This window comes from Amblyomma americanum, chromosome 1, assembly GCF_052857255.1.
Source record: "Amblyomma americanum isolate KBUSLIRL-KWMA chromosome 1, ASM5285725v1, whole genome shotgun sequence".
NCBI lineage: Eukaryota > Metazoa > Arthropoda > Arachnida > Ixodida > Ixodidae > Amblyomma > Amblyomma americanum.
In genome coordinates, this window is record NC_135497.1 from 368,626,336 (window position 1) to 368,770,514 (window position 144,179).

At 47.2% G+C, this 144,179-nt stretch overlaps 1 protein-coding gene, 1 non-coding gene and 1 pseudogene across 2 annotated transcripts; 2 read left to right on the forward strand and 1 right to left on the reverse strand.

The window, feature by feature from the left end:
* The first annotated feature begins 40,607 nt into the window (after positions 1 to 40,607).
* On the forward strand, positions 40,608 to 94,224 carry LOC144122014 (carboxy-terminal kinesin 2-like). The gene is made up of 11 exons (XM_077655528.1): positions 40,608 to 40,631; positions 57,566 to 57,708; positions 66,578 to 66,734; positions 68,891 to 69,058; positions 73,839 to 73,958; positions 77,307 to 77,567; positions 77,707 to 77,877; positions 79,661 to 79,799; positions 80,509 to 80,663; positions 90,814 to 90,963; positions 93,600 to 94,224. The coding sequence occupies exons 1-11, from the start codon at positions 40,608 to 40,610 to the stop codon at positions 93,639 to 93,641; spliced, it is 1,530 nt and encodes a 509-aa protein (XP_077511654.1). The 3' UTR covers positions 93,642 to 94,224.
* On the reverse strand, positions 56,787 to 56,860 carry TRNAP-CGG (transfer RNA proline (anticodon CGG)). Its single transcript has one exon. It is a non-coding gene; the product is annotated as a tRNA-Pro (tRNA).
* Positions 80,801 to 85,537, forward strand: LOC144116479 (uncharacterized; annotated as a pseudogene).
* Positions 94,225 to 144,179: the final 49,955 nt, after the last annotated feature.

Below are 144,179 nucleotides of genomic sequence, written 5' to 3' on the forward strand. Positions count from 1 at the left end.
ATGGGGGCATGCGTCCCAGACTTGCCTCCTGGTGCGTGCGCCTGACATTTCATGTCAAGCATCGCGAACCTAGCTGAAGCCATCTCGCCTCGTTTCGTCGCGTTGATGTTCACATAGTGTGCGATTGCAGTCAGGATGACCATACCACGAAAAAGAGCATTGAGGGGAGCGCGATCGAAGTGCCTTGGCACCTGCGTTCCCCCACGCAGGCCCAGAATACTGAGTCTGCTTTTCCCGAGTCCGGACACAGAGAGAGAGAGACAGAGAGAGACAGAGACAGAGAGAGACAGAGACAGAAAGAGACAGAGACAGAGAGACAGAGACAGAGAGACAGAGACAGAGACAGAGAGAGAGAGAGAGACAGAGAGAAAGAGAGACAGAGAGAGACAGAGACAGAGAGAGACAGAGACAGAGAGAGACAGAGACAGAGAGAGACAGAGACAGGGAGAGACAGAGACAGAGAGACAGAGAGACAGAGAGAGAGAGAGACAGAGACAGAGAGACAGAGACAGAGACAGAGAGAGACAGACAGAGACAGACAGAGACAGACAAATGGATGGATGGATGGATGCGGTTGAACCCTATAAATCGGGCGGTAGCTAAAGCCAACTAGCCATGACTTATGAGAATTTTACTCGTGTCTTGATTTTAGCCACCAATCAGATAACCTTCGCTCGGTTACTTCTACCCGCTTAAAATCTACTTTCCCTTCACTGTCCTTAAACCCCAAGTCCTTGGATTAATCAGCCCCGCTGCTTTCCACTGTAGGGTGAAGCCCTTTACATAAAAGTATCATGTGTTCAGCCATTTCCCCCTCCTCTCCGCAGCAACACACAACGTGTCTATCTTCTGGTACCTGACTCGATATGTCTTAGTCCGCAAAACTTCCGTCCTGGCCTCAAGCAACAAAGAGCTTCCCCTACAGTTATCATAGATATCTTTGGCAATTTCCTGGTTAAAAATCCTGTATGTCCCCAGTGATGAATTCTTCAGCATCCCTGTTTTCCACAGAGCTCCCTCTGTTTCTTTAGCCTTTTTCTTAACCGATAATTGCTGATTTGCCCTCCCCCTCTCCTCTACAGCTGTCTAGACATTTGCTTGTCAATTTTCTAGTTCGCTTTCTCCATTTCGTGTCAACATTCTTTATATGCAGGTATTTGAAAACTCTCCTAGCCCACTAATTTTCCCCCATTTTTCTCAATCGCTCCTTAAATGCTATCTTACTGCTAGGTTCTCTGCTCTCGAAGGACGCCCATCCCATAGTACCCTGTACCCCCTGATTGATTTGGTTTAGTTGAGTTTAATGGCGCATAAGCAACTAAGGCTATCATGCACCAAGCTCAAGGTATAAGAAATTCATTTCTGTAGATTTTTACAAAGGTATAAAAATATGGCGGTGTAGAAAGCCTAAAGGTTATACCCTTCTGCCCAGTAGTGAGAGAAAAACAAGATTCACAAATGGCAAATATTAAAGGCTTCAAAGGCGGCTGGGTACCCTCACAAGCCGTCCTTGGCTGGGAGAGGACTGGAGGCCCTCAACCAATCAAAATAAAAAACCTCAGCGCTTTTTTTCTGGAATGCGAAAGTGGCTGAGGTACATCAGGCAAAGTGCTAGGTCATCTTTTACATATTTTTAAGAACACCATCTTCTGCTAAAAATCTACAAACGCATGACATGACCACAATTGCATTTTAAGCTAAGAGCAGTCATGGATGAAAAGGAATGCGTTGGTTATAAAACGGAGAGAAGCACTTTTTCCGCAGCTTTTCCAGTTTTTATCATGCAATTAAAATGTGACTGACTATAAGTTCATCTCCACATATACAAACTGGTTTGTCTTCCTTTGTTAGCAGGAAGTTGTGAGTAATGTTTGTGTGGCCTATACGGAGGCGGCAGATAATGACTTCGTTGAAACGTTTCTGATGCACACATGACTTCCATTGACCGAGCACTGGTTTTATTAAGTGTAGCTTGTTATTTACTTCGCTGTCCCAAGTGGACTGCCAAATTTTCCTTGGCTTACATTGTATTAATTTCATGCAATTTTTATAGGGCACATTTGCATTCTTTAGTTGCTTGCCACGAGCTTGAGCAGCACACAAATCTGCTCTTTCATTGCCCTTTATGTCGACGTGACTTGGTAAACAGCAGAGTCATGTTTTGTCCTTGAACTAGGGCTGTTGTAATGTTCTGTATGAGGTCACCAAGCAGCGGGGTTATCGCATTTCTAGATTGAACGGCTGTGAGCAGATTTAGCGAGTCTGTGTAAATAATACTGTTGGCGAGGTTCGCATTTACTATTTCTTTTCTATGGCTACACAGATTGCGTAACATTCCGCAGTGAAGATTGAAGCACACTGTGGAAGTCTTACTATTTTATTCCAATTCCCGTGCACCGCTGCACTTCCAACGTAAGCGTCTGTTTTTGAACCGTCTGTATAAAAAGCTGCGTAATTACTGCATTTTTCTTCAAGTGTGAGGAATTCTTCTTTGATATGTTCTTGCGGAATTTTCTTACAGTAGTCTGTAAGAATGAGATCACAGATTTCCGGAAAGTTGTATCATGGCGGAAGTGGACCTCCCCTTCGAGAAATGCTCGGCAATATGTCTCGTACACCAAGGTTCTGGCACATGTCTTCGAATCGTAAGAGCAGTGGACGGGTACTTTGCGGTTTATTGTTAAAGAGTACTCTAGATGAGCACTCTGTAGCGATGAGGTAACAAATATGTTTGTGCAATGAACGAATTTTTAGAATGTACGAGCATGTGAGCATGGCTCTTCTGTCTAAGTGACGGTTTGTTGTTTTCAACATAAAGACTGTTTATAGGTGACGTCCTGTAAGCACCAGTTGAAAGGCGTAAAACCTAAATTGTGCACCTGGTCGAGTCATTTCAAACACGATGGCCTTGCTGAACCATATACTATACTGCCATATCGTACCGAATAGCGTACCGCATGGGATCGTACCGCATAGCGGTAAATTTTTAGAAGGCTTGGCCTGTCAGAACCCCAGTGTTTATGTGAAAGGACTTTCACTATTTTCAGTGATCGGGAAGTTTTCTTTTTAAAGCATTAATATGAGGCAGGAAAGTGCGTTTTTTGTCAAATGTTGTACCTAAAAATTTTTGCTCATTTTTTAAGGGCAACTCGGTATCGTTCAGATGTAGGGTCGGATCTGCCTGTAATCCTCGTTTTAATGAGAGGATAATTGCCACTGATTTCAGTGGGGAAAACCGGATACCATTTTTATCCGCCCATGCTGCTAGTTTGTTTATAGTTAATTGTATTTGTTTTTCACATGTTCATAACTTGAAGGATGTACAAGATATTTGAAGGTCGTCTACATAGACGGAGTGCATAACGGACATCGGGATTATTTTACAACAAAGAGGATAGTGCTTAAAATACAACCCTGAGGTACCCCATTTTCTTGAATAAAATTTCTCGAAAGCAATGAGCTCAGGCGGACATTAAATGAACGGTTACACAAAAAAACTTTAAGTTCAGCATTCTGCCACGGATGCCGAGCTCCGCTAAGTCCTGGAGAATGCCGAACCTCCATGTTGTATCATAAGCTTTTTTCAAAATCGAAAAAGACTGCAAGACAGTATTTTTTGTGGATAAAAGCTTCTCTGACAGTATTTTCTAGACGCACTATGTGATCTGTTGTGGAGCATCCCTTTTTAAAACCGCATTGATGGATGTCTAAAAGGCCGCAGGATTGAAGGACAAAAGTTAATCTTATATTCAGGACACTTTCAAAGGATTTGGCGAGGCAACTGGTAAGGGCTATGGATCTGTAACTGCTAGGAGATGTTGGAGGTTTATTAGGTTTAAGTAGCGGTACGATAATATATTTTTTCCAGGCTTCAGGTATTTTCCCCGAAACCCTTACTTTGTTAAATAATCTTAAAAGTGCTTCTACGGCAGGCTCAGAAAGATGGGCGAGCATTTCATAGTGTATTTGGTCGACTCCTGGAGCAGTTTTCTTTCCGGCATACAGTACTGTATTTGATTCTTGGAGAGTGATTAAATTGTTGCATTCTTCTTTTTCACCTCCACTTGTTGGAAGTCTTCGTTTTTTGGATACATTGTGTTTTATAAATGACTGCGTATATTGCGACTAACTGGAAACTGCAGCGAAGTGTTCACCCAAAATGTCTGTGTTTCCTTATGCTTGTTTCTCTGCCAGGTGTTGTAAGAAGAGGAAGTGTGGATGGTGTGAAGTTGTTTAATTTTCGAACCTGTTCCCACATTTTTAGATGTGATTTGACTGTTTATAGATGAAACATAACTCTGCCATAAAGTTTTCTCGGCAATGCGACGGATGTACCGAGTTTTAGCTCTTGCCTTTTACAAATTTACGAGATTTTTATGTGTCGGATACGTGCGAAATTTGCCCCAAGTTCTATTTTATTGTTTTTTTGCTTCCTTGCATTCCTTTGTCCACCACACTTTGTATTTTGGCCGTATCACTCCTGAAGACTGAGGAATAGCTAAGTGTGCGACATTAATTATACAATTTGTGAACATTTCGTTTATCTCGTCGATGCCGAGGTTTTCTAAAACTATATCTTCTAAATTGGCTTGTGCTCTAAAAATTTCCCAATCTGCTAAATGCAGCTTCCAACATCGCGGTTTAGTTGGGATGAATTCTATCGCAGATGTCAAACTGATTAATACAGGAAGGTGATCGCTGCCATATGTGTTGTCGATAACGTCCGATTTAAAATCGTTAAAAACAGATGGAGAAATAAAAGACAAATTTAAACAGCTCATATCACCCAAGGTTGGAGAGCAGTATGTGGCCTTTTCCGTGTTTAGAAGACATATATTGTTTGTAAGAATAAAATCTTCGATTGTTTGCCCCCTAGAGTTGCAGCGCTCGCTTCCCCCTAAAGGGGAGTGAGCGTTAAAATCCCCAACTACCAGATATGGCTCCGGAAGTTCATTATCAGTTCTTGTAGGTCATGTACTCTTAGGTTAAGTGTGGAGGAATGTACACGGAACAGATTGATGGTGTTTTGTAGCTGACAATGCTGACTGCTACAGCCTCAAGTTTTGTTTTCAGCTTGATTTCTTGAGCAGGGATGCCACGTTGGACAACAATGGCGACGCCTCCCGAGAGTCGATTCGCCTGCTCTCGATCACGTCTAAATGTTTTGTAATGTTTAAGGATATGCACATGTTGTGGACCAAGATTGGACTCCTGTAGGTAACAGTGACCCTAAAATATGCGTTATGGCACTGTAATTCCGCATAACTGCTCAACAATTCAACTGAATTAAAAAAGCCATGTTTATGTTTTTGAGAGGAAATGAAGCGGGGTTTGCTTATGTGGTGGGCCCGGTATGAGGGGCCTGTCTTTTTTTAGCTCAAGAGAGCTGTTCCGCCTCTGTAATGGAGGCGGAGTGGGTGTTGTATCCATCACCTCAATCGAGGTGCTGGAGGACCGTGGAGGGGCCGCGGTTGTGTTAGTTTCAGGCCTCTCCAGACGGGGGAGGTCCTGCGGGATGCCGACCCATGGACCGGCACTCCCTCCTTTGAGGGTCGCAGAGCAGCCTTCACTGTCCCTGCCTTGGGCGTGGATGGCCCTGCCGTAGGCTCTGTGAAAGGAGCCTCGGCAGGTGCCGTAGTGTGTTGTGTTGTGTTGGGTTTAATGGCACATAAGCAGCTAAGGCTATCATGCGCCAGGCTCAAGGTATATGAACACGTTTCTGTAGGTGGGAGGAAACATGGTTGTGTAGAGGACTTAAATTGCTATTTCATTCTGGTAGTAATAAGAGAAAGAAGAAATTTTTATAAATGGCTAAAAATAAACGCTTTCAAGAAGGTCAGATAACCTCAGTAGCCATCCTTGGCTGGGCAAGGATCCTGAAGCTCCCAACCATTCAAATAACTACCTCAGCCCTCTTCTCATGGAATGAGAAAATGGCTGAAAGGCATCTTATTTTAAAGCAAAGCTGTGGATCAAAGTGTACAGTTTCTGAAGAACATCTGCTTCTTTTAAAAAGCTAAAAACGGAAGATATGTTAACAATGGCATTTTCGCCTAAAAGCAGCGCTGGGTGTAAAGGAATGTATTCATTATAACACTTCGTAAAGTGCTTATTTCTTAGTTTTTCGAGTTTTGCTAAAGAGAATAAAATATGGTTTATTGTTAGTTCGTCTCCACATCTTTCACAACGAGGTTTGTCTTGTTTCATTAGTAAGAAATTATGTGTTATGTATGTCCAATGCGGAGACGACATAAAATTACTTCAATAAATCGTTCCTGGTGCCTACAGGTCTTCCATTCACCCAGGACAGGTTTTACAAAGTGCAGCTTGTTGTTAACCTCGTTGTCCCAAGAGGCCTGCCATTTTTCTCTCAATTTATTCTTGACTGACTTGATGCAGTCCTTATGCGGTATGTTTACTGGTTTTATTTTTGCGTTAAGGGCAAGTGCGGCGCTTGCATCAGCCCTCTCATTTCCGCTGATGCCCACGTGACTGGGAACCCAGCAAAACCGTATTGTAAGTCCTTGTGAATCAGCTCGTATTACATTATGTACTATGTTTCCTATTAAGGGTTCAGTTGCATTTCTGGGGTTTATTGCTGTAATTACGCTGAGGGAGTCACTGTAGATAACACTGTTCTGTATGTTTTTCTTCGATATTTGTTCTACAGCTAGAGCAATGGCGTAGCATTCTGCTGTAAAGATTGAAGCGCACTGAGGCAGCCTGACTACTTTTTTCCCATTTCCCTTGCACTATCGCGCTCCCTACATAGAGTGCTGTCTTGGATCCATCTGTGTAGAAATCTGTGCAATTCTTGTATTTTTCACTTACTCCAAGAAACTCTTGCTGTATATATTCCAGTGGGGTATGTCTTTTTTGAATGTGTGTCAGTGCGAAATCGCATACACCAGGAAACAAGTACCAAGGTGGCAACCTATCGGGTCTCTGAGCAACATCAGGAAGTGCATCTAGTATGTTTATTTCTTGGCATATTTCTTCAAAGCGGAGGAGCAATGATTTTACAGCTTGAGGTTTGTTGGTGAACAGTGTTCTGGATGGGCATTTTGTAACTATGGTGTAACAAAGATGTTTCGGTAGCGACCTTATTTTCAGTACGTATGCACAGGTAAGCATTGTTATCCTGTTGGTGAGGGTCGGTTCATTTGCTTCTACGTGAAGGCTATTTATGGGTGATGTTCTGTAAGCACCAGTTGAAAGGCGCAACCCGAGGTTTTGTACTGGATCTAGCTTTTTAAGGTATGATGGCCTTGCAGACCCATACACTATGGATCCATAGTCTAACGAAGAGCGTACTAGAGAGCGATAGATGTGCAATAGGCACCTCCTATCGGATCCCCAACGCTTCCGAGAGAGTACTTTGAGTATATTCAGGGATTGGGTGGCTTTCTTTTTTAGGGTGTTTATATGTGGTAGAAACGTTAACTTTTTGTCAAAAGTTAAGCCTAAAAATTTGTGTTCTTGTTTTACTGGAAGTGTGGTGTCGTTCAAGTGGAGGGTGGGATCAATCTGCAGTCCTCTCTGCAGCGAGAAAAGAACCGCAAAAGTTTTCTGTGGAGAAAACCGAAATCCATTTCTGTCTGCCCAAAGTGCTAATTTGTTTATTGTGAGTTGTAGTTGTCTCTCACAAGTTGCCAGGCTAGAAGATGTGCACGCAATTTGAAGGTCATCAACGTAGACCGAGTACATAATGGACTGTGGAATTATACTGGTTAAAGAATTCATTTTTACTATGAACAATGTAGTACCTAAAATGCATCCCTGAGGAACGCCGTTTTCCTGAGTAAAATTGTTTGAGAGGGTTGCGCCGACACGAACTTGGAAAGAACGGTTGGATAAAAAGTCGCTCAAATATTTCAGCATCCTCCCTCGATACCAAGCTCTGCCAGGTCGCGAAGAATCCCGAACCTCCAGGTCGTGTCATATGCCTTTTCCATATCGAAAAAAACTGAAAGGCAGTGTGTCTGTGTATAAAGGCCTCTCGGATTGTGTTTTCCAGGCGGACTAAATGGTCGACTGTGGAACATGTTTTTTTAAAACCACATTGGTGGACATCAAGAAGCTCTCGGGATTCTAGAATAAACATTAACCTAATATTTATAACACTCTCAAAAGATTTGGCAAGACAGCTTGTAAGGGTTATAGGCCTGTAACTGTTAGGGGAGGTTGGTGGCTTTCCTTGTTTTAGAAATGGAACAATAATGGCTTTTTTCCAAGCAGCTGGTATTTTCCCTACGACCCATATTTTGTTAAAAAATTTTAACAGAACTTCTACAGATTGCTCAGATAGATGGGACAGCATTTCATAATGAATTTCGTCGGGCCTGGTTCAGTTTGTTTACCTATAGACAGTACTCTCTGTATTTCTTGAAGTGTAATCAAATTATTGTAAGGCTCGTTTGTGCTGCCTGCCGTAGGGAGTCTTTGTTTTTCGGTTGTGTTTTTGTATTTTATGAATGACTGTGTATAGTGGGAAGAACTAGAAACTATAAAAAAATGTTGCCCCAAAATGTCTGCTTGTTCTTTAATACTTGTCTGAATACCAGGATCCGTCAGCATAGGAAGGGTGAATGGGGAATAGCTGCCATTTACTTTTCTGACCTGCTCCCACAGTTTTTTTTTTATTTTACCGAGCTGTTTATGGACGACACATAATTTTGCCAAGACATTTTTTCCGCGTTCCGCCGTATATATCGGGCTTTAGCTTTTGCCTTTTTGAAAGCTATTAGATTTTCGTGAGTAGGATACCTAAAAAATACACCCCAGGCCTTATTTTGTTGTTTTCTGGCTTCCCAACATTCTCGCGTCCACCATACCTTGTGGTTCTGGCGCACCACGCCTGTGGACATGGGAATAGCTAGCCGTGCAGCATCGATGATACACTTTGTGAGAATTTCATTGATTTCATCTATGCTAAGTGTTTCTGAGTAAATGTCCTCTAATCTGGCCTTTTCTCTAAACAACGCCCAATCAGCTAGATGTAGCTTCCATCGCCGTGGTTTGGTTGGGATGACTGCAGGTGAGGATGATAGGCCTATAAAAACTGGTAGGTGATCACTCCCAAACGGGTTGTCTAAAACGTCCCACTTAAAATCACTAAAAGCAGAAGGTGAACAAAAAGACAGGTCTAAACTGCTCATTTTCCCAGATGTTGGGGAACAGTATGTGGCTTTTTTCGTATTTAAAAGACATACATTATTCGTCAGGATAAAATCTTCGATTATTTGACCTCTAGCGTCACAGCGTTCGCTTCCCCACAGGGAGGAGTGAGCATTAAAATCCCCAAGAACAGATATGGCTCCGGAAGTTCTCTGATCAGTTGCTGTAGATCATGGAGTGTTAACGTAAAATGTGGAGGAATGAATACGGAACAGATTGTTAGTGTTTTGTAGCTTACGATACTGACTGCAACCGCCTCAAGTTTTGTTTTGATATTAATTTCTTGAGCAGGGACACCGCTTTGAACGACTATCGCGACGCCTCCCGATAGCCGATTTGCCTGCTCTCGATCGCGTCTAAAAGTTTTATAATGTTTCAGGATATGTACATGTTGTGGACCAAGATTGGTCTCCTGAAGACATAAAGCTGTGGGTAACATTGACCCTAAAATATGTGTTATGTCGCTGTAATTCCGCATAAGTCCTCTACAATTCCAATGCATTAAAAAAGCCATGTTTATGTTTTTGAGAGGAAATGAAAGGGGATTTACTTAAGTAGTGGGCCCGTTATTAGGGGCCTGTCTTTTTTCCGCTCAAGAGAGCTGTTCCGCCTCTGTAGTGGAGGCGGAGTGGCAGTTATATCCATCGCCTCACGAGAGGCGCTGGAGGACCGCGGGGAAGCCGCGGGTTTGTGGGTTTCAGTCCTCCCCCGGTAGGGGGAAGTCCTGCGGGATGCCGACGCATGGACCGGCGCTCCCTGCTTTGACACTGGCAGGGCAGCTTTCGCTGACCCTGCCTGGGGCGTGAATGGTCCTGCCATTGGCACGATGGAAGTGGCCTCGGCAGCGACCGGGGTGCTGTGTGGTGCACCGCCCCTGCGCACCACATCAGCAAAGCTGGATTTTGCTGTGAAGGAGAACTGGTTGGTAACGGCAAATCGCCTACTTGCTTCTCTAAATGAAATGTTTTCTTTGGTTTTTATCGTGATAATCTCTTTTTCCTTCTTCCAGGACGGACAGGCCCTGGAGTATGCAGCATGTTCTCCTTCGCAGTTAGCGCAGCGCAGGGCTGCGTCACATTCCTCAGAAACGTGATCCTTGGAAGCACATTTTGCGCACGTTTTGCGGCCGCGGCAGCTCTGTGAGCCGTGGCCAAACATTTGACAGTTGAAGCATCTTCGTGGGTTTGGAATGTAGTGCTTGACATTTACTTTCAAGTATCCTACATCGATGATTTCTGGTAATGTACTTGTATTGAATGTTAGGACCAAGTGTTTTGTCTCGATTTCTTTATTGTCTTTCCGGATTTTGATTCTGTACACATCTGTGACATTTTGGTCAGACAGGCCTTCCATCAATTCTTTCTCGGTTAGGTGTATGAAGTCGTTTTCAGAGATGACACCACGGACTGAGTTTAGGGATCGGTGCGCTGTTATGGAAACTGGGATTTCTCCGATGGATGCAATGTTTGCGATTTTCGAGTTCTGGGTGTTGTCAAGGAATTCTAACAATAAGTCTCCGCTGGCCATTTTAGAAACCTTGTAGCCAGGGCCTAGGGTATCTGTTAGGCATTTAGACACAAGGAACGGAGAAATTATTCTTGCTTGTTTTTCGTTACTTTCTCTGTGGATAACATTAAACTTGGTGAATGTCAATGTCGGTTTCTTTTCTGAAAAAAGTCTGCTGCTTCGTTCCGCCCTCTCTTGAGAGAGCGATCGGGTTTTGAAAGGAGGGAGCCATAAAAAATGAAGTTTTTCAGTCATGGTGCCAGCCACCCACCATGGAGCCCAACAAGGGGGCGGGCCAGGAACTTGAACGCAAGTCCTGCCCACACCAGCTGTACACCTCAACTATAACCAAATCCGACACAACTCAGGGTGGTTGGCCACACAAGGTTAACCCTCGCCGCCTATGAAAAGTGAAAAAACTAAGAAGTGAGTAGGAGATAGGAGAGTTGTGAGAAAGAGATAGGAATGTGAAAGACAGAGTGGAGGATAGGAAAAGGCGACTGCCGATTTCCCCCGGTCGGGTCAGGCCGGAGGTGCCGTCTACGTGAAGCTGGGGCCAAAGTGGTGTGTTGCTTCCGCCGAGGGGCCTTAAAGGTCCAAACGCTCGGCATCGGCTCAACCACCAGGATCCCCTTTTCCCCGGACACGGCGATGCCACGCACGGCGAAGCGTGGGTGCTCGGGTCCGTGGTGATGCACAGTTCACCATCATCCCCTTGCGGGGATGTCCCTGCGGATGCTCGGGAACCCGCGGTGTCGCCAATCACCGTCGCGACGCCTGCAAGCTGCAGGCGCCCCCCTGCGGGGAGCAGGTGCCGTAGTGCTGTGTGCTGCTACGCCCCCGCATACCACCTCAGCGAAGTTGGGTTTTGCTGTGAAAGAGATTGTGTTCGTAAGCGCAAGACGCCTCCTTGCTTCTTTGAATGAAATGTTTTGTTTTGTCTTTGTGGTAATTATTTCTTTTCTCCAGGACGGGCATGCCCTGGAGTACGCAGCATGGTCTCCTTCGCAGTTTGCGCAGCGCAGTGCTGAGTCACATTCCTCAGATCGGTGGTCTTTCGAAGCGCATTTCGCGCAGTTTTTGCGGCCGCAGCAACTTTCTGAGCCGTGGCCAAGCTTTTTGCAGTGGAAACATCGGCGGGGATAGGGTATATAATGTCTGACGTTGACTTTCAAGTATCCAACTTCGATCGTTTCGGGCAAGGTACTGGTGTTAAATGTGAGGATCATGTGTTTGGTATCTATTTCTTCAATCGGTGAACATCGATTACATTCTGGTCGGTAAGCCCTTCAAGCATTTCGGCTTCTGTGAGATGGATAAAGTAAGATTCAGAGATTACACCTCGGGCTGTGTTCAGAGATCGGTGGGCGGTTACAGAGACAGATGTTCCCTATAGACGCAATGTTTGAGAGCTTAGAACACTGGATGCTGTTGCGCAGTTCAAGAAGCAAGTCGCTGCTGGACATTTTTGAGACCTTGTCGCCAGAGCCCAAGGTTTCGGTTAAGCATTTTGACACAAGGAATGGGTATATTATTCTTGCGTGTATGCTGTCACTCTCACTGTGGATTATGTGGAATTTTGAAAATGTTTCTCTTTTTTGAGAAAAAATCAGCTGCTTCCTTCCGCAATCTTTTTAGACAGCGATACGGTTTGGATAAGGGTGGAGCCATAAAAAGTTTTGTTTTTCGGTCATGGTGCCAGCCACCCACCACGGTGTCCAACAAGGGGACAGGACAGGAACTTGAAAGCAAGTCCTGCACACGCCAACTGTACACCTCAACTATAACCAAATATGACACAACTCAGGGTAGTTGGTCACAAAAGGTTAACCCTCACCGCCAGGAAAAAGGAAAAGCCAAGAAGTAGTAGGATATAGGAGAGTTGTGAGGCAGAGATAGGAAAGTGAAAGATGGAGGGGAGAATAGGAAAAGGCGACTGCCGATTCCCCCCGGTCGGGTCAGGCCGGAGGTGCCGTCTGCAGGCAGCTGGGGCCAAAGTGGTGTGTTGCCTCCGCCGAGAGGCCTTAAGGATCCAAACGCTCGGCATCGGCTCAACCACCAGGATCCCCTTTTCCCCGGACACGGCGATGCCACGCACGGCTAGGCGCGGGTGCTCGAGTCCGTGGTGAAGCACTGTTCACCATCATCTCCTTGCGGGGATGTCGCTGCGGATGCTCGGGAACCCGTGGTGTCGCCACTCACGAATGCCTGCAAGTTGCAGACGCCCCCTGCGGGGACCCTGATTTGGTTTGATTTGATTTGATTTAGGGTGGTTTAACGTCCCAAAGCGACTCAGGCTATGAGAGACGCCGTAGTGAAGGGCTCCAGAAATTTCGACCACCTGGGGTTCTTTAACGTGCACTGACATCGCACAGCACACGGGCCTCTAGAATTTCGCCTCCATCGAAATTCGACCGCCGCGGCCCCTGATTTGGTGTATTGTCATGTGCTCCCAAAGCTAGCCTCCCGACGCCACGTTGTTTAATATCTAACCTTGCATGAACATCTGGTGTCATGCACAGGAACGCATTACCGAAAGTCAGGTTAGGAACCATCACCCCTTTCCAGGTCCCTCTTACTACTTCATACCAATTGTAATTACACAGTGCCCTATTTTTCATGACAGCTGCATTCCTACTAGCTTTATTCATTACATATTTTTCATGCTCTGCCAGATACTCAGCACCGTTATTTATCCACAACGTCAAGATACTTGTACTCATCCACTACTTCTAGCGTGAACTCCTGTATTCTATGCACGCCGACCTCATCATTATATATTACTGCAGATTTTTCCTTACTAAACTTGAAACCTAATCTATCTTTCTCTGTACCACATATGTCTATCAACTTCTGTAAATCTTCCTCGGTGACACCGATTAGCACAGTATCATCGGCGTATATTAGTCGCGGTATTGACTGTTTAATTCATTCTCCTTGCTCGAAAAAAGAAAGGTTGAAGCCTATTCCCCTCCTCTCTAGCTTGGTCTCCAACCCTTGCAGGTACAACATGAACAACAACGGAGGCAGAGGACATCCTTTCCTATGCCCACGCTGTATCTCTACAGGCTCTGATACATTTTCCCCATTTTATAAGCATTATGTCACCTTGATATATATATCTTAAAAGATTAATTACTCCATCTTCCACGTCCAATGTGCCTAGTATGTCCCACGGATACTCTTGAATAAAGTTTCGTAGGCTCCCTTAATATCCAGAAATGCTAGCCATAGGGGCCTGTGTTCCTTTTCAGCAATCTCTATGCACTGCGCCAATGAAAACAGTCATCCAACCTCCTTTGTTTCCGGAAACCATTATGTAGCTCCCCTAGCACTCCCTCGTTCTCCACCCAAGCCTGCAATCTGTTCTTTATAATCTGCATCACCATCCTGTAAACCACAGATGTCACTGTTAAGGGACGGTAGTTACGTCAGCTTTGTCCCCCTTTTCCTTATATATCATGTTCATTCTACTTAATCGCCATTAATCGGGGACTTTCCCATCCACTATCATTTTCTTCACTACCTGTATTCTTTGCTTGGATTTCGGTCCTAGCTTCATTAACATAATCGGAATACCATCTGGTGCTGTTGATGTGCCACTAGGAACCTTCTCTCCCTTTTCACACTCTTTGCTCAATGAAACTATTGCAGTGGCCGGTCTATCCTCCTTCGATAAATTATGTGCAACTTTTCTTTCTTTAAATATTTGTGTCATCCTTGTTCCTATGTCTTTTATTGCGGCATCCCCCTCTAGTCGAATACCCTGATCTATAACAACAAACCTTTGTTCTAGCCTAGTCTTATTACCCATTGCATTTAGACGTTTGAGGAATTTTTGAGCTGCTTTTCTATCCTTTTTATTTACTTTTGACATCCAGTGGGCACCCTTTTTTCTAAAATTTCTCATTAATCAAATAGGATGCTTCACTTCTGCACTTTATGAACATATCCCATTTTCTGTCTACTTCAACTTCTGGTTCCGTCCTCTCAGAATATCTGTGTTCCCTGGACGCTTCCTGACGTTTCTCTATCGCCCTCTTGACCTCCTCATCTCACCAACTCTTGGGTTTGCGTCTTTTCCCTTTTAGCTTTACTCGCACCTTAGCTAGCTCTAACTCCAGTAATCGAGTTAATTTGGCCAAGTCCATTCTGTTTTGCTATTCTCAAAAATTACTTTCTCAATTTGTCTGGTTGCTGCTTTCAATTGCTTTTCTAAGTAAAAACATTCCCCTCTGATTGTTCAGTCCTACATTGGTTTCGCTTCTGAAACTCAACTTGATATGCTTGTGGTCACTACCTAAACTTCTGGAACCATGTTCATCTATGCTCATCACCCCTAATCTATTATACATCCTGTACGACATTAGTGCATAATCTATCGTCGAGTGCAGACTCCCTGCCTCCCATGTTATGAGCCCTTCACACTTCTCGGTACAGTTGCATACAATTAAATCATGCCTGTCACACATGCCCTGCATCATGCTTAATGTTAAATCTGTGTACCGATCCAGGCCTTCTATGTGTGCGTTCATGTCGCCTAATAAAATTATCTTGCCCTGTCCTCTTAGCTCATCAGTGTCGCTTGCAATACATTCGAACAATTTCCTGTTTTCCTCTTCGGCATTAGCTCATGTCCACAGGCATGCAAAGCCAAGGAGTGTTTGCTCCCCTGCCACTTTTCCTTTTAGCCATAAATGTTCCTTGCATCCCAGTTTAGCCCTTCGAAAATTCTTACTTTTATGTATGAATGCCCCAATTCCACCACCCTCTCTGCTGCCCTCTGTTCTACTGCAATCCGTTCTACTGCAATCTGTTCTACTGCCGGTATCCTTAAAGGGACAGCGCCATCCGAAGGAGCCCAGTGGGGCGGAGGCGGCCATGGCATCACATGGCGGGGATCTGGCAGTAATCAGGGACGTCCAGCAGTGCAGTGCGTCATCATCGCTCAGTGGGGACGACTCAACTATCGTCGCCTCTTACTAGAAAGTGGCTGACATGGCGGAAATGGACAACGATGGCTTCAAAGTGGTGAGTCATCGGAAGCACCGGACAGTCGGCATCCCAGTGATAGTTCAGCCAAAAGAGAAAGGTGCTGACTTCAGAGAGTGGAACCCTATCAGGCTGTTCGATGATATTAAAGTACTACTGGGATCTGCTCCGATTCGCAGTCGCTTCACTACGCAAGGGGCTCTTCATCTAGATATCTCAACGGAAGAGCAAGTAGACATGCTTCTGCGGTGCTCTCAGATTGGTGGCATACGAGTTCAAGCCCGGTTGCCACACTCCTACATGGCTAACACATGTGTTATAAGGGGAGTACCAGTGTGGTATTCGGAAAGTGCCCTTCTTGACTACTTGAAACCACAAGGAGTTCTGCACGTGCGACGATTAATGCGCCGGGTGGAGCCTGGAGATCAACAATGGGCAGCGAAGCCTACAAACTCTACTGTGCTAACGTTTGCTCCCAACACCGAGCGCCCTGGAATAATTGAAGTTGGTTTCACCAAACATGCAGTCCACGAGTTCGTTGAAACTCCTACCCGGTGCTTCAGGTGCCAACGCTTTGGACATGTAGCGAGAGTTTGCAACAAAGATCAACGTTGCAAGCGGTGTGGTGGTGGCCATGATTACAAAGAGTGCAAGGCAGATTTTGCTTGCGCTAATTGTGGAGGTGACCATCCAGCGAGTTTCAGTGGCTGCACATTCCGTGTAAGCGCCTTACACCGTCGCAATACCTTCATTAGTGGCCCCAAACCACAGCCTACTGAGAAGCCGATACATGGAAGTGAAGAGTTCCCTGCGCTCGAGTCGGAAGCTGGGGAAGTGGTAGCAAGCGACGTCGCTGCACGACCTGATCCGAGCAAGTCGGCAACGGCCTCCGAGGGTGAGCTGGCTGTTCGATCTGCTTCTGCAAAAAGTGTCCATGTTCCTCAGCGACCAGATCACAGCCAGACTCGACAACATGGAGGACATCCCCTTGCCTTAAAAGAGATGCAGACACCAGCTACCGTGGCCAAGAGTGGGTCCCAGTCCCCGCCTTTTGTCGAAGTGGTGCTCCAGTGTGTGCAGCAAAATAAGGAGCTCAAAAGCCGGAATCTCTCCGACCTTCTACGCGTTTTGTTTGATGTCCTGCGTTCATATAGCCAAGCGATGCAGCCTGGCACTTTGAAGAACTTTATACAGCTGGTGCTTTCCTTTGAGACCTTGATCACCGCCTTCGCAGAGAACTTAAACTCCTAGATGGCTAGTTTTCTTCAACCTATTGCAACTAAAAACCCTAGAAAAGTGCCGTTTATCATACAATGGAACTGCGCTGGGATTATAAGTCGATTAGCAGAACTAAAATTGTTCTTGAAAGAGACCTGTGTTCCGGTACTGGCCCTGTCGGAGGCTGGCTTGCCAAGCGGGAGGTCTTTCCCGGGATACGTCGCCCACAAGAATTGCAGCATAAAGTCTTTTCCCGCAGGAAGTGCCGCCCTTTACATACGAAGGGAGATTCCTCATGTGGCTTTGAACGTCACCGATCTTTGCACCGACAGTATTGAGGTAGTGGCTGTGAGGATTCGGCTCGCCTTCCGAACTCTGTCCATTGCATCAGTATACGTGTCCCCGCGGAAGAAGGTCGATATGGCTTTGTTCCTCCAGCAACTTTGTGACCGCTGCCCAGCACCCAGAATCATCTGCGGTGACTTCAATGCCCACCGCCCTGCCTGGGGTGACAGGAACACTGATCCTCGCGGACGCCAACTTGTAGAAGTCATCGACAGTTTGGACCTGTGCGTGGCCAATGCCGGAAGTCCCACTTTCTTTCGGCCTCCAACCTCACCCACATCTATAGACCTAACCTTACATTCACCTGACGTCCGTGTGCAGTGGTCAACTAGAGCTGACCGAATGGGAAGTAATCACTGCCCGATATTTGTGTTTACTGCCGACTTCCATCTACGTGGTCCTAAAATTTGCCATGTTGTTAATTGGGACAAATACAGGGAGCACTTAGCCTGTGTTTCCGGCGATGTGACAAAATGATTTATGCTAAGATGGCTGCTACCACGGCGCTCAACATACCTGATCATTTTCCGACTCCGGATTTAAAACTCAGGAACCTCTGCGCAGCGCGCAGAAGGGCGGAGCGACAACTGTTGCGGAAGAAGGACGACAGAGCCTTGAAGACAACTTTCAACAGGCTCAACTCTGCCTTAGACGTCATGCGAACAAGCTCTGTAGGTCCCAGTGGGCATCTTTTTGCACTAGTTTGACTGTTTTCTCACCGATAACGAGAATTTGGCGTGTCGTTGGCAGTCTTGCTGGTGGCTCTCGTCCGAGTAAACCTTTCGAGGCGCTTGCATTGCGCACACAGAAACATCTCGTGTGCTTGGCAGAGGAATTTGCGGATGCATTTGTAAATTCCAGACCAGGCATTCATCCCTGCGCTCTGCCTGCTACGTCTCCGTCTGTTATGGACGCCCCGTTCACAGTTCGAGAACTACAGACAGCGCTCCGCAGCCTGCGGCGTCGCTGTGCACCAGGTCCTGACGGCATTACCAATCAAATGTTGCAGAACCTGCCTCTGGAACACCGGAAGATGCTCCCAACCTATCTCAATCGAGTGTGGGAGTCTGGTGACGTTCCCCCTTCATGGAAGGTGGCTTGTGTAGTCCCACTGCTGAAGGCCAGCAAAGAGATGACAGACGCGGCCTCGTATCGTCCTGTATCGCTGACGTCGTGTGTGGCTAAGCTCATGGAGGAGATGGCAAGTAAGCGTTTGTCTTGGTGGCTTGAGGATAGAAGGGCACTACCAACATGCATGACTGGATTCCGCACAGGTTTAAGCGCGCAAGATAGCGTCCTGGTCTTGATAAGCCACATTGAACATCAGAGTGCTTTTGGACTTTCAACACTAGCTATTTTCCTAGACGTATCAACGGCTTATGATAGCGTCCTCCAGAGCTCAATACTGAATATTCTGCAGGTCATAGGCGTACAGGGCTATCTTCTGCGATTCATTCACTCATTTCTCAGTGATCGTAAATTTCGAGTGCGGTTAGGCAGTACAATGAGCTCCAAAAGGGCGGTATCGCGAGGGGTACTCAGGGTAGTGTCCTGTCCCCAACGCTCTTTAATGTTGTCATGGCTGGTCTTCCCGCAAAAGTGCAAAAACATTGTAGGCATGTCCATATGTCCATATATGCAGACGACATTTGTCTTTGGTTAACCGGATATCAACACAAACGCTTAGCTCTATTAGCGCGACAGGCCGTGCTTTCAGTTAAAAGTTACCTTCAAGGTGTTGGGTTGACTCTTTCGGTGGAAAAATCTGGCTTCGTCCTGTTCCCAGGTAGGGGACGACGGTATGCGCGGCTGAGCATAGACCATGATCAGTCTTGCCTTCGTCAGGTTAACCACATACGTTTTTTGGGCGTCACTATTGACTCACGTCTACAGTGGCGACGAGCTGTGGACTCGATTATGGCTTCACTATCTTCGCGTCTCAATGTGCTTCGCAGAGTTGCTAGTGTGCAATGGGGAAACCATCCTGCTTCAATGACCAGGCTTCACGATGCCCAGGTGACAAGTCGCATAATGTACCAGCTCCCTTTAATTTCCCCCTCGCTATTGCAGCTGGAACGCCTTGAGGTTTTGCACAGAATGGGTCTAAGGAGGGCTGTCGGCGTTCCGCAAGCTGCTCCAAACAATGCAGTACTGTATGAGTCTCAATCGAAACCTCTTCGGCTAGCCGCTTCACAAAGACTTTTGCTGCAAATTGGCCGCCTTAGAGAGAGACTGTTGCCGGGAGAGCGCTTCTACAGCGCTTTCGAAAGAGATCTGAGTCCCGGGCGTACTTGGCTTTAAATACTCTTCGTTCTCTGGGTCTCGACCTTCGAGATCGACCTAAGACGTTGAAGCCACCTTGGTCCTTTCCGAGCCTCGATTGTTCCTTGACAATTCCCCACGTTCGCGCTAAGCGGAATTCTCCTTTAGCGGCAATGCGTTCGCTCGTACTGGGACATCTTGAGACTGAATATGCCAGTCATCTTCAAATTTTTACAGACGGCTCTGTGGACAAGGTCAGAGGACCTAGTGCAGCTGCTTTTCATATTCCGTCTTTGAAGTATGATTGGTCTGTTCGTTTTACTAAAGTCGTGTCCTCCACAATGGCCGAAAGCGTTGCCATTGAGGCAGCTCTAAAGAAGCTACGGTGTTGTACGCCTCAACCTACTGTCATAATTACGGATTCAAAATCTGCCCTTCAAAGGTTAGAGTACGGGTTCCCCACTGATGCCTTGAGTCTTAGATCCCTACGTTTGGTGCAGAATCTACATAGCAAAGGCTTCTCTATACGTTTTCAATCGGTGCCCTCGCACATAGGTGTCTTAGGCAACGAGATAGCAGACAACCTCGCCCATACAGCTCTCTCCGGGATTCCAGTACATGGAGTCCCTCATGAAGTCAAGCAAATGTTCAGAAATGTGATGTTGTGCCACTTCAGTTCTTTGTGGAGCTCTCCTCATCAGCCATGTGTGACCAAGGGTCTCAAAAGGTACCAAGCCACTTTGCTGCACCGCGTTCGCACGGATTCTGCTCGTACGCCGGCGTGGATGTATAAGACTGGCCTAGCGTTGTCACCATTGTGTTCAACGGGTGGTGTGTGTGGTGACATAGAACATTGCCTTTTGTGCTGTACTTTGTACAACGCGGAAAAGGCTGTGTTATTCGGATCCCTGAAGAAGGCAGGAGTTCCTCACAGTTCTCTTCAGGACATTGTTTTTCCTCGCGGGAGCCAGTCGAGTAGAAGGGATGCTTCTCGCCTTCTTCTACTTTACCTGCAGGACACGGATTTGGCCTCCACATGGTGACCTCAGGAGTGTCTATTTGGGTTTTTGCGGACAGTGTTTGAGTGATTTCTATTTAAGTGTCGCTACGGTGGAGCAATTGCGGGCAGCAACTGCAAGGCTAATCCCACCGGTAGTTTACAACCACTCAACTCACCTACTGCAATATTCCCATGTGTAGTCTGGGCGGTTGCTCCATGTCTCTAAGATGCGTTTCGACTAAACCATATACGATTATTGCCTCCTGCCTTAACTGTTCTATTTCCTCCCGTTTCAGTCTATTCCTGTCACCTTGCATGTTAATGAAACCTATATCTGAATTATTGGCCCTGGCGCTTGTCTATTCTCCTACGGTTCCATCATCCCTTTGATCTTGGTTCCTCCTTCTCTACACTGGTTTCCTCAAAGCTCTGGGCCCCCCCAAAAAAGCTATTGTATGGAGACCTATACTACCACCCTTCCTCTTGCCAGTGGCACAACCGTAGTGAATGCCATCCTGTGCAAAAGGGTGGGACCTGACCTCGTACACTTCCCTGTTAACTTCTATTACTCCATATCTTAGTCGTCGACTCTTTAACCCAGTTACACAATTAGCCTCAACGACTCTCCTTTCCGTTTCTCTAGCCGGCCTCTGGATCTCTGGGATTGTGGAGATGGTCACATGCACACTCTCAGAGGCCTCTCTAAGCCTAAGCATCCCCACTTGTAAACGCTTATCGAGATTCTGGCTCCTCATCTTCAGCACATCGTTGAGACCAACATGAATAACGACAAGGTGTTCGCCATCCATGTTGCCCCCACCACCTCCTGGGCTTTGGTCATTGCACCCCTGACTGGGCCTCCACCTGTACTCGCCTGTCCGCCTTCACTGACGTCAAAACGCCTCCCTCAACCCTCGCTGCGTTCGAGTCACCGGCTACCAGAACCCTCCTGCTCTCTAACCGTTCGCTTCCTAATTGCGACTGCTGCCCTCCGGATCGCACTAGCCGTCTCTCCCGCCGCCGTACGCTACTGTAACGAATCTCCGTGCCCGTTTTTATCTCTCTGTCTTCCCCACTCAAAACCTGCTGCGCTACAGCACTGTAGGATCGACGAGCCTCGTCCCCCACCTGACACTGCTCTGAACCAGGGAGCCCAGCCGGCCGCGACCTGAACGCTTCTACCTGCTCTTCTAGCTGGGCCTGCTTTTCCCGCTCCTCCTTCAGCTCGCCCGCAATTCGCTCAAACAGGTCGGCACTCCTTCCTCTTAAGTGACTCGGCGACCTGAGTTTCTAGCTTACTCCGTTCCTCTCGTTCCACCTTCAGGCCCCCTTTGAGCTCCCTTAATCCTAGCTGCCCATTCCCCTTTCAACGTCCGAACGGCCTCCTCAAAACGCTTAAATATCTTGCACGCGAAGCTAGCCCCATCTGCCTCGGCTAAGCTCCTGAACTTGGTCTCGTCTAAATAGCACCAGCAGTCGCACTCCTAGCACTGCACTAACTCCCCGTCCCCCTTGACTTTCCTAGCTTGCCGACCCATCGTCCGGCCAACTACGCAACGTAAGAGCCCGCCAAAGCCCATGTGCAGCGCCATGGTGGTCTGGTGGCGTTTGAATTGTATTAATTTGAATTAAGTCGTTTGGCCGCAACGGCAGCATACCCGCACACATCCCTTATGGAGGAATTCGCGCCTGTTTCAGCTGCTGAATTCTGTGCCTTTCTAAGCGCGTCTACGCGTTCAGACAGGCCCTTGGATTACGGACAACTGCTGCAAATTCCTATCGCCCCAAAGGAAAGGGCTGTGCTGCACGACCAGTTTTTGGAGGGATAAATGCTAGCGCCACCGCGGACAACGCTCCTTGCAATTGATACGAAGGTAGCGATCGACGCAGTCGTCATTCGGAAGTCGCGGCAGCGCACCGCACACATCGCTTATGGAGGAATTTTCATCTGTTTAGGTTTGTCATAACCGCCTACATTTTTTTCATATCTCCGTTGCTACTGCTGCCGTCATCCACTCAAAAAGTGTTATACTTGCTATGAGCAGGTACACATCTCTGCTATGTCACAAAAATGCTCCTGGTGGCGGCTGAATTTGCTTAACAGCGACGGAAAGGTTGAATGTGCAGAATATGCTCACGTCTTTCATTTTGGAAAATGTGCCGGTCTGACTGAACAGTCCTCTAAAGGAAAACGTGAAGCATCAAAGAAGACATGGCGTTGTCGGACATGCAGATAATGGGGATCAAGTGCAACTATAGACACTGGAGTCGATGATGATACTGAAATAGATGTCAAAAGTGTTCTTGCATCTATCAACTTCAAGATGGAACGTCTATCTGCTTCCATAGGAAAAGTAGAGAGAATGGAAGAGTCAGTTGACTTTATGTCGAAGAAATTTGACCAGTTTCAGGAAAAAGTCGGTCAACTGGAAAGTGAAATGAAAGAGCTGAAAAACAAGGTTGCATTGCTAAAACATAAATATGATGCGAACGGGGTGGTTGTGGCTCAATTTCAGGAGCAACTACGCGACCTTGAGTTCAGGAGTAGACGCCTAAATCCGGAAGTGCACGCGATTCCTACGGTTCAAGAAGAAACTTGATTTCCTCATTGAACACTGTGGCTGACCAGCTTCACGCCCCTCCTCTAACAGACAGATGTAATGACAGCACACCTATTGTGTTCTAAACCATACCGAGTGCCAGGAATAATAGTTCGCTTTACAAGACAGGCGACAAGAGATGCTTGACTGAAAGAAAGGCAAACTGTAGACAGGGAACCTAGATTTTTCATTCAAGAAAACATGACAAGCAATGACAGGTAACTGCTACGGGCTGCAAAACATGCAGCGAAAGAAAAAGGGAATCGGTATGCGTGGGATGTGAACAGCACGATCCTTTTGAGGAAAGGAAGAAAAAGCACGAGCCATTCATATCAAGAGCGCCGATGATCTTGTAGTGCCAAAAAATATTGATAAAAAGTGCTTTTTACAAACCGAGCTGAATGATACTGCATGGCGTTTTTCGACTGCTTCAATGAAATGCTTTCTCCTGAATGCGTGTTCCGTTAGAAAACAAATTTCTTCTGAAAGAAATATTTTCTGAATTTTCATTTTAGTTTTCTGCAGTTGTGCTCAGAGACTGAGCACATGTGAAAGTGATGTGCATAAACTATCTTGCTACAGAACATACTGCCTGAATAGTCCTATAGTACTCGTGGTGGTGGTGTCGCCCCCCTCCCTAATTCAGGAAAGTTTTCATGGGCAGCTGGTTGCTCGTTCCTCGCATGTAAGGTCAGATTTTGAAATTCTTTGTCTGTGTGTAAACAGAACTATTTTTTCTGCGTGCTACATACGTCCAGATCGGAACATTGCCTATTTTTTAGCTTTTTATGAATCGTTTCTTGATTTGTTTCTAAAAATTACTTTAATATTATACACGATATCAAACAAACAAATCGACATTTTTGTGAGATCGTAGCATCCCATAGGTGCAATATCAATATCGATCAATGTGCTAGGATCACTACAGAATGCGAATCTGTACTCGACCCTTTTATCACGAGTTCTTTATCATCGAACATTTCATCCGGTGTGATACCCACCAGTATAAGTGACCATCTGCCGGTATTTATGTGTAATGAGACGCCCAATTTGTAAAGGGAACCATATAGTAGTTTACCAAAATATTACCAACACATCCCTCAATGCATTTATGAAAGCGAGAACAAATGGACTGGAGGAATCTTGTTTGAAAATCAAGAGATGGCATTTAAGCCTTTAATGCCGTTATCAATATCATTAAACAATTGTATTTTGTACATTTTCCAGTGAAGAAACTTAAATCATGTCGTAAGATACAGAAATCATAGATAATACCAGAGCTCCTTTCGGAAATCAAAACAACACACAAACTATAAAGAAAGTTTATTACTCGTACACAACAAGACCTTATATTCAAGAAATATTGCAACAAACTCAATAAAAACTGATCTGCGAGAATTGAGTAATATCATGCTCTTCTAGAGGTGAAGTCTGGTCGGCCTGATTTATTATAAACTCGCCTAAACTCGCTAATACGGGGGACAAATTTACTTGATATGCCGAGAAAGTTGCTAAAACGTGAGCTTTAAGACAAATACCTTGAAGATGCATTTAATGGCTTCTTTACCAATACTGCAACGAATAGCCCCTCATCAGACGCTTTAGACTTTATTTCAACTGAAGATGATAAATGAATATTTCTGGGGTCAGTAAATGAGCCGGAGGTATTATCCATCGTCAGTAATTTGAAAAATAGTGCCAGTCGTGACATTAATGGTTTCCAGGTAGGGCCAGTAAGATGCGTCTCCGACGTTATCGCTCCTGTAGTTTCAGAAATCTTCAATGCCTCTTTAGAGATGGCTGTTTTCCCAATGGGGATGAAAATAGCTAGAGTAGCTGTTGTATATAAAAAAGGAGATTTAAATGAACTAGGACATCATAGACCTACTTTCATAATGCTTGTCTTTTCTCTTTGAAAAAAGAACAACTCTAAAATATTTACGTTTATTATGAAGCATAATTTGCTGACGGAATATCGCTTCCATCAAAATGAAAATATCTTACTGCAGTTCGAAAATAAATTTATTGTGCTTGTCTTGTTTGTGGACTTTTCCAAGGCCTTCGACTTGGTAAATCATAATATGTTAAAAAAAACTGGAACTTTATGGCATTCGTGGGAAGCATCTATGTTTAGTTTATGTGGGTTTAACGTCCCAACGCGACTAAGGCAATGAGAGACGCCGTAGTGAAGGGCTCCGGGAATTTCAACCACCTGGGGTTCTTTAACGTGCACTAACATCGCACAGTACATGGGCCATAGAATTTCGCCTCCATCGAAATTCGACCGCCACGGCCAGGATCTATCCCGCGTCTTTCGGGCCAGCAGCCGAGCGCCATAACCACTCAGCCACCGCGGCGGCTGGGAAGCATCTATGATAATAAAGTACTTGCAACTGGGCTTGTTGCATATTCGTGAAAGACATAAGAGCGCAAACTGGCAACACGGACGAGGAAGGGAACAGGACGAGCGCTACACTTTCAACAGCGTTTATTCAGGAAAGAGCGTATATATAGCCTCTGACCTTATCCATGCTCTTAATCTCAATTTGACAAACATCTACCTTTCACAGATATGCCTCAAGAAACATCATTTCACTGTGCCGGATAATAACCGAGGTATCACTGATGCAATTGTCACATCGTTTCTTGATATAAAAGGCTTCCACGAGCTCACGTTCGGTCTTATCTCGGATTTTCAGTAGCACTTTGCATTCAGGCAGTCGGGGCTTGCAGACTATACGTTTCTCTTTCGATTATGCTTGGCAGTGGTCTGGAAGATGGGCCCCTTTCGTATTCAATGAATTCTTGTGTTCATGCAGGCACTCATTAAGACACCGGCCGGTCTGTCCAACGTACACCTTCTCGCATATAAGCGGGAACTCGTACACCAGTCCTTTCTTGCAGCCAACAAGTGGCGTTCGGTGTCTGATTGCGCACTCTTGCAATTCCTTTCTTCCAATACGTGAGCACATTCTGGCTAGTTTTCGCGGCGCTGAAAATACCGCGTTGACGCCGTACTTATTGGCCACCTTCTTGAGATTATGAGAGGTGTGGTGTACGTAGGGTACAACTTCCGGCCTTCCAGCCTTTTTTCTTTAGGTCTGTTGTTTTCATTGCTGCCCTTCAGCTTTTTCAGCAAGGTCTGCGTCAAAGAGAGAACCAGGGGAGCAGGGAAGCCTGCATTCTGCAACTTGGAAACCTGAGATGCAAAGCTGGCGTGCATGGCATGGTGGCAGGACTTCTTTAGTGCGGACGCTAGGCACTGGAAAGCGATAGCCCTCTTAACGGTCTTAGAATGGTTTGAATTAAATGGCAACAAATCTTTCTTGGCGTGTGAACAGTATCGCCAGCAAACATGTGAAGGGTGAAAGGTTAGGGTGAGGTCTAAAAACTGTAATTGGTTATTTCTGCTAGGCAGTTCGTGAGTGAAGGTGAGGCCCATGCTGTTTTTACCAACCGTATCTAAAACATCAGCTACTGCTTCGTCAAAACTAAAATCGCTATCTGCCAACAAGACCAGGTAATCGTCTACATATCTAAAAACGTGGACTATACAATCCGTGTCAAGTGCTTCACTCAAGGAGCGGTCAATTTCAGATAAAAATACATTACAAAGTACCGGGGTGACACACGAGCTAATACAAATGCCCTTTTTTTGTAGATACGTTTGGTCATTGAAATCAATAAAAGTGGCCTTCAGATAAAACTCAATTAATGACATGAAGTTGTCCACTTTCAAACCAGAAGCGTTTTGAAAGGCCGTGGCTCCATTCCTATCAATGCAATCACGCACTGCAGAAAAGAGATGTCGATCCGAAACAGAGTAGAAAAGATCTTCTACATCAATGGAAAAACCAGACCTAATGTTCCTATTAGTCTGAAGGAAGGCTATCACATCATCAGAGTTCTTAGTTCCAAAGGGGTCTTCTATTTCCAGAGTCTTCCGGTCCTTGAGAAAAAATTGACTGATTTGCCGTTGCCAAGTATCCTTTTCGCTTACTGTTGTCCGGAAAGGTATTTCCGGCTTGTGAGTTTTCGCCGAGAAAAAGACCGATAGGCAGTTCTTTTCACACTTCCGGATGGCACTAGCTAGCTTATGCAGGTGCAGTTCCTCACAAAACGACACTGCACTTTTCTTCATTTGCTTCGTTTTCACTTCCACGCACCTGAAGTTCTTCTTGACTGCTTCTATTGCCTTTTTGTTGTACAAACCGGATGGTATTATAACAAAACCGCCTTCTTTGTCAGCCTACACAAGCTGCAGATCATTCGCTCTAAAAAACGAAACGACCTTCGCCGTGGGATCAGCTCGATGGCTGTGAGGGTTTGGATCTCTGACCTAGTGAGGGTGTCAACGCCGTCCAAGAGGCACCTTTCCTGGTTTTCTTTCGTTGTTTTGTTGGCCACTCGTCGGTTAAGGGCTAGCCATTCGTGTGGCTTGAGTTTGGCTTGTACGCTGAATTTTGGGCCTTCCTTCAGGACTGCCGCTATTTCTTCCGAGAGTTCAGCTCCTCCCAGGACTAACACATCATGGCGTCCGGGATCCTTGATCTCCCCCTTCTTCAGTTGAAAGAGCAGCATCGAGAAAGCAAGAAGCTCGCAGCACAGACAACAGAGCTTTGGTGGAAGTGCACCATGAACCATGTATCGAGACACTTGGAACAGCTGAAGAAGAGGGAGACCAAGGATCCCGGACGCCATGATGTGTTAGTCCTGGGAGGAGCGGAACTCCCGGAAGGAATAGCCTTCAGCGTGGCGGTGGCGTGGGCACCGTGGTGGTGGTGGTTAACTATAAGTTATTCTGAGGGGGGGATACTGGTCCTGACGTATGTTGGCCATTTAGTGGCATCATTCTTAGAACCAGGGGAGGGGGAAAGGAATGCGGGGGGTGGGGAGGGGAAGGTTTATGGGGGTTTAACGTCCCAAAGTGACTCAGGCTTTGAGAGATGCCGTAGTGAAGGGCACCGGAAGTTCCGGCCACCTGGGGTTCTTTAACTTTCGCTGACATCGCACAGCACACGGGCCGCTAGAACTTTGCCTCCATCGAAATTCGACCACCGCGGCCGGGATCGAACCCGCGTCTTTCGGGCCAACAGCCGAGCGCCATAACCACTCCGCCACCGCGGCGGCGGGAGAGGAGGGGAGCTGCCGGCGGCGCGGCGCGCCTGCGAAAGCGAATGGGGGTGGAGTGGAGAGGCTGAGAGAGTGAATCCACGTGCAAGGACGAAGATGAACGCACAGCGAAACGGAGCGGCGGAAGACTGACTTCGCAGTTCGACTGGGCGAGTTCCACTCGGCCAGCTGTAGCTATCGCATCACTCCAGGTTTAACCAGAGCTAAACCACAGCCATTTTTTTACATTGTGACATGGGTACAGAAATTCCTAAAAATAGACGTTTCTTATTTATTATTGCGCGAATCAGCAATAATAAATTTGATATGCGCAGAGACTTATTTATCCATGATACGTACGTAAGGCATATTTTGGAGTCAGATTGTGTTCTGTTCTCCAGTTGTCCTAGATACAAAATTCAACCTCTCGTGCTTTTGGAGAGGCGCGCTCTACGGCTTTCCCTGGGTTTGTCGAAATCAGTGGCAAATTTTGCCCTCTTTCCGGAAGCCCGCGTACGTGACTCGAACTCTCGCTTCCAGCTCCTCACAGTACGCACCTTCTTACGGGGTCTTGAGCCTATGCCTGGAGTGGCTCCGCCCCTTTCTTGACAAACCCAGTTTTGTTTCCAGAAAAACACTCTCCGCTCAACAAACTGCTTCAATTTGTGTTTACAGAGTACCTTTTGTCATGAATTGCAGTCTCGCTTTGGTACAGGCCCGGCCAGAAAAATACGGAGCACGCGACAGGCGACGCATCAAGGAGAAACTGCATCTAAGTGCCACCTATCAACGACAGAAAGAAACACTTGGCTCTCTGCGCGCAGCTAGAGTACCCGCCACCGAGCCCTAAACTTTGCTTCAACCCCAGCGTTATCTTTGCTCGAAAGATGCTGAGCTGTTCCGAGCAATTCCACCAGGTGATGGCTTCCTCCAAGCGGGCTGAGTATCGTAGATGTCGCGCGCCTAGCGCCAAGCTGTGTTGCGCTACGAAGAGCGCAGGCTTTCCTTTGCTACAGGCATGCAGACTATACGTTAAGCAGTGATGGCGATCGGCTTGCGGCGAAAAAGTGGGTCCTTGCCCCGGCGCCTAATTCACGACGCGCATGCTAGTTCACGACACGCATAGTTCACGACGCTCATGCTAGGTAGCGCGCATAAGTAGTTCTCCTGCAGTTCTGCGACGGTTCCTGTGCTCCGTATTATTCTGGCCGCGCCTGTACGTGCAATGGGTTAGCAATGTGCAGGCTGCACCAGCTGCTTTCTTCAACCATACGCTGCCGCTATATGCAAAGAACTTTTCTGGCAATGTGTTAAATGGTCTCCTGGATGAATATCTGCTCCAATCTCTGAGCCACGTAGTTATTTTCACAGATGCATCTCAACATGGCGAAAAAGCAACAGTAGGTGTTTATTACCATGCACTAGATTGGCGTTATTCTATCCGGGTCTCTGATTATACCCCATTTTTTGCTGCTGAATTTCTTGTTATTGTCTTGGCCCTTCAAAAAGTTCCCAAGAATATTTCTCATGTAATCATTCTCTCGAATTGTTCCCCAGTCTTGCAGTACTTGAGAGCTCGAGGACAAGACTTGTACCGATCCCTATGTGCTTTGTTTCCCATTATGTGCAAGAAGAGCATTTTCAGGGGATTTCACGGTACTGGGGCATTAGTTCAAATTCGATGGTTGATTTCTTAGAGAAATCAGTCAAGCGATATCAGCCATCAATGCGGCTGTTGCCCATGTTGTTGAAAACCTTGTTCTCCTGACCGCGACCCGTTATGAACGGTTCCAACTACACCAGTACCTCAGTCATGAGCCCATCCTTGCTACGGCGGACTTTGAACACTTAAAATTGCTGTGGAACACACGCTCATGTGCTTCAAGGCAATGTGAAGTGTCCATGAGAGTGTTGCGCTGTAGGATTCCTCGCCTCAGTCTTTATTTATTCCGTTCTGGGTTCACGCCGTCGAATCTATGTGCGTCATGTGGGGACGTTGAACCGTTAGTTCATTTCATCCTCTCCTGCCAGCGGTTTGCACGGCAGAGAACTAAGTTTTTGAAAATTCCTCTCTCTCAATTATGGCTCCCGTTTACTCTGCCCGTTCTCCTCTCCTTTGGTGCAATCGTCAAAAGGCATGCCTTTCGGCAGGTGTGTGAGCTTCTTCCCAGGTACGTTATCGAAACCGGGAGATTTTTGTGTTAACTTTTTGTTGCGTTTACTTTTCTCAAAATAATTTATTTCTGTTCCTTTTAAAATTTATTTATTTGAACTCTCACCGCTTTTTTCCTCAATTTTCATTCCAATTTCTTTAGGATCTCTCAAAATTCGGTTTTCGTTTCCACATATTCCTCTATTTATATTTATGAGCCGCTTGAGATAAACCTGGATGAATTTTCTCTTGTTTAGATCGGCACCAAACCCTGGCCAATCCGCCACCGTTGGTATGTGGCATCGCTTTTGAGGTTAACAATAGCAACGACTGCAGCAGTTTAGTGCGCGGGGTATTGTGCCGCGGTGATGGCCCAGTGCTCTAATGAAATGGCCATTGAAGCTGATCTGTTCGCACTAGCCTGGGTTGGAAACCCACTTCAAGATCAATTTCTTTCCTGAAGAGGTCACGTAGGTTTTCGGACCATCTGGCGTGAACAACGGCGGATTTTCCGCCTCATGAGCCGTACAATGCTTGCGGAATAAAAAAAAAACAAGCGAAGAGTAAATGGGTTAGGCCAACTGCGAATTATGTGCAATCGCACTTAGGTTTTCACCTCGGTTTCAGTTCGCCGATCGGTTTAAGGGGGAAATGCGATAGTGATGTGTTCTAGATCATTTTAAAGGAAAAATACAGCACGAACAGAGACGACGGACGAAGAAGAGGTGCACAACACAAGCGCTGTCTTCTTCGTCTTCACCCCAGGTATATCTCACATACCCACGCGGGGGGATTGCCCAAGGTGTAGTTGAATAAACAAAGAAGTTTCCATGGAAGATGACAAAACTGTAGCACCAATCGTGAATTATGAAAAATCATTGAATAAAAACAACAGAACAATATTGACAGTTAAATAAAAGACAGCATTTTGGTGAAAAAAGAAGAGCTCGTAGAACTTTAAAAGAATTAGATCATCAACCTACCAGTTGCAATTATTTAATCGTGGAGAAACCCATAAATACAACCCAATGCAAATCCCTTGGCGCTCGCACCAAACGATAATAATACTGGCAAAGATAAAGGGAGCCCTAACCTGGAGAGAGGGACCTCCAGGTAAATCTTTCTCTGAAGTGCGAACTTTGGCCAGTAGAGGAAAAAATGGTCTAAAGATTCAACTTTCCCACATGCGTCACATAGGTTCGTCGGTGTCAACCCACACCTACATAGATATAAATTCAAACTTGGAATCCTGCACCGCAGCCGCGTCATTGTTACCTCACACAGCCTGGATTTACACGAACGGACGTTCCAATTATATGCTAAGTGCTGATAGTCAGTGGTATTTAGTAAGGGATCTCGTAACCTGGCTGATATATGTAGGAACCACTTAAACCTGGAAATCGCCAGCAGGCTGAAATTCGGGAAGGAAGTCACTAACCCGTCAAGAGCCGGCCTTGCTAAGTAATCAGCCACCTCATTTGAATGAATACCTGCAGGGCCAGGAACCCAGACAAAACGGATCACCTTCAAAGTGCATGGGACAAAAAATCGCAGGATACGGCTCAAAAAATCTTGTTGTGAAGTGTCAAGGGAGGCTAACACTGACAAACAATCAGCGAAAATAATAACACGAGACACATGGCATGGAATTATGTGAAGGGTCATTCCAAAAGCCAAAAATTCCGCAAAGAATATAGGAATATAATCTGGGATGTGGACAAAATAGCTCCATGTCAAATCCTGCGAAAAGATGCCAACTGCAGCTTTTTGGCAGTTGACGGAGGCATTGGTAACAAGCACCGCATGATGGGGGTATTCCTCTATGTGATCCTAGAGAATACCGTTTAAAATGTTTGCGGGCATGTGTTTCGCATCAGATGGGAAGATGTGGTCGAAATGGAATTCCACTGCTGCCGGCGTGTCATCAACTCACTGCAAAGAACTGAGATCAACACCAATCGGTGTTAAAAGGTTCTGCGTTAACATAATTTGTGGCATTTGATACCGTGGCCAGTGATGAGAAAAGATAAAGGCCGGCTGAGACACAAAAATAGGAGTACTGACATCATTCACTGGGTCCATTGACCTGAGGAAAGTTCGCACCGTCAGTATTTGAAAACGGGAAGTTAGATCAGGGATACGGGCTTCCAGATAAAGCAGGGCGTTTGAAACTGATTTTGGGAGATCAAGGCAGAGGCGGAGAGCGCACCTTTCCCGTAAGATTAAGGGCTGAATCTTGTAGCTTGCGCTACCAGAGAACAGAATGAAACCAAATTCAATTATAGGTCTTACGTAGGCTTTGTATAGTAACAATAACGTGTCGCGGCGCATCCCAAACTTTTTATTGGCGATTCGTGTCAGTCGGCCTAGAGCGCGTTCTCCTTTAAACGCATTGTTCTTTATATGAAGGCTCCAATCAAATGCTGGGTGATAAGTAACACCCAGATATTTTACGGATTCCACTTGTGGAATCTGGAGAGAGCGATGGACTAATGAAATGTGCAAATGCCTGTCTGGAGCAAATACCAAAACTCCGCATTTGTCTACATTCAGGGATAAATTAATGGCCTGCAATCATACTCCAAGAGCATCCAAATATCCCGGCAGAATGTGGTAAAGGAAGTGGATATCCCTGGCCGAAGCGAAAAAAGTTATGTCATCTGCATACACAAAAAACTGTTATATCAGGACGAATGGGGATGCCACTGACCAAAATATTAAAAAGCAGAGGGGATAGCACCGATCCTTGCAGCACACCTCTTGATTGGTAATATGTATTTGAACATAGGGTTCCCACGGCGCAGTAAAAGAATCTGTCCTTCAGAAATTCAGATATCCACGCATAAATGTAGGTTGGAGGATGTAACTGAGCAAGTCTGCTAAGTAAAATAGTATGCTCTACACTCTCATAGGCCTTTGCTACATCAAGAGTGACCAAAGCTGAAACTTCTCTTCAGCGTAGCGAGAGCCGGATTCTGCTCTCAAGATCCATATGCGCGGACCATATAGAGCATCCACGACGAAAGCCAATCTGGGCTGAGCTGAGGTCATTGATGTCATGAACATCTTAGTGAAAAAACAGCGCACAAGCAAACACAAACAGAAAGAAGGGGACAGCGCTTGTCCCCTTCTTTCTGTCTGTGTTTGCTTGTGCGCTGTTTTTTCACTAAGATGCAAAACCAACTAGCCCATTCAGCTGCTTTACTGTCATGAACATGTTTTGTGAGGCGACTGTGCACTATTCTTTCTATTAATTTGACTAAATTTCAAGTCAGCGCAATTAGGCGAATATTGTCGAAGACGTATCATTTTCCTATATCTTTCATTTTTAAAATAATTTTCGCCGTCTTCTAAATGCTTGCAATCCATGCATTTTCCAGAGAAGCATTGACCGTATCTAAGAGGGGGCTTGTAACCTCCTGGACTAAAATTTTAATCATACCAACAGTGACACCATCTGGTCCAGGAGCTGCAGGATTCAACATTGCCAGGACTGAGAGGTGCTCTGATGCGTCAACCTCGGTATAATCTGAAGAGGGTGAAATTGTGCACAAAGGGACGTTTCTCTGCGTCTGGAAGCGTAATGCCAATCCCTGAGTAATACACTCCAGGCTCTCCTGAGCCTTTTGTGGTGATAACACTGTTGAAGTAGTGAGAAGAGGGACGGCAGAACTCTTGTCATATTTCATGAATCTATACAGGGCTTTCCTATGACGAGGATTTGAAAGATATGTGTTTAAATTTTGGTTGTACTCCTCCTTGGCTTTTGCAAGTGTTCTTTTGAAAGATGCAGAGAAGAATTTATAATTTAACCAATTAGCCGGACTCTGGTTGCAGGACAGCCTCTTCCAGGCCGCTTTTCTGCGACGATAGGCCTTCTCACATTCTTCTGTCCACCAAGGAGACGGCTGTTTATTAGAGGCTGCTGTGGCCACAGCAAATATTGAGTGGTCGATTGCATTTTGCAAAAATGAAACCGTCTGCTGAGCTCTCTCATCCCGGCTTGTATTAACTATAGAGGAAAGTGAGGCGGACATCAGAGTTTTATAAATTTTGTGGTTGACAAATTTATGGGTTAAACAACTAGTTTCAAGAGGAGATAACCGGATAGTGAAAGTTATAGGAAAGTGATCACTAGACGTACCCGAATTCTCTGTCGACCAATCAGTCACATCTAGCCTACCTACTGATAATGTTAAGTCAATGGCTGACCGAGCAACCCTTCGCATAAAGGCTATTTGTCTAGAATTGCAGCAGCGTACAGCATTTGCAGACAGCCACGACCAGAGAAGCTGGCCGCAGGAATCGGTAAGACTTCCCCAGTCACTATGGTGAAAGTTAAAATCTCCTGCGATGACTGCACTGTTTGTGCCAGTCACCAAGCTGTAAACAGTCTGCCCTGTGTACACCTGAAGGAAAATAGACATTAGCAATTGTAATATCAGCACAATACGGAAATGAAATTTTGATCGCTAAAAGCTAACAGTCAGGGAGAAGAATTTCCTTAGAGATAGATGCCTGAAGACATAAGTTTTTAGATAGCATGGTTACCAATCCACCTCCCTGCCAACATTTCGATCTGACTTGAAAACATGAAAGTTTCTCATTGAAAATGACTTATACGGTGATAAACATGTTTCTTGTCAAAGTACAATATCAGGCTTATGCTTGTGAATAAGTATGTCTAGATCTGGAAGAGAAGACAAGACGGAGCGGCAATTGCATTGTAACGCTTTGATACCTGCCATGATTATTGACCAGTTGAAGAGGCCGAAACCGCCTCTTTAAGGATATCAACATGGGGATGAAGTTTGGGTGGTCCCTTTTAAGCTTTCATCTGTGGAGAACTAAAATTAGATGGTGATGAGGAAGCACGGCGCTTCTGCGTAGGGCACGACATTTCGACATCTGTTGTGCAGATGTCACTGCGACATTCACTGCTAGGAACAGAGATGTAAAGTGGGACCTGAGGAGCATCAGAAGGTGATGTAGAGCGGCTAGCACTAGCTGCAGAAGCTGAAACAGATGCAGACGTTGCTGCCAGGACGGCTGTTGATGGGGACGCAGACTGAACTGCAACCAACTGAGCCAACGCCTCAGAGAAAGTGTTTAGCATTCGCTCAACCGCATTATTAAGAGCTTTTTCTACTGTGGTCAAAATTGAGGTAGTCAAGTTGGACTTAATATCCCCAACAACGCAGACGACTAGCATATGAATCTTTTTTCCTGTTAAGAACAGCGTAAGCATCGGCTCTTGAGCACAACTTCTCTTTAATAATGTCCAACAAGCTACGCTCTTCACTACGTTTTGCGCAGTTGGCATCATCAGCTGAGTGAATGTTGCTGCAAAGGCAACAATGAAGCTGCTCTGAGGTGCAATTATCAGCAGAATGACCTTTTCCACATAAATGGCAACGGGTCTCCGATTTGTGTTGTGCACCTCTTCGTCCGTCGTCTCTGCTCGCGCTGTATTTTTCCTTTGAAATGAACGTAACCCCACTAGCCCAACTTAACTTTCCATCTTACTACAGCAATGTTCTAGATCAACTGCGCACGGATGTATGTTGATGAAGACGACGAGATAAAAAGCATAGCGCGAGAGACTCGAAGAAGACGAGGAGCTGCACGAAGAAGACGCCATTGTGGACGCTGGTCGTCTGTTCCTGCCACTCTTCCTGTTGACTCTTCCGGACCCCCTCTTCACTCTCCTAAGGTAAGGCCATTCCACGTGTTGAGTGTTTGACCAGGCGTTTGTTTTTTTTTCCTTTATTTAAGCGGTAGTTTGGTTTAATGTCCCTCTATAGGCTTCGAGCTATGTCTTTAGCTTCCCCGGGTGGGGGTCCGTCACCCTGGTTCGCCAGTCTGCCGGCCAAAAGTTCGCCCCTGGATTCGTTTGGACGGAATGGCGTCAGTGAGGTTCCAGTGCCACTTGCACCTATTGGAGACGCAGCCCTAAAACTTAAAAAAATATCTAAAATGATTAAGGAGCAGCTAAAGGCTGCTACAAGCCGCCGCTTGCAAATTTGTGAGGTGCGTTCGTTTGGCAGGAGGGGCATTCTGTGTAGCATGTGCAGTGCGTGTCGGACTTGCTGCATTTTCTCATGCTTCGCGCCTTTTCCAGTTAAGCTTTTCACACCTGAGAAACTCGCTTGTACCAAAGGCATCATCCGTGGCGCGGACCCATTGGCCTCACCTCAGGAAATGCTTGACGACTTTCACGGCGCCAGTCTTGGCGTGATATCAGTATTCCGCTGTACCAGAGATACTGATGGCTCCCGTGTGCTCTCTCGTTCCCGTCTTAGCTTAAGGTTTGCCCCATAGTGTACCACGTCGACCCGCTACAACCCCTACCTTACCAATGCAGAAATTGCTGGCGCTTTGGTCATAGCAGCAAAGTTTCCAAGCAAGATGCAAATCTCTTGCAGATCGAAGCTTGCAAATTAAATTTGGCGTCCCGGTGCGAAATTTGGAGGTAGTTTAGGATACCACCGGCATCATGTGGTTGTTTTTTCTATCCCGCAATATTCCGTTGATGAAAAACTAAAAATCACAGAAAAACATCTCTTATGCTCCTTGGTTTCGGTGGCTTGGTTTTCGTTATGCATGTCATAACGAGCACCTCTTTCCATTCCATTGTCTGCTGAATTTTTTAATAGTTTTTTCTCATCTTTTCGATGTTGAAGCAGCGTTGTTCGTTTATTCACGCCATCGTTCTACCAGACTAGGAGAGAGTTTGCAGCTTTCAAGTCGTGCTTCGCACTCCCAACGTCGCATAATTTTAAGGCAAATGCCTTTAATGGCTCATACTGTCGTCCGTCCATTCGCAGAAGGTGTCACACGTTTAACTACCCGAAAACTAAAAAGATAGTAGAAAAAGAATGGTTGCTTCTGATAGAGGAGGAAGAATGGAACCTAGAGGCCAAGTTTGACGACTGTAGACTAATTAGTTAATTTCAGTCACAAATCTCGAAATTGCGCCGAAATAGCCACGGGAACGGTGTGACGTCACATCCAGCGGAAGTCGTCATGGCAAAGTGAAACTTGTCACAGAATTGTCGGAAAAACATCGAATTTGTGTCAAATTAGAAGAAAAAATGGGTAATTAAGCGTAATTAACACTTAAGATTCCTTGAAGATGTATAATTTGGGTATCGATATAGCGACGGGAACGGTGTAACAAGGAGTGGAACTTTCTGGAAATCTGGTATTGATTGACAGGTGCCGCGGTGTATGTGATTGATCGTCGAAGAAAAAAAAGGCAAAGACCGTCTATGGCCACGCGTCGTGCTATGCAAAAAACGTCAGCAGTCACCCTTGGGCAGAACGTGTGCCAAGATGCCCCCTCGCCGCGCTGTGTCAGCAGTGAAACTTTCTGGTAGCGGCTTTCGCCTCTAAACACTTTAGCTGCCAAAGTGTATCGGAAATTTTTTTCACCCATCATACGCTTATTTATGGATGGATGGATGCATAAGGCGGAAACCTTTAAATCGGGCGGTGGTTCAAGCCACCTAGTCATGACTTACGAAATTTTACTTTTGTCTTGATTTTAGACACCAATCAGATAACGTTCGGTTGGTTACTTCTACCCGATTAAAATCTACATTTCCTTCGCTGTCCTTAAACCCCGATGTTTCGAATGAATCAACCCCGCTGTTCTCTACTGCAGGGTGAAGCTCTTTACAGAAAAGTATTAAGTGTTCAGCCTTTTTTCTCCTCCTCTCCGCACGCAACGCACAACGTGTCTATCTCGTGGTAACTGACTATGTCTCAGTCCGCAAAACTCCCGTCCTGGCCTATAGAGCCTCCACTCGGGCATTTTTATATTTTCGTACGTAAACGAAGCAGATCTTTCACCAACATCTACAGAAAGGGAACGGCGAGCTTAATTCCTTACCAGTTTGACGTACTGGTGTGGATCATGGCATTCCGACCGCCGCTTCGTCACCATTGCCGCTATGCATGCCATGGAATATTCTGGAAAAAGACACCAGGAACTTGTAGAAACGCGTCAATGCTCACGTCACAGAGGCATAACGAAAAGGACAACTGTATCCGTTACAGTATGCTGAGCAAAAAAAAGAAAAGACTGAAAATTTGTGGTATGCTTATAGCCTAGAGCGTAAGCATGGCCTGCAATACTAACTGGAGCAGGTCAGTGATCACATTTCGCTCTAAACCCAGCGGCCGCAGCCGCGACTGACCAAGCGCTGCGTGCGGATGGAGTGTAGGGCGAGACTAGAAAGCGCTGTGCACGACGAGAGACGCTCCCCTAAGCCACAGTGTTGTTGCGCTTCGGCAACTGCCCCTTTCAATCCTTCATTCCTGGCGCAGTCCTGGTCTAGTTCGCACGCAAAATATTAGGCAGACTAGTTCCCAGTCTAGCCTTATTAGCAGTTTAGACCACAGTGCTAGAAGTGGTCTAGACCCTACGCTGGATTTGAGGAAAGGAAAGGCGCATAACTGACACTTTCCCGGTGGGCAACTCAACCGCGCCATGAGAAAACACGCCGACTAGATGTGTTTCCGTCTAGCGTTAGTGTTTTAATGGGAAGGCATTACTAGTCTCATTACGAGAAGAGCCGGCGGCGTGTGCGTGTGTGTACTCGCAGATGGTACAGAAAATCCCAACGATGGCTAGAAAAATAGGGTGACGTCACCAAGAGGCAGTATGACGCACACAGCAAGCCGTGCACCGCCATTTCGGACAATCGTATACATGTCGTTCGTCTTAAGGGAGTTTTTACTCACTGGCCTCCATCCAAGCGCAGCCGTGCGGCTACAATGAAAAGCTATACAGCTTTCTCAGCAACTTCGTAGTTAAAAAAAATTTAGTCCTGGTCCGGGCTGCGAACCCTGGACCACCGCTTCGCCGAAGCAGTCGCCCAGTCATAAGCTTGCCTGGATTCTCAGCCCACCATAAGCTTGCCGTCTCGGTTAGCTCAGTTTACGCAGAGCGACTGCTCCGGTGAAGCGGTGGTCCCAGGTTTGAACCCAGGCCCAGAACAAATTTTTCTTTAACTACGCAGTTACTGAGAAAGCTATATAGCTTTTTTGCAGCCGTACGGCTGCGCTTGGGTGGATGCCAGTGAGTAATATTACTCTTATTACAAATATACTCCACCTAGGGGAATTCCCGTAAAACATTTGACTAATGTCGTTCGTCTATATACACTCTCCACTGGCCGACCTCAGTGTGGCGCCAGTGTTCCCGGCATTAGTGCCAAAACTGACGTAACTGTTTGTCGTACGGCGTTCCTTGTAGTGTCATACGATTCTCGTTGCGCATAGCTTACATGTGCTCTAGTCAAGTTGGAGGCTAGCTTGCGACCGGGATGCGAACCGACCACATATGCACCTTCAAGTGTGGGCCTTCCGGGACTTTTGTATCAAAATTGTGCTGCAATCGTTGGTCGTTCAGCGTTCCGCGTGGTGTCATACATCGTCATTGTATCTCATTGCGGCAGGTTGTGTGCGTGCTCGTGCAATGAACAGTACCATCAACGTCTACAGCTTCGACGCCGGCACCAACCGAATTGAAACATCGTCGTCCACGCAAATACGCAAACGCCGAAGATGCACTACAGCATTTGTAATGCTTTCGCATTCCCGCAGTCTTGAGAGTTCCTGCCGGATATTTTTGTCACAGCGCGGTTGACGCGTACACAGGCAAAGTGAGCCAGTCATGAGTCTCTCCTTTACTGAAATCCAGTCGAGGGTATAGACTGCGAATGAGCCGACTCTGGACTATAGACTTACCTTATTCGCGGCCTAAACACTCTTCGGTTTGGGGAAAGGAAAGGCGCATAACTGGCTCACTTCTGCCACAACCGACTTGACTGCGTTACACGGATGTCGTGGTACCCCCTAACTTGTGTTCGACTTGAGTTAAGCTATTCCCGATTTTTTTCTGAAACATTCGACACGTGTTAAATGTTCGCACTAGTTAAAATGACAGAACTAACCCCCGAAAAACGCGCATACTTGTCCACGGCCTCGTACAACATTTAAATCGAATAAAACGTTGCAATGGTGAGTTTGTAGGCCAGTTTTACACTACGTGTTTGCGTTCTGTGCGTAAGCCAAAACTGATATTTGCACGTTTCGGTTAGTCACGCGACAGTCGTCAAAGGAAAACTCATACTTGTTACAAACGGATCTAGATGGTACTGATCATGAATGCGCTTAGTGGAGACAGCCGATACTAGGCGCATCCCAGTTGGCAGCATATAGCGGGCTTAACGCCATGAAGATGCGCGTGGTCTCTGAGGTACGCCGTAGTGTTCAGCCGTTTCCTCCTCCTCTCCGCACGCAACACACAACGTATCTATCTCACGGTACCCGACTATATGTCTATATAGTAAGCTCTCCTGTAGTGCACTTCCATTAACGTGCAAAGTATGCTGTCCAAGCCATGGGGTAGATTACAATTTCTAAAAATACAGAACACTTAAGGTCGGCAACGGAAACAAATTCCCTGGTCAAAACATGCGAAGCTCTAGCTATGACATATTTTAACCAAAGTTTCAACCTCGTATTTGCTAACCTCAGGACCTCAGGTGACGCGCTTAAAAGACTTCTCATTGATAAATATTCTGGAAATTGGGCGACATACCCTTCCCCTAAGAGGGAGGGCGCCAGAGGACAGCTTACTGCCTTTTTACTCCGATATAGGCTTGTTCGTGTATAGAGTGTAGAGTACACTGACACCGCACAAAAAAGCGGGTGATTTCGTCTGATTCTGAATGCGGCCGGCGTCGCTGGGACTCGATTCTACGATCTTGAGCTGCAGAAGCCGCTCAGCGAATTCCAGCTTCTACCGCGCCCGTAACGACTCGAGTCTCTTGACGCTTCACTTGCGTCGTTAAGCTCTTAACAAATGGTCAGCATTTATGGACGCCACACACTATAACGAGATTAGAGAATGGTTTTATCTTTGGTATTGTGTTCAGTTAAAGGCATCAATGAAGAACGCGTTTACCTGGAGGAAAACTTGTAGCTCGGAGAGCATGGCACGCATGCTCATGTGGCACAGGTGGCACAGCGAACAGACACCCCAAAAGTTATGCAGAACTCGTGGGCGGTGCATGAAGCGCTTCCCAGCCCACTCTAGCAGCGGAATTGCGCGTGCAGACAACCACAGTCTGGCGGGTCCTTCCTATAGTTTTGATGCTGCCTTACCGCCGGCACAGGTGAAGCCACACAGCTGCCACCAGAGTTCGTCAGGGGCGCTTACAATGCTTCAAGCAAGGATTTATCACTGGCACGCATCGTGCTGAAACAGTGGCTATTTGGTATTTTGACGATTCCCGCTGGTACAGATCCGGATCACGAGAGTGAGAACACTACAAAGGTGAAGCGCATTTGGCAGGTTCTCATCATGAGTGGCAGTTACCAATACTCCCATGTCCAGCATTCTTGGATAAAAGTTTTAAACATTAAAATATTGCAAGGTACTGCTGTGAACATATTGAAGGTAATGGTCCATTCTTCCGATGCGTGCCAAAATATTTTACGCGAAGCGTATACAGCTCGCTCGGTCGAAAAGCCGTTGACGTAGTCGGCACCGCGTGCCGGAAATAATAGGGGGCTGCGTAAAAAAAAATTCGTACCGTGGTAATTTTTGGTTCTAATGATTGGTGTGCGATAGGAGATGCCGTGTTAATGAAATCATTGTAATTACATAATTGCCTAAAGAAATGAAAAATTGAAAAGAAATAGAAAAAAAAGAGTTCAAAGGTGTCAAAATGCTCAGAATGGAAATCCTAACCCACTACGATATCGAGTGAAACCCTTAAGGCGGAGCTAAAGGGTCGTCCGCAATTTTGTTTCAAAGTTTTTCCATCACTCCCATCGAGCAATAAAGACTGAGATAGGAAACCATTGTGGAACGTTTTTTACCATAGCAAAAACATTAATAGCAAAAAAATGAAACCCTGTCGACGGGAGATCTGCGGATATATTTACTGTTATCGTGGAATCATACAATATATGAAAAAATTGCGCTGAAACTCTTTCTCGCTGAAAAATGCCTTTGCCCAAAACTGTTTGGTATGTCAAGAGAAAAGTATATAACAGCTGCATCTTAACGGTACTCAACTAAAGGGCAGAAATGTGGAGGCTAACGAAAAGGGTTCACCTTAAATTTAGGACAACGCACCCAGCTATGGAAAGGAAAATGATCGGTGTAACGGAAACAGACAAGAAGAGGGCAGAGTGGGTAATGGAACAAACGCGGTTTAATGGCTTCCTAGTCGAAATCAAGAGGACGAAATGGGCTTTTTGGGCATGTAATGCGCAGCCAAGATAACCGATTGTCGTTAAGGGTGACGAACTGAATACCAAGAGAAGGCAAGCGTAACAGGGGGCGGCAGAAAGTTAGGTGGGATCATGAAATAACGTTTGCGGTGATAAGGTGGCCGCAGCTGACACGGGACAGGGTTCATTGGTGAGGTATGGGACAGACCTTTGTCCTGCAGAGAGCGTAGTCAGTCTGGTGATATGCATGCATGTGTGTGCTATCGATGGTTTTGTCTAACATTTTCTTGTTCTGGCGACACTGCGATTTAGCCCCATGCCACTTCCTGATTGAGTGAAAGTTCGCGTCATCTGCACCAGCGTCTTATCTAAAACTGCGCGTAATGCTTCACTGCCTTGCAAAAACCAGCGCGGCACGCGTCGTCTGCACCGGCGCAAACCTTTTCAAACGTCATGACATTCATACAGAAAGGGCTTTGGGACTAGTATCACGTTCAGTACCCATGTTTATTCACAAACATCAAAGCCATGTTGCCTCAGCGCATGTGTTCAGCATTTTCCTTGTTTAACGAGGTTACGGTGTAGGTATGGCGCCGTGATTCGGTGGTTGCCTCACCGCCAACCGAACTGTGTACCATGGCGGGCACGCGAGCAGGTATTCTGAAAGTAGTCTCATTCCTTGAAGCAGAAAGTGCGGGTCGCCAAAGACCCGACTCATTCAGCACGATGCGCGCCAGAAATAAATCCTTGCATGAAGCATTAAGAGAACCTCTGACGAAGATTTAAACGGCGCGGCTTCGCCCGTGCCGACGATTAGGCGAGCATCAAAACTGCAGGGTGGTTCCGAAGAACTGTCGCTGTCTGCATGCGCTTCCTGCATGCCGCTGTCTGCAGCGCGTTGGGAAGTATTTTGTTCCCCGCTAACGCGCTCCGTTTTACTTTTGGGGCGCCTGTACACTCTTGGCGTCGGGGGTCTGGAAAAAGTGAAATGGGTGAGGGAAGCAAGGCGCTGCGGTAGCCGAACGTATATCGAGAAACCGACCTCTCATGCGCGCCTATATAATCTCCCCTGTATTTCAGCTACCCCTAAAAGAGGCAGGGCTCCTTTCAGCCAGTGAGCTTTCGCACCTTCTGAAGTTTCCGCTTAGAAATAGCACCGAACTGCTTGTTCCGTGGGACACGCATTAACTCTATTTTCTCGATGCTTGAACACTTATTCACTAAACATCCATTGGTGTATGATGGTGGTGGTGGTGAAAAACATTTATAAGCAATAAATTTTTTTACAGAAAGGTGATTGGGGTAGGACCCTATTGGCCCTTTCCCCTCACAGTACTAGGTGGAGCCCCTATTCCGGGGCCCCATTGGCAAGCAACGCCGCCCGCGTCCGTTGAACCAAGGCCTTTTGGCTCTTCAGGTCTTGACAGCCGAGCAGGGCCGCCTCCCAGTCCTCTCTGGTGGGGTTGGGGTTGGGGGGGATAGATGGGTTAGATTGACACGCCCAAACCATGTGGAAGGTGTCAGACACCTCCCCACAGAACTGGCACGTGCCATCAAAGGATGTATTGAAGTGTTTAAGCACCGCCGGGCACAGTACAGTGTTAGTGAGAATTTTGATGAGGAGGCGCTCGTCAGCGCGATCCAGACCCTTACAAGGGGCCGGGTAGCGCCGGTGCTCCTCCTTGTAGTAATCGGTGATTTGTTTGAATGTAATGGCCAGATTGTCTGGGAGTACCCTTCCAAGGACAGGGAGATAGCCCGGGGAGAGAGTGCGCGGGCGGCCTGATCGGCCTGTTCGTTTCCCTGGAGGCCCTGGTGACCGGGGGCCCAAATCAGGTTGCGTGGAGTTGGATCTTCAGATCTACAGCGATATTCCAGTATGCGCCAGGCAAGCGGGGGAGCCCAGCCCAACTCGTAGTTCCGACAGGCCCCTCGCGAGTCGGTGATGATGTGTTTTGACTTGGGATTCGTGAGAGCCAGAGCAATGGCAATCTCCTCCGCGTGTGTTGCGCTGTAGGCTTTGAAAGTGAGCCCGTTAACTGTGTTTGTGTTGTGTACGACTGCGGCCGTGTACCACCCCCCGTGGTGTGGGCCGGCAACGTCTACGTAATACACATGTTCTTGGTTACCATAGTATCGCGCCAACGCTTCCGCGCGCGCCTGGCGACGACCGCTATGGTCTTCACTGGACATGTTGCGGGGAAGGGGTCGGACCCGGAGGGCGCGTCTCCAGGGTTCTGGCACTCTCTCCCTTTCCTCAATGTGGTAGTCGTGTTTGATGTGTAGCCGGTCCAAGAGGCGGCGACCGGATGTGGTCTGTGCAAGACGCGTGTATTGGTTGCATAAGTGGGCCTCTCGAAGCTCCCGAAATGTGTTCACCACGCCCAAGGCCAGAAGCCTCTGGTTGGACGTGGCGATCGGAAGATCGAGAGCCCGCTTGATGACTTTCCGCAGGATGACCTCCAGTTGGTCATCATCATGTTTGCGCAGGTGCAAGTAGGGAGTTGAGTAGAGGATTCTACTCGTTACGAAAGCATGGGCAAGCCGCAGTGCATCCTTGCTTCGTAATCCGCCCCGCTTGTTTGAGACCCGGCGGACCATTCGGCCCACCTGGTCTCCCACCGTGCGAAGTTTGGCTATGGTGGTGTCGACTCTGCGTTGGTGGTGTATGAAGAGGCCAAGGACGCGGATCTCCTTGGCCTCCCGGATCGGTCCCGAGGGGAGACTGATGCGAAGCGGAGTTGTGTCCCGGGGGGAGGGACGTAAGTGCACAAATTCTGATTTAGCTGGGGCGCACTGGAGTCCGCAGTAGGCCGCGTAGTCGTCGACTAGGGTCGCTGCTGCTTGCAGGCAGGACTCCATGTGGCCCAGGTTGCCTTGCGTGGCCCAGATTGTAATGTCATCCGCATAAAGAGCGTGATGTATCCCGGGCAGAGAAGACAATTTGGAGGGAAGGCGAAGCATTGCCAAATTGAAGAGCAGGGGAGACAGGACCGCGCCTTGAGGTGTTCCCCTCGAGCCGATGGTGTATGGCCCGTGTTTCGCATCTTGTATGCGTATATAGGCTTGACGGTCTGTAAGAAATTGACTTATGTAATGGAATGTTTTGTGGCCACAGTTGGTGTTACTGAGGTGGTCCAGGATTACTGCATGTTTGACGTTGTCGAATGCGCCTTTAAGATCCAAGGCCAGGACCACCTTGTCGTTTTGGGGACATTCGACAGGATCTAAGATGTCGTGGTGGAGCTGCAGAAGTATATCCTGTGCTGACTTGTGAGGACGAAAACCGAACATGGTGTCCGCGAAAATGTGCTGTGTTTCGAGATAATCGGAGAGTCTGTCGCGCACCATCGTCTCCATCAGCTTGCCGACACAAGACGTCAGAGAGATGGGGCGAAGGTTCTCCACATCGATAGGTTTGCCGGCCTTCAGAATGAAGTTCACGAGAGCCGATTTCCAATCGAGAGGGAGAGGAGTCTCTCCGTCCCAAATGCTATTGATGTATTTGAGGAGCGCGGTGTAGGCTGCGTCGGGAAGGTTGGCCAAAAGCTTGACCGTAACCTTGTCGCGCCCAGGTGCAGTGCCCCGCTTCATCTTGCTTAAGGCCGCCCGGAGGTCGTGGAGCTGGAACGGCTTGTCCAGCTCCGCGTTCTCTTCGCCTGCATACGAGTACGCCGCCTGCCGGGGGTCCTTAGTGGTACAAAGGTATCGATCCCTGAGCGTGTGCGCTAGCTGTGTTGTCGTTCCTGTAAAGTTGTGCAATGCCCTATGTAAGTGGCGTTGGGTTTCCGTGCGTGTTTGTATTGGATCGATGAGAGCGCGGAATAGGCGCCACGTGTTGCGGCCAGACATCTGGCGCGCAGCCGCGTTGCACCGGTCCACCCAGTTAGTGTCGGCTAGCTGAGTAGCATATTCCGCTGCTTGTTGTGTGAGTTCGAGGATGCGTTTCTTTAGGCGTCTGTTATGTTTCTGTTTCTTCCATCATTTGGTGAGGCTGCGGCGGGCCTCCCAAAGGTGGAGCAAGTGGTTGTCCACGTCCGTTTGTGTTTCTGTGAGCTGTATCTGCTTCTCGTGTTGCCTGAGTGTAGACGTGAGCGATTTGGACCATGCGTCGTATCCCGACTGGAGGGGATCTACGATAGGTAGAGATGTGCGGAAAGTCGTCCAGTCCGGTACACGAGCTTGTGTTAGTGGGCGTTTCAGGGGACGCATGTAAATGGTGGTGTTGATTATACAGTGATCACTACCCAGAGTGTCCTCTGTATTCAGCCAGTCGGCATGGCGTATGTTGCGTGTAAATGTGAGGTCCGGGCAAGTATCTCGTTGAATCGAATTTCCGACTCGTGTTGGGTTGGCGGGATCAGTGTGTAAAGTAAGTCCAAGTGTGGAAAGAAGTTCCGCAAGCTTCCGCCCACGTCTGTCCTCCCGGGGGTACCCCCATAGCCTGCTCGGGGCGTTGAAGTCGCCGACGATCAGAAGGGGATCCCTTCCCGCCACCTGCATTGCTTGGGTGAAAATTTCATTGAACGTGACGTTCTTAAGTTTAGGTGGGCAGTAAATGTTTAGAATGTGTACAGGTGGGTCAGACCGCTTTAGGGGCAGCACGGACACCATCGTGTATGGGAAAGGCGGTGTTGTGGGGAGCGTGACTTCCTGCGCAGTATACTGCTTGTGAACAAGTATACATGTCTGCGGGTTGTGTTGAAATGTAGTGTAGTTTGTGAGTTTGGCACCGGCGCCGGGTTCCTGAAGGGCAACCACGGCGACGAGAAACTCAAAGGTCTCAAGATAGATGCGCAGATGAGTCCGCTTCGTGCGGTTCTTGAGACCTCGGCAGTTCCACTGCGTTATTGTAAGCGGCTGAGTTGCTCTTGCTCGCGACTTAGGGTTGGGGGCCATGGTCGGAGGCAGAGGGTGGGGTTACGTTGTTAAGACTCCCCAGTCCGCTAGTGCCCGGCGCAGACGTGGAGGAGTCTTCCGAGAAGTCAAATTCATCGGGAATAACTCTGTTGAATTTGGAGGGGCGGTTATCGTCCCTGATGGGCCCTACGCGTTTAAGGACGCGCGGATTGTCTTTTATCCATTTTTGGATAATGTGAGTTACTGCTTGGGTCACCTGTGCGATGACACTCTCCACCTGACGCGCAATGGTATCGTGGATAATTTGGGGGAGGTCAGCCAATTGTGTTTCAATTGCGGTCACCCGGCTCTCCAGGGCCGCGGCGCGACTCTCCACATTAGTAGGAATCTCCCTGTCTGTGATATTTTCTTCATCTTCGCTCGACGCGGGCTGAGTAGGGAATTTGGCTTTGAGCGAGTTAAGCTCGCTGGCTAGTTTTTCGTTTTGAGCTCGCAAGAGGGCGAGCTCGCGCTTGAGTTCTTGCGTCTCGGCGGTGCTGGTGGGGGAGGAGGGAGGAGGGGAAGAAGAGGAGGCGACCCTCGCCCAGCTGCCTACCTTGGGTTGGTTGCAGGCGGCTCCGCCAGGTGAAGCGCCGAGAGCTGGGAACTCCGCTGCTCCGGGTGGTGGCGTTACCGTTGCTGTCTTGCCTGGGGGAGGCATCACGCCACGTCGTGGCGTCTTCTGGTGGTTTTGCTGCCGCCCTCCCCGTGTAGCGCCGGAATTGGCTCCCTTGGATGGCGTCCTGGGCCCTGGCTGCGGCAGCTTGATGAATTTGGCGGTGCATTCGCGGGAGCTGGTGAGGTGCGGGCCCCCGCAGATTAAGCACATAGGGTTGCAGACGTGGGGGGCCATCCCCTCAGTACCAAGCCCCACGTTTTGACCACAAAGGCCGCATCTTTCCTTGACCGGGGTGGGACAGTTGTCCACCCGGTGCCCCAGTGTGCCGCAACGGTAGCACGCTGGCACCGTTTTTTTATACTCCTTGACGGGAGTCAGTTCTGCATTATAATGGACGTAACGCGGAACGCTGCGTCCCTCGAAAGTCAACACAGCTACATTCGATTTTCCCAGCTTGCGCACATGGACTAAATCACCACCGCGCCACTGCACACTATGTTTCAAGGATTCGCTGGTTTCAAGGTTATGCACAGAAATCACACCACGACACACATCACCGGTGAGCTTGAGGTGTCCGTGAAGTGGGAGCGATCCTTTGCTGGTTGTAATTTGGATGTCCGTCAGAAGCTTTTGAGCTACCTCGGGGTTCTGCGTGCCGCAGACGATAATGTTTTGCTCCCAATTGGGAGAAATTGTAATCGCATTCATATGCTGTCTGCCGATGAGTTCCGAAATGGCAGCGCCGAGCTCACCTTGCTGGAATGCTGTCTTGAGGGCGACCGTACTGCGTGGCCGCAGCACGATCACGTAATCGTAAGGGTTCATCCTGACCGTCGGCTTCGGCGTCCACTTGGAGACTCGTGAAAATGACTTTTGTGGACCTTTAGAAGACGGAGCGCGAGCGTCTCCCGTTGCTGATTTGTCGAGAGGAGTCTTGGGCGTTGCAGCTCCTCGTGCGTTCTGCCGGCGGCGGCGCCGGCTTTCAACGACTTGAAAAAGGGCAGCTTGCTGCGCCGAAATGGTGGATGGGCCATCCTCTGGTTGGCTTGCAGGGACAGACGACCACGACAGAGTCGTGGGGTCGTATCCGCGTTGTTCAGGCAGAGCCATGTTGAGCGGTTGACCGGCGGGCGTCTCCGCAGCCAGCGGCGGGGGAGCCGAAGCCGTTAGGCTTAGCTCGACCGCTACGTGGTGATGCGGAGGGTTGCTCGAAATGGCCGAAAATTGGGCGTACCTGGGTCAGATTGGTGTCTCCAGGATCCTGCTGACTTCACAGATGCAGTCGCACAGGTTTGATAGGTGTTACACCAGATTGCCGCGGTTCCAGTCGAAAATCGACGGAGCCGATGTGCAACGCGTCCGATCGCTGCGTCTGCTCCTCTTGACCCTTGGTGTATGAAGCAGCGCATTTGAGCATTTGAGCAGGGGAGTCGGTCCAGAACCGCGTAATATGTGCGGTAATCGTCGCGAATTCATAACGAAATTCATTACCTTTTTTGTCGGAGAGAAGGTTAGACACTACTCACCGTTATTCCCAGCAGGATGCTGATGCCGAGCTCGAAGTCACTTAAGTCACTATGAGCAACACAGCTGGCATACACTGCACCACGACCGCCAGGCCATGCGCCAAAGCGGGCGCGCTCCTGAAGCACTCCACCACATTGCAAGAACCCTTCATGGGCGCAATGCACGTCCAGCCGCCCGACACTGGGTCCTATGGACGCAAGACAAACGGCGGCTTCCTTTGAGATCCGCACTGCGCACGCCCACCGAGCCCTGCGTCCACTTCATGGCGTGTCACGGGTCGCACGAGTCACACCGCCGCCCCCCTCTTCTCCCATGCGCACAGCTGAAGCCACGGTCTTCGAAACGCCCGACGACACAAGGCGCAACGCGTCTGTCAACAGCGAGCTGCTTCCCGCGCATCGCCATTCATGCGAGTGACAACAGAGGTTGGCCTTGAAGAAAAAAGCAAAGCGTCGGAGCAGTGGGCGTCATCCTTTCTCTTTCTCCGGACCTCGAAGCGCGACTGTGATCGCCGAATAGAAGCCACGTCGTCTAACTTGTGTGCCGTCAGTGACAACAAGGTTCGTCAGCAGTTTTGAATGCGGCCGACAAGGCGATCAGGGCTACAGTAAAACTGATATTAACGCCGGTGGTAACGCGCCGGACGCAAAGTGCGGAGGAGAGATAAGTAGTACGTGGCGACGTTGCACCGAAAGCCGCACCAGCATCGAATGGTGCCCTCATAACCTTTAGAAGTGGCGGCGAGAGGATTGGGGCAGGCTGAGCGGCAGTAAATGGTATCACTGCGTGCGTACAGCTCATCGTCGTGGGCTAAGGAAAAAACAAGTGCGCTCAACTGCAAAATATATTTTTAGTGCCTAGCGATGAATAATAGTTAACGGACTTTCAGGCATTAAAACGCCTCCCTTTTTTTATAAAATTTAGGCCTGTCTCAAGAACCAGTAGTTGCTGTGACGTCAGATTTTGGTATGCGTAGGTCACGTGAAGCATAAAAAAAAACCTGCGATATAATCGCGGCTTCTTCATTCGTTTGCTCTTGGGCTCTTGGTGCAGGCTTTCTTAAGCCCACATATCAAGGGCTGTGTGGGCGCCACTATGTCGGGCTCTCAAGTTATAGTGCTATAGGAAGGTCATGAAATACTCGATAAGCACATGTACCGAGTCTCACTTGGTGCCAAACAAACCTCTGCAGCACTTATAGGCGAGGACCGGTGCAGGTGCTTTTTTCGTCGTTTCATCACGCCATTAAGAGAAAGGGTTGAAAGCCTTGGGCGTGAGGATCCGCCTTTTAGTGTGGATGAGAACTAATCAGTGCTGCTCGGATATTTTTCTTTCATCTACTGGGAGTGCAGCCTAGTTCTGGCTTTTTTAGTTTCAGTTCTTCACCAAATGTTGGCTTTTCTGACGCTGGCCAGGTGGACCCTGAGCCCTGCACAAGGCCGAATATTTGCTTTGGCGCGTGAGGACCGATCATTACCTTTCTGATGGCCTGGAACTGCCGCGAGAATATGGCTTATTTGTTGATGTTTGGCTTATTGCTTCCATTACCTTACCATATACAGTAAACTGGTTCCTTTTTACAACGCCACAAGGGCATGACCGTGGCGCAGGCAGACGCTGACACAACTGGTGGTAGAATGGGCGTTTATTCTAGTACCATAGGCAATAAAAAGATGGGTTAAAGGGCAGCGAGTACTACTCGAACCATGCACAAAAACACAAAGGAAGTAAAGGGCAAAAGCGATACGGCAAGCGATGCTGCCCGCGTATTTCCAATATTCCTTGTCAAGTTTACGTGTGCACGTTGCCTTTTTTTCCACCATCGCTCGCTGCGATTCAACACCGATTTATTTGGGATAATATCACAAATCTGAGGTGGTGGTGGTTATAAAAACGTGGGAATGTAGCATACACAGATAGCTTGCGTGCCTTCATCTGATACGATGCAGTGTTAAAGAACGCCACATTAAAGAGCTGCACGTTAAAGAACCCCAGGCGCTCGAAATTTCCGAAGTCCTTCTCTACGGCGTCCCTCATAGCCTGAGTCGCGTTGGGACATTAAATCTCCTTAAACCATAGAGCCATTAAATAAATCTGCTTTCGGACCCCCAAGCTTCCCCTCTGGCTTTTATGCATAGCTTGTTACACCAAATTGTCACGTAGGTGCCCAGGTATGTACGCACTCAGTAATTCGTGGTTTGGAATAGAATTGCTTTCTTTTTTTTCTCAATTGTGTAGCAGAAGCGCGCATACAGGATCTGGCTCTTTCGAGACGTTTTGCAACAGTCCATAGTTCCTCCTTCCCGTGCAGTGCTAATCGTTGCATTACTTTTTTCTGGTCGTGAAATGCCGCTGACGTGTTCGCTTTTCCTTTCAGCGCTGTCCTTGCCCGGTGTTTCAAGCCACATAGTGAGTCACTTTAGGACTATATTAACTGCACTTTTTATTTCTTAGATATTTACTTCATTACATTACCTTCATTTCGATCGTAAGGTGGATTACCTCACCGCCCTCTTGTGGTTACATACAAAAAGTTTAGCGCATCCGCTAGAGGGCGTTGATTCTTATGGTGGCATTACGGTTACAGTTTGTTTTTACGTTGCGTAGTGCCGAAGGTTTTTCTGTAGGAATTTTGACGGGCTTTTACGTTGAGTAGGGCCGAAGGTTTTTGTACAGGAATTTTGGCGGGCTTTTATGTTGCGTAGTCGGCCGGACGATGGGTCGGCAAGCTAGGAATGTAAAGGTGGATGTGAATGGGGAGTTAGTGCAGTGCCAGAAGTGCGATCATTGGTGCTATTTAGACGAGACAAAGTTCAGGAGCTTAGCCGAGGCAGATGGGGCTAGCTTCGCGTGCAAGATATGTAAGCGTTTTGAGGAGGCCGTTCAGACGTTGAAAGCGGAATGGGCAGCTAGGACTAAGGAACTCAAAGGGGACCTGAAGGTGCAACGAGGGGAAGGGATTAAGCTGGAAACTCCGGTCGCCGAGTCGCTTAAGAGGGAGGAGGCTAATGCTGACCTGTTTGAGCGAATTGTGGGCGAGCTGAAGGGGGAGCGGGAAAAGCGGGCCCAGCTAGAAGACCATGTAGAAGAGCTCAGGTCGCGGCCGGCAGGGCACCCCCGTTCGGAGCAGTGTCAGGTGGGGGACCAGGCTCGTCGATCCTACAGTGCTGTAGCCCAGCAGGCTTTGAGTGGGGAAGAGAGAGAGGTACGAACTCGTGACAGTAGCGTAAGGCGGCGGGAGAGACAGGCAGTGCAATCCGGAGGGCAACAGTCGCAGTTAGGAAGCGATCGGTTAGAGCGCAGGAGGGATCTAGTAGTCGGAGACTCGAACGTAGCGAGGGTTGAAGGAGGCGTTTTGACGACCAGTGCCACCCTCGCTGGTGAACACTCTCAAGGTTCGCTTAACGCAGAAAACATAAATACCCACGAAAGCAGCAGATTGGACAGCCGTCGCCGTAGCTCCATTGGTAAGAGCACCGGACGCGATATTCGGAGGTCGTGGGTTCGGATCCCACCGGCGGCATGGTTGTTTTTTCTGCTGCTTTATAAGTAATTTTTTTTAAACCGATTGATTGGCACTACAAATTTTAAAAATTTTAAAACATTCCCCAATGCGCCTTGGTTTCAGTGACTGTTGGCTTCCTTAATATGTTTGTCAAACGAGCCCCTCATTTCCTTTACCTTGTCTGCTAATAGCTTAACGGGGGTCTCTGTTCTGGCAGTCTTGTTGCCATAGGTAGCATAAGAGGGCTCTCGCACAGTTTCCGCCCTCGCTGTTAGATGACGTTCTACGTCACACTCGCGGTATAACAGGACGTGCTACGTCCACCGCTATGGTCGAGGGTGGCGCTGGTGAACACTCTCAAGATCCGCTTAACGCAGTAAACATAAATACCCACGAAAGCAGCAGATTGGACAGCCGTCGCCGTAGCTCAGTTGGTAAGAGCACCGGACGCGATATTCGGAGGTCGTGGGTTCAGATCCCACCGGCGTCATGGTTGTTTTTTCTGCTGCTTTATAAGTAATTTTCTTTAAATCGATTGATTGGAACTACAAATAAAAAAAAGATTAAAAACATTCCCCTATGCCCCTTGGTTTCCGTGAAAGTTGGCTTCCTTAATATGTTTGTCAAACGAACCCCTCATATCCTATATATATATATATATATATATATATATATATATATATATATATATATATATATATATATATATATATATATATATATATATATATATATATATATAAAGGCGCCAGAGTGCTTATAAAATGGGAAACAATGTATCAGGGCCTGTACAGGTACAGCGGGGGCTTAGTAAAGGATGTCCTCTGTTTCCTTTGTTGTTCATGTTGTACCTGCAGGTGTTGGAGACCGACCTAGAGAGGAGCGAACTAGGCTTCAACCGTTCTTTTTTCAAGCAAGAGGAATAGATTAAACAGTCATTACCGGGACTAATATACGCCGATGATATAGTGCTAATGGCTGACAACAAGGAAGATTTGCAGAAGTTGATAGACACATGTGGTACAGAGGGAGATAGATTAGGTTTCAAGTTTAGTAAGGAAAAATCTGCAGTCATGATATTCAATGACGAGGTCGGCGACCATAGAATACAGGAGTTCACTCTAGAAGTAGTGGATGATTACAAGTATCTTGGGGTGTGGATAAATAATGGTGCTGAGTATCTGACAGAGCATGAAAAATATGTAATGAATAAAGCTAGTAGGAATGCAGCCGTCAAGAAAAATAGGGCACTGTGGAATTACAATAGGTATGAAGTAGTAAGAGGGACCTGGAAGGGGTGATGGTTCCTAGCCTGACTTTCGGTAATGCGGTCCTATGCATGACACCAGATGTTCAAGCAAGGTTAGATATTAAACAACGTGGACCAAATCAGGGTCCCCGTAGGGGGGCGTCTGCAACTTGCAGGCATTGGTGAGTGGCGACACCACGGGTTCCCGAGCATCCGCAGCGACATCCTCGCAAGGGGATGATGGTGAACAGTGCTTCACCACAGACCCGAGCACCCGCGCCTAGCCTTGCGTGCGGCTGAACACTTGATACTTTTCTGTAAAGGGCTTCACCCTACAGTAGAAAGCAGCGGGGTTTATTTATCCAAGGCATTGGGGTTTAAGGACAGTGAAGGGAAAGTAGATTATAAGCGGGTAGAAGTAACCAAGCGAAGGTTATCTGATTGGTGGCTAAAATCAAAACTTCAGTAAAAATTCATAAGTCATGACTAGGAGGCTTGAGCCGCCGCCTGATTTAAAGGGCGCAGCCGTATCCATTCATTCATCTATGCAGGGAACGAGCTTTCCGACTTCGTAGGAAGAAACGTGCCTGCTAGTGATGCCTGAAAATGAAACTTCCCTGCGACTGTTATAAAGGTACAATTCAGCAAGTGGTGCTCTCTAAATGGCAGGTCGAATGTAAGCGAACAAATTATTTGCTCATAAATAAATCAACTATGAAAGAGTGGAAGGATTGCCACAAGTACCAATTCTATGGGGCCATACATTCCAGTTTGCAAATTCGCTCATAAAAATCTAACTCAAAACTACTTGCATTTGGTAGAGCAACCACGAAAATGTGAGCAACGTGGTGGCCTACTCTTACTGATTCATATCCTTTTTATCTGTTCATTATAGGAAACTAATCGTCTCTATCGTTGTGCAACAGTTTACAAATATCTTTCAGCATTCCATCCTTCGCTTTTATTAGGGAAGAAGCCTTGTACCCTTTGACGACGCTGTGCGTTATTTAAATATCATTCGAATCTTAATGAATGTATCTTAATTTTTATTGGGGCAACTTGTTGATTAGGGTACCCTGGCACAAACAAGATGACGCCGTAGTCATGTATGGCGCGAGGGAACTTGTCGCCGACTTGCTCATGGCCCGGCCAATGAATTCACTCCCATTTAAATGTTTAGATTTTTACCAAACTTGTTGCACTGCGTTTATATTGATGTTATATTTGAATGCCATGGATTTATTCTACATCTTTGAACAAAATTTTTAGTCACGTTTAGTCTTCACTAATACACAGCATTTTAAAATTCCATCCTATTTTACCTGGCCAAATCTAAGCAAAAAATACTGTTAATTGGCCTTTCTAGCTCTTGAGCCTATAAACTCCAAATTAACTAATTCTTAGACAAGACAATGACAATGAGACAACTGTGCGAGAACCCTCTTTTGGTACATAAGGCATCAAGACTGCCAGAACCGAGACCCTCGTTAAGCTATTAGCAGACAGGGTTAAATAGGTTAAAGAAAATTTTCTTTAACCGATTGATTGGCACTACAAATTAAAAAAAAATACAAGCATTCCCCTATGCACCTTGGTTCCAGTGACTGTGGCTTCCTTAATATATATATCTATATATATATATATATATATATATATATATATATATATATATATATATATATATATATATATATATATGTATATATATATATGTGTGTGTGTATTTATGAAGGGAGCCAACAGTCGCCGAAACCAAGGTGCATAGGGGAACGTTAATTTTTTTTAATGTGTTATGCTTATCAATGGGATAATATTACTTAGATTAATAAATCGCCTAAAGAAAATTACTTATAAAGCACCAGAAAAAACAACCCTGCCGCCGGTGGGATCCGAACCCACAACCTCCGAATATCGCGTCCGGTGCTCTTACCAACTGAGCTACGGCGACGGCTGTCCAATCTGCTGGTCTCGTGGGTATTTATGTTTACTGGGTGTAAGCGAGCCTTGAGACTGTTCACCAGCGCCACCCTCGACATAGCGGCGGACGTAGCACGTCCTGTAATACCGCGAGTGTGACGTAGAACGTCATCTAACGGCGAGGGCGGAAACTCTGCGAGAGCCCTCTTATGCTACCTATGGCATCAAGACTGCCAGAACCGAGACCCTCGTTAAGCTATTAGCAGACAAGTTAAAGGAAATGAGGGGCCCTTTTGACAAATTTATGAAGGGAGCCAGCAGTCGCCGAAACCAAGGTGCATAGGGGAACGTTAATTTTTTTATTGTGTTATGCTTATCAATGGGATAATAATACTTAGATTAATAAATCGCTTAAAGAAAATTACTTATAAAGCAGCAGAAGAAACAACCCTGCCGCCGGTGGGATCCGAACCCACGACCTCCGAATACCGCGTCCGGTGCTCTTACCAACTAAGCTACGGCGACGGCTGTCCAATCTGCTGCTCTCGTGGGTATTTATGTTTACTGGGTGTAAGCGATTGAGCGTGTTCACCAGCGCCACCCTCGACATAGCGGCGGACGTAGCACGTCCTGTAATACCGCGAGTGTGACGTAGAACGTCATCTAACGGCGAGGGCGGAAACTTTGCGAGAGCCCTCTTATGCTACCTATGGCATCAAGACTGCCAGAACCGAGACCCTCGTTAAGCTATTAGCAGACAAGTTAAAGGAAAAAAGGGGCCCGTTTGACAAATTTATGATGGGAGCCAACAGTCGCCGAAACCAAGGTGCATAGGGGAACGTTAATTTTTTTTAATGTGTTATGCTTATCAATGGGATAATAATACTTAGATTAATAAATCGCTTCAAAAATTACTAATTACTAAATTAGGTAATTAGGTCTAGTAACTGGCGATTCGTTCATATATTCAATCGTCGGGCTGATAGGTTCCGTTTCCAGCTTGGTGAACGTTGTCGACGAGAACCCAATGTGTTTCTCCATAACCATTCGCTGGAGATATTTCTACCATCCAGTGTCCTCGGAGCAGATGGAGTTCATCCATGTTTTGGTGGAGTTTCCATCTTGTCATGGCGCATTTATAACTTCCTCCTCGACTACCAGCGATATCTCCTGTCAGAAGGGCAAGACCACCTGCCGACAACAGAGGATTACACCCGGTCCCCCGTGCAGCATCACACCCGAGTAGCTCGCACCTACTCTGGGGTGCTCAAGAACCACCAGGAAAAAGACAGGCAAGCCGAAGACCCAGAGTTCCCGACCATCGCGGAGACGCAACAACAGGTTGAGGAGGGTAGAACATTGTTCCTACAAGGGTGCCTTACCAAAAAACCGCAAGAATGCCAAGGGCTCTTGTCCGAGATGGCCAGTGCCAGATCAGCCGTGACCCAACGCAGAGCTCTACCGCAGACACCAACGCGGCCACCACCTCTTCGCAAATTGGACGGTATAGTTGTCCCCGCAGCCCCGAAGTCGTTCAGGAACGCCACACGAGACAGCACCCCCGAGAGACCCACTTCAACAACAGGCTTATCCGCTGGAACCCACCGGCACCAACCTCCATCTAAGGCCAACCATGTGTATACCCCCCCCCACTCCCAGCACAACACCGAAATCCGGAGCGAGCAGCGCCAGCACTCTAGCAAGCCACAGTGGAGCATCAGACTCTTCTAGTGCAGCGCAGCATCAGCTGCCTTCCACGGTGGAGGGCCGTGTTGATACCATACCCAGCCAGAAAGAACTTCCCGGCACGCAGTACAGTTGGCGAAAACGAACTGGCAGCAATTCAGTGACTCTCTCAACGGAACTCTGAGCACAGCTAGGACATGGCATATCCTGAAAGCGCTCATCGATCCGACCAAAACCAAAGCAGAAAACAATAAAGCAATATACCAATTAACCCACCAGTTCGAAGGAACCGATAACGAACTCCTGGACAAAGTGCGCATCAAGTGCTTCGGGGACACAAACCCGAGAACCTATGCAAGAGATTATCGGGGGAAAGAAAATCCAGGCCTGGATAGACCCATCACACGAGAAGTCTATGCAGCAATTCGAAGCACAACTAGGAATACGGCAGCGGGTGCGGACAAAATCAACAACGCACTCATCCGCAACCTCAGTGACGAGCTAGTCGCAGAATTAACCGATTTCCTCAACAAGCACTGGGCAGCGGAGACCGTTCCCGATGATTGGAAGCATGCAGAGGTGGTTATGATTCCAAAACCGGGTAAAAAGCTACAAATCGAAAACCTAAGACCCATCTCCCTCACATCGCGCCTTGGCAAGCTGTACGAGAGAGTGGTAACATTAAGGCTACAACAATACATGAAGGATCACGAACTCTATCCCCACAGTATGTTCGAATTCAGGGCGAAGCTGTCGACCCAAGACGTACTTCTACAAATCAAAGAAGGAGCTTTAAGTAACGTCCCTAGGGACGGAGAGAACGTAATAATGGCACTGGATATCAAAGGAGCTTTTGACAACGTAAGCCACGAAGCCATCCTGACAGGCCTGGACGACCTGAACTGCGGCAGGAGGGTCTTCGGTTACGTCAAAGCTTTCCTCTCAGATAGAACAGCGGCGATACGGCTCCGAGAACTCCGCTCGGAGAAGTTCCACACCCCTAACAAGGGAACCCCCCGGGGCTCGGTCATCTCACCTACGCTTTTTAACGTTGCAATGATCAGCCTTGCAAAACAACTCAAGGGAGTCGAAGGAATACACCACGCCATGTATGCCGACGACACCACCATCTGGACAAATACGGGCTCACTAAAAGAAAAAGAAAGACTACAGGAGGCCGCGACCTGCGTAGAGAACTATGTAAAAGCGAGGGGGTTAGCATGCTCCACCGAAAAATCAGAACTGCTCAGTCTGGAGAGGGAAATAAAACCGCATAGTCCCGAACAGCGACGAGCTTAGGCTGAACGTCTGCCTAGAGGGAAAGCCCATACGAGAAAAAACACTCATAAGAATCTTGGGCTTGTGGATACAATCAAACCAACGGTGTACATGTGCACTTGCTCTACTCAAAGCTTCCACCCTACAAGTTGCCCGCATGATCACGCGCGTCTCCCATAAACGCTCGGGCATGCGAGAAGAAGACACGCTAAAGCTGGTCAGGAGCCTGGTGATCAGCCGAGTCACCTACAGTCTTCCATACTACAACCCAATCAAAAGCGAAATCCAACAGATTGATGCAATTATACGCAAAGCATACAAAACAGCACTCCATCTACCGCAATGTACATCCACAGAGAAGCTTTTAGCACTAGGACTTCATAACAACTTTGAAGAACTGAGAGAGGCACAACACGTCGCCCTGTTGCAGAGACTACAGCAGACTCCGTCTGGCAGGGAGCTTCTGCAGAAGTTGGGATGCAACGAACAAATACAAGAAATCCAGCGAACCGCGACTATCCCGGACGGCATACGAGGCACAATTAGAGTGACCCCCATCCCCATGAACATGGACCCCAACCTACACGAAGAACGCAGAAAGGCGAGAGCCGAGTATATCCAAAAATCACTAGCCCGCCAGACAACAACGGTGTATGTGGACGCAGCCATATACCCCAGAAGGACGGGACAAAGCAACCCCAACGCGGTAGCGGCTGTGATAAACTCGGACATGCGGGAAATCATCATCGCGTCGCTACGGGACTGCACGGTAGTCGAGGCTGAAGAAGTGGCCGTCGCTATAGCGGCAGCGGAGGGCAGTCTCTTAGAATCCGTTAATGATAGACAAAAAGATTTTCTTCAGAGCTTCATAATTTCCCTAAAGCAGAGACACTACACTACGATCAAGACCAGGTGGTTTTAGCCGCCGCGGTGGCTGAGTGGTTATGGCGCTCGGCTGCTGGCCCGAGAGACGCGGGTTCGATCCCGGCCGTGGCGGTCGAATTTTGATGGAGGCGAAATTCTAGAGGCCCGTGTGCTGTGCGATGTCAGTGCACGTTAAAGAACCCCAGGTGGTCGAAATTTCCGGAGCCCTTCACTACGGCGTCCCTCATAGCCTGAGTCGCTTTGGGACGTTAAACCCCCATAAACCAAACCAAACCTTAACAATACTTACCGACTCACAAACGGCATGCCGAAACTTCATGTTAGGCAGAATAGGTCACAGAGCGTTCCGCATACTCCACTCTGGGGACCGACCCAAACAAAGCACAGAAGAAGAACCAATAAAACGTACTATAGTATGGACGCCGGGACACGCGGGAGTAAAAGGCAACCAAGCGGTCGACAGGGTAGCTCGAGGGTACACTTTTTACCGAGCTCCCCCACAAGCGACCTCGAGGAAGCCGAGTCTGTCCCCAAAGATAACTCGGCAATATTAAACCACTACAAGGGCTGCAGGAAACGGTACCCCCCCCCCCCACATAAATCTCTCTCCAGGAAAGACGCCATCGCCTGGAGGCTGCTACAGACGGGCTCATACCCGAATCTAAATACACTCAACAAAATGCAACCCACACAATACACAATGCCCATGGTGCCATGAAACACCCACGCTCTATCACATAACGTCGGCCTGCCAGAAAATAGAGGTGGCACCAAAAATACCAAACCCGGGTGTGGAGAAATGGGAAGGAATGCTCTCCAGCGACCGTCAGGACGTCCAACTTGGGATAATCCGGCGAACACAGCTGGCAGCGGCATCCAGCGGAGCCCTGGACTAGGGGCAGACGACCATTGCTAAGAAGACGGACGACACACCTGACTCCGCCAAATTGCTCACCTACCCTCTACAGCTCAATAAACGCTTTCCTTCCTTCCCGGCAACCCTCTGTCATGCTGCGGTCTCCGCTAGCGCGGCGGTTCGACAAACCGGGTTCGTCAATAATGACATTTAGACCGCGTGAGTTCGCCGACCGACTCTCTCTCTCGCTCATCCTACTGACAGCCTTCCTCAAATAACTCCAATTTTCTAAAATTAAGAAGAATTTTGGATAAAATAATTAGGCATGAACTCTATATTCATAGCCTAAAGGCCTATCTTCAATCAAAAATCGTACCAAAAGGTTTACAAGTGTCGTTAACACTATCAGTGGGTGACCTGTGTCAAGAGTACAAGGTTAATTGAAATCGTATCTGCCTCTCTAAATTTGCTTGAAGTTACCACTGACCGCCCAGAGAAGACGCTGGTGAATCTGAGAATGGAAGAGAGTCGTCCGCGTCAACAAATTCCCTTTACTGCGCCTGAGGCCACCGAGCTTATGTTCTTTGATGAAAAGAGAGCAACTGAGGTACGCGAGACCAAACGCAAAAAATTCGTTCGAGACGGGGTTCCACACCTCGCGTGGTCAAATTCAATAACAAGCGAAAAAGAATCAAGAACGGAGGCAGCTACTAGTAATAACCCTACACTTACAGTACGCTCTAACAAATTCAATGGAACTGCACAAACATCAACAGTTCCAAAAACACGCGTAGAACGAACTGGAACGGAAACAGCTACTTATAATAATCCTGCGGTTACAAGCCCCGACTTTGGTTTCCAGGATAACATCATCAGTCTATGAACCAGGGCTCTAACGACAGAGAAATACTCGTCCTCTTTCGAGGCCTTACATTTTGCTCTACCACCGGTAAATATAACGAATTCCCGATGTTAAAAGATTTGGACAAGTATGCACGAACGTTGCGACTCCGGGAATACTGTTTTGATCGGGCACGTGGTACTGCGGATAGCTGAGAATTCGGCGTTACTAACCACCACTGCACTCCTAAAATAGGAAGGGAGAAACACTTGGGCATGTACATTAACACCGTCCTGAAGGACATAATTTACGCTTAAAAGAACCAACTCCAGGCAGGCAGAACTTATGTAAAAACGAACAGGATGCATTGAAGTCTCTCAGCAGAAGGACAGATGTAATCATAAGGCCAGCGGAAAAGAGAGGTGGTAAAGCTGTCATGGACAGCAAAAAATAAATTTAAGAAAGCTTGAGACAACTCTAACATTTGTTTCTATCAACGTCTAGAAGCAGACCCAACTGCGCAATACCAACACTTTGTAGCAGAGACTCTTGATCAACTTTCAAAGAATGGGGACATGTCCCTATGGTTATCTAAAGCCCTCACCGCAACACACCCGTCGCCAGGCCGATTTTACATGCTACCAAAAATCCTCAAAAAGAATAATCCTGGCCGCCCTATAGTATCCGGCATCGGCATGATTACGGAACCAATTTCCAGTTACATTGACACACTAATTAGACATATTCTAACAACACACCCATCCTACATACGTAACACAAACCATTTCCTTCGCGAAATAGCAGGTCTCAAACTTCCGGAAAGAGCCTTCCTAACAACATTAGATGTAGTCTATCTCTACACAAACATTCCTCATTCTGATGGCATCAAATCTCTGATTGAAGCGTATGAAGAAAACAGAAAGGAGGACTACCTTGCTCCATGTGTTTTAGAAATACTAGCGAAAATCGTACTCGAAATAACTTCGAATTCAACAATCAACGTTATATACAAATTAACGGCACAGCTATGGGTACAAGAATCCCCACCTGCGCCAACATTTTCACGCATAGTACTGAACATAAATTTCTGCAAGATTGCCCCATTAAGCCCACCCAATACAAACGCTACTTGGATGACATCTTTTTAATTTGGACTGACACAGAGCAAGAACTCATACATTTTATTGAACACTTCAACCTCGTCCACCCAAAATACCTTTCACTTACACGTACTCCTACACCACAATTAACTTCCTAGATGTTAAGATTTCGGTAAACGAAGGCTCACTTACCACCGGTGTATATAGAAAACCGACGGACTGTCAACAATACCTACACTTCCAAAGCTGCCATACTCACCACCCTAAATCAAGCATCCCATACTCTCAGGCACATCGATTTAAAATAATATGCTCCCAAGATGAGGACTTCGTAAAAAATTCCAAGCGAGAAGTCCACATTAAGCAACGATAGCCCTCCCTCCTCCCCTCCGCCATTGTAGACGATGGCATTCAAAGGGAATCTAAACTCGACCGAGAGCAAATACTGGAGGGACGTCGACATAGCGAAAAACAGATCACCGGACAAATCTCGTACTTACCTTCACCAGTAAGCCGCCTAACGTAAACAAAATCCTCAAAAAACATTTCAACATTCTCGAACATGGCGAGCGCCTCGCCAAAATTTTCACTGCTCCCTCTCACGCAGTCTACGGAAGATCAAAAACATTCGAAACATTCTACTACACTCAAAAACAAATAACCAACCGGGGTTGGGGTGCCGACGCTGTGAAAAAAGTAGATGCGTAGTCTACCAACACATAAAAACATTAAACTGTTCAATAAGGAGAGCTTCAGTCTTCAAATGAAAAATTAATGGCAACTTTGATTGTGATTCCTGCAACATATTATACCTCGTAGAATGCAGTGCGTGCAGTATGCAGTACATTAGGCAGATCATTAACCCTCTACGAATTCGCTTTAATAACCACCGCGCGCATATCCTATGCCTACCCAACCTCCCCTGTCAAAACACATTAATGAGAAAAATCACCCATTTGACGCAAAAAGATAAAAGTCCCACGGGGTGGGTTCAACAACACCCGGGAAAGAGAGCAACGCAAGTCGTACTTTATTTACAAATTTGAAACAATTTCTCATGGCATTAATGAATGTCCGGTTGCATTGTCCTCCATCCGCCCCTTGTAGAGCCACTGCTGACCTGACAAGTGCCAGCTTGATATGCCTCGGTCGTTTCTCGCCAGCGGCATCTTTTTCAAGCTTCGCCCATCCGCTTACACAAAGCTCTTCATCCCCCAACCCCACCCCTATCTTTCCAGTTCGACCGCCTTGACGAGCGCAGTGCAATTGAAGAACACTCGCTTAAACGCTCTCGCCATTCACATTTACCCACACAAGACTTTCCCAAACTCGGATGTGTTGCCGCTTTTCTTCTTTGTTTTGTGTGCGCGTTTTAATGCACAGTGCACGCCTGTCCAGTTAAGCTCACTGCGCCGTTGGTTCCGCCTTGACTCTTTGTGCCGAAGGGGCTCCAGGTGACAGAAGTCTCCTGCCCTGTCTGCACTTTATTCTGTTTCTTTGTTTACTATTTTTTGCCGGCGGCACACCAGTGCTGCACCTTATCTGTTCGGTGATTCTGCCACCGTCTCTCTCTGTGCACCTTACTCGCCGCCGCTCTGCTGTTGCCTTGAGGGGTGCGTATTCTCCGCTCCCACTCCTCATTTTCCTTTTTTCTTTCTCCTTTTTTTTCTGCCGGCTCCCCGCGGCTGCTTGGTGGGCGGCGGGCGATAGTGCATTTTTCTTTTTTTGTTTCTTTCTTTCTGCCTTTTCTAGTATTTTGTTCTTTTCAGCCCATCTTCTTTCCAGCATCCGTTTGCTTGTTTTTTTGTTCATGTGTCGGACATGTGTGCCAATGTCAGCTAGTTAAGAGGTGGGAGATCGCTGTAACTTGTCTAGAGAAAGGACAGGCTCTGTCCGAAACGTCGACTCAAAATAAATGTCTAAATTAAGCGTTTCTCAACTTTGCATTTAACCTCTAAGAACCAAATACGTTTATCTTATATATATATATATATATATATATATATATATATATATATATATATATATATATATATATATATATATATATATATATATATATATATAATGGAGAATATGCTACGCTGTTGGAGACGTAGTTTTTCGGAGGGAGCTGCAAAATGCGTTTGGGTTGCATGTAGATTATTTCATGGGCGTGTACAAATCCAGAATAAGTAATGGTTGAAGTGGGCCGATGACGCACTTCCCGTGCCTGCAGTTCAGGTTCATTCGAAACCAGATTCGCGCTGCCCGTAATTGTAGTCGGTGTCGGGATAGCTGCAACATGTCGGAAGCCACCGAACACGGTAGCTGCGAAGTGCTGATGGAGTATAGTCCCACTTTGGCTAGTCTGCCGTCTTGATTCCGCCCGAGCGAAACGGTGGCTATCAAAATGGCAGCACGGGGTCAACCACGGTCGCGAAATTACGTTCTCCACTTAGCATGCAAGAACACTGCCAGAGTTGTGACATGACATGACATGAGTCTTTATTATTTGGGCGGCAATGAAAACTGACCGGACTGCCTCGCGAAAACTCAGCAGCTGAGAAACGTCGGCACTTGGGAACGCAAGAGCAGGGTTCTACTGAGTTAGCTACTGGTATTGTACGGGTAGTAGCTACAGGCGTTGTAGCCCTTTTTTTTCTCGCTGGTTTTCCTGAGTAAAAGCTCATTAATTCGACCCCCGTTAATTCGGAAATTTGGATAATCCAGACTACCGACACAAACCGTCCTGCAATGAAGGCTATGGCGTCGTATAGTTCGTTTATTAGGACGCCCCGAGGTCGGCATCGGTTAATTCGTACAGCCTCCCGATGTGGAGCCGTGTCGAGGTATGACCACCTCGAAAGTCTATAGTCCAGATATTTTCTTCAGGGCTGAACTCTAATACTGCATTGCTTACCGCGCCCCTCTGATGTGCGAAACGGCACGCATGTTTACGTTCGGCAGGCCAGCGTCAACAGGCCGAGAAAGCCCAGCCGCATAGTTTCGTTTTCGGAGCCTCGCCGCTAGCCCGCAGCAATGGCGCCGTTTAGAACAGCGATTGTCTTGGTGCTGATCCGTCTTGCGTTTTGAAGGAGCGTTGCCACTCCGGCGCTAGCGCGCGCTGTGCGCGTCGCCGTCCGCGTGGTATTTCCGATCTTCCTACGCGCCGAAACTCGGCGCTCATCATGTGCTGTTGGTCGTTTGTGCGGAGGAGCCCCCTGTAGTGCGAAGCTACATGCAAAGAAGCTCCGCGACTTCAATGCGCGAAGCGGTACCGCTGAATAAATTTAGATCATGGAGTAGTTCTGCTTCCGGCACTCCGGAATGTGTGCATGTACTAAAGCATTCGACGAAACCACTAAACATCACCTTTATCGCGTATTTTTGTTTTAAACAGATGATCATTGTTCGCCTTTTGAGCAAAAAATTTTACTTTCACGCAAACGGTTTTTTGGCTCTTTGTTGTGGCCATTCTATATTTTTACACGCGGAAAATTATCATGTTTTCTCCCCTAACTTGAAGTCGGAATGAGCGAGGTTTTTACTGTACTAACGATGGCAGTGGTACTGGAGTGACTCTGTAGCTCTGCCACCTTTCTCCCTGGATTCAGCACAACGGAGGCCAAGCTGACATCAGAAGTGTCGGAGCGGGACTCTCTCGCCCTTCAGCTGACATCTGCCGTGGGGCACGCGGCCACTTTGCAGAGGTCGCTGGCCGAGGCCACCGGCGCTTTGGCAGGGCTTCGCCTCGAGTGCACGGCCCTCATGGTGCGTTCTCCTGTTCTTGTCTTTCCTGCCCCTGCAGTTCCTCTTCGATATTGCAAGAAGGAATCGTCAAGAATTACCTCTCTTGGGATGGGGGAGGGTAGGGGTGGCAGAACTGCGAAACTATTGGCACCAATCTCCGCATTGGGATCTCGCTAGGTTTTATGCATGAACATACCTTGGGGCTCGCTGGAATATGGCCAGAAGTGTTTTTGTTACCTTATTATCGCAGGTGCTCATGTACTGCTTGCAATGAATTAGTCGTGACAGATGGGACCAAATTTTCTTTCCCATTTCTGAAGCGACAACTCGAAAGCCTTAAACTCAGGTTATTGGATTCTTTGATTTCAAGGAAAAAAAACAATGGCATGCATTTAGGCGAGATACCTGCTCAGAATTTTTTAAAAGCTCGCGACAAACTCCTAAATGAATTACTACATAAAATCAGAGACTTTGTCTGTTTACAAACAAATGGAATGTTTGGTATCCGTATGCGAAAATATTCTTCCCCATTAATGGGTTTGACCCCTTCCCCGGTTAAGTGCCGAACTGGCTTGAAAAATGAGACTGCTTAAAATGAACAGCCCTAAGAGCTAACATTAATGCAATGGATTCAAAGATAAAGCAAGCGTAGCAGATGGCGGCAGAAAGTTAGGTGGGCGGAGGAGATTAAGAAGTTTTTGGAGGTAGGGTGGCCCCAGCAGACGCAGTGCAGGATTATTAGTAAGATATCGGAGAGGCCTTTGTTCTGCACCGGGCGTGGTCAGGATGATGATATTAATGAACAGCTTGCTCTTTATTAGTGTCCATTGAAAGCATTTTTTCGACGAGAGGCATGGTGAGTCTTCATTAAAGATATTGTGATGTTGGCTTTAGTAAGTGGGAGGGAAAAGGAAAGTGAGATTGCAGCAATCACTTCACCTCCAACATTTTTTTTTAATGTTCGTTCTGGCCAATTTTTAGGGCAAGCATTGCATTATTCGCACTTGTATTTAGGGACTAGGTGCTATGCAGGAGCTTGTTTTGATTTTGCCGTCTCCGGCTAGTTGTGATGGCGACAGAGATGGCTGCAAGTGTAGCTAGGTCCACTGACACGGTAACCTAGCAGGGCACAGTAGGCACTCTGTGCCTTTCAAGCAGCTTCCATTCCGGTATGCTGTGGCCTTTCGGTGACTGATGCTTTAGTGACACCGAATGGCGTCACACTTGTTTAGACAACGAAAATATTTGCGCAAAAAGGTCGAGTAAAGATAGGTCGGCACTCTCAATTTTTTGGGGAGCTTGCTGCACTGAAAAGAAGTTAAGGTTGTTACCAGAGTTCTAACTGCTCTATACCAGGACAACAGGCTGGAATGGTGAATATGCAAGCCTTCCTCCAGCGCTCATGCTTGAAGGAGTGGTTTCTTTTTAAAGATTTCATGGTTGGCCTGTTGATGTGAAGCGCAGTTGGCCTGTTTATGTGAAGCGCAGCTTCACAAATTTTGTCTGTGGCAGTGTGCACATATCCCGAGTGTCCGTGTAGCCTTTTTCCAGGCTTCACAGATGCTCTCTCTTCATATGTGGTTTTTTAAATGAGCTAATTCCACTTTAACGAATGCTGAAAAAAGCGGAAAAGCTTGTCATTCGTAGCACCCATAGCGCTATCCAAGCTGTTATATGCTTTACATGCTATAGTCGAATACAATTCAAGAAAAGAACGGCTTTTCCAAATCAGAACACCACCTTCCATCTAATGGCGTCAGCCGGTTCTCATAAACCTAGCTATTAGCTTGAGAAGCCTGATAATGCAAGTGGTGGCAGATTAAAAAGAATAGTCTCCCCCCCTGCATTGTCACGCTAGCAGGTTCATGAGAATCGTCTGACGCCATTAGATGGAAGGGAGTCCTCTTACGGGGAAAAGCCGCTTTTTACTTCACTTTCATCGGTCTAGTTATTCGGCCTGTATCATACTGACCGTTGCTTTCATCACTCCTAGTTGTCCCATAGTTTATAATATTTGTTCAGGAAACATTACAGCTTAATTTTACTTATTTTGGTTTATCTTCTTTGCTCATTTTGAAACGTCTACTCCTTATACAGTAACTTGTCCTTAGGCTCCCAGTAAGCCACTCTTGCGACTTATCAACGCCTCCATCCTTTTCTTTGCCTTTCGGGTACAGGCACCACAGGAGTACCGGGAGGTCCAACGGGCGACATTGGCTGCCGACAAGGGGCGGCTCGAGTCGCTGGTTGCCGACCTTTGTGCAAAGGCGGCAAGAAAACAGGAGCAGCTGAATGCCTCAGCGCAAGAACGCCGGGCTACGCACAACAGCCTGCAGAAACTTAAGGTGAGCTTGGTGTGGGGCCAACATTGGAGAGCAAAAAAATTGGCTATGGTTAACAGACGGGCCTCTTTGAGATGGAGTGGTGGCAAGTGCCGCCATGGGCATTTTTTTCTTTACATTTCTCGAGCCGGTCATTACTTTCAGCGGTATCTGTAGCGGTAGCTAAATTTAGTCTGGTTAGAGAAATGTAAAGAAGAATATATATTTCGTTAAGTTTTTTATTCGGGCACTTGAATCCTAATGTCACCGCCCTGCTTTTGAGCCCCCAATCTTCTAATCGCTTCCTGCTAACGTCTACCATGAATGTTTTCGTATTACCTTTCTCTCAAAACCGCAGGACCTCTGGGAGAGTGACTGTGCCTGTAGCGACATCTGGATGGATACTGCGGCATTCTAGTAGAACGTGTTCTGTTGTTTCTACGAATTTGCCACGCACTGCACATATGTCATCTTAACGGCTAAATGTCTTTGCACAGTGTCCTATCCTTCGCTGGATGCCACGTGCAGTTTACTCCCCTCTTGGGAGTTGACGCTGTATGCAGGCCTCTCCGCTGACACGGGCATAAGAGCCCAGCTTCTGGCCGTGTGCATTTGTATGCATAATTACTCTTTCATTTTGAGAAAAATAAGATTTGTGAACTCTGTGTACTATTTATCAACTAAAAAGAAAACCGTTGGAGAAGGCCCCCGAGATTGAATAGCTTGCACACTCAGTAAGCTGGCAAACTTCTGTTCGTTTCAACTGCAACAGACAACTTTTAGTTGATATGTCACTATCGGCTTTCATTCCTCCATAAAAAAATATTATTTCCCGAACTGTACGATAGTTTCGTGCGCTGTTCAAATATTATATGCTTCTGTGCAGTTGCCTATGGCTCCTCTCAAGGCGCCAGCCGGTCACAGCATGCAACAGTGACCAAAAGTGGCTTTGGAATTCAGGACATGCCTCCAAGTGCTAATCGTTCGAAAATTTTAGTATGTGAAAATGTTAGGCTTTCTGTGCTGTAACCCTCCTTGTCTCCTCTTGCTACCCACGTAGGCAAAAAATCTTTCAGATCACCACCACTTGCAATGTGTCCGACTGATTCCAGTGTTCATGCTTCGAAAAGGAAAATTTCGAGGCTCCTATGAATTAGGCTGCTGTGATTGCTATTTATAGCCAAGGTCAGTTCACTCACTCAGTGCCGTACACCTGCGCGATTTGGACACTGCTTCTGGCACGTGAAGTTCAAGGGTCATTCTGGGTCACCGACGGATTTTTCGGATTCGGCGGAACCTGGAAAATGATCCGAAAATTCGAACACTCCGAAAAATCTATCAACTTCAAAAAATCTACTGCAATAAGGTGTTTGTCTGGGCTAGTCGGTACATGGTACTAACTGAAGGCACAGCGCACGAAGGACAGGACAAAGAAAGAGACAAACACAGCGCTGTCTTACAACTTAAAGGCTTTATTGCTCACGCGCAATAAATAGGAAAAAAGGAGCACAATCAATAGAAGAACAGCATCAGTAATGATTGTCAAAAAAGCACAACAACAAAAGCACACAATCGCAACATACACAAGCGAACGTAACTGTTAAGATAGTCAATTTCTTTTTGTGTTAGCGCGACGGAAGGTTTGCTGACGCAATTGTCAAGTCCCCGGTGAATTAAATGAGCTCCCACGATTTCCCACATACATTGGTCCTTATGTTTATACAATATTCTAGTACGGCCGAAAAAAAGGAGTGCATTTACAGGAAAGCCAATGTATAACCAAATGGCTTTTGGGGGTGGTTTTAGGGAGCGTTTACGCTCACTTAGGCGATCATTGAGGCAGCGCCCTGTTTCGGCAATATAAAATCGCCCACAGGATAGCTCTATCTTATAGACAACATTTTTATGGCACTGCACATAGAGTGATTCGTGATTTTTTCCGCATTCAGCATGTGGAGGTTCTTCACGGTTTAGGGTTTTACACAAGCGCTGCAGTTTGGGGCAGAAAATATTACTCTGACACCGGCTTTTTCTGCAATTCTTTTCAGGTTATGCGATACCTTGGGCACATAAGGTATCACCGCGAAGTTTCGGTTTTCTGCTGCAAGCGAACTCGTTGTTTTTGTTCTGAATTCGGCAGGAATTTTCTCCGCTACAGAACGCATGATGTGACCTGGAAAGCCGGCCTTTTCAGCCTCATGATCTGTCTTCTGAAGATAGATTGCATTTGATGAGAACATGACCTGGAAATGACATTTTTGAGAGCGGCTGTCACGACGCCTCGTTTTACTATTTTTGATTGAGCGGATGAGTATGATAGCAGCCCTTTTTGTGCTCACGGTGAGTAGCGCTAACATACCCCTTCGTCGCACATCATTATCTGTAGGTCCAGAAAGCGAATGCCGTCATGATCCGGAACTTCCATCGTTAGTTGAAATGGTTTTAGATTAGACCTGAAAGATTTGAGGGTGTCACTGGCTTGATCTGCAACACTGTGGCTACTCCTTAATCTAAAAATCACCAGAAAGTCATCCACGTCACGGAACACACGAACCACTGAAGATCCAAGTAAGGCTTTTTGCAAATTTTGGTCCAAGGAAGCCAGTAGACAGTCACTGAGGAACGGAGCGAGGCCCGAGCCTATACAGACGCCCTCCTTCTGGATAAAGTAGCTGCCATTCAAAGACACGACCGTCGAGCGCAGATATAGATCTAGTAGATCAAGGAGGCTGGCAACGTCAGTTCCGCAGTGGTTTTGGAATTTGGTGGCACCGTACAGGTCAATCGCTTGACTCATGGCAATGCGCACGGCATCTTGAGGGAGGGAATAGAACATGTCCTTGGTGTCAACAGACAAAGCGCTGATATTTTTCAAAGGCTTCTCCTGGAAAAATTCTGACACAGTTGCTGGGCGGCGCACAAGGAAAGGGTCATTGATTGTTCTGAAAAACAGTTTTGATGGTATGACCCAAGGGCAAGTTGCCAGGTGCCCTTTTCGGTTACAATGATCCGGAAAGGACGATCCTTTTTGTGGGTTTTGGCTGAAAAGAATTGCAAGCTCGAGCCTGTGCTTTTGTTTACATTGGTTGCCAGCTTGTCCAAGCCAAGCCTTTCACATCATAGCAGTGCTTCCTTTTTTGCCTTATTCGGGCGGAATTTCTTCACAAGATGAAAATTTTCACTTATGGCATCTTGAGATTTCTTGTGGTAAACAGCCGACGGGAGGACGGCAAAACCACCTTCTTTGTCGGCCAGGACTAGCTTGAGATCGGCATTTTTGAGAGAACTGGTCAGCTTGTGTACATAAAAATGGTTTGTGTTTACCTTTGTGGTGGGAAAGGATTCCACTGTGTCTAGGATGCACCGGGCGGCGTCAGTCTCGTCCTTTGCTCTTCCCGCTGTCTTTCTTGCCAGTAGCTCCGGTTTACTTAGTGAGGGTGCTGAGCAGAAGTTCGGTCCTTTTTGCAGTATTTTCAGATCGTCTGCGTGGATGTTCGGGTTACCCACGAGGTGAACGGTCGGTTCCGCTTGTGCCTTTCGCTCTTTCTTTGGGAGCGCAGCCCAGACTTGTCGCCACAGCCATTCAGTGCCGAGTGAAGCTGCGCGCAGTTCCTGGCTGAGATGTCGGGAGGCAGCACCGGGGGGGGGGGGGGGGGGCATTCTGCGAGCAGGCGATGCGCAGGCAGTCTTTCAACAGTCTAACATTCCTCCACGCTTCAGTACGCGCAATGCGGCAAACACGTAAGCCATGACCTAAAGAAGGTGGGAACGGTCCGAGAAGGTGGGAGACAACAGGTGGGAAATAATCGCTGTGTTTGTCTCTATCTTTGTCCCATCCTTCGTGCGCTGTGCCTTCAGTTAGTTCAAAAAATCTTTCTGCGGAAAACTGGGTTGAAAAGTCGCAACCTTCGTCGCTCCTCACTTTCCGCTTGCAAGCTGTGATAGCACTTCTGAGTCACAATCATGCTTACCTCATGTCCGCACCACCTTGCGTCACGATAGTTACTGTGACGACACCAGGCAGCGCGACGCGGCCAAAGGTCATGCCGCGAAGAAAAACCAGTTTCCATGGTGAACGACGCTCGCGGAGACGAAGGTAACGGCGAGAGCTTCCGATTGCACGCCTATCCCTGCCACCTCAGCGTTGCCGCGGCTCTATTGCCCGCGCTTTGTAGGCCATCTCGATGGCAACGAAGAGCGTGCCGTTATTTCAAGTGGCAGCCACGAAGAACAAATTGCCAAGCCTATCCATGCCAGCCCCTCAGATTGACTCAGTTTAAATCCCTCATGGTGGCTTTCACAGGGGCTAAGAACCGGTTGATTGAGACAGCGATGCCCGCTTGAGTCTTTATTAAGCTGAAAAAAAAAAACAAATTTTCAGTTGAAAAACAATTTCCACAATATTGCGGGAGTCTATTTTGGTCCTCAAAATCCAACTTTTGGAGTCCGAAATATCGGTTGTGAAAATGTATGCGTTTCTATGAGATGCGTGACGGTTCTTCAGTGAGGTCAGAAATATCTTGAAAGAAGTATTGAAGTCTGAAAAATGGGTTGGCTGCTATATGTGGGCGAGGGGGCTGGTTAAGCAAGTAGGGATCAAGATTGTGATTTCAACAGTGAGTAAAAAGGAAATGTGACATTATGAATATAGTTTTGCATGTCGCTTGTGTCTGGTAGGGCCGGTAAACTTTTCTGCAGATCAAAGGCATTGCAGTGAAGCTGCTATGCTGTTGCCTTACTTGCTGCACGTGAAAGTGAGCATGGACCGGTCTATATTCGACCGCCCCCGCGCACGATGTTGCAGGGTAACATCCGCGTGTTCTGCCACCTGCGGTTCCTCCTGCCCCCTGAGAAAGCTCCGCAGCGACCTTTCTTGACGCTGCCAGATGAGCGGACCACCGAGATGCTCCGCACGAACCCGGAGGTGAGCGCGGCCCCATTGGCCAGAGGACTTTCCGAACCGGGCCAGTGGTGTGATTGTGGCACTCTTCCTGGACTATGAATTTAGATACTATTGGGCGACCTGTGAGTGGGCAGGTCAACTGAGAACTGCATGGTGGGCGCTGCAAGTGAGTGGCAAGGTAGCTGCAACCCCTAGGCTACTTGTTGCCCATAGTGGGGTGTATGTTCTATCGGCGTGTTGCACAACTGTGAAACATGAGTTCGCCATGTTGGAATTATGTGCGCAGCATCTGATAGGCTTGAGCGCTGTATTGCACTTGGTAATTTAAAAGGGAATTATTGCTGGGTTTTGTCTCCAAGGCCGGCAAAACCACTAGATAGAAAAATTTTTCGCCGAACTCGCCGGCTTTCATAAAGGTATAAGCACTGAACGCCATAACAAAGAAACGCGTTTCAACAAAAGCCCAGTACGCTCTCATTAAAATTCATTTGTCATTTCAAACGAATGCTGTGCTATAATGAACAATGCGAGGATATGTGGTAGCGCGGGAGAGGTTGGATGCTGCATCTCCTGCTGCATCCGGCACGCCGTCCGGTAGACGGGGTGGCCCGCCTCGAAGCCGCCTCCGCCAGCCACGAGGTCGCAGCGGTGGCTGCGGCGGAACGCGTCATCGTGTCGGCGGTGTGCTCGGGGCACTTACAAGCAGGTGATGACAGCAAAACCAACTCAAAACGAGTGCGTCGTCTCTATCACCTACGAGGCGGTTTGCGCGATAGACGCGATAACCAAAACGCGCGCAACACCGGTGCTGCTGGCGAAGAAAGCGCAGGAGTAAAGGACCAACCTAGTCTCAAATTTTTTCCCATGAGTTATTCCCAGCGCGTTTTTGGTGGATTCTTAGTATACTAGGAGATAAATTTCAATGTAGTGAAATTTCAGTATTCCGAAGTAAACTGTTTGTTTTAGACTTCGGTAATTCCAGCTTTAACTGTACTTCTTTGCTCTACCTTTTGGCGGCATGAAACCAACTAACCCAAAGTGCTACCGCAGTAAATTTAATTTGCAATAATCAGTGTAGAAAATAAAAATGAACAATAACTTTCGCAGTGACCGTAAACCAAGGCGAATCCTCCCAATAGTACTCGCGAAAGGTCTGCGTGGCACTGTAAGCTAACAAAAATTGTGGAACGCTTCTTCGCAAGGGAATCACTCTCCCGCAAGACAGATTCTCAACCCTTTTTTGTGCAAAGCTGTGGGAGAGCTTTCTTGCAAAGATGGGAGGGCACATTTGTGTCTTGCGGCACACTGCACACAATTCCGGCACGGTCATATTTGTTGGGTGCATGCTGAATAGATGTTCCCTTTTCTAATCGCTTTACCTGTAGATGTTTACAACAGTGCAGCTTCGCTCTATTTGCAATGCTGCACTTTTGACTGCCAAGTGCAACGACATCTTTACTGCAGAGCAAAATTGTTTCCTGGCTTCGCTAAATTTTGCATTATGTGCAATGCGTGTATAGTCCCTGCAGGTTTTTTAGCGCGAAAACACTTCTAGCCTACCGCCATCGATTTCGACGATGTCTCACGCGAAAAAAATGAAACCTCAGTTACTCAGTAAGAGAATCGGTGTGCACGGCAATGGACCAAGCCAAATCTCAATTTGGGGATAGCCCTGCAGAGTAAGGATAGAAACACGTGGTATTGCTCATGAGGCATATCGCTAATAGGGTAAGGGCACCCGAAATTTGCCCCTGGAATGACATAGGTCAATTTTGACTGCCAGTTTGTCTTGGCGTGCTCGGGAGGAAGAAAGGTTTGACCTAGTCTCAATATGAAATTGACCCACCCTCGAAATTTGGGTGGCCCGCCGTGCTTTCGCACAATATTTAGTGCTTAGCAATGCTAAACCGCCAGTTTTTTCCCCTTGTAGGTATACAGTCTTATAATAAACTGCACATCTCCAATCAAAATTTTAACTTTAACCCAACGTTTCGAAGCCGACTCGGCTCCTTCATCAGGGGTGACTGAGGGCAGTAGCTAGCGTCTTTTCAGTGCGGAGGGGAGGGGGTGAAAAGAACAGCTGTGTCGCGAATGGCTCGGGGGAGGGGGAGGGGGTTTAGGCTGTTAGTCACGCTGGCGCACTGCAGGGAGGTGCTGAATGGCGACTTTTTTTCGTTGCGTTGAAGAGCGAAGTCCCTGGGCATATACTGGGGGCAGGTTTCCTTTTGTGCGGTTGATATTGTTCGGGGTGGTTTGGATATGCCAGGATTCCAGAAGGAGCCTCTTGTCGTAATTTGTTTCGGTTCCGAGGATGCGGGTTTCTTAAAAGTTGATTCTATGGTCGGAGTCCTCGGAATGTTCGGCTACTGGATTGCGCTCTCTTGCGAATTTCCGGACGTCGTTCTTATGTTTCCGAATTCTTTCTTTGAAATTTTTGGTTTCGCCGATGTAACTTGCATCGCAGTCGGCGCATGGAATTTGGTAGACAATGCCTTGGGCTCTTTCTCTCGGCGGCCGGTCTTTGGGAACAGGTAGGCAAAGCGCAACAGTATTTGTGGGCTTGTGCGCAACCTGGAGTCCCGACAAAAAAATCGAGTCTCCAGGTTGCGCACAAGCCCACAAACACTGTTGCGCTTTGCCTACTTGTTCCCAAAGACCGGCCGCCGAGAGAAAGAGCCCAAGGCATTTCCTACCAAATTCCATGCGCCGACTGCGACGCAAGCTACATCGACGAAAACAAAAATTTCAAAGAAAGAATTCGGCAACAGAAGAACGACGTCCGCAAATTCGCAAGAGAGCGCAATCCAGTAGCCGAACATTCCGAGGACTCCTACCATAGAATCAACTTTGAAGAAAACGGCATCCTCGGAACCGAAACAAATTACCACAAGAAGCTCCTTCTGGAATCCTGGCATATCCAAACCACCCCGAACAATATCAACCGCACAAAAGGAAGCCTGCCCCCAGTATATTCCCAGGGACTTCGCTCTTCAACGCAACGAAAAAAAGTCGCCATTCAGCACCTCCCTGCAGTGCGCCAGTGTGACTAACAGCCTAAACCACCCTCCCCCTCCCCCGCGCCATTCGCGACACAGCTGTTCTTTTCACCCCCCTCCCTCTATTCTTAAAAGAAGCTAGCTACTGCCCTGAGTCACCCCTGATAAAGGAGCCGAGTCGGCTTCGGAACGTTGGGTTAAAGTTAAAATTTTGGTTGGAGATGTGCAGTTTATTATAATTCTTCAAACCCAACCAGACAGGCAAATCTGTCAAAATGTTTATTTTTCAATGTATACAGTGTGTCGCTAATGCCTGGGCAGCCCGTGCAGTGGTGCCAAGTCTTCAGTGTTTCTGCCCTGCATGCCCATGCAGGCCCAGCAAGAGAGGTTCACGACTGTCAGCTTTGACCGGGTATTCCCGGGCGTCGCCAGCCAGGCAGCGGTGTATGCCGAAGTCTCCCAGCTTGTGCAGAGTGCACTCAATGGCTACCACGTGTGCATCTTTGCCTACGGCCAGGCGGGCGCCGGCAAGACCAACACCATGGAGGGGGACGAGGACGACGAGCTGAGGGGTATCATACTGCGCGCCCTCCACCAGGTCTTCGAGGCGTCCCAGAAGCAGCCCCAGTGGACGGTTAGTACGCACAGGAAGTGAGGAGAGAATGTGAGCGCACATTAGCTGCAGTGCGACGGCTCTTTGAGCCTGCCGATGACGACCACCTTTTTGAGTCCAGAGCGATTATTTATGTGGCCGATGCTTGCTTCCCTTGCAGTACACCATGGTGGTCAGCTTTGTGGAGGTGTACAACGAGACGCAGCGCGACCTCCTGGTACCTCCGTCCCAAGCAGACAAGGCCCCACCGCTGCGGCTCATGATGATCAGCAAGGGTGAGCCTGTCACAGTGGCCAGCCTGACAGAGGTGCCAGTCAAATCAGCCCAACAGGTAGGCAGCCGCCCTTTCAGGTCTTCCTTCTCAATGCACCATAGTGCGACGCAGCCAATAGGTTTACGATTATGTTGACAGGTGTCTTTATAGTGTGTAGGGAAAACAAACTTCCGTGATTGCTCTAGTGTCAGGGACTTTTCACGCTGCATATCCCCATTGCATGTGTATTACGCGTGTAGTGGCCTGTACTCTGATTGTGGGGCTCTCACTCGCCTTTGCCTGCGAGTTATTTTTTCCCAAGCGCCATTTTCATGTGTTCAGATGGCAACAGCTCCAGTGGGCCCATCAGTGTGGCTTGCAGCACGGTCAAAGGTGCACAAGGTCTAAGGGGGCTGCATCGCCTCAGGGACACTGCACTCGGGGCAGTATTTACACCTAGTGCTCGCAAATGGAATGAACCATGACAGAGATGTACCCACCCGCGCGTTGTTGTCTAAGGTGTTGCTTTTCACTAGCTGTGATGTTTTATTTTATTTACTTTTCTCACTTTTACACAACAGCTTTGCTTCAAGTTTCTGAGCAGCTTAGTTTTTTCGACGACATTCGGTAACCTCTCCGGTCATGTAATGAATCCACAAAAGTTCGTAAAACCCCCGAATTCAAGCGTTTCTGGTGCACCTAACATCGTTCTTACGCAAATTGCGGCAATGAAAAGATGTGTTAATTGAACCTTCCAGGAAAGTGTTTGAAGGCTGTTTCATTTGTATCTAATTTTTGTTACTCAGGCTTGCTTCTTTAGCTCCTAAAGAATGTTGTACGGGGCACCCAGTGAAATTCGTCATGTGTTGGAGCAGCAGGAACATGTCCTTCTTGAGACTGAAGTTGTGCTTGGTTTCGTTTACTTGTCAGGTTGCTGACATGAGATGCTTGTGCAGAGTTTGAGTCGTCTAAATTTCATGTCGTGCTGATACAATGAAACCTAGTTAATTCGGAATTGAAGGCAGTGGAATGGACGTCTGATATATGCGAATGTTAAATTATCGGAGGGATTCCTAAAGCTGCCAAAAACAGTTCGCCTGAAAGTATAACTTGTTTGGCAAAAACCTGGACAATGGTCATTACCTTTTAAGACTAAAACTGCGACAATGGAGACTTTTCGCAGTACTGTCAAATGCTTCGATTCGTGCACGCGTTACCGGAACCGTCTTTATAGCGGAACTCCATAATTTGTTACGGGTTCCTGTGGCTTTTTTCAGTGTGCGAAGCAGTAGCATTGGAGCATATTCGCACATGGCGTCGCATGTGAGAAGGCTTCGCGCTCGTCACGTGCTGTCCTCCGTTCGTGCAGTGGAGTTTGGAACGGAAATATGCTGCGGGTACGGAGTGAGGGAGGCGCGCATTGGCGCTGGAGTGTTTAGACCCCTTCGGTAAACAAAATTAAAAATCGGCGGCAACGCAATCGGCGTGCTGCACGGTCGGCTGATATGCGCGGCTGATAGCTGCTGTTACCGAGGGCTGCCGGTTAACTACATGACCGAAAACTCTCTCGGCCTATTGACGCACACCTGCGAATCCTTGTCATGCTTGCCATTGCACACATATAATATGCAGCTAAAGCCTTGTAGGACTAATATTTGGACTATCGCACGTACAAAAGGTCTTACCACGACACGGCGCCGCTTTGGGAGCATGTCCTAATGAACTGTCGCAAGCTCTAGGGACCCCGAATAAACGAGCTTCCGACGCCATAGGCTTACATGGCCACTTGACGGTACTTCGGCCGCAGTGTCGAATCAACGCAGTTTCACCGTACTCTACCACCTCTTGCTCCTTTCCCCAGATCGGCCAGTTGCTGTGGTGTGCGCGTAAGAACCGGGCCGTGGCTGCCACCAAGTGCAACGAACGGTCATCCCGGTCCCACCCAGTCTTCCGCCCGGACATCACTGGCCACAACGAGCACACAGAGCTCAGCTGTCGAGGTCAGTGGACGAACTCCCAACACAGTTCTAATAGACCGGTGTACTATTTGCTTTGGCGTGTTCCAACTGGATTTCTTGCTGCAGCCTATAGAATGGGGTCGGAATCGGAAGTCTGGAAGATCAGGCAATGTAAGTGTACGTGCAGCAGTCGCGGGAGGGTAGCGCGGTGCTCAGTTTTCCAGCCTCTCCACCATATTAACAATTGGTCGCAGGTCCTTTTGCGACTCCGGTGCGGCCCTCCGCTGCGCAAGTTCGCACGTGCTGAACGCAGTCCGGCGTTTGTTCATTTTTGAAGGCTGACTCCTTCCGATAGGTTTGGGCTTTAGAACAGGTTTAGGCCGTTGCGGTACACTGCAATTGGAATGCAGTTCAGAAGGCATAATATGTTGACTTTCATTATAACGAACTAGGGTTAATTCGAACTGCGTCGGCATCCCAGTAGAGCTCGAATTGCTATAGTATAAACGAACCATTTTTTTCTCAAGTTCTGTTGATTTTTTCACAGCATCGAAAACAATCTCTCATAACAGATGGCGAGCATCGGAACAAAGGCGGACTATTGAAAACAAGCGATATTTTACCTATGCTTCTGGAGCCCTCTAAGTCGCGTACATTTGCAGTATTCTTACTTGGCCGTCCAGTATAGTAGGCAGTTAGGCTGTTACTCACCTGATGATCACCTCTGCAGATTGAAGTGTGTGTCATGCAGTGTGGCTGTGGACAAGGCGGCTGAACCGTGTGAACCTGGCTAGCAGCGAGCGGCTGTCGGAGTCGCAGTCGGTGGGGGCGCGCCTGCGGGAAGCCCACAACATCAACCGCTCCCTGGCAAACCTTGGCAACGTCATCCGGGCACTCTACAACCGGGTGGGTACACATGTACATCGTAAATGCGCCACGAATTTTCATGGGTCAACCAGCACTCTGGAAGGTTACTCCAGCTGCAACATCTCGCCACTCGTTTCAGCCAGGTTTCTTTAACCCTCCTAACCATCTCCCTAACCATGAGCCCTGTTGTTGAGAACCGTGCGATCATGTTGTGTTCCGTGTAGGAGACAACTTTACCCTACGTAAGAGATCTGTGAAGACAATTATGCAGAGGACAGGTGCAAAAAAATTAGCGCATCTTCACTTAAGGTCGAGAACGCTGATGTGAACAGCGAGGCTTCCTGGCGTTTGGCTTCTCTCGTTCGGGATCTTCCGCCCTCCGCTTGCGCAGGGCTTCGGTATCCTTGGCGGGGGCTTCTGGATTCGCCTGACGAAGCCGTGCACATTCGCGCGCCAACTCGCACTGGCGCTCACGGGCGGCTTCTTCTTCCGGAGAGCTATCGACTTTACCCATTTTTCTACCATTCGAAAACCGACCGCCAAGCGCACTCGTCTATATATGCGCGCTCCTCCGAACAATCTATTGGGCGTGCGTTCTCCAATTGGCCGACTCCTCTCCTCCTCTCATTTACTCTTGAAAGCACGATTGAGGCGTCCACTAACCCAGGGTGCCAGTTATGAACGTCTTCAACTTTTTCATCGTCAATGCCAATTCACCTAGTATATGCCGGCGACATATGCTCCAGTTGCGCGTTTCTGCAGCACTCTTGTCAGCGCCAGAGCATACGGCACAGAGCTGTCACTACCTCCATATAGCCCTAAGCGCGCGTATTGGTTTTGTAGCAGTATTTGTAGACTATGTGCGATGCACAGCGCGAGTTGCAGTTTAACACGAGGCGTGATCGGCTGTGCTGATAGGGTAGCGTAGTCATTCTGCTTCCGGAAACGATCGCGAAAGGACGCAGGATGGCTGGCTCTTCGCGAGCTGTGATAACGGCCGATGCTGGCCGCCGAACATCGTTTTTGGGCGGTTAAAAAGACTACAAGATTGTTCTGTCGCCCCTGCCTACCGGAGAAGGACTGCAAACAATGGTTGTTCTTCACTGCGACACCGCTGGAAGGCCTTACAGGATTGAAGATTTCCGCCAGCCGATGAAAGAAGCCGGCGTCATCGAACAGGTGGGCGGTATCGGAGCATACCAGATGTCGCACGCCTTGTTAGTAAACTTTCGCAGCGACGAGGCCAAGAAAGAGCTGCTCGACGTCGGGCATATCACTGTTAGAAAGAAGGCTTGCGTAGTTTTTGACCCTGAAAGGCACGAAGTGCGGCTGAAGGTGCATTGGTGGTGCGCCTTCAACGTGAGCAACGAAACTCTAAGGCGGGCGTTCGCGGAGCAGGGCGAAGTGAGAGAGAGAAAAAAACTTTATTGGCGCCAAAAATTGGTCGATTCAGCGGGACCCGGGTGTCTTCATGTTGAAGTTCCGAGTCCCCACTGAGTCTTGCTACCTCATATGCATGCTGGACCAGTCCTTTTTGGACCGCCAGCACGCCCCTGGTGAGCAGGCTCTCCCACTGTTCCGCATTGGGCTCTTTAGTTTATGGAATGAATAATTGTTTTTACACTCCCATGTAATATGGTATAAATTGGGGTGGCTCCACATCACTTGCATGTGTACGCGTACTGGTTCGGAAACATTTTGTAAAATATGTGTAATTTATGAAAGCTTCCTGTTTGCCGTCTACGCCAACCGACTGCCTCATATTGCGTTAATATCTGGTGTGGTGGAAGATACGCTATCCTTTGTCCTCTGTAGTGATTTAGGATTTCCGTGTACGATGGTTCCGCCGTTGTGGTGGGCTCAGGGTCAGTTGATGTATCAGCTCGGTTGGTAAGCTCGCGAGCTAGATCGTCGGCCCTCTGATTCCCAGTCACCCCGGTGTGCCCCGGCGCCCAGAAAATTTTGTGATGAATTTAATTGTTCGGGAGTCCCGCCTGGAGGATGGTGAGTAGCGCTCCCTTGCTGATCCTACCCTTAGTGTAGTGCCTGCATGCTTCTTTGGAGTCGGTGATTATTGCGAGCGATTTATTTCTGCGGTATCCTTCAGCTACTGCTAGCGCCACAACAGCTTCTTCCCCATCGGATACTCTGCAGCCGCTCTGTGATATACTGGTGACTAGGTCCCCTTGATGGTTCATCACCACCGATACTACTCTGTGTTCCTTCGTGTTTCTGTTCCATCGATTCAAAGCCGGATCTGTGTATAGTACATTTGTTTTTTCAGCTAAGTGCTTTTCTACATACTCTGCTCTCGCAGCCCTTCTCCCTGCGTGCAGATAAGGGTCCATGTTGCGAGGGATTGGGCACACCCTGAATGTTTGGCGAATGTTATCAGCTATGCCCGCAACCCTATCTTCCACTTCTTCACTTAAGTAGCCCAGCCTTCGGAGGAGCGCTCGGCCGGTGATTGACTGCTGGAGCCTGTAATTTTGGGTCCCTATTTGAGCTTCCTTTAGCCTGCCAAACGTATTGTGGACTCCCATCTTGAGGAGCTTCTCGTTTGACGTATTTCTTGGTAGATTTAGGGCAGTCTTGAAAGCCTTCCTGAATAAAGTGTCTGTTTGTTCTTTTTCGTGCTGTGTCATCTTGAGGTAGGGGAGTGAGTGTGTTATGCGGCTGACCACCAGGATCTTCACTAACTTGATCGTGTCACTCTCCTTCATGCCAAATCTTCTCTGTGATACTGTGGTGATCATTCTGCTGACCTGTTGCATTGATTGTTGGAGAATGCTTACGGTGTGGCTGCACTTCCCGCTGCTTAGGATCCACATTCCAAACACTCTGATCATGTTGCGTTTCCGGAGAACTTCCCCTTCAATTTTTATGTTGTATATTTCTTTGGATGGTCTCTTGCCCACTCGTAGAATTTCCGGCTTCTTGGTGGAGCATGCCAGGCCTCTCTCTTTGATGTAGCTCTCCACGCGTGTGGCTGCCTGCTGCAGGAGATGTTGTTTTTGCCCTGGGGAGCCCTGGCTGATCCAGGTCGTTATATCATCGGCGTACATAGCGTGCTGTATCCCCTCTATCTGACTCAGCTGTCTGCCTAGCCCAATCATGGCTATGTTGAAGAGGACCGGCGAGATCACTCAGCATTGCGTGGTGCCTTCGTTTGGTGTTTCGAAGACCTTGCTGCATAAGTCCCCCAGTCCAACCGTAGCTGTGCGGTTTGACAGGAATGCCCTTACGTAGTCGTGTACTCTTCTTCCGCAGTTGGGGGTGGTTAGCCCTTCCATGATGGCGTCATGGCTGACGTTATCGAACGCGCCCTTGATGTCCAGTGCCATGATGATGTTCTCCCCTGCTTTTGGGGTGGCTTCTTTGACTTCCTCCTTGATCTGTAATAGGATGTCCTGCGTCGATAGATTTGTTCTGAAGCCGAACATACTGTGCGGGTACAGATCTTCATCTTCCAGGTATTGTTGTATTCTGCTTGTGATGACTCTCTCAAAAAGCTTTCCTAGGCACGACGTGAGCGAGATAGGGCGCAAATTCTTTATTTCGAACTTCTTGCCTGTCTTGGGAATCATCACAACTTCTGCATGCTTCCATTCCCGTGGCAGTGTGCCTTCTGTCCACAGTTTGGGGTAGTATGGGAGTTACATCACCTCTTCATCGCTGAGGTTGCGAATTAGCGAGTTTCTGATTTTATCGGCTGCTGCTGCTGTGTTTCGGTAACCGCCCTGATGGCCGCATAGACCTCTTACTTGGCTATCGGCCTGTCGAGGTGCGGGTTCTCCTCCCCTTGATATTCTCCTCGGTATCTTTGCGATTTGTCTGTGCCATAGCACTTCTTCTTGACCGCCTCCAGGATCTCATCTGCCTCTTTGCTGTTGTGGTCCAGCCTCTGGATTGCTTTCCCACTTTCTGCTTTGGTCTTTGTTGGATCCACGAGGGCTTTGAGTATCCTCCACGTTCTGGCCGTGCTAAGGGTGCCGTTCAGAGAGCTGCTAAACTATCCCACCCCTGTCTGGCCAGGTGTGCCGCATACTCCTCTGCCTTCTTGGTGACCTCTGCGATCTTGAGTCGTAGCTTCCTGTTAAGCTTCTGTCTTTTCCATCTCTTTGTGAGCCCTCGCCTTGCTTTCCGTAGCCTAAGAAGCCTCAGATCCACTTCCGATGTGACTTCCGTTCTGTCTATCTCTTGCGTGTTTTGCTCCTTCAACTCTTTCAGCTGCTTGCTCCATTCCTCTATTGAGGTGACTGCGCCTTGCATCTGCCCACAATCGCCCCGGAAAGCATCCCAGTCTGTTACGTGGGCGGTTCCAATTTTTCTTTTAGTGTTCTCTGTTTCAAGAGTGACCTTGATTACATAGTGGTCACTTCCCAGGTTCTCCAGCAAGTTCTCCCACTCGACCTGCCGCGCTCCTCTGAAAGAAGCCTCGAGCGATAGATGAAACACCGGCGGGTTTGAAAACGCTGACTCGATTACTCGAGTTGTACGGCTGGTTCTACGAGAAGGTGCAAGCCTCGAGCGCCTGCCCCATCAGATGCGTATTGGGAATGTGACAGTGTTAGTCGTCGTGCCTGGGCGTGCGCCGATGTATCCGCTGCCGCAACACAGGCCACATTAGTCGTGGCTGCAAGGTGACCAAGTGTAGCCAGTGCCGCGCGTACGGGCACGAAGTGGCTGAATGCATGAAGTCGTACGCCCGCGCGGCTGGCCGAGGAACACTCGGCAAAATCAGTGAGCTGCATATGGACCAGGATAAAGCTGAGCAGGCCGCTTCCTTCCCAGTGGTCGAGACCCTAACAGCTGCATTGAAGCGCGACGACAAGGAAAACGACACGCCACCGACCGCTGAGTCAACGCTCAGGCCACCCGAGTCGGCAGTCATAAACAAGGTTACCGAGTGACCGCAGGAAATCCCATGCCTCGCTGAAAAAGGCAACGGGGAATCCATGGAGGTCGACCCTGCTGCTGCTAAACGGCGCCGAGACGACGTCGATGCAATGAGCCCGGAGCAAAGGCAACGTCTGCTACAAAGCCAGCGGGACTCCGGTGAGGTGAAAAAACAGCATGTCACCAGCGGGCACCGATCATCGTCGCTTCCTCGCGACGACAACTCTGTCCTAATAATGGCGGGACGACACTACACAGCGCGACGTTGTGCGTACAAAGGTAAGCGCCGTACTGGTGGCCTGGTCTTGCGAAGCGATGACAGCATTTGGCAGACACCTTGTCGTAGCCACGCTCAATGTCAGAGGTATTTCATCTAGGAGGAGGCAAAATCAGCTGTTACGGCTCTTGACATAGCAGGCATTGGATATTGAAGCGGTACAAGAAACCAAAATCGAGATAATAATAATAATAATTGGTTTTTGGTGGAAAGGGAATGGCGCAGTATCTGTCTCATATATCGTTGGACACCTGAACCGCGCCGTAAGGGAAGGGATAAAGGAGGGAGTGAAAGAAGAAAGAGAGAGTCAAGACCAGATTTACAGTATGGTGCGTCCGTTCAGCAGCCGAAACGATGTTTGCTTGTCTTATGCTGTGGGTACTTCGGCAGGGTGCATGCTTTTGATTCGCCATTCTCTGGGAGCGATTGTGGAAAAAGTTCAAACTTGCGTTTTCGGTCGTTCGATTCTATGTGACATGACATTTGCTGGTGTTGAATGGCGCGTCATCGGTATTTACACGCACACTAACGTGGAAGAGAGGCGAAAACTTTTTGAGACAGTTGGAAACTGTTGTGATACAGCCCGTCTGGTCGTCTGTCTTGGCGATTTCAACTGCGTAAGCATGGTACGCGACAAGACCAGTTCGACTCTCTATAGAGATGCGAGTACTGCCTGTTTGAGCGACGTAACTCATCGCTGTCATCTCGAAGATGTTGGCGATTGTCTCGGGTGTGGTTCTGGCGTTCTTTTTACCCATTTCCAGGGCACGAGTCACGCACGCTTGGATCGTGCGTACGTATCTGCCGAACTGATACCATTCTGCGCCGAATACCTCGTACAACCAGTGCCGTTTAGTGACCATTGTCTCGTTGTCTTCCATGTAGGGAAAAGAAAAGGAATGAAAAGCAAATTCGATTGGGAAAACTGGAAACTTAATGAAGAGCTGCTGAAAGAGGATATCTTTATGGAACGTGCAGCGTCGGCGATACGCGAACTGCAAATCAAGGACAATGAACTTCTTGGATTAAAGTGTGAAGGGGGAAAGATTTCAGCAGGCAATGAAAATGACCGCTATTGAACAATCGAGCGTTATAAGGCATAAACAAAGTGTGAAGGAAAATATGCCTAGAGATGACTTGAGATTTTTGACAGAGCAAGAGGGCAAGCAGCCAGGAGCATGCGTCGAAGAAATACGCTCCGTTAACCGGAAACTAGAGGTAATATATAGAGAGCGGTATCAAGGAGCGATCGTGAGAGCGAGGGCACAGCGTCTGATAGCGGGCGAAATGCCCAAAAAACGTGCTCTCGGCTTGTAAAATAGGCATGCCCACTAGAATGGCATACAAAAAGAGAGTGGAATGGTGTAATTTACTCAGATAAAGGGCCTTTTATGACCACTAAAGCGGGCTTTTTGGTTACACCAAACTAAGAGCCGAAGACTTTAAAACCCATTTCCTGCCTTTAATGCCAAAGCTTGGTGATTAAACGAAAGAACGGTTAGAAGTGGCAATCGCAACCAAAGAAGTGCGGAAAGCCATACAAGACCTCATCCCTGGAAAGTCTTCAAGACCAGATGGGCTAGCAGCATCGCACTATAAGGCACTCGAGAATGACTTTGCACAAGTTTTGGCTACGTTGTTTACTGAGGCTTATGACAAGGATATGCGTCCTCCGTCATTTCTAACATCCCACACAATTTTATTACCAAAAAGCGACGATGAAACTAGACTTCGACAAGTTACCGCTTACCGACCAATGTCACTGACGACTGTCAGTGATATTGGTCACAAATGGGCTTCTACCGCACGAGGCGGATTTAACGTTGTTGACGGCGGAACTTATCGCTGATCCATCAGAGCAACTGTGGTCAGGACCCTTTTTCTAAGCATTTCACCCAGAAGAGCCGAGAACCAGGCCGGGGGAAATCTTGTACCCAATAAAAACTGGTGGGTACCCGGCGGCACTGAGGTCAAAAAAGGGCCACAAATGGGCTTCTACCGCACGAGGCGGATTTAACATTGTTGACGGCGGAACTTATCGCTGATCCATCAGAGCAACTGTGGTGAAGACTTTTCCCAAGCTTCTCACCTAGAAGAGCCGAGCACCAGGCCGGGGGAAATCTTGTACCCATTAAAAGCCGGTGGGTACCCGGCGGCACTGGGGTCAAAAAAGGGCCACAAATGGGCTTCTACCGCACAAGGCCGATTTAACGTTGTTGACGGCGGAACTTATAGCTGATCCGTCAGAGCAACTGTGGTCAAGACCCTTTTCCCAAGCATCTCACCCAGAAGAGCCGAGCACCAGGCCGGGGGAAATCTTGTACCCATTAAAATCCGGTGGGTACCCGGCGGCACTGGGGATCGAACCCAGCACCTCCCGAATGCGAGGCGGATGCTTTACCACAAGGCCATCGCTTCGGTCTTAAAAAACCACTATCACTGACGAATGACAGTGATATTGGATGAATAAATGAGATCCTCATGAAAATTCTGGCTAAACGACTCCAAACTTTTATGCAAGAAGTAGTAGGGCCACATCAGACCTGTGGTATTTAAGGCCGCACCATATATACCAACATCCACACAGACCAGTCTGTGCTCGAGTGTTGCGACGCCATGCATGAAAGCATCGCAATGCTCAAGCTTGATCTAGAGAAAGCCTTTGACAGGGTGCCACATGACCTCTTGTTTTGTCTGTTAGGGCACGTGAATGCGGGATCAGCCATTTCCCGGGGCATAGCGATGGCATACAGGGGATGCACGACGCGGCTGATAATGAATAAGGGGGTGGGAGCGCGCATCCGAGTCAACGCTCTGTGCTTCAAGGTTCCCCCTGCCACCGCTGCTATTTTGTTTTTACATTGAGCCCTTTTATTTGAGCATATTTCAAGGCAGCAGTGTTCATGGTTTTCGTCTCCATGCGGCCGTGGTCCGCGTTCTCGCGTATGCAGATGACATTGACGTACTTTGTGCTGACTACGAAAGCGTTCGTGTTCTGGTTGAAACTGTGAAAAACTTTTGTTCTGCGAGTGGGAGTGCTGTGAACTGGGCTAAATGTTTGGGGTTCTGGCAACTGACCCACAACCCCAAAAATTTTCGCGAACATACTTTGGACAGCTAGCGCAGTAGAATATTTAGGAGTGCCGCTGGAGAATTATCCCGGGAGTGTGCCGTATTGGAAACGCGAAGCTGCTGAAGCGCGAGTGAAGGCCGACAGGCTTAAAGGCTTCAGTTGGCCTATTTTCGCGTGTGCCGCAATATGTAACATATTTTTTGTAACCAAGCTTTGGTACGTTATGCAAGCATTTCATTGTTCTCGAGTCAATGTGCAGAGGTAGCACCGGGTTTTTGCGGTTTTCGTATGGGGAAGAACCTGGGAGCGGACACGGCGAACCAATTTTTTTCATCGTGTCCGCTCTGGAGGAGTACGTTTGGCGCATTTGTATCAGCGCCAGTTGGTAATTCGATTGATGTTTTCTCGGGACGTGAATGACCCCTTTCTGCGAACTGCGTGTCAGGTTAGGTTGGGTAGGGTCTTGCCAATTTTAGTAGTATAGTTCTGCGACTAGGCAAGGGTGCATTTTCGGCTTCCTTAGAGAAGTGTATCCGGCATGTTGCGTCTTGAAAGAGTGATTTTCAATGGAATATTTATCAGCTTTATCCTGAAAAAAAAACTTTATAAGGACCTGTGTGATGTCTTTCTTGCGGTTCCATTCTACAGGTCGTTGTACTGTGCCTGTTCATGGCAGACAGTTCTAAAACGAGTTAAAAGCTTGGCTGTTCCAGGTGGAGTTAAGTTTCTTTTTAAACTCCGTACAAACATTCTTGAAGTCAAGACGTATCTAGAACAGGTTTTTTTTGTACCTTGGGGAAATCATTGTTTCATATTCTGAAAGCCGGAAACCATTGAACAAGTCTTCTTAGATTGCTGGGAAGCCTTTTTTGGCACATTCTACAACGCACGATTAAAAAAGACTTACCGGTGGATGTTTTCGGAATCAGATATTTGCCTGTTCACAATGAAGACAGGGTTCCTTTCTACATGTTCATGATAATGGGCCTGCACAGTATTTGGCGATCCAGGATGGCAGTCGGACATGCGGACATTGACACGAGGCTGATAAGAGAGCATTTTCGTGAATCTGTTGGCAGAGTGATCGAAGGCCACAAGATACAAGACCCAGTGCCTGAGTGGCTTCCGAGAATGGAAGCTTTGTTATACATGCGCGAATTTTAATGTGTTTACGTAACCCCAAGTGCGGCTGACGTAGTTTTAGCATCTGTGTTGTGTTGTTTGCGTGCATTGGTTTGTAACTGACGTGCTGAAGTCGGCAATAAAGGAAAAAAGAAGTGGCGATAGCGTAGTGCCCTAGCGCAGTGGCCAACGAAGCTGTTCTGTTCGCGCCGCCGGGGGATTGAATCCCAGTCGTACATATTTCATGTCTTTCTATTTGTTTCACTTGGCACAAACCTACAAACATCGCGAGATCTTGCTTGGTGTCTACCCATCAGAATAGTGCTTTTGCACTAAAAAACTACTTTCTGCACATCGCCTACGATGTCCGCGCCCGGAAGCTTGGCCCCCCAATCTGGAAGCAGTGTGACCGTTGCACGAGTTGATACGGTAACTGTGCTAACCACTGTGCTTTGTCGCGGTTCGATCGTGGTGACAAGGCGGGTCTGAACGCATTCGTGTAATTTGCGGCGTTCTTTCCCTTCCTTCTGCTGCGTTTGTCTGAGACCATTGTCGCTTGTTCTAGCCAATCCCCTGTTTGGACAATGCAGTTTTGCAATGGGCTCAATTATATGAAAGGAATTATGGTCTCCGTGGGAATACGGCAATGCTCCAGATTACATCAGATTTATTCACTCCATCGGTATTATCCCAATAGGTGCATAATACCAAAGCTGTGTCGACTTTTTCATGCGTTCCTTTTTTGTCGCTCCGCCCTTGGAGAGATGACGGTTGTCATGACATTGTCTCATCTCTGGCGGGCTGTGTTGTTCGAGCAGGCTGACCACGTGCCATACCGGGACTCCAAACTGACACACCTCCTGATCGACAGCCTGCGCGGCAACAGCAAAACACTAATGCTGCTCAACATCTCGCCGCGAGTGGATACCATCGGGGAGACCATCAACTCGCTCCGATTTGCCACAACGGTGAGCACAGTGTCGTTTTCACTGCAACAGCAAACGGCGCCTCTCGTGAAGTCTTTGCCACATATTCGGTCATTTCACCACCAGGATTTCCATTTCGCTTTGAGTAATAGTCTGTATCAAGTTTATTTCAAGTAATTGTTTTGCCGAGTGCACACGTGCAGACTTTTTTTTTCAGAACACATTGCTCATTTTTTTTATGAATTTCTGCTCTCTATGCTGAAAAAGGGCTGCTGTCACGGAGCTTAAAATGGTGATCCTTGAAACAGTGGAACTATGATGGCTTTCTATAGCACAACACTGCATGTTAGCAGTTAACTGCATTTGCCAGTCTGGCGCTGACCATTATTTTTTGAATGCCTGTCAGTGCAGCTTGTACAGATACCTTTTTCCTGAGCAGTGAATGCATAGCATGATCAAGCACAATATACAATGTGCTTTCTTCTCCACAGGCTCTGGGTACAGATCGGTTTTTTAACTGTAGTAGCCATAGCTCGTCAGACATGTATGGAGCACAGCAGTGTTTCAGTTGCCCCATCTTCTTTTGCAGATTCGGGGTTGTTCAGAGTGATCATATCACATTAGATTGTTACAGTTGGCAACCAATGGCAACACAGGATGCCAGATTCTGATTTCAGATCGCTCCTGTTTGGGAGAAAATGCTTCCTCTGATAGTAAGAATGATGTGGCAGTCAGAAAACCAGCTTTTTTTCATCAACGGTTGTAAAAAGTGGACCTCTTAAGCACCCATTACTTACTAGTGGCAGTTATTTCTGCCAGGTTGTATAGTGGCAGGCACCTAAGACCAGTGATGATGAGATGGCATGCCGGTAAAAGACAGCTGTCCGTGGGGATTATAATTAGCCAACATTTGGCACGTATGGTCCTTCCCAGTGCAGTTTTATTCTCCCAATCGTGCAGAGAAATGTAAGTTCTTTTGACTTCAATAATAAGTCAGATCATGACTCATCGGGAAACGCTGCTGCGTTTCCGGGTGTAGTTTTTCTATCTGCTACGTTTTTATGAGCCAGTAAAACCCAAGCTGCCATAAAAACACATGCAATACACACTCGGCTGTTAAGTCTCAACAGTGAAAGCGTTCCCGTATGCTACTTCGCGAATGTCACTTCTCGATAGTTTTTTACCGCGTGCCGGCATTAAAACAGTCTACGCTCCGCGCGCGCGGAACGGTGACGACACACTGGCCAAAGCGGGACTAGGCCGCCTCGTGTTCGCCGGCTTCCGGCACGTTTCGCCTATGTCGACACCACCATAGCAGACTTTCTGGCGCCGTGAACCTTGTTGTGCTGTTGGTGCAGTTCTATCGCCGGTGTGACGCGAGCGTGAAGGACCGAAGGCTCGAAAATGAAACAATGCCGCTGCAAAAGCAGCGCGGGCAGTGCTGCGAGAGGTTCACGCCGAGGCATGTTTGTCGTCCGCCTTTACCTTGTCGCCTGCTGTTTAAAAAAATTGAGAGACGCTTAAGCTTCACCTTTAAGAGTAGACCGCCATATCATTTTACGGGTCCTGTTCGCATCGTCTGCTGAATTGCCTAATTCCTGACTGTCATACTCAGAGACATGTACTAATGCGTACAAGAGCAATTTTTGAGACGCTTCACTAAATCAAAGACCACAACGCATTCACTAGGAACCACTTTTTTCCAGCGTGAACCATGGAGGCTGCATGGCTCATGCATAGCGTGCCCATGTCTCAATCCAAAGGTCCTGGGTTCGATTCCTACCCAATCCCTATTGTTAATAGAATTTTCTTTTGAGCTCCGTTATTCTTGGCATCTATCGGGATTTTTCACTCATGGCCAACGACGACGACACCGGGTTTTCTGCGACTCGGGATCCTGAACGCTATGCTGTTGAAACCCAATTTATAGGTTCCAGCAGACGAGGAATGTAAGATTGAAGCGGTTGCCACGAAAGCGGTGCAGAAGCATGCACGCGTGCCCAGACCTGCCCACTACGCGCTTCCTCCCTTTTCACTGCTACCATACCATAAAAGCTATGCGCAGAACGACAGTCATACATTGTTTGTCTTGGAAGTGCATGCTTGGCTTGACCCTCGTCGAGCTTCAAGGTCAAACACACTAAGCCAGGCGAAACTCGAGTTGTACCCCGAGTAGTAGTGCTATTGTTCTGAAAACGGCAGACGATGTTGTGTGTCTTTTCCCGTGCTTGTCCTGGGTTCTGAGTTTCCCGGCAAGTAAGTTTTCTTCCGTGGTCCAGGTGAAAAATGTATCAGCGGAGCTGTGTGCTCTTTGAACCAAATACTTAGATACAATATCGAGAGTGTCACATCTATGAGAAAGCTTTAGTGTTGGGAAAGGTGGCCGGACCGGCAGCCATGAAGTAAAGGAATGCTGAATCTCCCATGCAGCCCAAGTGAAGGGTGAAATTGGACATGCCTTCAGGACACCTTCCTACGGCCCAGCAAGTCTGAAACCAGAAATCATAACCTAGGAGGTTGTTGATAACCCTTCTCAGTGCTGAATCTCACTCTGGTGGTTGCACACGGTTGCCAAGTGGGATGATAAATGTGAATTTGCAGTGTTGCTTGCACACTTCGCAGTTCTAATTTTTCTTGCAGATTGAGTCTTCCTGACTGCCCCGTTTTTGTTCTTGCAGGCCAACCGGTGCCATATCGGAACGGCGCGCAAGAATCTATGATGGCGCAGAAAAACGAAACAACATTACTGTCGCCATGAATTCATAAATAATCTATAGTAAAATTTTATATAACCTGCATGCCTAAAACATCATTTTACCTTAGACAAGCGGTGCAGTCATCGCGCTTGCATGGCACTGTGTGCTCTCGTAATGGAGATTGTTGTGGGCAGTGGACAGTCAAGATCCAGTGCTGTGTAATGCGAAGGCTGCTGGTGACGTGATTTGCAAGAGCTCCAGGCGCGATAACATCTGAGGATATTGTACAGTACGAAGACGCCCATGACGATAGTCCTTGTGCACGGAGACACAATTGTGCTGCCTTCATTTGAAGTGTTTGTGCTCAGCTTACTGACCCCGAAGAAGAATTGACGTTATGCTCATGTTCTGTAGACTGCTTGTAGTGTTGTACGTGACTGATGTATGCGTCGTGACATGTGCAGCGAAACGATGGCCATCTCTTGATCCAAGAGACTTGCTTCATGAGCTCTTCTGGTCTGCAGTGATAAGCATGCAGTGTCAGTTTTGCAATAAATTCGGAGCACTCCTTGCGCTTAGGAGCTGGCTGCAGTCTGTTTGCCACGGACGGTGCATGGTACCGCAGGAACCATGCTGCACCCTGCCTACCATGCTGTTTCTTTTGTCGTATTTTGTGAGAAAATGATGGATTATTAGCATAGAGCATCGGAGCAGTGGCTTTTAGGACAAAGTTTTGCTCGATTCTTACTAATGTAGCCATGCAAGTTGTCCACACATGTTTGCTTTGGGCCAATTTTTACGCATTTTTAAGCTGAAATTCATTTATACTGCGTTTAATATATTTATGTATGGCCTCTGGTTGCATGTGTAGCGTCTGTGTGGCAACTCTGTCTTAATCGATCATTGTACGTCGGAAGAAAATTTCAAGTACGTATGACGGAATATGGCATGTACGTACAGTCGGGTGTAAAAAAAAAAGATTATCACTAGTGACGTGCCACAGGAGTGGCATATAGCAACGTTCCGTGCTGCGGTTACGAACACGCCGATAACAAAAGTGCCAGGTGTTTTCGCAAAGCACGGCTCCCCGCCAGCTGCACGGTGCGATTTTCGCCGCTCCGGTGATGTCCAATGGGCTAATCTTTCTTTACTCTCAACTGCACTTCTGTAATCGAAGGCCCTAGCTGTTCATTATGTAGTCTGGAATTTATTGTACACTACGATAGCTAGGTGCCGTGGTGGCTCGGCTGCTGACCCGAAAGACGCCGGTTCGATCCCGGCCGTGGCAGTCGCATTTCGATAGAGTCTTAATGTTTGAGGCCCGTGTACTCTACGATGTCAGTGCATGTTAAAAAACCCCAGATGGTCAAAATTATTCGGAGCACTCTCTACTGCGTCCCCCATAGCCTGAGTCTCTTTGGGACGATAAACTCCATAAAACCAAACGACCAAACGAAACTAAGATATCTGGGGTGCCTCTTGTATTCTTTGTGTTTTTGTTCATTTTGTGTTTTTTGCTTTAAAACCAGGCGTATCCCATTTTTATTCTCTTAAATTTTCGTGCCTCAGTTTCCTGAAGTTTGTGCAATGAATGCCTTGAAGACCGGGCCAAATGGCCGGATGTAATAAAATTGAACGTATACATATCATTTGCAAGAAATTTCTTCAGCCTACAGTCTGTGAATTAAGCAAAGCTGCATTTTCCTTGTCTAGCCTACTTCATGCTGGTTTTTTTTTCAGCATTGTTATAATCCATTGGTCGTCCCTCCTCGATAAATAATACTGTGGAACTTGCTGTGCTCTAGCTTTCCATATTGGGTTTAAACTTCATTTTGTTGGCCCCTAGCGGTAAATTTCAGGCTTGCATTGCCAAGTCGCCGACCTTGCTTCATATTTTAAACCTTTTCTCCAGAACTTTTTCTGTGCACCTTGAGAAAAGCCTGCAGACCGCACTAATTGTTTCAGATAATCGGTTCAACCTTTTCCGAATTTCTGAATGTTTTCTACGGTGCCCTCGCAGGTCCTTGAAAAACCTCGAGTATGAAAAAAGTTGTCTATTAAACTTTTAGTCTATTAAAGGGTGTATCATTTTTTGTCAGTTATAGGTGTAACGTTAAGAAACGGGAAGAGAGCAGGAGTCGGTCAGGAAGCAGACTGGATGAAGTTTGATATCTGAGCGGAATTCGAGAAGAAAGTGCTTATGTACAGTGCATGTAATGCGAAGAGAACATAACTAATGGTCCCTCAGGGCAACGAAATGGATTCTAGGAGAAATCAAACATGGCCGGGTGTGGCAGAGAGTCAGGCAGGCGGATGAGATTAAGAAGTTTGCGGCGATGAGGTAGCCTCAGCTGGCACAGGGCTGGGTTATTGGTGAGATATCACATAAAGCCTTTGTCGTGCATTTGACCACATCATCACCCATCACGACCCTCTTTCTTCTCGTTCCCTTTCCCAGTGAAGAGTAGCAGGCCAGATATTAATCTGTCTGGCCAACCTTTTTGCCTTCGTTTTATTAAATACGCCTATCTTTCAGAGTTTTCCTTCGGTTTCGTCATCGTTTGCTGCTGCTGTCCTCGGAGCTGCTTCAGCCCCTACCCGTGTTACTACTGGTTAATATTTCGCGAATGGTTGAAAGAAACTGACGTCTGCGTACCAAAACTTCAGATCAAGACAAGAGTTGATGCTCCCTGGTTCACGAAGGAAATCGGGAAGCATAGCAACAGAAAAAAGGGCATACAGAAATGCTACTCAGGCTAACGCACCTCGTGTTGGCAAAGGTGTAAGGAACCATCATCCGTTGCGGAAAAAAGAAACAGAAGCAAAGGATTACTTTTTTATTCATACGTTTCCGAACTTGTTAAAAACAAACCCCCAAAAATTATGCCGTGTTGTCAATCCTAAACATTCAAGCGGGGTAATAACTCTAAAGGATGTAAATGGAATTCTGGTTCCCATAGAAGCAAGTGCGGAACATCTAAACAGTCATTTGAGCAAAGTATTTACACAGGAGGCACCTATTTCCAAGCACATTCAGCTTCCCGTTCCATTCATTGCTTATCATTCAAATCTTATCACAACAGATGGGGTTCTTCGTGCGATTGATAGGATTCCATTAAATTCTAACCCCGGTCCTGATGGCAGAAGTACAACACTTCTGAGGCTAACTTCTCACGCGTGGCCATTATTGTTATTACTTTTATTCCAGCAGTCTCTGAACAGTAGCTTTGTTCCAGATGATTGGCGAACTTCACTCATTACATCTATATTTAAGCCAGGGATATTACAAATCCCAACAACTACCGGCCAATTTCTCTTAATTCAGTGTGTTGCAAGCTACTGGAACACATAATATTTACCCACGTTATGAAACACCTTATTTCAAATGACTTGCTACTTGAAAATCAGCATAGTTTTCGATACCGGCATTCATATCAAACTCAGTTATTTTAATTAGTAACGAATCTCCATTGTACAATTCACAGCGCCTTGTACCAGCGCCACAGCGCCAAATTTTATAGATTTCTCAAAAGCCTTCGATCGGTTAGTCCACAAGCGGCTCATCAAAAAGGTGTATAACTTACAGCTTGATCATGGAACTACAAAGTGGATTGAAGAATTTTTAGATAACGGGCAGCAGTTCGTATCTGATAAAAACATCATATCTGAAACAAAACATGTTAAGTCCTCAAGGATCCGTCTGAGGACCACTTCTCTTTTTACTTTATATTAACGACATCGCTTCAGACGTTAGCTCCTCCATACGTCTTTTCGCCGACGATGGTATCATTTATAGGGAAATAGCTAATCCTAACAACGTTGTTGCCTTGCAAACAGATATAGATAGGTTAAGTACTCGGTGCAGTGTTTGTCAGATAGAAATAAACACCGATAAAACCAAATAGATGACTTTCTCTTCACCCTCTAAAACTCCAGTAAACAACTACGTTATAAATAATAGTGTCATTGAGCGCTCATCAACTTTCAAATATTTAGGCGTTGTTCTTTCCCCGGACCTAAATTGGCATAGCCACATAGAGTATATCACTAGCAAGTCTTTGAAAAAATTAGGCCTTCATAAACGTCTAACTCTAGCTAACCCTGGCACCAAACTGCTATCCTACACGTCTCTAGTTCGGGCATGATTGGAATATTTTTCGGTAGTATGGCATCTCCACCAAGAAAACTTATGCAGCTCAATAAAATCAGTGCAAAATAAGGCAGCACGCTTTATTCTACGGTCGTACTTTCTATACCAGAACGTTACTGCAATAAAACAATCTCTAAAACTTATGGACCTCAACATGCGACGTAAATTCTTTCGCTTGTCATTCTTCCCCTCCCTCTACTACAACCATTCATTTTTCGCACGCAGGAACATCACAGCAGCACATCACATATCATCTCGTACCGACCATGCGCATAAAATTCAAACAATTTTCGCTCGCACAAAGAAATAACCGAATTCCTCCTTAGTCTTGGCTATAAGGGCGTGGAATGCTTTCCCTGCTAGCATTGTGACTATTAACGAATCATCGTCTTTCCGTTAATCGTTACTAACATTTCTTAAATCAGGCGAAGCATTGTCGTCAGTTTGAACTTGCCGCCTTGTACCTTTGCCTTGTACGTGTACATATTATTTTTGTTTATTTCACGCTGCACCATGCCCACCATGTATAAGCCCAACCCAATTTCATAATTAACACTTTATTATTTCATTCTTTTTTCTTTGTACTATGTATGAGGTGAACCCTTGAGTATTTTTGTTATTTACTGCCCCACCCCCTATGTAATGCCCAGCCGGGCCCTTAGTGTATTTAAATACATAAATAAATATTTGTTAGTTATTATAGCTGCTTGAACTGTCGGCACAATGTAAGCAAAAATGTAAAAAAGCAGGTTAATCTAGCGATCTTCCAAACTGCACTAAAATCAGCAAACTCGTCTTGCCCACTTCCGCAGTGGTGGCATCACATCCTCAGTGTATCCGGTTTCTGAAAAATTCCGCTTCTGCTCAACTCGTGGCTATGAAGTCCTGAAGATAATGTCATCGTCCTGAGAACCGTGCTGAGTTAAACTGTCGACCATTCTGAGCCAAGGGCATGGAAACATGTTGAAGGGATTCAGCATGAATAAGCAATTTACCACAGAAAATCTTAGAGGAATTTTTTGCAGATCAGAACAGATTGTGGTGCGGTGGATAAAGCAGATGGTATCCTTCTGCAGATGGCAAAGTAACTGTAATTTCTGCAAGGCATCTTTAATGAGCTGTTTTGAAAGCTTTTAAGAAGCAGGAGGCCTGAAGTTCGAAGCCATATGTATAAAAAAACGTTGTCTAAGTGAAAAAGTTGATTCGATATAGAGATAGAAAACCGTTTAATGCATAGAATGGTTTGGTGGGCCCTCATTCCAGGAGCCCATTGGCTTTTTCGCCGCTGTTGTCCTGTTCCCCAGCGAAAGCTGGTCTCCCGTATGTGAGATGACGGCGCCATATCCTAGTCATCAGTTGTTGGGTTATTGATTCTTGGCATAGCTGGGTTTTTCTGGCATGCTCATACCATTACGTATAAGTCGTCCACTTCACCGCAGGAGGCGCAATGTGCATCGTGCGAATTTGGAAACATATAGCTGAAGTTGACAGGATTTATACAAGTATTCGATTGCAATTTCCTTGAAATGACTCCTTGCTCCCTGTTTAGATTTTGGGCTGTTCGGCGTATACTTAATATCAAATGTTGGAGTATATGTTTATAGCTTAATAGCAGGTCAGAATAATACGGTCTTGCGAATGTTGGGGGACCAGGGGTAATAGCGCGCGGGGAGCAGCGTGAGCGCCTTTGTTTCCAACATCCGCAGAATGTAGTGGAGTCTATATGACTGTGGATTTAAAATCTGTACATTCTTCACTTCTGCTTATTCTCTTTGTGTGTTTAGCAATCATTCCTCTGGTATAGCTACGGCATGCAGTCTGGGAATCCGTAATTACGCACGAGACCTACTTGGAAACTATCGCCAAAGCAGTCACCGCTTCCTCAGCCTGGGTGTTTCCGTGGCATCGAATTGATGCCCCAATAACTACTTTCCCTTGGGCATTCGTGCATGCTATCGTTGATATCACGCCGCCCCGCCCTTCCGCGTGAACATAAATTTCCTCTTCCATCGTGCCCCATGTTCTCCTGATGGCGTTCGCCCTAGCCTTTCTTCTTTTCGAATACGAAATTCGGAGCGCATATTTCTCTGAATGGGCTGCACCTCGATCTTGCTTCTAAGTTGGTCTCCCAAGTCCTCTCTGTCCTACGTAGACCCTAAGCATGGGAGCCCTACAGTCTATCGAGTACGTCCCTTCCTGTACTGCTTCCTGATAGCCGCATCCTCTGCGATATGGAATAACCTTCAATAATTTCATCTAAAGTATTGTGAACGCTCATGTATAGTAATCTTTCTATTCCTGCGTTTACCGGGATACAAAGTGCTCTTTTATATACTTTACGTAATACAACATCCAAATTGTTCTCACTTCTGTTCCATTTCAAGTAAGGTGCTGTGTAAGCGATTCTGCCTCCAATAAAAGCCGGTATTAACTTTATGGTTTCTTTTCCTTTAAGTCCAGACTTGCGATTTGATACCCTTCTAATCATTCGTTCCACTTGCTCATTTGTTGCTTGCAATCGCTTATAACTTCCGCGTTGTTGCCGTTGGCGTCAGTTAACAGACGCAAGATTTTCGGAAGTGGCACCTCTTGAACTTGCTCCTCCTCCACAAATACTAAAACAGGGCCAGAGTCTCCTTTCTTCTAAAATATTAGAACTCCAATTTCTTGGGTGCGCATTTGAGTCCACAACTATTATCGTTTTGTTGCACGGTATCCGCCGCACATTGTAGTCTGTCCTGTGGGCTCCCAATTGATCCTCCAGGGGCCCAAACTGTAATGCCGTCAGCATGCAGCACGTGCTTGACACCCTGTACGCTGTCCAGCATACTCGGTAGTCCTAATAGGGAAATGCTGAAGATCAAAGTGGACAGCACTGCCCCCTGCGGCGTGCCCCTACTACCCAGTCGCCTGAACTCCGACAGTACTTCTCCGCCATTGAGCCTAATTCTTCTGTTCGAGAAAAATAAACGTCCTTACACCATAATTTTTATTTTTAGTCATCATCATCATCATCAGCCTTACTATACCCACTGCAAGGCAAAGGCCTCTCCCATGTCTCTCCCATTAAACCTATCCTTTGCCAGCTGCATCCACCATTTGCCTGCAAACTTCTTAATCTCATCCGCCCACCTAACCTTCTGCCGCCCCCTGCTACGCTTACTTTCTCTTGGAATCCACTCTGTTACCATTAAGGACCAGCGGTTATCTTGCCTTCGCATTACATGCCCTGCCCAAGCCCATTTCTTTCTCTTGATTTCGACTAGGATGTCATTAACCCGTGTTTGTTCCCTCACCCACTCTGCCCGCTTCCGATCTCTTAACGTTACACCTATCATTTTTCTTTCCATGGCTCGCTGGGTTGTCCTTAACTTAAGCTGAACTCTTTTCGATAGCCTCCACGTTTCTGCCCCGTAGGTGAGTACCGGTAAGATTATGTTGTTGTACACTTTCCTCTTGAGAGAAATTCGTAAACTGCCACTCATGATCTGCGAGAATTTGCCATATGCGCTCCACCCCATTCTTATCCTTCTAGTTATCTCCCTCTCATGATCCGGATCAGCTGTCACTACCTGCCCTAAGTAGACGTATTCCGTCACAGTTTCTAGGCTCTCGCTGCCAATTGTGAACTGTTGTTCCCTTGCTAGGCTTTTGAACATTACCTTGGTTTTTTGCATGTTAATTTTTTGACCCATCGATCTGCTCTGCCTGTCTAACTCACTGATCATGATTTGCAGTTCACCTCCTGAGTGACTCAGCAAGGCAATGTCATCAGCAAATCGCAGATTATTTAGGTATTCTCCATTTATTCTTATTCCCAATTGTTCCCAATTCAGGCCTCAAAATACCTCCTGTAAACATGCGGTGAACAGCATTGGCGAGATCGTGTCTCCTTGCCTGACGCACTTCCTTACTGGAATTTTATTGCTGACTTTATGGAGGACTATAGTAGCTGTGCAGTTGCTATATATATCTTCCAGTATTTTGACATAAGGCTCTTCTACCCCCTGATTACGCAATGCCTGTATGACTGCTGAGGTTTCCACTGAGTCGAATGCTTTCTCGTATTCAATGAAAGCTATATATAGAGGTTTGTTATATTCTGCGCATTTCTCTATCACCTGATTGATAGTGTGAATATGATCTATTGTGGAATATTCTTTACGAAAGCCTGCCTGATCATTTGGTTGATTAAAGTCTAACGTTGCCCTGACTCTATTAGCGATTACCTTAGTAAATACTTTGTAGGCAACGGATAGTAAGCTGATCGGCCTGTAATTTTTCAAGTCCTTGGCGTCTCCCTTCTTATGAATTAAGATAATGTTTGCATTCTTCAGAGCTTCTGGTACAGTCGAGGTCATAAGGCATTACGTATACAGGGTGGCTAGTTTTTCTAGCACGATGTCACCTCCATCCTTCAACAGATCTGCTGTTACCTGATCCTCCCCAGCTGCTTTTCCACTTTTCATTGCTTCTGCGGCTTTCTTTACTTCATCTTTCGTTACTGGCGGGATGACGCATTGCTGTGCATAGCTGTCTTTCTCATTAACGCTCTTATTACATTGGCTACTGTACAGGTCTGTGTAGAACTCTTCAGCTACGTTAACTATCTTATCCATATTGCTAATGACATTGCCCGGCTTGTCTCTTAATGCATACATCTGGTTTTTACCTATGCCTAGTTTTCTCTTCACTGTTTTTAGGCTACCTCCGTTCTTTATAGCATGCTCGATTCTCTCCTTTTTAAACTTCCTTATGTCGGATACCTTGCGCTTATTTATTAACATTGATAGCTCCGTTGGTTCTATTCTATCGGTAGGGTTAGATGCCCTCATGTTTTGGCGCTTCTTAATCAGATCTTTCGTCACCTGAGATAGCTTGCCGGTATCTTTTCGAACTGTCCTACCGCCTACTTCTACTGCGCACTCCGTAATTATTGATGTCAGATTATCGTGCATTGAATGAACAACAATATCATCTTCCTCAGTTAAAACCGAATATCTGTTTTGCAGCCCTATCCTAAACTCCTGTGCTTTCCCTCTTACGGCTAACTCGTTAATGGTCTTCTTCACTAGCTTCTTCCGTTCCCTCTTCAAGTGTAAGCTAATTCTAGACCTTACCATTCTGTGGTCGCTACAACGCACCTCTCCGAGGGCGGCTACATCCTGAATGATGCCAGGTTTAGCGCATAGTATAAAGTCGATTTCATTTTTAATCTCACCGTTGGGGCTCTTCCAGGTCCACTTCCTGTTTTCTTGTTTACGGAAGAAGGTATTCATGATCCGTAAATTATTTCTATCCGCGAATTCGACTAATAACTCTCCCCTGCTATTTCTAGAGCCTATCCCATAGTCACCTACCGCGTTGTCGTCAGCCTGCTTCTTGCCCACCTTCGCATTGAAGTCACCCATCAGTACAGTGTACTGCGATTTTACTTTATTCATTGCCGATTCTACGTCCTCATAGAAACTTTCAACGGTCTGGTCATCATGGCTGGATGTGGGTGCGTAGGCCTGCACCACTTTCAGCTTGTACCTCCTATTCAGCCTAATTACTGTAGCTTCTACCGTCTCGTTAATACTGCAGAACTCCTCTACGTTGCCAGCTATATCCTTATTAATGAGGATTCCCACACCTAGTTCTCGTCTATCCTCTAACCTGCGATAGCACCCTATGTGTCCGTCCTTTAGTACTGTATACGCCTCACCTGTCCTCCTAACTTCGCTAAACCCTATCACATCCCATTTAATTCCCGCTAGTTCCTCAAACAGCACTGCTAGGCTAGCCTCACTAGCTAAAGTTCTAGCGTTAAACGTTGCCAGGTTCGGATTCCAATGGCGGCCTGTCCGGAGCTAGAGATTCTTAGCACCCCCCGCTGCGTCACAGGTCTGACCGCCGCCGTGGTCAGTTGCTCTGCAGCCGCTGGGGACTGAGGGCCGAGGGTTAATCGGTTGGATCATAGAAGGTTGTGGCCAAGTACTACACCAGGGTGGCCAAATCCTGCTCTGGTGAGAGAGTGCGTTGTCGGTTCAGGTCACCGAGATCAGGCCTCACTCCAGGCCCTGTTATGCAATTCTATCGACACGCGTATTTTTTTTTAAACCCGGTGAAGAATTGCGCGGCACCAGGATTTGAACCCCAGTCCTCTTTTTTAGTACGATATTCTATTTTTAGTACGATATCACTTTTGACTTCATCAAAGGCACCTTTGTTGTCTAATGCTAGAATTGCCCTTGTCTGATAGCCTCTAGACTTGTCGATGATTTCTTCTTTTCGCTGTAAAAGTACATCTAGTCGAAAGGTTTGTTCTGAATCCGAACATCGCGTTTGACAAGAGGTCACCTTCATCTAAATGTCTGTAAATTGTTTTATATATACCTTTTTCCGTCAATTTGCTGGTGCACGACGTAAGCGATATTGGCCTCAATTTCTCGATAGTGATCTCTTTACTGTTTGATTCGATGACCGAAAAAAATTGGCAGAGGTTTAATCCAGCTAAACCTAAGTAACCAGAAGAAAGCTTGAAAGTTAAGCCTGATAAAGCTGGGCTAGACTTAGTTGTTGCTTGGTGGTAATGACTGACGTTTAGCCAAGGTTTACCAATCTTAACTTCAAATCTTTCGCTTTGGTTACTCTCTTCGCCTCTGTGCGGCAGCCTCTCGTCGAGCTACGTCCACTAGATGACCGGATTCGGCCTGTCGTCTTGGCTACCTCTGAGACGCAGACAGTTCACGAGGCGTCTGGCCTTGGTCTCTATGACGACTGCTGCCGTTAAGCTGTCGAGAGCTGTTGCAATCCGCTGGCACCGGCTGAGAGGCAGCGAAGGCAATGTAGAAACAGTGAGCGCGCGGCTCAAACGTAGCTGTGGTTGAGTGACGTCATGCTTGTCACGTGATGGGGCAGAGGCGAGCGCTCGGTTTCGGCGGCGATGAAGCTAAGGTGGGGAGAAGTAAAAGCTTGCGCTTTAAAAAAATGTTGGAAGCAGCTGTTTTGGGTTGGGTGTCTTAGCCGCTTCTGTAACAAAACAGAGGCTACTAGTGACCTGACATGGGCGATAAAAGACGTAAGGTTTGACCAGCAAGACAGAGCATAAGCCATTCTCAGCGTCAGAATTGAGCTGAAAAAACGAGGAAGCTCAGCTTTAGCTCAAGCTGCAACAGAAGTGCAACTTAGCTTGCATAGTTTGGTTGGTAGATCTGTCTTGTGTACTAAAAGTCACATTCGTGATGTGTAGAGAACGTTGGTTTGATGAGCCGCTGTGTTCGTTCATCCTTGGAAAAAATATTGAGAAGTCCGGAAAGCTTCTGAATTTCGGAGCTAGAAATTTGGTTAAAGAATTAAGTTGGGCTAGTTGGTGCTTTTGATCCACAGACTGCGACATATTACTAGCGTTAAAATACAAAGGACAAAGAGCAGAAACACACAGGACAGACGCCATTCTTCAACTGCCATTTATTGCACACGTAGGAGAAGAAATCACTATGCGAATCTGCGCATGCCCGATATACAAGACAAATTTGATGAACACCATCGCTGGTTATCGCCGACATATAGAATACAAAAGAAAAATAAATGAAAATTCACAATAGATCAAAGCGCGTACTTTTTGCCAAGTATGCTATGTCTTCACTCGTGAGGGCTATTGAAGGGGAGCTCACGCATTTCTTTCTTGCTTTATCGATACAAAGAGCCTCAAATTTTTCCCTATCAATCTGCTTATCGTACCGCCTCAGCACGTGAGCGCTGCGAAAAAGAGGGGTGCACTCTTCCTCCTCTGTTTTGCCATCTTTTGTCGCTTTGCACCTGCGGCAATGGGCCGCCAAATGGCCACCTCCCATCAGCGCTGCGACTGTTGTTCTATGCTTCCGCAATCTTTCATTCAGGCACTGGCCCGTATGGCCTATGTAGCACTTGCAACAAGACAGTGGTATCAGGTAGACCACTCCAATGATGCAGTAAACAAACCGCGTGGCGTGCTTTGTTCCACAGGCTGTGGCTTCCTTGGTAGTATTCACCATGCGGCACATCCTGGACATTTTGAACGGCGCCGAGAAAACAACGCGTACGCCGCACTTTCCCGCCCACCTTTTCGAGGCGATGGGACACGCCATGCATGTATGGCACACACACAGGACGTCCCTGAGAACCATCATAGCTGAGGTGTACTGACTTACGTCCATGCCTTACCTCTTTGACAAGGCTCTCGGCGACGGACTTGAGAGTGCTATCTGGGAAGCCAGCACTGCTCAGACGGAGAGCCTGTAGTTGAACACTGAAGTTCACTTTGTGTTCGCATGATTTCTAATACCCCTGTCACACGGGCACTTTCGATCCTCATTGAGTCAATGCTCATCGAACTCAATGCAGATCGACGGTTGTCACACGGCCACTTTCAAGCGCAATCAAGCTCGATCCTGCTTGACTCTATGCCGATTCCTCAAGAGTGCTTGAGGTTCCAAGCACAATCGAGAACACTCTCGCTCTCATGAAGCTATAAAAATAAACACAAATCAACAAAAGCAAACCAATTGTTGTTGTTCTAATTGATTAAAATGTAATACAGAACATTTTTCAGGTACTATGCCTGCTTATATGCAAACATTTGAAAATAATCTCTACTCCACGCTCCAAGCTTCGCCATCAGTGTAAACAAAGATGGAGTCCTCCTGCTCGTCGGCGCGGAAACTGTGGAGCGAGCGCGAGACAGCCGTTCTCATCGACTGCTGGCAGGACTGCCTAAATAATTTGCGGCGCCAGAAGAGAAACGCCGCAGTCTATGCAGAAATCGCGGAGGCGTTGCGGGCCCTTGGGTTGCATCGCACAGCAGCAGAGGTGCGCCACAAAAACCTGGCGCAGATACGCAATGTACCGATTTGTCTACGGATTTGGCTGCCGCTGCCCCCGACTGCACAGTGTTGCCGGACATCGCCATGTTATGGCTGTCGGCGGAACATTTGGCGCCACCTAACACACATGAGGGAAACTTCTCAATGAGCATTGAAAATGCCCGTGTAGCACCGGATGTTACGAGCGTGCTCGAAAATCTCGATGCAGATCGAGCTCAATGAGGATCGAAAGTGCCCGTGTGACAGGGGTATGAAGGGCGGCTCGCAAGCAGTTCCAAGCTATCCCTCTCTTCACAATATTTGAATGGGCCGAATTATAGCTTAGGATTGGCTTTTTTGACCGAGCCACAATATGTACAACAGACCAAATGATCATTAAAGCTAATGTTTAAATCAAGGTACTGCAAGCTTCCCTCAATCGGAACCTCACGAATTAATCTCAGTCCTTTCGCACAATCTTTAAAAAACGTTACAAATGCCCTCCAAAAGTGCAATCTCTTTCCTCAGGCGCCTCTCATTTCAACAGAACAAGATAATCGTCAACATATCTAAATATTTTTGCAACAAAGGTCTTGTCAGTGCGCGAAAAAATTTCTTTGTTGATACAGGCTAAAAACAGGTCACTTAAAACTGGAGCAATGCACGAACCAATGCATATACCTTGATTCTGTACGTAGGAGTCAGCGTTAAAATCAACAAGCGTAGAGGAAAGATAAAACACTCAGCAGTTCCAAGAAGTTGTCAACAGACAAACCAGAAGAATTCTGGAAGGTGGACTGGACCATGGGACTCGATGCTCTCCCTAACAGCGACACAGAGCTCTGCCTGAGGTATGGAGTAGAAAAGTTCCTCCACGTCAATAGAAAACCCGTAACACATATCTGCGCGGTCCTCGTGTGTCGAAAGAAAATCAATAACCTCATTCGACTTTCTTGCAAGAAAAGGATCAGGTGGCCACTTGGCGGCCCATTGCTGCAGGTGCAAAACGACAAAAGATGGCAAAACAGAGGAGGAAGAGTGCACCTCTCTTTTTCGCAGCACTCACCGTGCTGAGGGCGGTTCGATAACCAGATTGATAGGAAAATATTTGAGGCTTTCTGTATCGATAAAGCTGGAGAGAAATGCGTGAGCTCCCCTTCAATAGCCCTCACGAGTAAAGAAATTGCATACTTGGCAAAAAGAACGCGCTTTAATCTATTGTGAATTTTCTTTTCTTTTCCTTTTGTTTTTCTTTTTCAATATGTCGGCGATAACCAGCGATGGTGGTAATCAAATTTGTCTTGTATATCGGGCATGCCACAGATGCGCGTAGTGATTTTCTTCTACGTGTGCAATAAACGGCAGTTGAAGTCTAGCGTCTGTCCTGTGTGTTTGTGCTCTTTGTTCTTTGTATTTTAACGCTAGTAATATGTCGCAGTCTGTAGAAATTTGGGAGCTGAGAACCCTTGAATGAACTCTTGTATGAACGATGAAATGAACGGCTGCGCAAATCAGGACACAGACAAGAAAGAGACACCACATGCGCACATTACCAACTGTTTATTCTATGGAAAGGTGGCATATTTAAAGAGTTCCGCTCAAGCATGATACATTATCACTTCGAAACCAGCAGGTGGTATGAAAAGCCGCTACATCAGGTTAACAGACTATATACTGCAGATTAGACTAACAGATAACTATGATCAATGGAATTAAAAAAACCGAAACAAAGGGGCCATCTCTTAGCAAAAGCAGTGTCAAACAATCGTAGCAACAGCAGAGTCATACAGGAGAAGCAAAAGCAGTCAGAAACCAAAAAACAAAATATAAAAAGTAAAAAACAAATAACAATCGTAGGAAAAGCACAGTCAAACATATGAAGCAAAAGCAGTCAGAAAAAGAAAGATAAAACTAATAAAACAATTAACAACCCACCTAAACAAACAGCAGACGGCCGCTAGAAATGCTAGGCTGAAAAGTAGCACAGATAATGACGTCACAAAAAACTGTCTAGGAAGGAAACTTCATTTCTACGGAGGAATACCGAGGCGTCGCTGACACATGTGCTTCCTTTCTTTTTTATCATAAAGGCCTCAAGTATTTCACGCGAAACCTGATCGCGACTCCTGCCCAGAATCCTTATTCCGTTAAGCACCGGCTCACACTTGCAGTCTCTACAATGGGAGGCAAATTTGACCCGCCTCCGCTTTCCTAACGTTTTTTCATGCTCCCGTGCCCTGTCGTTAATACAGCGACCCGTCTGGCCTATATAGACCCTTCCACACGTCAGTGGGATTTCATAAACCACTCCGACAGCACAGGATACGAATTGCTTGCCGTGCCTCTTTTCACACAGGGCCTTCTTCTGGCCGATCCGCGAGCATAACCCGCTCAGCTTTTTTGGCGCGGAGAAAACGACAGGGATGTCGAACCGGCCAGCAACCTTCTTCAAACTGTGCACCACTCGGTGTATATAGGGGACCACTTGTGGTCTTCTTGATCCCGGCTTAGCAAGGAATTTTTTCTTCTTGCCTTTCATTTTTTGCTGCCCTTTCATTTTTTGCTGTTTGGGATGAGTATCATCCTTGAGCAGAACTGTTTAAATATGCCACCTTTCCATAGAATAAACAGTTGGTAGTGTGCGTATGTGGTGTCTCTTTCTTGTCTGTGTCCTGATTTGCGCAGCCGTTCATTTCATCATGCACCAACTCGCCCTCAGGCCGTTATTCTTGTATGAACCTTTGAATGAACTCTAGGAACCCTTGCGTGAAAAATCCCCGCAAGCGGAAAGGGTGACCACAATAGAACGTCGCTAAAGATAGAATATTGGCGGCCGCACAAACTCAGCGCATGCTGCGGGCAGGAATCATGGCGGAGGACAAGCAGGCCGAGCGGATTTCCGGTTTGGATGCGGTCGCATTCTGAATCTCAACACGTAATGTAATTAAGCGTTACTTCAGACTCTAGCAACAATGTCTGAATGTGCCAGCCGACGCCTTGCGCAGTGAAGCAAACAACGTTGTTCCGTGCGCGCCGATCTTAGACTGACGCGGGGCGCCGCCGCAGCATGGCGTCAATTTCATGAAAATCGCCAATACAGTAACAATGGTCTTGTCGAGGGTAAGTCGATACGCGCCCACCCCTTGTCTAAAGCCTTTTCATTCCTGGTGATTTCTACACTCGCTACGGCTCTCGCTCATGTGACGTCAGTGTACTTCCGTGAGTGAACCTGCGCACCGGCTGTTAGTAGTTCTCCACTCCGTTGAGAGTGCTTCTTCATAGAGCTCTACTGCTCTCCTTTCGTCTCGTTTCCCCCTCACTCTCTTACGGCGAGGCTTTGCCCTCTAACGACGGCGCCGGCGTTTTTGCAGAATGACCCCTTTAGCAGCAAAAATAGGGGACACTCACGCAGCCTGACACACTGACCCTGAAATAAATGTTCACTTCGCACTCACTCTCACAGAGCCGCACCCGCTTTTACGCTCAAGGCCGGTCACTTGCACAAAAATTAAATAACTCGCGTCAGCACTAGCGTTGGCTCACACTCAGAGGCATGCATCTAGTACGCTCACTGCATTACGTTCCCTCTCAAACCGATCGCACTATAACGCGCACTCACTCGCGATTAACGAACATGACGTCCACAACAGTAATGGGTGCCCACACCTGCAAACACTTAGTGTATGAAATGAGTACATTTGCATGAAAACACACATGATTCAGCATGCAGTCATATGCTGATGTCAGGCAGACCGCGCAAAATTTTGGGTTCTCGGCAAAGCGACGCAAGAGGAGTTATTGAGGCAGCTTAATGACTTCGAGTAATAGAAGGAGTTGGCGAGAATTGCGGATACCCTACTTACCATGACATGTAGAGCAGATAGCTTGTATAAATGCTTGACCTCTTGTCCTTCGGCAGGTTTAAAAACATCGCCATGCGATGGTGTAACCATCGGCTCGAAGAGTAAGTATGGCTTGAAGTTATCCTTCCCACTGTGTCTTTAGTGCCTGAAAGCCCCTTTCGCGCTTCGCAAAGTTTTTCTGCGAGAAAAAAAAAGGTCGTTAATAGCAATGCAAATAATCAGAAATATATTTTCAACAACAAGCGCACAGGGCTTGACAATTTCACGGCGGACAAAACAAAGAAAAAAACGCGCCAAAAGCGATCCAATAGATTGTATAACATGACGCCTCAAAGGGCCGAGGAGAATGTTTCGTAATGTGAACATCTTAAAAAAAACAATTGTAGAGTTAGGTTTAGCGGCTTCGCGCATGAATCAGCGAAATCTGTTGTAGTTTTGGTTTAACCTTATAGCCTCGCATTACCCCCCCCCCCCCCCCCCGCAGGTTGCAATGTGCAACCTCCCGCAGATTGCCCATTCCTCCACCCTAGTCAAAACCTCCCCTTCCACGGTAACCACCCTGTCGATTCTTGCTGTGGCAGCCACCTGCCGGTTGCGCATTCCTGTCCCCTCACCATAACCTCCCAAGCCACAAAGCCACCGGTTGCCTCCCACCCTCCGTCTCTAGCCTCTCCCTCCTCTTGCCTAAATGTGAAAGGAGGATTTCCCTCTCTTCACTTTGCGCCTGAGGCCAACAAATTGAGGTATTCAAGCAAAATAATTTCATTCACTAATTAATTAGGTACCTTAGGGCCCACGCTCTAGATTCCACAGTACAATACAGAGCTATCAACATCCAACCTATTCGTCGAAGTATCTTATGTAAGGTCCAGAAAAACGCCGTGACAGTTTTTCACTAAGTCTTCAACGACGGATTTGTGTCCACGAACAGACCACGTCACATGGCTTGTACTGTACGTAGAGTAGTCGGCGGTTCTACTGTCGGGCGTCTGTGCGCTGCTGGTCTTTGATCAGTATGCGGGCAAGCCGTCTGGCTTCTGCGCACTGAAGCTAGGCGGCGACGTCGAGGTTCTCGTTGTCGGTTACGTTAGGCAGTTTGGCGTCAAGCGTGTTCGTGACTCCCTACCGTGGACGAGCCTAAACGATGCCTTCTTGGTGTTCTGCACTGTATTGTTACAAGTCAGGACCATGCAGGGTCGAATGACGTCCCAGGCATTTTGCTGCACGTAGCTAGAACGTAAAGCAGCGTAAAATCAAACAAGGAACTTGGGAGCTGCCAAACAACTGAAAATGCTTTTTTTGTTCGCAAAAAATAGACTGGTCCAACAGCAGAGATGTACACAGAGACTTATACGGATATAGCAGCAGAGGTGCGGTGGAGGTTGTGGAGACGAGATGTTGGCACCGAGGTACCGATATAAGTTGGTACTTGCCTTAATGTGTTTGGCTGCAACGAATAAGTGTCAGTGAGGTTAGAAACCAGCTCTGATCACGTTCCTGTCGTTTCTGGTATTCCCCAGTGATCTGTTTTTGGTCCCAAAAAACTTGTTGCGGGGCTAGTTGGTGACACACACTTTAATAAAATGTAGCCCAAAAGAGACGAGCACGGAAGGGAGACAGGACAAACACGAAATCTTCGTGTTTGCCTTGTCTTCCTCCCGTGCTCGTCTCTTCTGCGCTACATTTTATTCAAGTGTTCTTGGTCCGCTATTGTTTTTAATATTTATAACGATTTTTTTAAAGACCTGCTCGTACGGAACATGCTATAGGTTGACGACTGTATCCTGTACAAAAAAAAGTTCAGCTGAGGACCAAATGGTGCTGAATAATGACTTTGTAAAACAATTTTATTGGTGCGAGAGGTAGCAAATCTCATTTCATTTTGAAAAAAACATACTCGAGAATACCACTAAATGAGAGCTGTTTTCTCTATCAGTACGCAGCTAATAATACCACGTTTTTCATGGAAGACTAAATAATTTTCAAAAATAGTCTTTCTGGGGTAAAAATAAGGCATTGCGGCATAGTATTACCAGTGTTGGCGGACACCAGAAAGCCGGTGAACCGTCTTGAGCAGTAAGCTGGATAACTAATTTTTAATAATTAGCTTTTTAACTAGCAGAGTTAGGCGCCTAGTTGTAATTACAGATTGATAGTCGGTCGTTACTAATAGCATAGTCAAGAACTATGGTAATAGACGTATCATGTTTTAAAATTTTGAAAGCGTAATTATCCTCGGCACTGTGGTTGAACAAAATTTGGTTTCATCGTGCCAAAATACATGTGCTTTCGAAAAGCATGCAGACAAAAAAAAGTTTCCAGTGCACGTAACTAGTCGAAAAATTCAACAGGTCTACGACCACATCACAGTTTACTAACGGATTCTCACAGCTATAATGACATTCCTGTAGATTCTGCAGAGTGCCCAAAGAGGCGCTATTGAGGAGGTTGCGAGGCAACCACAACTTGGCTCATGCGCCGTGGATGCCCGGGATGAGGCCATTGGATCACTGAGGGGAGATCCTTCCTTATCTGCCACTCTAAGCTCTGATTCTAGCTCTGATTTTAAGTGGCAGAGTTCAAGACCCGAATTGAGGCCAGGGCTTGCGGAATTGGCAATGGGGGGGAATTGGGCGGAAATAAGAATTACGAAGAAATGATCTCAGTTTTTGAGACTAGCATCAAAAATTTGTCAGTTTGAACGGAGTCCAGATTTAAATGAAGCCAGCAGTAAGTTCAAAATTTGGAGTTTCGCAGAATGAAACCGGAACGGAAGCTATGCTGCTAAGTAAAAAAAAGCAAAATGTTATGATCGAGGTGTGACGCGATTACCGAATATATTATGTGTTCCAGGAAAATGCATGACAGGGAAATGGGGCGATATTTGGATGGGTCTGATCGGTTACCAGTCTTTACTACCGGCACAACTTCGCCTATTTTAGAATTTTTTCATGGCGAACCAGCCGATACAGCATATATTATAATATATTATAGTATAGTGTAGTGTAGCATAGAAGACTATAGTATAGTATAGTATAGTATTGTTTAGTACAGTATACAAAAGTATAGTATAGTGTCACGTAGTGGTGACTGCAATCCGGAGAGCATAAAGACAGCGAAAAATGGCGGCTAAACAAAATTCTTTATTTGGGCTGACTTGCGCCCACAATAGACTGAATCACTCGGCGGCGGCGTAGCAACAAGCGGGCTCTGCGGTCGTCGAACAGAACGCCTGCCGCTCTCGGCCGTGCTCGATTTAAAGCTGATAGAGAACATTCGAGATACGGCGTGCAAAGTTGCAACAACATTCTGGAACAACGTATAATCAGCTCCGCCTGGATGCCATCAATCTAGATAAATCTGGATGCATCTTGGAAACAAAGTTATAAAGCCGCGCCCCGGCAGCTTTGAAGAAATAACAAACAGTACACAGATTCACGGCAGCAGCATAGTATAGTTTAGTATAATATAGTATCCCGGATGCGGGATCGAATCCCGCAGCTGGGATTCTATCCCGCGTCTTTGCACTCACCAGGAGAACGCCACATCTACTAAACCACCGCAGTGGGTCACTGAAAGAAGTATTGACCCATTAGAGCTTGCAGTGACATGCATATAAGAAAATGACACGATTTTCAAGTACCAGAGTGGCTTCCGCAAGAATTTTTGAGAAGTTCTTAGCTCGCTGCCATTATTATTCATTTGTAGTCATCAGTTATTGCAGGTTTTCACATTGATGCAGTATATTCTCTCCACAGGCTTCTACAGAAACTAACACAGCCTAGTATGTACTCTGATGTTCTCGCGTAGTTTAAAAACTTCGTCTCGTCTCTAAACCAGTACACCTCAGTCAATAACCCTCGCTCTCCCTCGGTTCATATCATGTCTGTTGTACCCCAGAGAAGCTTGCTCGGTCCCTTGTTTTTTCTAAACTATAATATTGATTTATCTAATAACGTAACGTCTAGACTTCAGCTGTATGCTTCTGATTGTGGAATACGCTGTAAAATTACAAATGGCACAAACACACTGCCCCGACTCAATTATGACTAAAGTCTGACTGCAGTCAGACTTGGCTGCTGCAAGCTCATGGTGTTCGTCGTGGTTAATGGCATTAAACGTCCTCGAAAAAAATCCACGTATTTTACTAGCAGTCTGCCTCACATTCCAACTGCTTTCGCTATTTGCAACAATTATCCGCCGTAGTGACTCAGTACTTAGGGCGCTCGGCTACCAAGCCGGAAGACCCGGATTCATTCCCGGCAGCGTCAGTCGCGGTTCGATGAAAGCGAAACGCAAGAGGCGCCCTTGTGCTGTGTTGACACCGCACGTTAAAGAACCCAAGGCAGTCTAAATTAATCCGGAGCCTTCCACTACGGCATCCCTGATAGGCCATGTGTCACTTCAGGACTTTACACCTCATAACTTACCATTTATTTTTTTATTGACAATAACAGCTTTGAAATTACGGCTACATACAAGTACGATAGGATGGATCCTCAATTTAACCTCACATGGCATCACCATAATAATACTACTGTAGCGTCTGCTAGCTGCCACCTACGTCCTCTCATACGCAGCCCTAAACAAGGAGTCGTAAAAGGTAAAAAATTACCTACACTCTTCTAACTCGGCCCAATAACGAATAAGCTGCAGCCCTTTAGGACACTCACCAAAGCTAGCCAGACTGCTCGCGCTTTCCTACTGTCACAGCTCGAAAGGATCCCAGCGAATAGGAAAACTTCTACTGTCACAAACATGTTTGTTGCACAACTTTTAAATTTTATCGCAATCCATCACATCGAGATGATTTCTTTATCTTATTACGTCTTTCGAAGACGCCATGAGACTTCTTCAACCAAGTTACTTCGATGCCAACGATAATAAAATCATGCAAACGATCAAAGATGCAAAACTGAAAATAAAAATGCGAAAACCAAAAAACGTGCTAACGCAGATCTGCCGCATCACACTGCATGATCGCAAGTGAATGTATTCCGTTTTTGGTTCTTAAGACCTCTGCTGCTGCCCCGGAACCTGCCTTTCCATGCAGTTGCCTGCAACAAACAATGCATAAATTAAAAAAATGCTGCCATTATGAAGTAATTACCCTGAATCTGCTGTCCGAGGTACCAAATCCTTTCAAATGAAAACGTTGCACAATGTGGTTGGATAGTTGCACCTGTGGCAAGAGAAGGGAACTCAGTTTTCGATTTAGAGGAGTTCTAACAATTCCATTAATATTTTTGCCAATAGTGGGAAAAGCAAGACTCTAAACTCAAGCTTTAATTAACATCGGTCTAGCGTGAATTAATTTAGGATTGTTAAATGCGCATCATATTGGCGCGAAGAATGTTTCCTAGCCACCACTTTTCTCCCGCTTTCATTTTTATCTCGTGGATTGCTTGCAATATTTCCACTTCTAGACGCAGCTCTTAGTGGCTTAGTCTGCGCAGTAATATCTGTCTTTCTGTTTGAAAAAAAAAATCACAGGACACCTAATTTCATAGTATGCTGGCAATACAATACGTTAGAGCGGTTCATTCGTTTGTATGGAGTTTGTATTAATTTTACGGTTGTGTTTGCAGACCCTTACAGCCAGACATCTCTTCGGGTCATCTAGCTGGTGGTTAGATGTTGCCCCGAACGACGCATTTTCTTGCCGATGAGGGCTCCAGCGCTATTTCATGATGTGTGTGTATATATATATATATATATATATATATATATATATATATATATATATATATATATATATATATATATATATCCGCCGCTATGGTCGAAGGTGGCTCTGGTGAACACTCTCAAGGCTCGCGTACACCAAAATAAACATAAATACCCACGAGAGCAGCAGATTGGACCGCCGTCGCCGTAGCTCAGTTGGTAAGAGCACCGGACGCGATATTCGGAGGTCGTGGGTTTGGATCCCACTGGCGGCATGGTTGTTTTTTTTTGCTGCTTTATAAGTAATTTTCTTTAGGCGATTTATTAATCTAAGTAATATTATCCCACTGATAAGCACAACACATTAAAAAATTAATAAATAAAAAATAGCGTTCCCCTATGCACCTTGGTTTCGGTGACTGTTGGCTCCCTTCATAAGTTTGTCAAACGGGCCCCTCATTTACTTTACCTTGTCTGCTAATATATATATATATATATATATATATATATATATATATATATATATATATATATATATATATATATATATATATATATATATATATGTTATAGTATTGTAAAGGGGTGAGCTTAGAAGCGAATGCCGAAACAGGTCACCGACGTGCCCTAACGAGGGCGCGGGAAGAGCGCCCCGTAAAACGACAGTACACGTTGCTGGCGGGAGTCAGACTGGCCCCTCTCCTTGAAGAGCGGGGGAGCGTTTATTATCTTTTCCCTTTCCCCCGTGCAGCTGGGTGCCGCTGAGAAGGCACTTGCGGTGTCCTTGGCGTCTGCTGTCTCGGGGAATCTTCACACCCCTCCCTTTGTTGTGAAGCCTGCTGCACGACACTGGGGACGAGCCGTGTCTTGTTTACGCCTCTACAGTCCGTAGCAGATAACAGGCTTCCGGACCCGGGTAGACCGGCGAAGCTGGGTGTGCAAAGGGGCAGCACTTGACTGCTGTTGCCGCGCCGAGGCTGTTGTAGACGGCTCGGTGCTTAATGAGCAGCGAGGTGGGGACAGCTGTTCCGTGTCCGTTGTCGCTGTTAGTGCAGGAAGAGGCTCCTCGTCGTCTGAGAGAACGCCGGGCGTCCTTCGCGGTCGCACGTGGTCCGCATGCCTGTTCCACAGCGTTCCGTCTTCCAGTTCTATTTGAAGCGACGAAGAACTTGTGGGATGGCGAACCGTTCCGGCAATACAAGCTGGGCCTGGTCGGAAGTTTCTAACAAAGACGTGCTCGTCGAGCGAAGGCAAACAGCTTTTGTGTGCGTTACTGTCGCAGCGCATCTTTTGCTTCAATTGCTTGAAGTCCGCATGTGCCCTTAGGCCGGGGTGCATTAGTTGAATGGGTGTTTGCAGCTGCCTGCCCATGAGGACCTCAGCGCGAGGGGACCCAGTAAACGCGTGTGGCGTTGTTCTGTAGAAAAGCAGGATCCTGTCGATGTTTGTTTGAAAATCTCCAGGCGCCGCCTTCTTGAGTTTCTCCATAATTGTTTCCACGACGCGTTCCGCAGCTCCGTTCGATGCTGGGTGGTATGGTGGTATCAAGATTCGCCGAATGCCGTTCTTACTCAAGAAATCAGCGTAATTCTCGCTGGTGAATGCGGTGCCGTTGTCGGAGACAATGATGTCTGGAATGCCATGCGTGGAAAATATGGTTCGCAAGCATCGAATTGTGGCGTCCGGTGAAGGTGCAAGAACGGGAACCACCTCTACCCATTTAGAGTAGGCATCGACTAGGACGAAAAAGTAGTGTCCTTGAAATCGACCACCAAAGTCGACACGCAGTCTACACCATGGTTTTTTCGGAAACAGCCACGGATTAGACTGCGCTTTCCGTCCCATTCTCTGGTGTTCGTGACAGATTTTGCAAAGTTGCACTTTCTGTGCAATGCTGCTGTCAAGTCCTTCCCACCAAATGTGGCTCTGTGCAACTGCTTTCATCTTTTCCACACCTGGGTGAGTTTCATGAAGGAGATCAAGAACTTCTACTTGTAGTTCTTTAGGAACGACGACTCGTGTTCCTCGCAGGACGCAGTTCTCATGAACACTAAACTCTGTACGGTTCTTCTGAAATAGTGTCCAATCAGTTCCTCTTGGCAGCTCTTCGCCAGTAAGGAGCGCCAGTCGTAGGCGTGACATAACAGGATCACGATCTGTAGCTTTTGCGATGGCGGATGGTGAAAGAAGTCGAGGATATGTATTTTCAAGCATGAAGATATCAGCAGGCTTTGGTACTGTGCCTGGCTCTGTGGGAAGCGGTAGTCGGCTCAGCGCGTCGGCGTTGCTGATACTGGTGCCAGGACGGTACACAAGCGTGTACTTGTACGCTGACAGGGTAAATGCCCAGCGTATCATTCTCGGTGATGATCTGTCGGGAATAGGCTTGTCCTGTCCGAGAAGTCCTAGAAGTGGTTTGTGATCAGTCACCACTTCAAAATATTGGCCCCAGAGATACTTATGAAACTTCGATACGCCGAAAATTAAGGCAAGGGCATTTTTGTCCCGCTGACTGTAATTCTTTTCTGCTGGAAGAAGGCTTCTCGATGCGAAGGCAATGGGACGTTCCCCTGTTTCATCTCGGTGTGCGAGAACAGCTCCGATTCTGTACGGTGAAGCGTCGCAACTGAGAACAATTTGCTTGGAAGAATCGAAATGATGCAGTGCCGGCGCAGAAGTCAGGAGACCTTTACTTTCTCTGAAAGCTTGTTCCTCTACGCTTGTCCACTTCCATGGAGTTTCTTTTGTAAGCAGCAGATTCAAGGGCCGGAGAACTGTCGAAAAGTTGGGCAGAAAACGCCTGTAGAAATTAATGAGTCCAAGGTAGCTTTGAAGTTTCTTGACGTCCTTGGGACATAGAGCATTCACGGCAGCTTCTATTTTCTTCGGTGTTGGCCTCAGTCCGTCCGCGTTTATGACATTGCCCAGGTACTCGACTTCTGCCGCTAGAAATGAACACTTCTCTAACTTGAGCTTGAGGCCTGCTTCCTGTAGGCGCTGTAGTACACTGGCTACGTTGCTCAAGTGATCTGCGTCGTCCGATCCCGTTACCAATATGTCATCAAAGTACACGGTGACATGGCGCATGTCTTGTAGCAAATTTTCCATTTCTCTCTGGAATATGGCCGGCGCTGAAGCTACTCCGAAAGGTAGTCTGGTGTACTGGAAGAGGCCCTGAGGCGCATTGATGGTCACTAGCTTCTGTGAGCTCGTGTCAAGTTCTACCTGCTGGTAAGCGTCTTTCAGGTCAGCCTGGTAAACTTTTTGCCACCTGAAAGTTTCGCCCATAGGTCCTCGACTCGCGGCACAGGATATTTTTCCAGCACTCTGGCACCGTTAATTGTGACCTTGAAGTCGCCACATGTGCGCACGTGGCCATCTTGCTTGTGCACAAGAACAATTGGGGCTGCCCACTCAGACGTTCTGACGGGTGTAAGTACCCCTTCTCGTAGCATTCTTTGCCATTCTTCTGCAACTATGTCTTGCAATGCAAAAGGAATCGTTCGTGGTTTGAAGAATTTTGGAGGTGAATCTTCCTTGACTACAATTTTGGCTTTCACACCTTTGAATGTTTCTAGTCCGTCCGAAAATGCTTCTTTGTAGCAAGTAAACAGCTCGTCAACGCTCGTAAGTGAGTCAACGGATCTGACGTCATTTAGGTCGAGCTGAAGCGCACTGATCTAGTTTCGTTCGAGAAGGGTTGGACACTGGTCCGAAGCTACAAACAAAGGCAGTGTTGCCTCTCTTCGTCCGAACTGGACTGAAACGGTAACCTTGCCCCTAACGGCTGTCAGTCTTCCGCAATAACTCTTCAGAATTACGTCTGATGGGTCTACTGAGAGCTCGGGAAACTGCTGTTGGAATGCGGTCTCCCCTATTACGGAGACACTGGCCCCCGTGTCTAGCTCCATTCTAAGAGGCCTGCTTGCGATTTTCAAAACTGCTACAAACGGAGGTATTTTTTCCTCGCTGTTCATCTGCCACGTCTCGTAGACCTGTGACTGGATTCCAGGAAGATTTCCACTGTCCTCAAGGCTGTGAACTGACTGCTTTGTTTGCCTTTGCGTACTGTGCTTCCTTGGCACGTTCTTTTGCTTCGTGTCGGCAGCCTTTGAGCGGCATACTCTGGCCAGATGCCCGATCTTGCTGCATGCGTTGCACCGAGATTTGTCGTGCTGGCATACTGTTGCGTAGTGCGGCTCTCCACAGCGATAACAACTTGTCTGTTTCATTTGCTTGCTCATCGCCCTGTGAACTGTCTGAGCTTCGGTCATGCCCTGTGCTTGCATCAACATGCTTGAGTCTCTTTTAGCCGTCTCCATTACAATTAGGAGCTTGACTGCTGACTCGAACGTCAGGTTTGGCTCTTCAAGCAGTCGTCATTGCATTGACGCGTCATTAATGCCGCAAACGAGTCTGTCCCGCAGCATGTCAGGAAGGAAGGTGCCGTACTCACAATTTGCTGAAAGCTTTTTCAGTGATGCGGTGTAGTCGCTGACAGACTCCTCCGGTTGGCGAGAGCGACTATTGAATCTGAAGCGGCAGACCACTACGGAAGTCTTCGGAATGTAGTGGCCCGAACGCACGGAGAATATCGCGTTGATAGAGACTTGACTGGAGTTTTAGGCGTCAGCAGGCTCCGTAGTAAGGAGCAGTTACTAGACCAGCAGCATGTCAGGAACAAGGACCTTTTCTTCTCCTCTGGAACGCTGTTGGCGTCGAAGAACAGCTTGACTCGCTAGAAGTACTCCGTCCAGGCCCCTCCTTCCCCGTGGAATGGCTCCAGTGATCCGTAGGTCGGCATGGTTGCAGATGATGCGATGCCGGAAAACGTTCACGTCGTCGCCGGAATTGTTATGGTATTGTAAAGGGGTGAGCATAGAAGCGAATGCCGAAACGGGTCACCGACGTGTCTTAACGAGGGCGCGGGAAGAGCGCGCCGTAAAACGACAGTACACGTTGCTGGCGGGAGTCAGACTGGCCCCTCTCCTTGAAAAGCGGGGGAGCGTTTATTATCTTTTCCCTTTCCCCGTGTAGCTGGGAGCCGCTGAGAAGGCACCTGCGGTGTCCTTGGCATCTGCTGCCTTGGGGAATTGTCACTATATATATATATATATATATATATATATATATATATATATATATCGTATGTTGCGCCAAAGGTAGGCTTGAACCGCCTCCCGAAGCGGTTAGGAACGGTTCCTGTGAATCCTTCCGGTTCGGGTACAGCTCCAAAATGACGAAAGGAATACGGGTTCGGTTCTGTTCCTGTTCCAGGAAAAATACAGGTTTTTTTCCGCCGTTCATTCACAACGCGGCCCGAAGATACCAGGTTATGTGGTCTCCCGTAACTTCTGACCTCTGACTTTCCCAGCGCTTATAAATACGCGCGATGAAAAGCTTCTTGTCCTAAAATTTGCTCTCACCGGTTATTGTTCGAAGCCCCAATACTAAACTTGGCTTCTTCGACCTCGATAAGGCGCAGAGAATGATCGCCATCAGGTCGCAGCTAAGGCATTCCCTCTCATCGCATCTAACCAGCCACTGTAATGTCGGCTAGAACTATAGAGAAGGCCACATGCGGCGCAAACGCTGCCAGCTCCGTCGCCACACAGCTACGCGCCGCCGTGATGTTGCGTCACTCAAAGCTAATAAATGCTAAAAAAGAAACTCAACTGGAGAGAGGAAAACAAGCCAGAGACAAAAACATCATGCAAAAGTTGGTTTCATTGGCTGATCTGAATTGCGGCTATCATTCCACCAACTAGACAAGCGAATACATCCCGCATTCCAAGCCCGAATCAACAGGAATAACGTAATGCTGCCTTTTTGGCACATGCGGGAGCAAATGCCCTCCTGTGGCTTGCCGCAGCCTTTTTGACTCCGGTGTAATTAGTTTCATGCTGCCCACTCGAGCCTGACATTGGCTACAGTCAATAGGAAGCCTCGGCTTGTGGACCACGTCAGACAAGTCCTCTCGTGGCCAGGCAGAGCAAGCCTCCATCTTGACACAACTTGCCCATGCCGTGCTTTTTTCTGAACATGGGCGATTCTTGGCCAGAGATGAGCCTACGTTGTTGCTCTGCACTGTTCAATGATAGCCCGACGCGTCTATATTACCTAGCAAGAGGGTCGGCTTTCTGATTTTTCAGTCGGGGACGCAGAGTTACCTTTCCCAGTCTCGAATTTTCTGAATAGCTCACGATATGCTGAAGACTCTTTTGCGCAATACTCGAATGCTAAACAACAACAATATCAACCATTAGCACACTTTCTTTCTTCAAAGAAATAAATAGAAAATATCATAATCTTCCGCATACGCTGCGTGAGCCTGCTGCGATAAAAAGAAATTGTGCGGCATAACCCATAGTAAGATGCAACTTCTGAAATGTACTTGGTAACTTTTCAATTTTGAAGAGGACCCTGAATAGAGGACGTTCTTGTGAACGCGAGCCAGAATGACTTGTGCGGGGGTCGCAAATTAAACTAAAGCGTTATTTTTTGTGACCACCTTGAAATACCAGCGCCATCTTTTTAATTCAAGTGTGTGTAATTAACAATTTAAAGCTAATAACTAAGCTCTAAGCCTCGTAACAGCAGCAGTCAATCAGGGTTAGCAGAATAAATACCAAATGATATGATTTTTGCCTGCCTACTGGCAACATTGTGATCGACGCCGCGCTGCGAGGCATCGGTTCCTTCATTGCGTAATTGGTTCGCAAGCATATAGAATTGTTTTCAGGGTTTTGCTGCAAAAACATATTTTAGGAGCGCTGTTACATGAATGTGTGCACGATAACGGGACAGAAGAGCCGCTATGTATAGTTTCATGAGGGTCCCGTTGCCACCAATACACAGAGATTAGGGGAGTAGGACGTTTACACCCTGTAGTGGAATGCTTGCAGCACCGCGACAGCGTTGTTGTTATTGATTGATTTGATCCAAAAAATTTATTTGCCCAGACTACAAGGGCGTATGTAAATACGAGACGCTCTTGGTTGACGAACATTTCTGAGCAAACATGACTAACGGGCACATTTCAACCGCGAGTTTTCTGCCTGACTCTGTATAATGACAGGCCCTATCACGTCATGCGCATGAGGCAATATATTGTTTTCTTATCGAAACAAATCAAGAGTTATATTTATTAATTACTTTAGTTATTACTTATTACTTTCTTTTTATTCGTTTATTACTTTTATTACTTTCTAAACAAATTCTTCTTGCTCCTCGTTTTTGCCCCATGTCCTTCCTGTCACAATAACCCATTATTCAGACAATCGGTTCAAAAGAATTGTGTCAAAGTAGCACTATTTTCATTACAGTAAAATCTCGTTACTACGAACATCAGATTAACGAAATTTTCAGATTTACGAATTTTTTTAAAATCCCCGCCAAAATGCCTATACTTTCAATGTAAAAAACTTTCAGTACTACGAATTTCAAATTACCGAATATTTCAGAATAACGTATGTAATTTAATCTCGCATTCGTCGCAAAACGCTTCGTTATTACGAAGTTCCGTACCAAATCCCTGAAGCTGACGCCTGTCATCATCATCCGAAGCATCAGCTATGCGCTGGGGAACTCGTTGCAACGGATACAGCCCCAGCGGTATCGCCATCACGCGAGGCGGCGCGAGCTGCCGCCCGATACAAAGGGTAAGGCCATTATCATCCACCCAGCGTGTGGTCACATACGTACTGCGCAGCAGTCTTAAGCCTATTCAGCGCAGTGTCACCACGTCGACAGCGAACGTTAGGATCTGCGAAGTTATCGGCGCTGTGATTGTGTTGTGCATTAGCTTTGCTGACAATGAGTTCTCCTGGCCCCCGCGTTAAAAAGAAGCGACGCCAGTTTTCGCTTAAAGAAAAAGCGGACATTCTGTCGCAGCTGCTGGAAAAAAGCAAGCGGACTTGTGCAGGGAGCTTGGCATTACACCGTCAACAATAGCAACGATGTTCCAAGATCGGGACAAGATCGTAAAACTACATCGAGTGTCGCAGCTGGCTCCCTCAAGAAAACGTCTGCGGCTGGGCAACTACCGTGGACAGCGACTTTCGAATTATGTGGATAGCGACAGCGCGGCGGCTACATCCGCGGAGCTCACCACCGAAGACATCGTGAATCAAGTGCGTGAGCAAGACGATGCCAACACTGGATCAGCGCACGAAGAGGAAGAGATTGTTTCCAGCTCGGATGTCCTAGTCTTTCTAGAGAAGACCCGATCATTCCTCGGGCGCTGCAAAGATGTCCCCGATGACGTGCACAGGAAGGTCGAGGATGTGGAGATGTTCGTCCTGCAGCGTTTGTCGTCTACTCGCCAGAAGAAGATAAGACTTTTTCAAGCAATAAATTGTAGTTAAACTGTGCCCAGCGTTATCGTTTATTATTTACTTACCAACACATAAATCTGCTGCAAAGGTACCTAATTTTAGTTCTTGTGATGCATTACTGACATGAAAATAATGGTTTTTCAGTACTACGATATTTCAAAATAACGATTGAAATTCGGCGGTCCCGTGAAGTTCGTTGTAACGAGATTCTACTGTACTTAATAACGCCGGCGCTTAATAAACCCTGCTTATGAAATAAGCCGAACACACAAGATGCGGTCAATGGCTCCGAGAAAACAGCGTGTAGTAAAAAGAGGCCTCATTGTACTCGCTTTCCACCTGCACACATGATTTGAAGTGAATGTTCATACTTCAAGCAGCATGTGGCTAATAAATATCATGAGCACACAAAAAAAGGCAAAAGGGTATGCAGCGTGAACTAAAGCGCCCGTGGCTGGCAAACGTTTCTAGCTCGTTTACGGTGCGAGCAGCGTGACAGTCGGGGTGTGTTCATTAAATGTAGCGCTAAACTCAAAAATAATTGCACTACTAGTTACGTCATGCACTTGTACAAGAATACTGAGTTCTGACGCTCTCCGAAGCGCGCGTCGACCGCCTACCTTCCCGCTTTCACGCCTGCTGTTTTCAAACACAGACAGTTCTTTCATGTCTCTCGTTTATTCATTTTCATCCTCAAGAAACTAGACTGGCTTACACGAGGCTGCTGGCTGGCAACGATGATCATGTGCGAGTTTATCGCGAAATTTAAACAAGCACCGGAATAATCCTACGTAGGCTGACCCGAGAAGCAGTGCTCTGCAACGCCGTCATGTTATCACACCTGAGGAGCCCCCTCCAATAGCTTTATTGGAAAGTTTCTCCGTGGATAAGCTTAAACTTTTGGGTAACTTTAGCTGCTACAGCTGGTAAAAAGCGAGTATCAAGCGTCGAGTGACGTGAGAGACATTCTGAAGCGTAAAGGATTGGGCAAGTTGGTCAGACATGCTTAACATGCTTTAAAAGAAAGACCCGGCCACAAGATTAAAAGAAAAGGCTGTTATCGGCAACATAAAAGCTTTTACGCGTAGGTGAATGCTGTCCCATAAATAAAATTTCCGTATTATGCGGATAAGAGAGATTAAAACATCTCACGACGCCGCTTGTCCTTCCCAATCGTAGTGTACGCTTAGCTTCTGCCTCATTCTGCACAGCGAAGAAAATTGCAGAGCATAGCAAATCAAGTGTTTAAAGCTCTTAGCGCTTGGTAACACACGCAGGGTTTCACAGGTATAACGTTAGCCAAAGGTTAAAAAAACTTCACAGGTTGGGGAAGTGAAAGTAAAACTGCAGAGTTTGTGGGCGCCAAGAAGAAGCAGTAATTTTGTTAATTAATGGTAGTTTAACTCCACAGATATTTCATTAAACTTGTAAGCTGCCGCATATATGGCTATGCGTAAGAAGAAACCACAAATGGGGCAAGTCATGTTGCCGTAGCGTCATTGCGAAAGTGATCTTCAAGCTCTGAAGAAAGTTTTTAGAATCTGTGAAACCTTCTGGTAAGAGCGCGCGATTTCAGCACCCTGGTCACTGCAACACTTCTACAGAGGCCGCATATATGAGGCGTCAATGTTCGACCTGCCGCAGGCGATGTCAGCGCGCGCGGAAGTCCTAAGTCTTGCTTACTTCGGGTTTCGCGTACTTACCTCACAGACTGAAAAAAATATTCACGACAAAGCCATGCTTTCGATATTTTTGCCATTTCTGATCAGGTTTGACTCTATAAAACTTTCTAATTGAATGTTTTGAAAAATTACCACTGATGTTAAAGTAAACAAATATTAGGCTTAACCAAAACAATGTTACGCAAATTATGCGCCGCTCCCTTCCGTCAATTTGCTGTTCCATTTTCCTTCTTGCAATCTGTAGTGGCTTTGCTCAACCTCTACCGGACAGAATTCAGTGCACCGCATGAAAATAACGCATCTTGAACCGACTAATCAGGGTACCTAACGACGGCACTATTGCACCAGTACTGCTTGAATAGAATGCACTTTCTTGCAACATCTTAAACAAAGCCCCAAAACCTAGAAAGAATTTTTTAAAAACTCAGAATCTCCTATCTCTCACGTTCTTAAATAGCGGCACTCGGAAATTCAGTGCTTGCGAACTGATGCAAAGCAGCTGGACTGCTCGTTTATGCTAACAAACGTTTCGGAAACAAAACATATCGACAGAATTGTCTGCCTAGTTGGGAATGACTTATTGCAAAAGTATGAACACGGTGTGCAAAAACCCCCAGGTTTCGGAGCAGGCTCAGCTCTTTCTTCAGGAATGACTACGGCCAGTCGTTATTACCCCGAAGAAGGAAACCGATCCGGCGTCAAAATGTCGAATCTTACAACTGAAACGTCTTCGTCGGTGACAGTGTTTCCCTTTTGCTATAAACAAGCTCTCTGCACCTTGTACAAAAAAAAAAAACCTTCCACCTTCCGAGATAAGCTGTTTGTACCTCCACAGGAACTTCGATGGCGCACAAGCATACCCAGTAGTGCACTTTTCCTGTTGTTTTCCTGATTTTAGGCGAGATCAGGTTGCCTTAGAGCCAGGCAATATAGAAGCAAGTTTCAGCTGGGAGCTGATATTTATGTAGCATGCGGAAGCAGTGCACAAGATATTAAACAGATTCTGCTGAACTTTCGAGCTCTGCATCCAGGTATCAAAGAGGACATCGTGAGCAGCTTCCAGCAGCCTTCGGTTTTGGAGATGGTGAAAGGAAAATTCACAAATCAGCAGTAGAGACGAGCAAGAGATAAATAGAGCAATGGAGGTGCAATTGACGAATGGAAAAACTGCATGAACCCTCACAGATATAACAATAAAATAGCTTAGCACTTAGAAAACAGCTTAGTATGGAAAAAATGACTCAATAAAAAAAATAAGTGGGAAGAGTAAAAAATAGTTAAACAGCAACTTTAATAGTCAAGGGGGCAATCTCCACCATCAAGGTTCATAAGGGATACCAAATATATCAGTCAATTCGTCATGTATGTATGTATGTATGTAGTATGTATATATGTATGTATGTATGTATGTATGTATGTATGTGTGTGTATGTATGTATGTATGTATGTATGTATGTATGTATGTATGTGTGTGTGTGTATGTATGTATGTATGTATGTATGTATGTATGTATGTATGTATGTATGTATGTATGTATGTATGTGTATGTATGTATGTATGTATGTATGTATGTATGTATGTATGTATGTATGTATGTATGTATGTATGTATGTATGTGCGTGCGTGCGTGCGTGCGTGCGCGCGTGTGTGTGTGTGTGTGTGTGTGTGTGTCAGATTTTACAGGAAGGTGCCCACTCAGCTCAGGCGGCTGTCTCTATCCACGCGCCGTATTTCACCTACTGATGCCTACTATTGACGAACACTTTTGGAATATTTTGGCTTTTCTCCGAGATAAACGCCAGCAGCCACTGGCACTGATCTCCTAACAACCGCAATGCGAAGATCTGCCGTGGCCAGTGCAGAAGGCGCGAAGCAGGGAGCGCTTAGCCATGTCACGGATGTGCGTAATGTAATCGTGGCGCATTCGGGCGCACGAAGCACGCTGTAATGTAGTATTCTTTTATTAAAATTCCATGGGCTCTGATTTCTGCCGAACAAGAAGGGCTGCGCTAAGACTACCGCGTCGGAAGAAACTGGGTCAGACCATTTTCATGACGCTCGACAACCTTGCAGTAGACTCCTGTTAAGACGAATTCTCGGATAAGACGAATTATCGGATAAGATGAACAACTGAGGCGATTTGGTTGGTTGGCCATGAAATTCAATGTAAAAAAAAATTGGTGGTGGTTTAGCTTTAGTTAAACCTGGAGTGATGCGATAGCTACAGCTGGCCGAGTGGATCTTGATCACGTGACCAACCACGTGATCAGCCACGGCGCCGTGCCCCCGGCAGGTGCTCCGCACCACGCGACCAACCACGTCACAACGTGGCGCCGCAGGTGGCGCGCCGCCACGCTGAAGGCTCGAAATGCTACCGTAATGTAGCTATCGCTACAAAAAAAAAACATCTGCTTAAGATGAACTACTCCGCGCGAGATTAGGCTAAGACGAACTTTCGCAGTGACCTGGAAACCCGGCGACTCGCGCAACGGCACTCACGGGCCGTCTGCGCAGCACTGTCGAGCGAAGGAAAAATATATAAACGTTTCCATGCAAGAAAACGCACCCCTACAAGATAGCCTCGGCGCAGCTTCGCGCTGTTCTGCAAATAAGCTCTCTTGAGGGAGCGTCCTCTCCTGCAGAGAAGCTTTCTTTCCGATGCGGAAAAGGCAAGGCGCCTTTGCTCCTGCCTGTGTGCGGCGCAGAGATGCCAGATCTTAGAATCGTGCACTCGTCACGTGTCACGCGTTACGAACGACTGAATAAAAAACGCGTAGGCACAGAGCAGACCTGCTTTTTGACTTAGGGCTTACGCAGTTGAGAGCACGGCATCACAATAAACGTTATCGCAGCGTAGAGATGGCCCGAAATCGGCGCCGCATAGGCACTGCCTGCAGCGAACGGAAAGGCGCATAGTGCACTTGAACGTAGAGTTAATAACACCTATACAGTGGAATGAGCAATATAGGAGAGACGCCCAGCTACCCAGCTGGAAACCTTCAGTGCACTCGGAGCCTCAAAGGTCTTCACAAACAAACAAACAAAAACGAAAAGCAGTGGGTGGAGAAGAGAGAGAGCGAAAAAGAGACAGTGAAAAAAGAACAAAATTAAACAAATGCTGTTTTTATGTAAGACAATGTGCCTTTTTTATGCCCACTGTGTTAAGCTTGTAGCGCCCCTCGCGCCGCGCTCAGCTCGCAGGCCATGGCACGCGGCGCCGGACAAGAAAGAGGAAGTTGGGCTAGGCCGCCGCATCCGCGAGCAGCGCAAATAAACAGCTAAATAAATAAATAAAGGATGCGCTGCCGCATCCTCCCTCCAAATTTCTATTTACACAAGTCGGGTTTGGCGCTCTCTCCCCTTTGTGCATTTTGCCGTGAGCCTGAATCTATAGAACATTTTTGGCTGTATTGTCGCCGATTCGACTCTCTGAGAAAAAGGTTGCTGGAGGAGCCCTTGCAGCATCTTGGCCCTAGTTAGAGCACCCCGCTCTTGCTATGATTTGGCGCCACAACATTTGGGTTCAGCCACAGATGTGTTTGTACCACTGTTCTAAATTTCCTGATAGAACCTCACCGACTTCCTTGCGAAGTTTTCCAAAATTTTTCTTTTCTATCAATTATTACATTTTGACTTATTCGTTATTATTTATTCCCTCTCTTTATTATTATTCATATAATTTTGATATCAAAACTCTCATCTTTTTACTGTTCATTAGGAAGAATTCACCGGTGTTGCGCTCCCACATGCTTTTCCTTTTTATTAACTGCGTTCAGGTGAATAGCCACCCGATTCTTGGCCGATCCCCCACTGTGGGTATGTGCCATCTTTTGATAGGCTAACAATAACAACAACAGCTCGAAACTCAACACCGTCGGAGCTGCCTCTTCCCCGCCTTAGCTCCGACAGATTTGGCGACCCGGCTTCGAACACGCAACCACATCATCCTACATGGATTGCGCTGGCTCTTCCGCACTTCCTACCGGCGGTGACCCGTCCCAGAACGCTCAGCCTCTCGATTCTTCGGTGGCCGCGTTTCAGCTAGTCAGCCTGCCGCCATTTTGGCCCAATAGCCCTCGCCTGGCTCCTCCAGGTTGAGGCGCATTTCCAGCTGCGACGTATCACCAGCCAGGAGACCAAGTTCCTCCACCTTGCGTCGTCCTTGCCTCCTGACGTCTCTGAGGACTTAGTAGACGTCATCAGCTCGCCGGACTCTGCTCGACCCTTCGACACCATGAAGGCGCCTATCATCGATCGCAAGTCAGCGTCCGAGCGCAGCGAACGCCAGCAGCTCCTCAGCGCCTCTCAGCCAGCTTCTGCGAGACTCCGCTGCTCAGCACGACCCACTTCTGCGTGAGTTGTTCCTTCGGCGTCTTCCCCAACACATGGTCCCCATCCTCGCAGCTGCGGGTGATGTTTCATTACACAAGCTCGCTGCACTCGCTGACCGTGTTGCGGAGTACTCACGGCTCGGTCCGCCTCCCGCTACTACCGCAGACTCCCAGCTTGCCAACATCGAATGTCGACTTGATGCTCTTGCCAGGCGGCTCGATGTCCTCGCGCCTTTGCCGCGCCGTTCTCCGCCGAGGTTCAGGCGACGCCACCGCTCCCAGTTACCTTCGTGCTCCCCGGAATCCCAACCATCCGCCGCGCGGCCAGCCACCTCGCGCTCGGCTGCCTGCTAGTACCACCATATTTTCGGCAGCTCTGCCCGCAAGTGCACACACTCATGCTCCTGGTCGGGAAACGCTGCGACCGGCCACTGACGGCGGCAAGTGGTGCTGGTAGACGGACATGCCGCCTCTTTTACGTCTCGGACAAGATTGCTGGCACTTGTTTCCTGGTCGACCCCGGAACACAAGTCAGAGTCATAGTGGCCTCTTGGGCAGCTCGCCGTCGCAACGAACAGACCTCCCCGTTCCAAGCGATAAACAACTCCCCCATTCGTACGTACGGCCAACAGTACCTGACGCTTAACCTTGGATTGCGCCCCACGTTTCGCTGGATATTCATTATCGCTGACGTCTCGCAAGCAGTTCTCGGAGCGGATTTGCTCAGTTTCTTCAACCTAGCCGTCGACATGCAAGTTCAACGCCTCATAGATCTCAGCACGCACTTCTTCGTCAACGGCGTACTCTCCACCACTGCGGCGACAGGGCTTCGCGCTCTCGTCCCTGTTTCGCCGTATGCGAAAGTTCTGGCTGATTTTTCTAACCTCACAAATCCGCATACCAGAGAGTCACCGGTGAAGCACTCGACTACTCACCACATCGTGACTTCGGGACCTCAGGTGTTTGCTCGCCCTCGCCGTTTGTCGGGAGAACGCGTCACTATCGCTCGCCGTGAGTTCCAACACATGCTTGAACTCGGCATGGTACGCCCTTCCTCCAGCAACCGAGCATCGCCACTTCACATGGTGCAAAAGAAAGATCCGGGCCACTCGAGACCATGTGGAGATTACCGCACCCTCAACGCTCACACTTTACCAGACCGCTATCCGCTGCCTCACATACTGGACTTCACATCAAATCTGGCTGGGTGCATGGTCTGCTCTGAAATTGGCTCCGTGAAGGCTTATCAAATTCTTGTGCAGCCCGCTGATATTCCGAAGACGGCTATTACCACACCGTTCGGCCTCTTTGAGTATGTACGGATGTCTTTTGGCTTGCGCAACGTCGCACAGAATTTTCAGCGAGCTATCAACGAGGTTACGCGAGGCCTCTATTTCGTGTTCGCTTACATACATGATCTCCTCGTAGCAACTTCATCCGGTCCTGAGCACGAAGCACATCTGCGCGCCCTCTTCCGCCGTCTGGATGAATATGGGCTCGTCATCAACCCGAACAAGTGCCTCTTTGACGTAGCTTCAATAGAACTCCTCGGCCACCCTGTCACTCCACAGGGCATTCGGCCTCTCGACAGCAAAGTCACAGCCATTCAAGATTTTTCCGCCCCCACTTCACTGCAAAACTTCACAGAATTCATGGGCCTCCTGAACTTTCATCGCCACTTTCTCCCGAAGTGCGCCCCTTTCCTGAAGCCTCTGACCGATCTTTTGGCTACGAAAAAAGATTATGCTGCCCCACTTCAGTGGACTGAGAATGTTGCCGCTGCATTTGCTGCGGCCAAGAAGGCGATCACAGACGCCACTTTGCTCATACATTCAGTTCCTGATGCTCCACTGCGCCTCGTGACCGACGCCTCGATCATTGCCGTCGGCGCAGTTCTCGAGTGGTGCGTCTCTAGTTGGCAGCTCCTTGGTTTTTCTCCCAAAAGCTGAATCCACTTGAGACTAAATACAGCACCTTCTGTCGAGAATTGCTTGCTGTGTACCTCGCCATCAAGCACTTACGCCACTTCCTGGAGTGCCGGGACTTTCACGTCATCACGGACCATAAGACCTTGACTTTTGCCTTCCAAAGAAACCACAGCACCTACACTGCACGCGAGATCCGCCAACTGTGTTTTATCTCCGAGTTTACAATGGAACTTCGTCACGTCCATGGCCCGGAAAATGATGCTGCTGATGCGCTTTCTCGTCTTAATGCCATGGCGTCCGAATCACCAGTGGACATGGTGGAGCTAGCAGCTGCACAGCGCAATGATCCAGAGCTGCGTCGTCTTCGCTCCTCATCCACGTACCTGTCCTTCGCCGAATGCCCACTGCCGTTTTCCTCCCAGTTCATTTCGTGCGAGACATCCACTGGCGTCTCGCGCCCCTACGTGCCTTTGGCTTTCCGTCGCATCATTTTCAAAAAACTGCACCGCCTGGGTCACCCTGGTATTCGTGCTACGCCGACGCTGATCACATCTCGTTTCCTTTGGCCAAGAATCATTGCCGACATCCGCCACTAGGCACGAACCTGCCTTCATTGCCAGCGCGTCAAGGTTCACCGGCATACCGTCACGCCTGGCTCTCTTTTCGGCCGCCTGGCGCACGGTTTTCCCACGTTCACATAGGCATTTTTGGACTACTCCCGTTATCACGTGGGGCCTCTTATCTGCTCACCTGCGTGGATCGTTTCGCCCGCTAGCCCGAGGCGTTGCCCATTGCTGACACTACAGCCGAGACCGTTGCTTCGACCTTCATGGCCGGCTGGGTCTCTCGCTTCGGCCGCCCGTCTGTCGTCACCATCGACCGCGGCCACCAGTGTCAATCGGCCCTGTTTACTGCTCTTGTCAGTATTCTGGGCGTCCTCAACATCTATACGACTGCCTACCATACTGCGGCCAATGGCATGGTGGAACGTCTGCATCGACAACTGAAGGCTGCCCTTACCACTTATCAGCCAAGGAAACGACGGTCCGACGACTTTCCCCTCGTCATCTTGGGCATTCGCTCGGCACTGAAGGATGACCTCGGCAGCTCTTCTGCTGAGCTTGTCTACGGGGTTCCCCGGCGTCTCCCTGGATAATTTTTCTCTCCTCCCTCCCCTACGTTAATCCTACGCAACACATTTCGCCACATCACTCCTGTCACCCCTGCAGCCCGTCAACCTCAGTCCTTGTTCGTCAGCCAGGACCTGGCCCCCTGCACACATGTCTTCATCCCCCGTGACCACGTCCGTCCACCCCTCACGCCGGCCTACGATGGACCATTCCGCGTCCTCCATCGTGCGCAGAAGACCTTCACGTTAGACGTCAACGGCCGTGAAGACGTCGTGGCTGCTGACCCCCTCAAACCAGCCTACGCTTTTACTCCTCTGCCCGTCGGCCCTACCCTCTCTCGCTTCGACTGCGCCACCACTGTGCGTAGCTTCCTCCAAGCACATCCGCTGGGCGAATCCTAAGGCTTCGCTCTACGGGGAGGGGGGAGCCTTGTAGCGCCCCCCGCGCCGCACTCGTCTCGCAGGCCATGGCACGCGGCGCCGAACAAGAAAGAGAAAGTTCGGCTAGGCCGCCGCGGCACAAGTAGCGCAAATAAACAGTTCGAACCTCAACGCTGTCGGAGTTGGTTCGTCATCGCCTTAGCTCCGACAAGCTAGCTCACTGCAGGCGTAGTGCCATATATGTTTCATTTGCAATCATCTTCTTATTGCAAGGTCATTGCAGCTATTGTTTTCGTGTAACACATATTTGGACATGCATAATACGTTTACAGCTAGAAGTATGGTAGGAAACACGGGAGGCGTAGCCTCTGCGCTTCGCGAAGCGCTGCCACCGGCAAACGACGACAACGGGCGGCACCAGCTACATTCTCGGAAAGAGCAGCCGGCCACGCTTAGTGGGCAACGTGCCTATGCCGTTGGTTCTCGTCGTCTGTCGGTGGCAGCGCTTCGCGAAGCGCAGAGGCTACGCCTCCCATGTTTCCTTCCACACTGCTTCTAGCTGTGCATATCTCTTTTGATGCCAGTTCTGTAGGACAAACTTCTAACAAGACGGAGAAATTTTCTGGTCCTTACAAGCTCGTTTTAAGGTAGTCTGCCCTGATTTTAAAAGTTCATTAATTAATGTCACCTAATTACTGAAATAGGCGAAACGAAAGAAATACCAGTCGGTACTTTGCATTAACGTGATTTCAATTAGGATGAATGCTTTGTTTTTTATGTTTTAATTTTGATCGATTTTAGCTGGGACACGAAGACGAAGAAATCTCGCTTTAAATACACTACCACTTACTAAGCTCATTCCATCGCAAACATGTTCGTTACGATCATTATTTGATCACTGCTATCAATTATCGCTAAAAATGCTTAGCTTCCGCTGTGAGCCATGCATCAATGTCCGTGACTATGCTTGCATAGTGGAGCTTCTTTTACCACTTCTACTCTCCTCCCCACAGCTCCGTTCGCATGAGCTGCTCGAGGGCGCCAGTGGTCACAAGACTAAATTCTCCATCGCAAACGTAAACGTGGCGCGCAAGAACGGCAACAACCTAGCAGTGAGACTCCGAAGTGACGTCAGTGGTGTTTGTGCAATGCTTAACAGGAAATACAGTAAGACGGCTTGCGCGACTTGGACAGAGAACGGAGAGCAGAAACTTCGTCTTCAGCGCAAGTGAGTCGCTTTTGCTTAGCAAGCGGGGTGGTAGGCGGGCAGATCGCGTTCCTTTTGGGCTCTGGCTATTCGTAAAAACAAGAGGGATGCTTTGGTACTCCGCTTAAGCCGACGCCCAGCAAGTGTAATAAAGCATGTTTTGCACAAATGGCAGGGCGCCCCGAGAACACATTGGGTTCCGCAGTACTACAGGCCCGCGATGAGCCAGTAACTGCATGCTGCCGCTTTTAAAATAGATCTAAGGAGCAACTTCGGCAGCAGTACTCATCTTGAGGCTCATAAAACCTATAGGTCCATTCATTCTGTCTTCCTGGCGCAGGGAGGGTTAATGGAAGAGCTATGGAAAGGCCTTTGTCTTGCAATGCAAGTAGTTAAATTGTTGATGATGAGTGTGGCGATGTATTCATCCCAGCCGTGCAGTGTGCTCACATGGACATCTACGCTGCTCATCGTGACGTGGTTCATCAAGTGCTGATATCTGCCATGGCTGCGGACGTGGCTGGCGCTGAAGCCCTTACCAGGACCATGGGATGGATTACCGGTATGGTATATTGTCAGGACGTTCTGGCTGCATCGGAAGTGACTGACCATCGAAAACTTTCCTGAAGGGAAGCGCTACGCTGAAAGACCGGCTCCCTTAGCTAAAGCAGGAAGCTGGTTGACTTCGTGTGGGTTCTTCGGAAACATTAAGCTGCCGGGATAGTTGTCTCCGCATGTTAACATTGGAACAAGACGCTACATGCTCATGTGATGGCCGTCCTCTCTTTTCATGTGTGCTCATGTAGCGCCTTGTTCCAAATTAAACTTCCTGTGAGTAAAGCAGGCAGTGACTCCCAACTCTCCGGAGTGAAGACATCTATCATTTATCATTTCTACCGCACATCGAAGCAAGGCAAAAGAAAACAGGTACATGACAGTAGTAGCGACCAAGAGTCGGTGGTTGGAGGTGGTGTAAACGTATAGGCGGGATTAGCCGCACTGGGACCTGTTGGAAATTGCTCTGCCTGAGTCACTGATTTAAATTCTTGCGTCTCTACTACTGTTCCACAAGGTCAGTGTCCTCTAGAAACTTCAAGAGTGATCGTGACTCTGATCGCCGCTCGGATAGGAGCCCTCGGGGTGCACGATGCGTGAGACGTCGACTAAGGGAGCGTGCGGTCTCCTCAGGTTTTCCAAGGGTGTCCCGCGCTCGGCAAAAACATAGTGCTTGACTGTAACGATGCTGATATTTTTTATTTATTGTTTACCATATCCTGATGTTTTGTGAAATAGCGGGCAAACAATAATGCTTTCGGAATATCGACGCAGTGGTGCTGTTCTAGACAGTAGCGCTTAATCAGACCTCAGTATTCGGCAGTGCAGAAAATGTTTGAGGTATTTCAGCATCTCGTGCTTACAACACATCGTCGTGAGCAACTAACAAAAACTCGTGCTTAAGAAATTACGCAGACGTGGGAAACAAACGGCACGCCACATGGCATGTTCAATAAATTGTCTAAATGTTTTCTTTTTGTTTCTCTGAGAAAACGGCGCCGAGGTACCTCATTCGGACTAGAGCACTCGCCGTGTTTACCTTTGTTTGCGAACGCAGCAGCTATAAAACATCTTTACGCCTTCACAAAGAGAAAGCAAAGGATATAGATTTCAACTTAAGGGTTGTTTTGCTACATGCGCCATGTTTTTATGTCACCTGCGAAGCGTAGAGAAATCCGTATTCAAAAGCATGGAGTAGCCTTTCTCTCACAGCAGCGCTTTCATCTAATCTTTTCAAAGAGACTTGCTAAGCAAGCCCTTACTGGAACGATGGTGCGACTAAATTGATCCATTGAAGAAATAAAGCACAACGCAAAAAGAAACACACAAAGCGGTGATCTAGCGCACACGTTAGAAGGTACGCGGCTTTCAGCCAAATTTTATTGAGATGAAAATTTCTATAGATGCTGGTATTGGTTTTACAAATATTAGTTTCAGTACTATATTCCCTAAACTTATTGTACTCATATTTTAATTCTTTCTTAGTCTGTGCCTTGTGCAGAGAATAAAGACCCAACAGAGTGTGTCAGAAATTTGGGTTAGAATTCATTATATTTGTGTATGTGTACTACAGGTCATGGCACGATTAGATCTCTTTTTTTCAAAATAACAAGTTTTTAATTTTTAATTTAGTCAAAAACAAGTGCAGCTGCCGATGACGTATCTAGACTGAGAACAAAATTTCATACGAGGAACTTAGAGTACAAAATAAATGCGCTTAATATCAACGAAACATTCACATGGTAATAGATTCCACCAAGTGAACAACAAGCCAGAAAAACGATATTTAGAAAAAGGCATTTAAAGTTGAGCATCACATTTCTTTTTTCTAGAAGACGTGAAGGCTGTAGTCCTTGGTTCCCCTTAGATGCAAGGTTTTCTGGCCCCGGGATTTTCTGTGCATGGCGTCACTTTTGAACTGCTTGCATTGGGATATTGCGTGCTAGACACAGCGCCCGTAGAGCTCAGCTGTGCTTCCAAGACGTTCACATTGCGGTTCACATCGCTTACCAAACCTGCAAATTTCCTGAAGGCGCTATTAGTAAAGCCTGAAGTGCTCAGATGGGTGTCCGAGACTACCTCAACGATAAGTTCTCTCGTAGGAGCCCGAAAAGGAGGATTCTCACCACTCTTGGCCGTTGACGACTTTCACTTACGGTTTCCGTAACAGTACGCCGTTTGTACTTTTTTGTCTTTGATCGGTGAATTCTGAAACCAAACATTATATCGCGAGATGATCGAAGAAGCACAAGCTTAGCTAGCCGAGCGCAATAGAAGGTTTTTTATTATTATTATTTCGAGGACTTGCCATGATGCATAAGACGAGGCTGTGGATAAGCTAGGCTACGTCATGGAGTCTGTTTTCCTCCAGAAAGTTGAGCAGGTTCTTGCTCTTATTCTTGTTCTTGAAGCCTCCCTTACTGGACAGGCTCACAAAAAGTGGGGAAGATCGACCTCAGTGACCGGCGTGGACCGCTTAGGGCATGGGCTTGGCACAGTATTTCTGAAAGCCCCATCAGCGCGTCACCGACGGGTTCAAGGGTTCCCCGGCCCTTATCCTCTTAAGGGACACCTCCTCCAGCCTCCTTAAGTTATGAGAAAGAAAGTGCATGGGGGAATCCGGGCACGCGTACTTCTCTACATAGAAGAAAAAAATGAGAAGAGCGGAGGGGTCAAAGGGAGGCTAGTGGGGAATGCGTTCGTGTTTAGGCCTTGGTGTGACAGAACGCCTGTTTCTCTCTGGTCAACTCTGTGAGCATCTTCTTGTTTCCAAATATCTGGATGCTTTTGAATATTTTCTCATCGAGAGCATTTATATCATGAGTGATGCTTGGCGTCTTTAACTGTTTTGAGTTCTCTAATGGCCTCTAGGGGGTCCATGTATACATGGGCTTCTGTTATAGACGCTACCTAATTTACAAAGTCCAACACACCACAGATAGCACAGAGCTCTAACACAAGCGGGTCCGAATGGCACGAGACGTATTCCCAATGTGTGCTTTAACTCAGTGTGTGCTGGACAAGTAGTTGCTGTTCTACCTCCCTTGTCTCTGACCGACGCATCCGTATAAGCTATACCGTTCCATGGTCTAATATCAATCACCGTTCGAGCTGTCGACTTGGCTTAATGATGGAGTTCAGAAGTCTTATTTCTAGCTATTGTCTTGTGTGCTCACGGATGCGGGTCTTTCACTTCCCATGCCTGTGCTGTCACCTCACTGCATACGGCAGCAACGGGCGTACTATATTTTCTATTTAGATGTCCTGTTGCCTCTCATTGTTCAACAGATTAATTTATTATATTCAACTGTGCATATTCCTGGCGAATCGGGATGAGCGTAAGTTTTGGCTTGACCTTGATGATGCGCATTGCATTCCTACTTGTTTCTAGCGCCGCCGACTGTCGTCTTGTTAGTCGATGTAATTGAGCCTGAAATAGCATTCCGGGTTGAAGTACTCAATGTACAAGACATCTGGCCATCTCGCTCAGGGCCCCCGCTCTGGTAGATGAGACGCGTTCGATCGAGTGCAAAGTAGTCGCGCTGCTGCTTCTTTTGTCCTGTGAAGTCATTTTGTTCCCTTGCCTGTCTTATTATGTCTATCCCAAGAATCCTCAGCTCGTCCACATCTTGTAATGTCCGGTTACCAATCTTGAGCGTGAATCAGTGAATTATTTATCTTGCATTTTTCTTGTTTTTTTTCGTTATTGCCAGCCACGTGAATGTAGCTGGACTAATGCGGCGACAACCAGGCCTGATTTTCAGTTCTACTTCTCCAGTGTGTTCAAGGCTCTTTGTAAATCAAAGTTCTGCTTGCCAAGATATTTATGAGTGCAGCATATGGTGACATGAACCGTATCAACTCTATGCGTGATATTTTTTTCTAAATATGTTGTATTTCTCCTATTTCTCCCAAATCTTCTAAACAATACCATACATTGTGGAAGTAATGATGCAGGCCGCAGTGACTGTGTGCTGGTGGGAGGATTTCTAGCTTCTGGTCTCGGGACGATGACCGAGTGTGGAAATGTAGAAGTCTCATGGCACTTGCCCTCTTTGTCACACCACATTTGTCACGCCCCAAGGGATCAGTAGCTTCTCTTTCTAAGTTCTTAAAGACTTCGTACACTGCAGTTTGTCACGTCACGCCGTTGTTCGTTCGCTCGCTTCTTCTATAGCAACCAGCAACTCCAGTGTGGTAAAAGAAGATGTTAATCTCGTCTTATCTACCGCGTCCTTCGGCGGTGGTAGGGCTGGAGACGTACTGAGCATGATTTGCGAAGAAAAGGACTGCTGCCTGATCTGAAAACTCCTTCGATGTTAACTGCAGGGCGAGTAGGATTTCTTCATCGTGATATTTATTCTGCCGCATATTTTCCGTGGCTCTGAAAGTCCTCCAGACTGCTCTGTTGTGCCTCTTTGTGCCTAAACTACTGCACCAGTCAGTCCAGCTCTTTGTGCCAGTTGCTTTTCATGGCAGCATGCATGCCTGAGCTGACGCCTGAGCGCCGAAAATAAGCTTGAGCTTATTTTCGACGTGCCCGTAGTTGTAGAATGGGGAGGTTTATGGCCGGCAGATCCTTGTGTACTCTTGTATTGATGGTGTGGTCCTTGAGTACCGCTTTTAATGTTGACAGAAGGGTATCTGGGCTTGCGGTTTCGGTCCGAGTATTCTCCCGAACACCTTCCAAATGTGTTACGGAGACTTCGGATTTTCTTCATTTCTGCGTAGTTGAATCAACATTTAGGAGGTGTTATCACTGCCCTATGCATTTAATTCTGCCTCACATTACGTTTCAAAGGGACCCTCCCCCCACGTCATGTCTGGAGACCTCATTCGTGTTGCAGACAGCATTGCGACCCCGGAGAAGTTCAGCAGTATGATCTCCAAAAGCTGATGCCACTGCATAGCGTCCCACGCGAGCGCCGCCACCTGCTCGGGGGCAACCGCAGAAGAGACAAGTGCTGACGTCATGGCATGGCTCACGCCATGACGGCAGACGCTGCGAGGCTTTGAAACTTTTGCTTTTTGCATGTTTGCTTCTAAAAGTGTCCGGGACGACAGATGTGAAGGTGAAGAAACAAGATTTCCGCCGAGCCCAGGAAAGTGACGCTCATTCGCGGCGCCGCAATGAAACCGGGGTTTTTAAAAAATGGCTGTTTCAGATAGTTCAAGGCATCACCTTCCTTAATAAGAAAAGGGCATTTTCGAGTACTTTCCTGCAGCTTTCTGCAAAAAAATCTTGGGACTGCATAGAAAACGAGTCATCCGACCGGTTAATTTGACATTGAAGAACCAAATTTTTGGTCATTTTTGGTCACTTTTTCATTTTTTTTTGTCTGCGGCATTTGTGTCTGTGTCAGTATCCATGTGCACAGAAATTCTATAGTATCAGATGCGCGTAACCGCCACGGTCGCAGTTTTTGTCCCGTCATTTTTTCTTTGTCTATCAGGCAACGTATGTCTGACAGCACGGCATAGAATAAACGGGCCTGTCGCTTCAGTTCAGGGTTAACGATGTTGCTCGATCACGCCCGTGTTCGTAGGATGATGTTACAGCCCTAGAGGTGGCAACAACTTGGGTAGCTACATGTTCTCTTCTAAGATGAAATAGACAGACATGTGGGGCATGCGGCAACATCAAGGAAGCGTGAAGGGTTAAAGTGTATTCACGAACAAAGAAGCCCACAGTAGAAAAAATTAATCTTTGGGGTCTTAGTTTTTGAGCGAACATATTCGTGCTTATTATGTCACGAATATGTTTAATTGTTTATGAGGGTTTAACGCCCCAAAGCGACTCAGGCTATGAGGGACGCTGTAGTGAAGGGCTCCGGAAATTTAGACCATCTGGGGTTTTTTAATTGTCACAGACATTGCACAGCACACGGGCCTCTAGAATAAATGCAATACAAGAAGATACACGATGGCGCATAGACAGACTCATAACGACTCACCTGCGTGGGCCTTGAAGTCCTAAATAAAATTTTATAATCTCAAAGGTGAACGAAATATAGGAGAAGAGGGACACTGCAGCTTCGTGCTCGCTCTGAAAAAAAAATTCGAATGCGCTTTGTTCTCCTAGGAAGGGGGATGTTTGACGTACTTATGTAATGAAATAAGACATTTTGAAAGTTTGGTGAACTATGCGTCTGTAGTTGTGACAGCTCAAATGGTGTCACGCTGATGTTGTTTTCCAAGGATGCTCTCTTAGTGTGATATTTTCTCTCTTGAAGTCTCGCGACGTTACCGTCGTTCATTGGCAAAACAGCTTTAGAGGTGCCCGTACCAAATCGATTCAAAATATTTTTAAAAAGAAATCTAACGGTCCCTCTCACTAAAAGGACTGGGGAGAGGGATAAACTGGCTATCGCAAGTCATATGTGAGGTAGTTGACGTACCGGCAATAAAAACGCGCAATGAAAGTGGGTATCTCAAATCCTTCTTGCGGAAAGGTACATCATCTTTGCTTTGCCACGGCCGGGCTCGAGTAGCGGCGGCGGCGCGCACTTTGTACGGCCTGCGCGCTGGGGGTGTCTCCTGTCTGCCTCCGCTGCGCGATCGTGGCGCTCCGACCGTACCGCTCCTCAACCGGCGGACTGGCCGTTCCCATTTGAAATGCTGCGGCGCGTGGGCGCTTTCGCTCGCTGATCGCGCTTTTGAAGCGCTGCAAACTATTTTGAACCTGTTCAGGCTAGTGTATACTCACTCCGCAGGCCCTGCACATGCCTTGCGCATTGATGTATTTCAGTTGCATATTGTTCATGACCAACAGTGATGTGAATTTGTACCGTATAGTAATATTCTACCACATATCTCAACTATACTCTTTTTTATGGTCGCAACAGACCATGATTACCATTCACTAAGATTGTTTGTATCCTGCCCGTTCGAATACTAATTGAAGCTAGCTGGCAGACTGAGATATGCAATCATGGAGACGATTCAAACAAGAAAAATAGCTCTGTTATCATAGAGTTATTTTGGCTAAGAGACTTCGAGATGAAACAAATACGCCTTCCCACGTGTTATAACTTCGCCTGCATTTGAGCAAGTTTAGTTTAAAACCAACTCTTTATTTCATTCTACTTAAACTTAGCTCCTATGAATGCACTCCTACTTAATTCCAACTTAAATTACTAATTAACTACTGCCATCTGGTTTTGGAGACAACATCAAAGGAACCTCAATACACTATTTGGGTTACAGAAAAAGACAATAACGGACGCAGCTGGAATCCGTTTCACAGCCCACACCCGTCCTTTCTTCCTTGAATATAAAATTATGTTACTTAACCTTATGCACAAATATCCATGCCCAACATTCTCGAACAAAATTTTTGAATATTGAAAAAAGTAAGGCACTAATTTATGGAAATATTGAAGGTAAGGAAATATTGAAGGCGCTTTTTAACAAATTTCGAGAAAGTACGAGATAAGTACGACCGCTGTTGCATAGTCTCATCAGCATTTAGAAAAAAAAACAATCCGTATCGCGTTTAGGTAATCACCGATTTAACCGAAAATGCTTAAAGTAAACCGGAAACTGGATATACGAGAAGCAGAAAGAAAATTCATGTTCGGTTAGATCCTTGGTGTTTAGAGCACACAACTAAGCACATTTTACGTGCCAGTCTCACCTACGCCACATATGTAACTTGAATTCATTGCTTTCTACTGCATTCATTGTTACCAGCTTCCGACGCCGCATACATTTTGAGAAAGGCAGTATATGTGATTCAGCTGGAGAGGAACCTATAATCTCGCCAAGATGAATGTCCATCCGCCAATTATGGCGTGCTTCATCCACTGCGCCATGAACCACCATCTGGAGTACTCTTTCATTGAGAATGCGCGACAAGTGATAACCGCGTGCGAAATAAATTTACCAGAGTGCGAATCGGTGGTTCAATCAATTTATCTCTGCAATATCTACACTGTACTCGTTTTCTTTTCTGAAACTTGAATGTGACATCACTGACCTGATATCATCAGCCTATGCAAATCACCTGCCTTAAGAAAATATTTAATGAGCCGATCTGCTGCGCCATATACGTTATGTAGCGAAATTAGTGCTTTGATAAGGCATCCGTCGGTAATATTTGAAGGTATCGACGCTACAAACTGTTTTGGGAAAGTGATATACGTATATGATTCACTAAGAGCCCAAGAGTTTTATCTATTTTATTGAACAACTATTTATATTCTTGCGTGCGTACTTCCAAAGCTTTTTTACTTTGGCTGCAACCATCACCTCTGGTTATAGCCACTACTTATTATGTGCGACAATTGATTACCACTGGAACAAAATTGATCACGTTATAAATCGTGCACTGATCTCCGCAATACCGGGCCTAGAATCATTTTGATTCCTGAAATGGGAGGGTGACTTATCGGTATTTTTAGGAGCCTGCGCTATTTGAACAGTTATCCTCTGTAGTTCTATGCCCATAACGTACGTGCCTGTGTTGTTCCTCTGCTGGTGTTTTTTTTTTCCGAGGCGGCGATTGTC

Excerpts from the sequence above, each read along its gene's own strand:
- LOC144122014 (XM_077655528.1), top strand. The coding sequence starts at position 40,608 with ATGAAGATGCGCGTGGTCTCTGAG. Across the intron at positions 69,059-73,838 it reads ACAGCCTGCAGAAACTTAAG|GGTAACATCCGCGTGTTCTG; the intron begins GTGAGCTTGGTG and ends ACGATGTTGCAG. Across the intron at positions 77,568-77,706 it reads AGAAGCAGCCCCAGTGGACG|TACACCATGGTGGTCAGCTT; the intron begins GTTAGTACGCAC and ends CTTCCCTTGCAG.